Source organism: Acinonyx jubatus, chromosome C1 (genome assembly GCF_027475565.1).
Source record: "Acinonyx jubatus isolate Ajub_Pintada_27869175 chromosome C1, VMU_Ajub_asm_v1.0, whole genome shotgun sequence".
Classification (NCBI taxonomy): Eukaryota; Metazoa; Chordata; class Mammalia; order Carnivora; family Felidae; genus Acinonyx; species Acinonyx jubatus.
Window position 1 is genome coordinate 189117037 of NC_069381.1, and position 144179 is coordinate 189261215.

Sequence of the window (144179 nt, forward strand, 5' to 3'; positions counted from 1 at the left end):
AGGCTCTAGATTGTCAGCACAGAACCCCACTTGGGGCTCAAACTCGGAATGGTGAGATGATGACCTGGGCCGAAGTCTGATGCTCAACCAACTGAGCCACGCAGTCGCCCCATATTTCAATATTTTATATTACCATTACTGACAATCTAAACTCTAAGAAAAGAACAGTAAGTATAAGTATCTTTCAATTAGCCTATTTTCTATTTGATTAAATAATAAAACCTTATAGGTGGTTAGTTACACTTTGCACTGCAAAGCAAACTAAAAGTAAAATGAACAGTATTATAATAAAGGAATCCATAAAAATTTTTTTCCTGAAAAGTGACCAGACCCAAATGAGGTTCATTACAGAGAAGTTCAATGAGCAAATTTATTTGAGATCCAGACACAATGTGATTTTTTTTTATATCTAACTACTTCATCTCTCCAATTGTACTATATAACCAATGCTTGACAACCAGTTTGAATTTCAGATATGTTAACAATTGACTTGCTTTTTCCAGATCTAAAGGAAGCTTCAGGAAATGTTTTCACTGAAGGTTTAGGTCCTCCTTAAACTAAAAATCTTATCCAAAGGGTTATCAGAAGACAGCCACAACTGAGAATTAAACAAGTCCTAACAGGTGAAGTGAGTCCGAGGAAGGAACTGGCTTTTCCTTGTTAACCTTCAGCTCTTCTTTGTTAAGAGAATGAGCACATTAAAAACTGCCACTTTATCATTTCTTTAAAAACATTTTTTAAAAATATTTATTTATTTTAAGAGAGAGACAGAGCATAAGGCGGGGATGGGCAGAGAGAGGGAGACACAGAACTTGAAGCAGGCTCCAGGCTCTGGCTGTCAACACAAAGCCCGAACTCACAAATTGCAAGATCACGACCTGAGCCAAAGTTGGCCGCTTAACCGACTGAGCCACCCAGGCGCCCCTACATAGGCTTACAGTATTGCTTTCATGCCCCTCTCTCTAATACCTTTTATCACATTCTTAAAAGCCATCTCTTACAAATCATTATTATCTTATTATTATCTTATTATCTTATTATCTCTTACAAATCATTGAAGAAATACCCCTCTTGCTTACAGAAAAGCCTGCCCGTGGCTCCCCCATCACCTTGGTGCTCTACAACTGGGGCTGACAATTTTTTCTGTAAAGGATCAGATAGTAACTATCATATGCCGGTAGGTCATCTAGTGTCTGTTGCAATGAATCATCAACTCCACTTTTGTAGAATAAAAGTAACCATAGACACTATGTGAATGAATGAGCGTGGTGATGTTCTAATAAAACTTTGCCTGTGGACAATGAAATCTGAATCCATATCACTTCTAAGTGTCACGGCATATTCTTCTTCTTTTGACTCTTTCAACCATTTTTGAAAATGTAATAACTACTCTTAGCTCATAGCTCGGACAAAACAGGCAGTCGGCAGGGTTTGGCCTGTGGGCTGTAGTTTGCTGATCTGTGTTGTAGGGGATGCTTATTAAACTTGTAAGGAATAAGTTGGGAGAAAGTGAGAAGAAGAGCGAAAAACAGCAAAATAAAAAAATTGTGATAGGCTAAAGAGCAAATATTAGCATGAGGTTGAACAGGGATAACCCACTCTTAATCCTATGTAAATGGCCATCATTTTCTTCTGGGACAGTACTAGAAATTACAGATCATATAAATAAAAATCCATGACTCTCTGAATGCAACATGGGTTGCACATCCAGACAATATCCATAAGACTGGACTCGTAGCAATATTTATTGAGAGAAAATACAGGGTAGAGTAGAGGCCCAGAAGCTGGGTTCAAATCTCAACTTCATCAACTACTGGCCAAGCAACTTTTGACAAGTTATTGAACCTCTTTGTGCCATAGTTTCCTCATAAAATGAGATATCTATTTGCTAGTTTTGTTGTGAGGAGTAAATGAGTTGGTACTTACAAGGTGCTTAGAAACTAAGTACTCTAATAGTAAAAAAAAAAAATGTTAGCTATTACTTTGGACATTATTAAATGAAGCATCTATACTGGCGGATAGGTACATTAGCCAAACGCATTGGGTGCGGGATTTTAGTGAGAAATGTTCACGTTTTAAAAACAAAATGATTTTGAGATCATCATTGGTTCATATACAGTTATAAAAAATAATACAGAGACATCCTGTATACTCTTCATCCAGTTCCCCCAATGGTAACATCTTGCATAATTATAGTACAATAATGCAACCAGGAAATCAACATTGGTACAATCCACAAAGTTTATCCAGATTTCATCAGTTTTGCATATACTTGATTGTGTGTGTGTGTGTGTGTGTGTGTGTGTGTGTATTTAGTTCTTTGACAAGCCTGGTCTCCATCAGGAGCATCATCTCACATGAAAAAAATGCTCATTTCTTTCAATTATCAGGGAAATACAAATCAAAACTACAATGAGATACCACCTCACACGTGTCAGAAAAGCTAACATTAACAACTCAGGCAACAACAGATGCTGATGAAGATGCAGAGAAAGAGGATCTCATTTGCATTGCTGGTGGGAATGCAAACTGGTGCAGCCACTCTGGAAAACAGCATGGAGGTTCCTCAAGAAGTTAAAACTAGAACTACCCCATGACCCAGCAATTGCACTACTAGGCATTTATCCACGGGATACAGGTGTGCTGTTTTGAAGGGACACATGCACCCCCATGTTTATAGCAGCACTATCAACAATAGCCAAAGTATGGAAAGAGCCCACATGTCCATTGACAGGTGAATGGATAAAGAAGGTGTGGTGTGTGTGTGTTTATATATATATATACACACAATGGAGTAATAACTGGCAATCAAAAAGAATGAAATCTTGCCATTTGCAACAATGTGGATGGAACTAGAGGGTATTATGCTAAGCGATATTAGTCAGAGAAAGACAAATATCATATGACTTCACTCATATAGAATTTAAGATACGAAACAGATGAACATAAGGGAAGGGAGGAAAAATAATATAAAAACAGGGAGGGGGACAAGAGACTCTTAAATACAGAGAACAAACGGAGGGTTGGTGGAGGCATTGTGGGTGGGGGGATGAGCTCAATGGGTAATGGGCACTAAGGAAGACACTTGTTGGGATGAGCACTGGGTGTTATACATAGGGAATGAATCACTGGAATCTGCTCCTGAAATCATTCTTGCACTATATGATAACTAACTTGGATGTAAATTTAAAAATAAAAAATAAATTTAAAAAAGAAAGATATTGGGGCGCCTGGGTGGCGCAGTCGGTTAAGCGTCCAACTTCAGCCAGGTCACGATCTCGCGGTCCGTGAGTTCGAGCCCCATGTCAGGCTCTGGGCTGATGGCTCGGAGCCTGGAGCCTGTTTCCGATTCTGTGTCTCCCTCTCTCTCTGCCCCTCCCCCGTTCATGCTCTGTCTCTCTCTGTCCCAAAAATAAATAAAAACGTTGAAAAAAAATTAAAAAAAAGAAAGATATTAATACGGGCCAAAAAAAAAGAAAATACAGTCATCAATTCACTAAGTGCTACTTGAAGAAGACAGTTGCATTAATTCATGTAGATCACACACTGGAATATCACTAATAAGGTATTCGAATGAATAATGTCCCTCTATCGGAAACCCAATACACCTAGATTTGACTTGGCCTTTTTTTTCCTTTGCCCTCACTCCCGGGGCTTTAGTCTGAACTGCAGGACTGAGATACGTGAGTAGGGAGATGAAAAAAATAAAACTTATTTTCTTCACATTTCACACCAGATTATGGAGAGGTAAAAGGCTTAATTCTTTTAGTATAGATTCTGAAAATATGTTTCATCATCATCCAAGGGGTCCTTGGGCCTGGACTCCTTATCACTTCAAGTTGGACGAAGTGATTTGATCGACAAGGGCAGAGAAGGCCCTGCACAGCCGCTCAGCTCCACAATACAGGTCCATGTTTACCGAAGATTGCGGGCCTGAAATCAACAAACAGGAGAGTCCTTCAGAGAAAGCACTTACAGGTTCCTAAGCTGATCGTGCCAAAGTTCTAGCATGGAGAAGAAATAGAAACCATCGCTCCCCCATCCCTGTTGACAATGCCCTTTCTCTAGGCTACCTGGAAAATAAGATGGCTGTTATTTGCCATGATCGATTACTAATACAACTTGGTCGTGGGTTCTTAAAGGACATTCCCATGACTCTGAGCGATAGTCTGAGGAGCCAGAAATCCCACTGTAGAGCAGAGGTTTTTCAAACTCTGGTGTATATCAGAATCACCTGGACAGTGTTAAAACAGGTTTCTAGGTCCTCCCTTAAGAGTTCTGATTTGGTACATGTGATGGTTAATTTTATGCCTCAACTTGATTGGCTACTGGTGCTCAGATATTTGGTCAAACATTGTTCTGGGTGTGCTGTAGGAGTGTTTCTGGATGACATTAACATTTGAATCTGCAGACTAACCACAGCAGATTGCCTTGCCTAATGTGGATGGACCTCATTCAATCAATTGAAGGGCTGAATTAAGCAAAAAGGCTAAGTAAGAGAAGTCTTTCGGCCTGACTGCCTCGCAGCTGGAACATGAGTTTTCTTCTGCCTTCGGATTCCAGTTGAAAGATCACCGTTTCCAGCAGTCTCCAGCCTGCCAGCTTTTGCACTAGAACCACACCCGCTGGTTCTTCTAGGTCTCCAGTTTGCTGACAGTCGATCTTGGGACTTGCCAGCCTCCATAATCACATAAGCCAATTTCTTAAAAATAAGTCTCTTTCTATATTACACCCTGTTGGTTCTGTTTCTCTGGAGCTCCCTAATAGAGTATATCAGGGATGGGGCCCAAGAATTTGTATTGCTAACATGGTCATAGGTGAGTCTGATGCCGTTGGTCTAGGGACCATGCTGTGAGAACCTCTGCTGTTTGGCTACTGATGAATAGTTTGAGCGGTGCCCTATGAAAAAAAAAAAAAGCAAAAGCAAGAACAATATAACTTATGTTGAGAAAGGAAAGACATACAACCATACAGAGAAAAATTTCCTGTTCCTGCACTGTAAGGTAAATTCCTTTGCTGCAAGCTTGAGCAAATCGTTTGCTACTGATTTTCAACCCAGCATTTGGAATTTAAGGAGGCTTGGGGAACCTCTTCTACATGCTTTCTATTAAACTCTCATAGTCTCTTGAAATTCTGTTATCCTATCGTGATAATGAACGACTCTATTCAGCTAATGTGCACAACTGCCTAATTGACCATTAGGCTTACTGCGTTAGTCTTATCTTTTAAGTAATTTAAAGTTCATCTTAATTTCCAAACTGTGTTGACTCCTTAGCGCAGCTCCAATCTAAAAGAATAGTCAGCGACAGTGAGGCAGGGAAACGGAAGAGACCCTGTGAAAGAAAAAGCTGTGTTTTTCTTTTCCCCCTTCACTTCTTTTCCCGCTTCTATTCTTGCTAGGACCTGCACCCCCCACCCTACACATGCCTTAATGTGTGTCCTCCTTGTAAGGGACAAAGAGATAATGATGTCTTTGGGGTCTTCCAGCATAATAGATGGTATCTAAGGAATGACAGGGCAGAGCCATCATGTGCCTTTTCCAGACCACTGGTGCTAGATTATCTATCTTGATGCCAAGATTCCCTGGCTTCAGGGAATAAGTGCCTTACGATGGACACCTGCACTCTGTCCTTGTTCTGACCGGTTCCTGTGTGCCCGAGAGGACACGTGCACTGACTACAATTGCCAATAAAACCCCCAGACCTGAAGCAAAGATGAGACTCCCTCTCTTCCTTTCCAAATCTCTCAGACTCTCCATCTGTACCTCGCTCTTTATATCTTCAATAAATTCTGCTTTCACCTCCTGCTGGCTTGCATTTGATTTTCATCCTGCGTGAAGCCACGGACTCTCTTGGCAGGTCCTCAGGACCCGCTCTGGGTCCTCGGACCCAGCCTGCCTACATCACTAGGATGATCACAACACTGGGTAAATACGTTGACACTGAGTAAACCTTAGCCTGTTACAAACAATGGGACTTCCTAATTTTCCAGAGAATTCTCAAATTAAAAAAAAAACAAAACTGGGACAGTAAGATGATCAAAAACTTCCTGCTGTTACTTGATGCATCCGTGACAGAGAAAGAAAACAAAGGTAGCCAACACCCTAATTTAGTTTGTTGGCCTTTCCACACCTTCATCAGTGTGGTTATCACACTTCTGGCCCTGTTATGCCCTTTTGGTGTAATTTTGGCAAGCATGCAGAGATTATGCATAAATGACGGAGTGTACTTTTATAACCCATATCACCAATGGCTAAGAAGAATTTGCGAACAAGATCGTATTCAAAACCAGATTGAATAAAGATATAAACTTACTTAGAAATATTTCAGTGAGGAGTGACAAGGTTTAGGAAATGCAAATAGCCATGAAGATTAACATAGATCCTCTGCTTGAAAGCATTAAGGAAACAGGGCTGCTCGAAAAGAAATAAGACTCTAAATCTTGTCAATTAGCATTTGTGGGATCATCCTGAAGTATGCACTACCATAATAACAAAAAGGGAAAATGTGTGCTCTCTTGCTAACATCCTAAGCACTTTTGTATACCTCCGGTAGAAACATCCTAATGATTCTCCTTAAATTAATTTTTTGAGACATACTTTTTTTTTTTGGTATATTCCACAAGATTGGACAACGCTACCTGCATCTCTACACATTATTGCATCATCGAAATGTAGAAATAAGCTTTACCCTTTCGTGATTTTCCTTTTAATGATATAATCACGTGTGTATACGTATATATGTATGATTTTTATATATAGACTTTGATAAAGGAAATTAAAATACGCATGCATCTTTTAGTTTTAGGTATCAAACTGCACAAGTGTTGGGATAATGTCTTCCCAATGTGTGTACTAGACCTAGCTTATTAGTGATCCGGAACGTGCAACACAGCCTGCTACATTTGCAAGGGCTATGAGGAATCAACAGCCCTAATAAGTTCAGTTGGAGAAACAAAACAAAAAATAAAAATGAGATGAAGATATCAAAGACTGGAAGATTTTTCTAGAATAAAAGCCAAATTTTTACGTGAAATTTTCCTGAAACCTTCAAGTGGATGTTGACTTTGCTTTGAGTACTCGTCATGACCTCAGTGAAGTTAAAGTGGAAACACAGTGGGTGGAATCTTGTGCCGGCCTCAGAATCAAGCACAAGGAGTTCTCATCCTGTCTTTATCTCAGGCAGTCTGAGCATGCTTTCGGCATCTTGGTAATCGTGTGTTCTCTAATGCAAGGATTATAACTCCAACTCTTCTCACAGCGGAGATTTTCAGAATCACCAAATAATTACTTTATTGACTTGTTTCTACCAACTTCAGTATACGACCGACATTATGATGTACTGATTTTCCAGCTCACCGACTGTTACGGGTTGGATTGTGTCTCTTCCCAAATTCATATGTGGGTGTCCTAACCCCAGGACCTCAGAGTGTGAATATATTTGGAAACAGCTTCTTTAAAGAGTTAATTAAATTAAAATGAAGTTATACGGGCAGATCCTAATCCAATAGGAGTAGTATCTTTATAAAAAGAGCAAATTTGGATAGGGATGCCCACAGAGGGATACCTTGATCTCAGACTTCAGCCTTCAGGCCTGTGAGAAAATTAATTTGTGATGTTTGAGCTACCCACTCCGTGGTAGGTGCTTTGTTATGGCAGCTCTAAAACACTCACACGCCGATTCGGAAATATTTTGAGAAGCCCTCCTCACACATCTCTAGATGGTCACTCAAACACAAAAGATCTTAGGCTTTCAAAAAGGACATGGATATAGATATGGGGATAATATTAAGGCAACAAAACACTATAAATAAGATGGCACCAGGCCAAAACAGAAGAAATAACTATAGTAGAGAGCCTTTTAAATTTTAAAATTAAAATTTTAAGCTAAATTTTAACTGAATTTTCAAAAAGATTTTTATTTTTTATTATTTTTTTTTCAAGATTTTTTTAAAAAGAGCCTTCAGAATTTAGCAAGGAGTCATAGCTTATGAAGAAGATGATGATCATAATGATGGTACTACTTACGTTGTAGAAACTTAATCAATTGTCTTCTGGAAGAACATCATTATTACCCCCATTTATTTATTTATTTATTTATTTTTTCCCAATATATGTAGTTTATTGTCAAATTGGTTTCCATACAACACCCAGTGCTCATCCCAAAAGGTGCCCTCCTCAATACCCATTACCCACCCTCTCCTCCCTCCCACCCCCCATCAACCCTCAGTTCTCAGTTTTTAAGAGTCTCTTATGCTTTATTATTACCCCCATTTTTAAATGGTAATGTCAGGCTGCCCAATTATATTTGTGGCAGTACTATTGATAATAATAAGAGCAATAACAAAATTATCTATTTTTTGTTATTTACTTCTCTTCTATAATTTAATACTTTATAATGGAAATGCTTTCTAATTTAAATTTCACGTAAAAACTTGGCTTCTCTTCTAGGAGAGTCTTTTGGTCTTTGACATCTTCGTATCGTTTTTATTTTTTGCTTTTGTTTCTCCAGTTTAGCTATGAAAGCTGCTTATTTCTAAAGTGTTTGTGGCTATTTACTATTATGGAATGCTAGGATTGTGCCAGACGCTATAGTAAAATCTCTTACGGTCTATCACCTTTAGTGCTCACAAAAACCTTGTAAATTGGGCAACTCTAGACCTCAAATTCAGAGATGCTACTGATGTCCAAACGATTCACAACTCTGACTCTTACTCACTAGATGAATTGTAGCTGTTGGGATAATGTTATAAAATAAAAGGCAGCCTGAGGGCGCCTGGGTGGCTCAGTCGGTTAAGTGTCCTACTTCGGCTCAGGTCATGATCTCACGGTTCGTGGGCTCAAGCCCCACATCAGGTTCTGTGCTGACAGCTCAGAGCCTGGAGCCTGCTTTGGATTCTGTGTCTCCCTCTCTCTCTGCCCCTCCCCCACTCGCGCTCTGTCTCCCTCTGTCTCAAAAATAAACATTACAAAAAAATTTTTTTTTTTAAAAAGGCAGCCTGAATCCTTGGCCGTTAACTTTCTCCAATGATTGTGAAAATCTTACCTGGTGGCACTTCTAGAGTGAAGGCATCTGTAAGTTTTGACAACAGTTCTTGCCGTTCCTTTTCCTCTAGCTCATCCTTTCCCTCCTGGATGTTAGGCATCTCTTTTCTGTCTGCAGTTGCCAGAGCATGACTGCTCATTTCAGGAGCCATATGGGGGGTGTCCTGCAGCAATCCTTCCTGAGAACCGGGTAAGGAGCTAAAGATTTCCTTTGAGGTCTTTCGTGCTTGGCTTTGTGCCTTGCTGTTTTGTGTTGACTTCAGCGGCAAAAGGGCCTCTGGGGATTCTGAATTTGGTACAGCACGCTCTGCATTTGCTTGACTTTGGTGACTTTTGTCAATCATGGTTGGGTAAGCGAAAGGTTCCCATTCTGAACAGGCTTCAGTGGCATTTGTGACCTGGGAAGAATCTCCTCCCCTCCAAAACCTTCCATCCTTTCCGTGGTCACCCTTGGAAATCGTATTTTGACAGGAAGAAGATGAAGGGTGGAGTGGCTGCAACATTGCCTGGGTAAAGAAAACTTCATGAAGAAATCAACCTTTATCGTACCCTTTTCATAAATACATTACGTTTTAATCTCCTAATCGGAAATTTTAATGCAAGATTTTTTTTCTCTTTTCTAAATCATTTATTATTGATTTTATTTTATGCTGTTAATTCAATGTCCCTCTAAAACCAGCTACAAAAAGGACAGCAGTTCAGATTCTAAAATATCACAAGAACTTGGGAAAATTCTAGGTCCTAAATGTTCAGGTTCTAAAACTATCATAAGGAATTTCTGAGAACATCAGGATACCTTGAATTGTAGCTAAAATGTATTACAATAAAACACGTTCAGAATGATCCATCTAGCTAGGTATGTTGGGGGGCTTATAATAAGCCATGGGTATAGAATCTAGGGGGTGTGCACCCTATAAAGCACAATTCCCAAAGTGTGGTCCACAGATTCTTGGAAATCCCTAAGACCTTCTTAGAGGTCTGTGAGGTCAAAATTATTTGCCCAATGATACTTAGATATTATTTGCCTGTTCACTGTGTTGACATTTGCCCCGAGGGTACAGAGTCAAAAGTAAGGCTAAAGTAAGTAAGGCTAACACCGTTGGTGCCTTGGTACAAATCAAGGCAGCACCAAAGAGTGCTACTAGTCAGTAGTGTTCTTCACAATTATGCTCTTGCAGCTAAAATAAATAAAAATAAAATAAAAGTATTCTTGGTGGCATAACAAACATTTTCAGTTTTCTTAGTTATGACATGTATTTTGTAGGATGAAAAATGTACATGATGACATGTATTTTGTAGAATACATGTATGACATGTATTGTGTAGGATGAAATGGGAAGTGTGCAAAATACTTCTAATGTTACTGAAACACAAAAGTTGCCTTTTGGGTGAAAGGATGGACTTGCAGACTGTTATGCAGACTTGGAAGTCTGGCAAACGTTTTCCAAAAATAGGTGAAGTGAGATTGTCACAGTAAGGAAGCAATTCACAGTATGTATTGTCAATTTCAACAGGTGAGGCTTGTAGCAGAAACCAGATTTTAGAAAACTCGGATCTACCACCATGTGCATGATACCTTTCCAACTCGGAAAGACTTTCCTGATGAGCTTAATGGTGGTATTAATGAATGTGATTTGGAGGGGGGAGGGGGGGTGGAGGAGGAAGGGTGGGTATTGTATAATGGGAGGCAAGAAGTTTGGCTTAGCTCAGCGAACTTCCAAATTACCAGTGTATCGTGCTCCAATATCATGCATGGGTAGAAGCTTCATTCGAAGAGCACAACACAACATTGTATTTTAAAGAAACAAGAGTGAGAGAGCGATGGTTTCAGATTCAAGGTTGCAACTCTCCTTTAAGAAACAATCACTTGTGTTTCGGTGCACTTCCAACGAAAAAAAAGATCTCTAATGATTTGAAAAGACTTTATTCAAACATTTTTCTCTTTTCCAACTGCAAATCTCTATAAGACCAGATATCTTCATATACTTCAATAAAACATCTTGAATGAAGCAGTGAAGTCATGTCTTCTATTTATTTATTTACTTACTTATTTATTTAATTAAAAAATTTAATGTTTATTTACATTTTTTTAATGTTTACTTTTGACAGAGAGAGAGAGTGAGAGAGAGAGAGAGAGAACAAGAGAAACAGAGTGTGAGATGGTGAGGGGCAGAGAGAGAGACAGAGGGAGACACAGAATAGAATCTGAAGCAGGCTCCCGGCTCTGCACTATCAGCACAGAGCCCGACACAGGGCTCGAACCCGTGAACCATGAGATCATGCCCTGAGCTGATGTCAGACGCTTAACGAACTGACCCACCCAGGCGCCCCGTGGCATGTCTTTTATTAAGCCAGATATTAAAGAAATTTGTTTAAAAATGTGAAACAATGCCACTATTCTAAGGTTTTTTTTTTAAATATATAGTTACTATTTAAAATTGTTCCCTATGTAATGGGTTTACTACATTTTTAAATTCAGTAATAAACTTTTAAGCCACCTCTCGCTTTTATTTTTGATCATGGTAAAGAGCAATAGATATAACCTACAAAAGCTCCTTGGGATCCTCAAATTTTTTTTAAGAATGTAAAAAGGATGCAGAGACCAAAAGGCTAATCAGTGCTGTAAAGGACCACTTTGCTCTAGATCTATAGTTTCTAAATGGCACTGATAACCACACCAGCCACCAATTCTCCCAATGGCATTGTCTTCAGGAAGGGGAAGGACACAGTCTGGAAGATAAGAGTGGGAGGAGTGAGGGAAGGTAGAGAGGAGGCAGGAAAGAGAAGCGGTTGATCAGAGTGAGGTGAGAAGCTTCAGGCAGAAGTCCCTCCACTGACCAGAGGATTTGAGGTCAGATTTCTGGACGGTCCAGATGGCATCTCCCACACTGCCTACCTGTAGATGCTGCCCCATCTGCTGTAGCTGGGTCCACAGACTATCCTGGTTGGCCGTGAGTTGGTGAATCTTTGTTTCAAATCGGCAACTTTTTTCTTTCTGGGCGGCATATATGGCTTGCACCTTGTCTTTGTATCGGTTTAACTGTTTTTTAAGGACTCTGCAAAGAGGACAGGTTTGTGTGAGTAGGAAGGGCAAGAGGCCAGCACACTCACCAGAGCCCTAGCAAGATGTACCGTGAGTCCTCTCTGTGGGAAAAGATACTGGAGGAGCCTGTGCCTTGACTATTACTTAACCTTGATCAATGCTGTTTTATACTGTTTGACTATATGGTCACCATATACCACTGCCTTTTACGTCTCTTATATATACACACAATTCCATTAAGAATTTCATTGGCATTAGAGGTGTTTTAGAAAACTCATCATGCGTGTTATGGATTGCTTTTGACAGCATACCTTCACTAGCTAGTTGCATTTGAAATTTGACCTTATTCATTATCCTTTTGTCTGGAATCACTCCATTTAGAAGGACAGTATACATGTCATGGCTAAACACCTAGCAGGGCAGGGAGGGACCAGGACAGGGAGGGGACAACGAGGCAGGCAATTCATGAATTGTGGGTCTGTTTTGGTTTCTCTTCCTAAATGCAGTTGTTCATGGGTTTAAGAAAAAACCAGGCAGTCAGGGCAATTCTTTTATTTAAAAAAAAAAATATTTTTTTTTTAACATTTATTTATTTTTGAGACAGAGAGAGACAGAGCATGAATGGGGGAGGGCCAGAGAGAGAGGGAGACACAGAATCTGAAACAGGCTCCAGGCTCTGAGCAGTCAGCACAGAGCCCGACGCGGGGCTCGAACTCACACACCGCGAGATCGTGACCTGAGCTGAAGTCGGAGGCTTAACCGACTGAGCCACCCAGGCGCCCCAGGGCAATTCTTTTAAAACACAAACCAGATCATGTCACTCCTCTGCTCAAAATCCTCCAAGGGTCTCCTTCCTTGTTTAGAATAAGCCAAAGTCCTTCAGAGGCAGACAAGGCCCAGCAGTTGGCCAAGAGCCCCCTTTCCTCTTTGGCCTCCCTCTGCTTCCCCTCTGGCTCACTCACTGCCAGCCACACAGAGCTCTTGGCTACTCTCAACACACCAGTCTGCCCTTTTGGTCCTTCTGCCTGGAACCCTCCTTCCTCTCCTCACCCTCTCACAGTCATTGCTCAACATTGCATTTTTAGTGAGGCCATCCCTGACTGCCTTACTTGATGAAATGTTCTGAATCTCTCTGTTAAGTCCATCCGGTCCAGTGTGTCATTCAAAGCTATTGTTTCCTTGTTGATTTTCTGCTTAGATGATGTATCCATTAGTGTAAGAGGAGCGTTAAAGTCCCCTATCAATGAGTTTCTTTATGTTTGTGATTAATTGATTTAGATATTTGGGTTCATTAAGTTAGGGGCATAAATATTTACAATTGTTAGATCTTCTTGGTGGACCTCTAAATTATGATATAATGCCCTTCTTCATCTCTTGTTACAGGGTTTGTTTTAAAATCTAGTTTGTCTGATATAAGCATTGCTACTTTGGCTTTCTTTTGATGTCCATTAGCGTGATAGATGGTTCTCCATCCCCTTACTTTCAGTCTGCAGGTGTCTTTACTGAAATGAGTCTCTTGTAGGCAGCATATAGATGAATCTTATTTTTTAATCCATTCTGATATCCTATGTCTTTTGACTGGAGCCTTTAGTTCATTTACATTCACGGTGATTATTGAAACATGAATTTAGTGTCTTTGTGTTATCTGTAGTGTTGGTGTTTCTGGTGATGATCTCTGGTCCTTTCTAGTCTTTGTTGCTTTTGGTCTTTTTTTTTTTTTCTCCACTCAAAGAGTGCCCCTTAAAATTTCTTGTAAGACTGGTTTAGTGGTCACAAATGCCTTTCATTTTTATTTGTCTGGAGAACTCTCTATTTCTCTTTCTATTTTGAATGACAGCCTTGCTGGATAAAGAATTCTTGGCTGCACATTTTTTCTGATTCAGCATGTTTGATATATCTTGCCACTCTTTTCTGGTCTGCCGAGTTTCTGTGGACAGATCTGCTGTGAACTGACCTGATCTGTCTTCCCTTGTAGGTTAGGGACTTCCCCCCCCCCCCCCCCCGCTGCTTTCTTTCCTTGTCTGTGTATTTTGTGAATTTGACTATGATATATCTTGGTGATGGCTGGCTTTTTTTGAGTTTAATGGGAGTTCTCTGTGCTTCTTGGATTTTGATGTCTGTGGCTTTCCCCAGATTAGGGAAGTTTTCAGTTATAACTTGCTCACATAAATCTTCTGCCCCTTTTTTCTCGCTTCATCTTCTGGGACACTTGTGATTTGAATGTTAGTACATTTTAATAAATTGCTGAGTTCCTTAAGGCTACCTTCATGACCACTGACCTGTGTTTTCCCCTTCTTTTCAGCTTCATTATTTCCATAATTTTACTTCTACTTCTATACCACAAATTCACTCCTCTGCCTCATCCATCCTCATTTTTATGGCCTCTGTGTGGGTTTGCATCTCAGTTATAGAATTTTTAATTTTGGCCTGATTAGATTTTAGTTCTTTTATCTCTGCAGAAAGGGATTCTCTGGTGATTTCTATGCTTTTTTCAATCACAGGTAGTATCCTTATAACTGTTGTTTTAAACTCTAGTTTGGCATCTTACTTATGTCTGCATTGATTAAATCCTTGGCTGTCATTTCTTCCTTTTCTTTCTTTAGAGGTAAATTCCTCCATATTGTCATTTTGGGGGGGAAACATAATAATAATAATAATAGAATAAAATAAAATAAAAATTGAAAACCTGAAAACATAAAATAAGGGAAGCTAGCTCGTAGGTGTGTTTTGGTCTGCTTGTTAAGAGAAGCTTGATAGAAAAAAGAGAAAGGAAGAGAGAAAAAAAATTAAAAATTAAAAAATAAAACAATTTTGCTCTTTCTGTATCCAAGAAATAAAAGAAAAGAAAAACAATAGAAAAAAACAAAACAAAACAGAAGCAGCAGCAACAACAAAAAACAAACAAACAAAACACCCAAATGAAGCTAGATCCAGTTTCCCCTAGAGCTGAAACTTTGCAGGAGTCTATGGTCAGTAGACTGAACTCGTGGAAGGGATCTAGGCTGGTCTTCTAAGGGAGGGGCCTGCCTCTACGGTTCTCAGTTCTCAAACCCACTTGCTTAGCCGAGAGGTGTCTGGAGGTCACAGCTGGGCAGGGCTTGGTGTAATGGCTCCATTCTCCACTTGGTGGCGCTGTATAGCGCACTGGGGTCAATCACTGTTGGTGGGCTAATAGCGAAAACGCCTTCACCATTCTCTCTAGTCTCCAGAGCAGGAAGTTCACACTCTCACAGGCATGCGATCAGTCACCCCTCCTGTGTCCCCACTTCCGCCAGCTCCCCATCTGCCCCCTGTCTATGTCCAAGCTGTTTGCCTACCAGGCGGTGCCTCTCTCCAAAATTTTTATCTCAGGCCTGGCTGTGTTTCAAAATCCCACCATTTAGAGACTCCAGCTGGTCAGACCTGCAGTGATCTTCTGGGGGAGGGTCTCCTCGCATTGTGGCTGGTGCCGCTTGTCCCAAGAAATAGTCATGTTACTGCGCGGTGGCAACAGATCAGAATTTATGGTAAATCACAACACCCGGCCGGGGCTAGGGTTTGCTGCCCACAGCTGGCATCTTTGTTCCTATACTGGTGACCTTGGCTAGATCGGAGGGAAGATGGCGGCGTAGGAGGACGCTGGGCTCACCGCGTCCTGCTGATCACTTAGATTCCACCTACACCTGCCTAAATAACCCAGAAATCCACCAGAAGACTAGCAGAACGGAGTCTCCCGAGCCAAGCGCAGACGAGAGGCCCACGGAAGAGGGTAAGAAGGGCGGAGAGGCGGTACGCGCTCCACGGACTGGCAGGAGGGAGCCGGAGTGGAGGGGTGGCCCGCTGGCATAGCAGAGCCCACGAGTCTGGCTGGCAAAAGCGGAGGGGCCAGGCGGAGTGTGTTCTGACAGCAAGCGGGACTTAACATCTGGAAGGTTATAAGTTAACAGCTCTGCTCCGAGAGTGGGAAGGCTGGAGGACAATGGGAGGGAGAGTTGCTGAGCCCCGGATGACAGAGCGCAGCTTGGCAGGGAACAAAGGCGCTCGCCAGTGCCATCTCCCTCACCCATTCCCCAGCCAAAATCCCAAAGGGAACCAGTTCCTGCCAGGGAACTTGCTTGCACCATGCAAACACCCAGTGCTGTGCTTCTGCGGACCCACACCTCCGGAGGCAGGCCTGACTCCCTCCCGGTGCCACAGGGCCCCTCCCAAAGCGGATCTCCGAAGGATAAGCGAGCTGAGCCTGCCCCTCCCGCCCCCGTGCACCTTGCGCATCCACCCCAGCTAATATGCCAGATCCCCAGCACCACAGCCTGGCAGTGTGCAAGTAGCCCAGACGGGCCACACCACCCCACAGTGAATCCCGCCCCTAGGAGAGGGGAAGAGAAGGCACACACCAGTCTGGCTGTGGCCCCTGCGGTGGGCTGGGGGCAGACATCAGGTCTGACTGTGGCCCCGCCCACCAACGCCAGTTATTCAAGACAGCACAGGGGAAGTGCCCCTCAGTTCCGCACCACTCCAGGGACTATCCTAAATGACCAAATGGAAGAATTCCCCTCAAAAGAATCTCCAGGAAATAACAACAGCTAACAAACTGATCAAAAAGGATTTAGACAATATAACAGAAAGTGAATTTAGAATAATAGTCATAAAATTAATTGCTGGGCTTGAAAACAGTATAGAGGACAGCAGAGAATCTATTGCTACAGAGATCATGGGACTAAGGAACAGTCAGGAGGAGCTAAAAAATGCTATAAACGAGCTGCAAAATAAAATGGAAACGACCACGGCTTGGATTGAAGAGGCAGAGGAGAGAATAGGTGAACTAGAAGATAAAATTATGGAAAAAGAGGAAGCTGAGAAAAAGAGGAGGCTGAGAAAAAGAGAGATAAAACATCCAGGAGTATGAGGGGAAAATTAGAGAACTAAGTGATGCACTAAAAAGAAATAATCTACACATAATTGGTATTCCAGAGGAGGAAGAGAGACGGAAAGGTGCTGAAGGTGTACTTGAAGAAATAGCTGAGAACTTCCCTGATCTGGGGAAGGAAAAAGGCATTGAAATCCAAGAGGCACAGAGAACTCCCTTCAGACGTAACTTGAATCGATCTTCTGCATGACATATCATAGTGAAACTGGCAAAATACAAGGATAAAGAGAAAATTCTGAAAGCAGCTAGAGATAAACGTGCTCTAACATATAAAGGGAGACCTATAAGACTCGTGACTGATCTCTTTTCTGAAACTTGGCAGGCCAGAAAGGAATGGCACGAGATCTTCAATGTATTGAACAGAAAAGATATGCAGCCGAGAATCCTTTATCCAGCAAGTCTGTCATTTAGAATAGAAGGAGAGATAAAGGTCTTCCCAAACAAACAAAAACTGAAGGAATTCGTCACCACTAAACCAGCCCTACAAGAGATCCTAAGGGGGATCCTGTGGGACAAAGTACCAGAGACATCGCTAGAAGCATGAAACCTACAGACATCACAATGACTCTAAACCCATATCTTTCTATAATAACATTGAATGTAAATGGATTAAATGTGCCAACCAAAAGACATAGGGTATCAGAATGGATAAAAAAACAAGACCCATCTATTTGCTGTCTACAAGAGACTCATTTTAGGCCTGAGGACACCTTCAGATTGAGAGTGAGGGGATGGAGAACTATTTATCATGCTACTGGAAGTCAAAAGAAAGCTGGAGTGGCCATACTTGTATCAGACAAACTAGACTTTAAATTAAAGGTTGTAACAAGAGATGAAGAAGGGCATTATATAATAATTACAGGGTCTATCCATCAGGAAGAGCTAACAATTATAAATGTCTATGCGCCGAATACGGGAGCCCCAAATATATAAAACAATTACTCACAAACACAAGCAACCTTATTGATAAGAATGTGGTAATTGCAGGGGACTTTAACACTCCACTTACAGAAATGGATAGATCATCTAGACACACGGTCAATAAAGAAACAAGGGCCCTGAATGATACATTGGATCAGATGGACTTGACAGATACATTTAGAACTCTGCATCCCAAAGCAACAGAATATACTTTCTTCTCGAGTGCACATGGAACATACACCAAGATAGATCACATAATGGGTCATAAAACAGCCCTTCATAAGTTTACAAGAATTGAAATCATACCATGCATATTTTCAGACCACAATGCTATGAAGCTTGAAATCAACCACAGGAAAAAGTCTGGGAAACCTCCAAAAGCATGGAGGTCAAAGAACACCTTATTAAAGAATGAGTGGGTCAACCAGGCAATTAGAGAAGAAATTAAAAAATATATGGAAACAAACAAAAATGAAAATACAACAATCCAAATGCTTTGGGATGCAGCGAAGGAAGTCCTCAGAGGAAAATACATTGCAATCCAGGCCTATCCCAAGAAACAAGAAAAATCCCAAATACAAAATCTAAAAGCACACCTAAAGGAAATAGAAGCATAACAGCAAAGACAGCCTAAACCCAGCAGAAGAAGAGAAATAATAAAGATCGGAGCAGAAATAAACAATATAGAATCTAAAAAAACTGTAGAGCAGATCGACAAAACCAAGAGCTGGTTTTTTGAAAAAATAAACAAAATTGATAAACCGCTAGCCAGGCTTCTCAAAAAGAAAGGGGAGATGACCCAAATAGATAAAATCATGAATGAAAATGGAATTATTACAACCTATACTGGTGACCTTGGTGGCTCGATGGCACCCGCGGGATCTTTTGCCCACGGAGAGGCTGTAGCACCTCTACCAAATGCACGGGGAACCACTGCTACCTGTGCGACCCAGGGGATCCTCAGACCGCACTACAGCTGACCTCTGAAGTTTCAAACTCTGTACTCTGCCGTTTATAAAAAACTGGCTGTACTGAATCCGTCTCCTTCCTTCCCACTCCCGTCAGTGGTTTGGGCGAACAGGTTTCTTGCACAGTCCTCTGTGCCTGTTTTCACTCTTTCTCTCTAGCCGCTTTCCGGGGCTTGGGGGTGGAGTGCTTTCTTGTGCAAACCCGACACACTGCTCTCTTTCCCTCTTTCTCCCCTAGGTCGCCTCTCCACACCACTACCTGCCCGTGTTCTCTCCCTCAAATTATGCGGATTGTTCTGTTTATCATCCAATCTATTTCCTATGTGTTCAAAATGGTTTGATGTTGATCTAGCTGTGACTGAGGGATGAGACAAACCCAGGGTGCCTTTACTACTCTGCCACCTTAACTTCTAGTGGCTCCTGGACTGCCCTACTTGAAATTGCAAAACCCGACCTCCAGCACCTCACATCTCCTTTCCTACTTATTTGTCTTCTTAGCTTTCTGCTTGTCTCATTGCTACGGAGCTTGATAAAGCCTTAGATTTTGGACTTAGTCTCCAGCCTTCAAACCTCCAGACACTCACATTATATGACATACGATATATTTTACTTGTTATTTTATGTATACCTTACTTATTCTATTACTTAATAATGTCTTACTGTCTCTTTATTCTGGCAAATTTTTTTCTTCTGGTTTGCTTGTTGCCATATTCCCAGGCCCCGGGCCTAAAATAGTCCCGGTTACAGAGCATGTGTACAATTAAAACTGGCAGAATGAAGTACAATCTTCTTCTTTAATCAGCACGGTTGGCATATGGGTGGAATTTGTAGGAATCAAATTGTCGGTGGCAAACGCAACAAGATTTCTCAGTGTTAGAACCTCTGAAATTCCTAATTACCGTAGGTCTTGGAGAGGTCTTGGGGTCTGGTTTGGGCTCCCACCTAAAGTGGGCATCTCTGAAGGAGAGCCCTCACACTTATCGGCAATCACACTCAGATGAAAAGGGAGTCTGACTCTAATATCCTTGATTATAATTGGAGTTTCAAATGTATCTTTATGATGGGTTTTTCAGAAAGGAGTCAGTCCAGGGACTTGAAGCACACAACAAAGATATATCCTCAGAAGTCACTCTGGACAGTTTTCTAGACACTATTGTGCTTATTATAGCCATTAGTGGTGTCAGTTTCTCTTTTTTTTCCTATGCTGGTGGTCACTGTCCCCATCTCCCAGGCTTAATGGAACCAGCCTGATGATTTCTGTTCTGCTTAACTCAAATAGAACCAAAGTCTCCTTTTACCTTCATATTGGGCTTAGTATTTCTCTGTTTAAGGGATTTCTTCTTAATAATAATAAAAAAACATGGTGATATCTTTGCAGAAATGTTTCCACTCCCTGTGGAGTGCATTAACGGATTCGTGAGTTCTCCACAGTTCATTCCTGATGCTGACCACAGTCTAGAGGAGCAAGAAATACAGAATGTGAGTGTTTATCTTTTGGTTTGAATTTAACCCACATTCCTTACAATTCATCATAGGAACATGATAATGAGATGTGTACGTATTCTAATATATATAATGTATATCATACATATATGAAATACAGTGTATTTCAAGAAGTGAGTGGTGTTTGGGTTTAGGTTCATATACAAGGATGCAGATGTTCATATGTTCATAGGGCAACTTCACCATCTCATTTTTACATGATGCTTTTCTTTAAAAGGATTTCACCATGAACAAGATTTTTAGGTTTTAGAAATAAATTACAACAGTCCTTTGCCTGAGCGAGGCTGCTGCCCAGAAAACCTCCTTCCCCAAAGGCATCTATGAAAAGAAGTTGGGCCACTGACTTCCCCTTGGGAAGGAATCTTGGCTCAAGGAATCTTTCCCCTCGGTCTGTCACTTTCTACTTAAACTTTCCTATCTTTCCACCCCTTTCCACATGGATGTGTACTGAGAGTTGTCGCTTCTCTTTGGATTCACCGAGGCTCTTTGAATTAATAGTGATCAGCTCAGCTCTCATTTAGGATGTTCCCACCAAACTTTGCCTCTCATATCACATTCTGCTCCCTGAACGGCACCCAGGTATAAGTCCTGACTTGACCCAGACTGGCCCAGCCTCCTGGGGCACCGTGTACCAGCCCTTGGCTCCTGCACGTCTGGATGGGATATTGGATTTTATTACTCTACACTTATAAGCAGCTGTGGCAATACTCTGTGGCCTTATCTCCCCCCCTGCAAACCCGCTGAAGAGGAGCTGGCCACCTTGGGAACATTAGTCTACAGGAACAGCCTGAAAGAGGAAGAGGGAAGGGCAGGAAGAAGGAACCGAACTACAGACTTAGAGTCACGCTCTCTGGTTGGCGTGTACTCTGTGGCCCCTCCGAGTGACCTGGGCCTGTCTGTCTCTTCACTCAAATGTTCAAACAGCTTCCGCATGCCTCGCATAGCCTTGGAGTCTGCGAACGTTATATTATTAACATCAATGTTATCACGTGGTACATGTTGTTCTGCAGTTGAGAACCGTTTCGGGTTGGCACATATGGGCTTACCACGGTTCAGCCATAGAGAAGGTACTACGGTTTATTTCGTCATTCTCACTTGGAGGGCATCAAGCTGTTTCCAGTTTTTCGAAAGTGTAAGCAATGTTGCAGTGAACAAAACTGTAATGTCTCCTCGAGCGTATATGTGTGCAGGGTTCTCAGGTTTTACGTTTAATAGATAGTAGCCATTTGCCCACTTTGGGCACACACGTGCACACATACGCACACACACGTGAACACGCATGTATGCATATTTGGAAATGCATAGATATACCGCAAATAAATGCGAAGATCTAGCCCAAACAGATTACCTCTGGGGAACTGGGAACCTGACCTGGGATGGGAATTATGGTTGAAAAAGACCTTACCTTTCTCTGCAATATTTTAACTTTTTCTAAGGCAAACAGATTCATCTTATTTGTATAATTAAAAATGTTTTTTTTTAATCTAAGAAAGAAATGTACTACATGAGTAAGATAGGCTGTAGCAACTATAAAAATGAAAAAGAGGTGAGGTGGAATAAAAGAGTGAAATAAAGGATAGAAAACCCGAACAGCAAAACCTCTTTGAAATTTCCTCCTTTGGAACAAAGAAATGTCAAAGTGGAAGAAAGGCTCTGTTGTGGAAATGGCTTTTCTTCCTCTTTTACTCGAAGCAGGAGACGGAGAGGCTGCTTAATGTGTCCCCACACGGGTAACTGCAGCCTTCTGCATTGCTACGCCTGCAGGGCGGGGTCTACGGGGGCTGATGGTTACCATGCACACGGGCTGCCTGTCACTGGGCGGTCGCAGGCCCCAGCCTCCGCTCACACTTCTCCCCAGCACCGCGGCAGCATGGGAACTTTAATTTTTCCTGGGTGATTGAAAAACATTACAGATAATGTTCTGAAAACCTTCCTTAGGATCAGACTGTACTGATTACACTGATTGAGGGGAACACCTACCAGTGGAGTCACACTTGGGAGAGCAAATAAACAACTGATTGAAAACAGGAGAAAGTATTTGCAGACCTTGCGCGAGCGCACACACACACACACACACACACTCACACAACCAATGTGGCATTTCTAATTCCTTTGATGAAAAATTACGTTGGATTTTTTTTTTTACGTTTCTCTTTCATTTTATTTCTTTTACCTCTCTTTGCCTCTCATCTCTTCCCTTCCAAATTTCCTGGCATTTTCCTTATGCCTGGATGTACTGGTTTTCCTTCCCCTCCCCCCTACTTTTGCATAGCATCACATTGTGTGATACTGAGTTGCCATGTTGAGGCCCCTATGGGCAGAAGAAATCTTTATCTGTAAGTTATACCAGCAAGTTTGGGGGCAGAAACTTCATATCTGTGGACACTGGACATCAAAACTTAAAGACATCAAAGTCGAATGCAGCTTACTTTTAGGATGTAGACTTAGCAACAGTCCCTTCAAAGCTGAACTTTGTCCACTAAGTGGCCAGTCCAGTTCCCTGGCTGCATATGCTGTTGTGGTGAGCATTTCCCTCTTTTGGGGGAGCAAAAGGTAAGAGAAAATTCATGTTGCTCAGCTACATGTAAATGAGGATAGGTTTGTTGTCTTCTTAAGGATATTAACACCGAATCTTCTAAAACATGCCACAAAGAACAATGTAGACTATATTATAATTAATTGTGTGTACCACTGTAGCCATTAATTCATAGTTTTTAGCTGGGAAGAATGTTTCAAATAAACAGCACACTTGGAAACATCAGATTAACCTGATACATTTCTACGCTTCGGGGAAGACTATGCAATTGATCATATTAAGGAGGCCAAAGACTGACCAGTAGTTATCTAACTTGAGAATATATGTTTAAAATTTTGTTTTAAATGTCTATTTATTTTTGAGAGAGAGAGAGAGAGAGCATGAGAGGGGAAGGGACAGAGAGAGAGAGGGAGACACAGAATCAGAAGCAGGCTCCAGGCTCCGAGCCATCAGCACAGAGCCTGATGCGGGGCTCGAACTCACGGACCGCGAGATCATGACCTGGACTGAAGTCAGATGTTTAACCGGCTGAGCCACCCAGCGGCCCCATAAATGTTGCAATTCTAAATAAAAAATAGGCAAATCAAATTCGAGTTAAATCGAAGAACAATCCACTACAAACAGATATAGCTTTTAGTTTCAGTGATGCCAGGAATGTTTACTCTCAGAGACTAGTAATGCAGTTCTCCCAATAAAGGAAAACATGAGATACTGTCACATGAGGCTTAAAAAGAGATTTAAAATAAATACATTCAAAATCATTTCTGATTGCATCTCTCCCCCCCCCCCCACCAAAAACGTAAAAGGAATAAGAAAATTACTTCCTTCACATTAAAAGGAATTTCAGTCCAACAACGAACACCATCAGAGTTAATGGAGAAGCATGAGAGAAATGCCCCATTAAATCTCATTCCATTTTCAGTGAGATGAGCTGTCCCACCACCTCTTGCATTATTCAGTCCTGTTCTGGAAGATTTGGATTCTCTCAGGAAGACATGCAGAGAAATGACAGGTTTAAATATTGGAAAGAGAGACCAAAATACCCTTTTTTCCCCCAAACTGTATGATTGTTTACTTCAAAGCAAGAGATTCAAACTAAACCAGTAGTTGAAATTATTAAGAGAGTTCAGAAAGCTTTCTCTGTATAAGAGAACTCTTCAAAAATCCATAACTTTCCAATATGCCATCATCAATAATTAAGAAAAAAGGTACGATGGGAAAGGCCTTTATTCAAAACAAGTACAACAAACGTAAAAGACCCAGGGTGTTCTCAGTGGGAAACGGAGAATGGTAAGAAGTAAGCTACATAGAACCCTTACTGACAGATATGTGCACCTCAGAATAGAGGTTTAATGCAAATCGAACCAAAATACGGATGACTAATTTGGCATATTACAAATGGTTTTAAAGTTTTTCTAGAAGAATAATTGTTTAATAACAGCTAAAAAGTAGGAATAGGAGAATACTCTCACCTTCTAACATGCATCGAAATAAAACCCAGGTAGACTTAAATCTTACTTAACTGCCGAAAAAAGTCAAGCCATATTATGCCAAACAACAACAACAACAAAACAACCCAAAAAACAAAAAATCAAGCCCTGTTAAAGCAAATACAGCTGAAGGGTCATTTGATTTTTTAACGCAGTAAATTTTCCAAGCATAAGACCGTGTAGGAAGTCAGAAAAGGAACGATTAACAATGTTTCCATAGAACTTAAAACTGTCTATATAGCAAGTCACATTATAAATAAGACTAAAAGGAAAGAACTATGAAGAAGGGTTGCCCATGGCTAAAATCTTAAAAGTTCAAATACATTAATGAAACAAACTGATACATCAGGAAAACTGGTCAGAAGACACCGACAGAAGAGAAAATACAATTGCCTTCTACCTTAAGAAGAGATGGACATTAAAGCAAATAAAAAAATATTCTGCTCATAACATTACCAAAATTTAAAATTAAGTAACAGTACTAGCAAGGATCAAGCCAGATGGCGACCTGCATTCGCTAGGAGTATAGTTTGGTGCATAGCTTCTAAATAGTCATTTCATAGCGAGTGTGAAGAGTCTTGATGACATTCCCACCTCTCATTCTAGTGATTTCACTTTAAGAACATACCCCACTGAAACATTTAGGGAACCACGTACAAAGAATAAGGTACCAGGATTTCAATAGTAAAATATTAAAGTATGCAAAAATTGGAAATAACTCAAATATCCAATGACAGAAGAAGGGTTAAATAAATAATGCTACACCCACTTGAATGAACATTGCACGACAATGTGTCTGACGAGTTATAATGGCAATGGGAAATGCTCACAACATAACCTACACTGATATGGAGCTATATAATCAATATGCTTTGCAGTATGATGTAAACTGTATTACAAGTATTTGCAAGGAAAGCAGTACACCAAAATATTAACACATTACTATTAAAATATTAATATCAGGAAAGAGTACACTTATCACGAGGAGCACTGAGTCATGTATAGAATTGTTGAATCACTGTATTGTACACCTGAAACTAATATAACTCTGTATCTCACTATACTGGAATTAAAATAAAAAACTTAATAAAAAATATTAAAATATTACAATAGTGGCTCCATTGTGATTTGACTGCAGTTAGAATTTTGTTTGTTGCTGGCTTTTCCAGGTTTTCTACAGTAAATACGTAGCACTTTGTGATTGGGGATAAAAAGTGATTTCAAAAAATATTTTCTTTATCACATTCACATCTGAATAGAAATCCTGCTCTAAAGCAGAGATTTATAAGAGGTGTTAATAATATTTAATTATCAGCTACGACATTGAGGAGAGCCTTCTTAGAAAATGCATAATCAGATATTAAATTTAATATTCAAAAGAGCATTAAAGTAGCGTGACTTTTTTTTTTCTGGTGCTTTTCTTTCCCCTAGGCAACTACCTAGGTGATAGAGAGGAATTAGCCAATCATGGAAGTGGGGATTTTATTTCCCACCCTCCTTCTTGACAACTAGAAAGGAGAATGCAGGGAAATTTAGCGATGGCTGCATCAACCCCCCCCCCCCCAGGTCATCCTGTGCAGGTCAGATACTAGGGGTTCTAAGCGCCAGTGTGTGTTTACCATGTCATATCGGAAAGAACATAAAATAGAGCCGATTAGTTTAAGGTCAGGCATATTCCATTTTATACAGTTCCACTTAGTTTAATTCTTTTATTCAAAAACTATTTTTAAAGCGTCTCACCATCTCGAGTTATTGCAGATAAGACAATTAAAAATAAAAGCAGAGAACTCCCTGCTCACAGATACTTCACATTTAATGAACAGATGAATATACAATCATTATTGACATTAACGCGATTATTTCTACAGGATGTGATGAGAGCACAGGGAATGAAGTGATTATTCTGTGCTACACTTGATTATGTCTTTAAGCAATGGGACATTTGGGGAGAACCCGTAACTTCTTTGTCACATATGTTTGAGTGACACACTCTCTTCCTACCCTGTCTGAGATAATTTTGATACCTTTGGGTTGCTCCACACCATTTTTCAGTTCTCATACAAACATCAAATATATATTGGATTTATTTTGGGAAGAAAAATGACATCATTTTATACACATTATTCTGCCACTTGCCCTTTGGCTAATGTAGGATGATGGATGCCCTCTAGTATAATAGACACGTGCTTAAATTTGTTCATTTAAGAGGATTTATTATGTTCTGTTGGATGTCTGTTTCATGTGTGTTCCACCGGTTTTCTACTGGTGGACCCTTGGGTTGTTTCCAGTTTACTGCCCCACCCTCCAGTGCTGCAATGTGTGTCCTTATTTACTAGGTAGTGGTGCTTTTATTCCCATAAGATCATTCCCTTCAGTACTCAAACATGCGGTTATTTTTTCCATCATAACAAAACATTCTCTCCACTTCAGGCACGCTGACTCTTTGCTCCCTCTACTGTCACAGATCCTGGAAAGAATTTTCTTTGGTATCTTCAATTCCTCAGCCCCCATTCTCTCCTAAACTGCCGCTAGTCTGATTTTTGCTACTACCACTGTCCTACACTGCTCTTTTTGAGGTCAATGATTCTCTCATTGCAAAATCCAAAGGCCAATTCTTGCTTGCCCTAACAGCAGCATTGGACAGAGGAGACCACGCCTTCCTCCTTGAAACACTTTGCCTACCTTCCAGGATGCCTCATTTTCTTCGTTTTCCTCCTAGATCATTCATCTTTCTCGTCTCCCCTGCTGACTTTTCTTCTGCTCTCCAACTTTGTAATGTGGACTGCTGCAGGGCTCAATCCGCTATCCACCTTTTTTCTGTCTATATTCTCCTTGGCGATCTCATAGACTGTCATGGCTTGAAGAGCCATCTGTGTTGGCAACTCCTAAATTTGCACCTCCAGGAGGCTTGCCCCCAAATTCCAGACCATGAACGGGCAACTGCCTAGTCGACATCTCTGCATGGGTGCCTGAGATATCTCAATCTTAACCTATCCCAAACTGAACTCCTGACCATCCTCCCCCAAAACCTGCTCCAAAAACAGCCTCCCTATTTCAGATGATAGCTACTTTCTCCTGTTACTTACTATAGCATCACCATGACCATACAGTTTAGTATGACCCATAAGATCTGAGGATGAGAATATAAATTCTCTTAACTGATCCAAGCATATAAGGAAATCTAATATGTAGCAAAGTTGGCAATGTAATTAAGTGGGGGGAAAGATAGCAAAATTGGCACGCATCTGAAAGAAAGCAAAGTCAGACCCTTGCTAAAATAAATTCCAAATGGACTCAAATGTAAGCTCAAAATTGAAAAGAGGAACACCGGAAGAACATTTAGGAAATTATGATACGACCTTGCTTCTGCTTTTGCCCCGACCCTTGCATCCCGTTGGTCTATTTTCAGCATGTCCTCCTTTGCCGAGTTCTGCCAAACTGGCCTCTTTGCTGTTCTTTGGACCTGCCAAGCACACTTGCACTTCTGGCTGCTTGTCTGCTCAATTTGCAGGGCTTTTCTTAGACGCCTGTAGGATTCACTCCCTCACCTCCTTCAAGGCATTGTTCAAATGTGACTTTTCACAGACGTCCACTATAACCGCCCTATTTAAATGTGCTACCGATTCCTCCTCTAAGTCTTGGCATCTCTCACTTGCTTCTTCTTTTTTCTTTTCTTTTAGTATTTATAACTTCTCATATACTATACAATTCACCTATATGCCTATTTTTCATTGTCTAGTCTCCCCACTAGAATGAAAGCTCTCTGAAAGCAGAGACAGCTCTTTGTCCCTCTTGTTCACGGACGTATCCTAAGTGCCTAGAAGAGTGCTAGCTACAGGTTAATGGAATGAACAAACAAATGGAGATTTTTCAGCTTATTTTCTGAAAAGTCTGCAGCTACTTGTGTTCCTACTAAATTTCAGAGCACCTATTCTCTTCCATATTCGCCAGCACTGGGTGTGGTTATTCACTCAGGCTTTGCTGTTCTGTTAGATACGATGATGGTAGCTCATTGTTCCTTTAATTTGTAATTTGGCCACTAGTGACATTGAGAATATTTTGGGGTGTTTAATAGCCATTTGCAATACGTCTTATGTGGTTGCCTATTTATATATTTGGTGTATTTTTCTCCTCACTCTCCTCTTCTTCCTCATTTTCTTCTTCCTCATTTCCCCTTCCCCTTCTTTCTTCTTTTGGGTTTTTGTTATCAATTTGCAAGGGCTTTTCTGTCATATAGTTTGTCTTATTAGTGAAAATATTTTTCTAAGTTTATCTTTTGATTTTCTTTATATCATTCACCACAGGATAATATTTAAGTGTGCATGTTATCATGGATATCTGTGTATTATTATTTTTTAAGTTTATTTGTTTATTTTGAGGGAGAGAGAGAGTGAGCAGGGGTGGGGGGAGAGAGAGAATCCAAGCAGCCTCCACACTCAGCACAGAGCCCAATGTGGGGCTTGATCTCATGACTGTGAGATCATGACCTGAGCTGAAATCAAGAGTCAAATGCTTAACCAACTGAGCCACCCAGGTGCCCCTATATCTGCCTATTATTACTTCACAATGCTTTGTTTTTCTGTCTTTCTTAGGACGATCTCTTCCAACGCTAAGTTTAATATTTTTATTTTAAATTAAAATTGTTTTTACATTTATATATTTAAAAAATTTGAATATTAATTTATTTTTGAGAGGGAGAGAGAGACAGAGCGCGAGCAAGGGAGGGGCACAGAGAGAGGGCAACACAGAATCTGAAGCAGGCTCCGGACTCTGAGCTGTCAATACAGAGCCCAATGCAGGTTTCCGACCCATGAGATCATGACCTTAATCGACTGAGCCACCAGGTGCCCTTTTTTTATTACACATTTTTTAAATATTTATTTATTTTTGAGAGAGAGAGAGAGAGACAAAGCGTAAGAGGGGGAGGGGCAGAGAGAGAGGGAGACACAGAGAGTTGTTTTTACATTTAAATTTTAAACAATTTGGAATTTATATTAGTTTATAGGATGAAATAAGGGCCAGTTTGCTTTCTTTCAGATGGATAGCCAACTACGCATCCTTTTTGGGGGAATCAAAACATCATCTTTATCATATATTAGGTTCCCATTTATGCTTGAATCAATAATTAAATTGTATATCTTATCCTCATATCTACATGTTCATTCTTTTTTTATACATAGTGGTTCTATAGTAAGTTTTAATATTTGTTGAAAAACATCCCTTCCCACTATTCTTCAATTTTATAATTTAAAATATTCTGGTACAATTTATTATTTCAAAATGCCTTCAAAATCATTTTATCGTATTTAAAAAAACATTGTGATTCTACTTGGAAATGGATTTAATTTAAATACAGTCAGGTCTCATTAATGACGGCCATTCTGTTTTACACAGTCACTGTGAACCTGACTTAATGCAGACTGACCCATTGCCCCAAGGGGAAATACAGGGTTAGAGGTTCTTGCTGGTCTCTGGGCAGATCATCTCCGTCATTCACTCAATATATAACTTTGTTTTATGTGTGTCTCTGTTTTTTTTTTTAATTTTTTGTAATGTTTATTTATTTTAGAGACAGAGAGACAGGGCACCAACAGGGGAGGGGCACAGAGCCGGAGACAGAATCTGAAGCAAGCTCCAGGCTCTGAGCTGTCAGCACAGAGCCCAACGCGGGGCTCAAACTCACGGACCGTGAGATCGTGACCTGAGCCGAAGTTGGACACCCAACCGACTGAGCCACCTGGAGGCCCCTGTGTGCCTCTGTTTGTGGACACCTTATTCAATACATGTTGTTCATTTGTTTACATTGAACTTATGGTCAATAGCACTATAATGCATGCCCGCACAAAGGTTAAAGCACATTTTCTTGTTAAGGCACATATGTCATAGCCTTCTTGCCCTTAGGAACAGCAGACAACATTGCAGCACAGTGCGGGCAATTTGCAACAGGGAAACCACCAAAAAAACACACAAAAAATATGAAAAGGATGTGTTTAGGGTATAAAAACTGAAACAAAAAGGCAGAGTGACTCTCAGTTTGACCTCAGCCGTGCATTGGGCAACTCAAATTTTTTGCCACTCTGTGCATGTCTGCAAATGACCAGGAAAAGGTTGCAAGTATTGATTTTAGGGTTATAAATAAATTTTCGTAAGTGCATTCAAAATTTTCATAACTACAAATAATGAGGATCAACTATATTAATTTTCAGAGCATGTACAATTCTCATGCTAGAGTCTTCTCCTTCATGAATTTGGGATGTTGCCCCCCTTTTCAGGTCTTATTTTCTGCGCTCTGAAATATTATAGTTTTTTAACGTGGCTTTTGTATCTTTTTTGCTAAGCTTTTTTTCCCTAGTTTCTCTTTAAAATAATTTTTACAGGTACTGTAAATGGGATTTTAACAAAATTTCTAGCTGGCTATTGTTATCATAGTACAGAGCTATTAATTTGTGCATATATATTTTATTTCCCACCACTCAAAGCCTATTAATTCTAATAGTTTTTGCTAGAGTTACTTAGGATTTCTTGGAGATTTACAATCATATTATCTGCAAATGAAAGAAATTTTGTCTGTTTCACTGTTTTAATTTTTTTATTATATATGTAAGAACTTCCCAAAATATTTAATAACAGTGGTGATATTTGGCACCTGGCTTTCGGTTATGTTTTTTGGAAGTGAAAATAATCTCAATGTAAACCATTATATTTAAAGTGAGTGAATTCACATTAAAAGGGAGGAGGCTCATTACCGTGCAGAATATTTGCTGAACCAATGAATGAATTTTTAGTACTATCACTTGGCAAAATCATTAGTCTCTTAGATAATGATCAGTACTAATATGTCAACAGGTATCAGCGATGTGTTTCTGCCTATTGTCACTTTGTTAACTAATAATATTCCTTATCATTTCTCCTAGATCAGCCACTAGCGCTATGCAAAGCGCTATGCAAAGCTAAACTCATTAATATCTAAGCTAAACTGAAAATTATTACACAAGAATTTTACTTTGGGGAACACTTTACTGTACTCGGGTAGACAGAGTAGAACACATTGACATTTAAAAAACCTTTAGCTTTGCATAGCGCTTGCAATTTCCGTCCCTCCTCTTATCTCCACTGATACTACTCGGAGTAGGAAGGACAGGTTATTTTTATTATAGGACAGGTTATTTTTATTATCAAGTGAAGAAACTGAGTCATAGAAACATGAAGTGATTTCCCCAAAGCCACACAGTTGACTGAGGACAAAGCTCAATCACTTCACTACCTTCTCCCAACACTGTGTAATCACTCTTGTGAGACTTTCTCAAGCTCCATTCTTTTTTTTTTAATGTTTATTTATTTTTGAGAGAGAGAAAGACAGAACATGAGCAGGGAAGGAGCATAGGAAGGGGGAGACATAGAATCCAAAACAGCTCCAGGCTCTGAGCTGTCAGCACAGAGCCCGATACGGGACTTGAACCCACAAACCATGAGATTATGACCTGAGCCGATGTTGGACACTCAACTGACTGAGCCACCCAGGTGCTCCTCTCATGCTCCCTTCTAAAAGAGTTCATGACCTATCTTATTACCCTCATCAATTCCTTCATCAAACATCCATTGTTGTATTATTCAGTCCATCGGCCATTCAACAGACATTTATTGAGCATTTATCAAATGCAGACATTGTTCCAAATTCTGGAAATACAACTGGAAACAATAAAAGGTTCTCCACCCCCACCCCTGAGCTCCCATTATAGCAAACAAACAAAAAATAAAAGCAAAATATATAGGATGTCAGGTGCTGATGAAATGCTCTGAAATAAAATAAAACAAGAGGGCAGATTGGAGTGCCAGTGACAGGGACGACGGGGCTGAAATGGTAAGTGATCAAGAATGGCCTTATGGATGAGATGGCATATGAGCAAAGACTTCTATGGGTCTTTAGGAGTGAGGGGTACCAATTCCTTAAGGCAAAGGTTTAAGTCTTCAGAGGGTGGGTACCTGGCTTAGTCTTGTGGGGAACATGAAGATATGAGACAATGTAGGGCGGGGGGGAAGATGAAACTGGAGAGGTGCTCAGGGGGCCCAAAATATGCAGAAATTTTCTAAATCATTACAGTTTTTAAGGGTAATACTTTTTTTTAAATGTTCATTTATTTTTGAGACAGAGAGAGAGTGTGAGCAGGGTAGGGACAGAGAAAGGGAGACCCAGAAACCAAAGCAGGCTCCAGGCTCTGAGCTGCCAGCACAGAGCCTGATGCGGAGCTCGAACTTGAGAACTGCGAGATCACAACCTGAGCCGGAGTTGGATACTTAACCGACTGAGCCACCCAGGTGGTTATTACAACTTTTAGTTTTTAGCTTAAAATCAATGGGAGGACACTTGAGGGATGTCAGACGTGGGAGTTTAGGGGATACGGGCACATGAGGAATGCCGTCAAATTTGTGCTTTTAAAACATCAGTCTGGCTTTAGGAGCCAAAAGAAATAGAATTAAGAGTATGGATCTTTGTGTTCTATGAGAACATAGGAATTTAGACAAGATCTCAAGTGTATAATAAATCCAGATGACTAACCAACACATTGTATTGTTTCTTTGCCTGGGAAAAGTGAAATCTGGCTTGAAGAAGACTGATGAATTGGCACCTGATATCTTTGTGCTTATTTTAAAATTCTTTGTACTATATTAAAGATATACATCCAGATTCTCAAATTCTCTAACTTTAAAGATATATTGATGCAGCCTGTTAGGTAAGTGTGACACAGGCATAATAAATGGCATCTAATTACACTGTCAACATGTAGTTTTTCCTTGAAAGGAAAGAACTATAAAACATATTTAGATTGGAAAGTGACAAAATGACCCTAGAAATAGGGTCTGGCATTGAGATAGAAATATGCTGGTGGGTGTCTGAGAAAACATTTGAAGATTACAAAAAAAAGTTAGTAAATGAATACCAGTCTGATTTAAATTGATCTCCTCTATTCTCTGTAGGTAAAATTAATAATTCTGGGTTTTTTTTTCCTCCCAAAATTTTGATGATCATAAGCCCATGGAAACAGTACCTCTTTCTTTTGCTTTCTACAATTTTACATTTTGAGATGGTTACTTCCAAAATTAACATCACAACGACTTTTTAAAAAATTTTGTTTTTAACCATACATCCAACATGGGGCTCAAATTCACATCCTCCAAGATCAACAGTTACATGCTCCACCAACCAAGCCAGCCAAGTGCCCCCATCACAAAGACTTTTAAAAAAATTTTTTTAATGTTTATTTATTTTTGAGAGACAGAGAGAGACAGAGCATGAGTGGAGGAAGGGCAGAGAGAGAGGCAGACAGAATCCGAAGCAGGCTCCAGGCTCTGAGCTGTCAGCACAGAGCCCTGCATGGGGCTCGAACCCATGAACCGTGAGATCATGACCTGAGCCCGGGTTGAACGCTTAACCGACTGATCCACACACGTGCCCCCACAAAGACTTTTTAAAGTCATCTTTAGGCTGGTGATCTTTAGGTAAGTGATAGGTGACCTCATATATTAGTAGTGCTGGGCAAGCTTTGAGATAACTCTCTGGAGCACAATTCCGTACTCTGAATTTTAAGGGTTAACAAAATTCAGAACTTTTGATCCAATGATTTTATTTGAGCAAATTTATCGTAATAAAATATTTAAACTATAGGCAGATGCATGTATAAGGATGTTGACTACAGAATTTTGATGGGGCAAATTTTGAAAATAACCAAAATGTTTAATGATATCAGGTTGTTTATGAATTATGATACTTCCTTATAAGGATGAAAGTGAGGCCATTAAAAATAATATTTTGGAAACTAATGACAGGGGAAATACTCTCTATTTAATGTAGATGAAAAGAAGAATCAAAAATTATATCTACAGGGGCACCCGGATAGCTCAGTTGGTTCAGTGTCCAACTCTTGATTTCAGCTCAGGTCATGATTTCACAGTTCATGGGATCGAGCTGAGCATCGGGCTCTGCAATGACAGCATGGAGCCTGTTTGGGATTCTCTCTTTCCCTCTCTCTGCTTCTTCCCTACATGCTCTCTCTTAATTAATTAATTAATTAAACTTAAAAAAGTCGTATCCACAGCATAATTCCTGTTTTGGTAATACTAAAATGTGACTGGTACTCATCTGTGTGTGATGGGATTCTGAGTGTTTTTCTTTCCCTTTTTTAATAAAAATAAAGTATTAATTCTAAATTAGGCTTTTGAAAGCAAACCAACAAAACTAGGGTTAAAAAGCAAAGTTGTTAAAAGGCTCCTGGGTTTGATGCCTTTAAAATGTCAGGATGGGCCATTTAGAAGTACTTTTGCCTCTTGTTCTACTTCAAAATTAAAGATCATTTTTGGAGCGGAAACACATCTTAAGCACACTCTCACCCCCAGGTCGTGCCTTCTTTACGGCCAGCATTATGAAAGCAGCTGTGTGTGTGTGTGTGTGTGTGTGTGTGTGCGCGTGTGCTGTGCTATGCTGTGCCGGCTGCATAACTGAGTCCCCAGGCTCCTGAGGGGCTGCCCTACAGGACCGTCACTCATGGACACTCACCTGGCCTCTGCGTGGTCAGCCATGTTCTTTGGGGTCACCTGGTCCAGGGGCCACCGCCTTCTTAAAGCTTCTTTTCTCCCACAGCACCCTTGGAACAGGTTGTTTCTGAGGGTCCCAAAGAGGAATTTTGTATTCTCCTTTGCTGACATCTGCTGGAATAGCCAACATTAAAAAGGGGTCCTATCAGTCTAAATGTGGTCTTTTTTCCTTACTTGAGTGGACTGGCCACCATGAAAGTTTTTGGAATTATTTCATTCACTTTTATGTCCTTAGAAAAATCATGTTACTTCCTTACTACATGAATTTCTTTGCATTCTGTCTACTTGTCCACGCAGTGTAAGTTTCTAAATTAAAGATCACTCAACTTACACAAATAGCCTCTCTTCCTTAGAGCAATCCAGTAACCTGGAAGGCTGAATCTAGAAGGTGTATGAAACAGGGCTAGGTCCAGGGCTGCTAACATTTGGGGTGTGGATTCCTTTCTACACTGGATGGTCACTCGTGGATTTATCTACAGAAAAGTGGCTCGTACAATTAATTCTATACAAAATATCAGTGGATTCCACCTGAAGTCCACCCATCAACCCCACGTTAAGAACTTCTGCCAAAAAGAACAAAGGAATGAGGGATTTTATTCAAAGATTTTCAGCTCTTGAAATCTGAAGTGTAATAACAAAGTGACCACATGGTGTCAGTCTAACCCCAAGAAGCCCTATATCTCCCCAGGCCAACAAGTAACTCAGCATCTGGGTTATTTAAGTTTCATAAAACAATACCCACTGGAATTCTTTGGCAAGATCCAAACACTTGACTTTTGTGGACCATTCATGCTAAAGAGAGAACAAGAGAAAGCTGTCCTCCGTAAGGCTAGCTAATCAACATCTCTCACCATTGCCGTGTGACAAAATCTATATGGTGAAATGGATTTGTAGGAACTTAGCAATGAGAAGAAAGTGTTCTTTCTGGGAAAATGAAAATGCTCCTTGCTTAAAATTAACTATCCTCTTTCTCTTGTCTCTTCAAAAGACCTGAATTCTCTTGCTGAGTAGATTTTCTTAAAAAAAAAAAAAACATTTGAAAGGCAGCTGTGAAGTCTCAGTTTAATATTCTTTCAGTCAAAACCGAGATGGCAATTTTTCTCTTTCATTTTTCCTACAGCAAAAATACTGGAAGTTTAGGGCTCAGGATAAGACATGCTAAAAGAAAAGTTTTCCCCAGAGGCACTAGTAACTAAAAGCCTAGTTTTGTCATTTTTACCGAATCAAAGCCTTTTTTTTGAGTCCACTCCCAATGCTGCTCCCCTCTTATTCCTCAGATATTGTCTGCAATATAGTGTGTTATCAGTGGCTTCGTACTGAGTGTTGTTTGGCCCTTTCTTGTCCCTAATAGGTTTTAATAAAATCTATGATGTAAAAAAAAATTGTAGATTTATATTGAGAGATATATTGAGAGATATTTAAGGTTGAGTTTGCCATTTCCCTAGACTTTTGTTTTTTAAGTTTATTTATGTATTTTGAGAAAGACAGAAACAGCGCAAGTGGGGGAGGGGGCAGAGAGACAGAGAGAGAGGAGAGAGAATCCCAAGCAGGCTCTGCACCGTCAGCACAGCGCTGGATGAGGGGCTCGAACTCACCAAAAACCGAAAGATCATGATCTGAGCCGAAATTAAGAATCGGACACTTAACTGACTGACCCACCCAAGCATCCCACCCCTTCCTTACTCTTAAACATTATCGTGAACGAAAGGAGCAGAATCTGTGGTTTTACTAGAGGCAAAGTTTGTGAACTGCTGTCGCCGGTACCGATTCATGAATTGTTGGTATTTTGCACTAGATGTTACCTGGACGCAATGCTCAAACACAGGAGGGGCCTTCTGGTGGGACCTGCTGTGAAGACCAGATAAGAAACACGCCTGGCAGATGTCAAAGTCGAGACACTTCAGACAGCGGTATCTGTCAATTAAAACGGAAGAAAGGCTAACGTGGCAACTAGCTCATGAGCTCAGAAAATAACGTTCAGGTGGAGAATGGGTACCCCAGAACATACAGGAGATATCACGCTTATCAAGTAAGCGTAAAATTTCTCCCAAACTTTGTAGGGACGTTAAGTGACTCTGACATGTTATTTTTAATTGAAGAAATCTTCTTTTGATAGTATTTTTTTTATAATACAGCATGACACTAACATCGTTTTATCCAACAAACTATAGTAGAGAAGTCTGATTCATGCCCCCGCAGATATACCGAACACTTTCTACAGGCAGGCTACTGTGTACTACGACCCTGAAGACAAAGCCCTAAGTCTGAAGCCACATTTTGTATGGTGGCATTCAAATCTTTTGAATTTTGTCGCCAAGTTACAAAAAACAAAACAAAACAAAACAAAACCAAAAACCAAACACCGGGACATTTCAGTACATTCTGACTTTTGACTTCTCTTGAGGAATTTCAAGACAGGATAATACTGGACCTGTGTTCCTGCATGGTATTGGGGAAAATAAAGCCGTAGATAAAGAATTTAAAAGCAACTTTTGTGATTTTTCTAGAACTCTGTCTGTAGGAAAGAAACGCAGTGGACGAGGGTCGTTCCTTCAGCTGGAGTGTGGGGGAGCGACCACCACACCCAAGCTTCTTAATACATCAACACTGCAGTCCTTCTTTTATGAACAGTCACACCCTTAAATCTCCCATGGTCAGCAGGAGAGGAGGGTATCTTGAGACCCATGGGAAGGAGGGGTGTTTCATAATATGGTGATATCAGGGAGGGCTGGTAAGGCCTCATAGTTACGATTTAGTGACTTTTGACGATATTTGAGTGGAATCATAGTGTTTGTCAAAGATTGGGGATCTATACTTTTTTTTTTCTGATATTTTAATTCTCTTCTCCAAACACAGTGTAGGTGGCATAAAAGCTCTGTCTTCTTCATCAATGACAATAATAGGTGGGGGCAAAGTGACAGCTACTCCTTCTAGACTGGAGATAACAGTCTCCAGCTCACCACAGTCCCTGCCTGGCCAACTTCTCACATGTAGACTATGTGCCTAGCTCCTGTAAACATTTGAGTTTTCAACCCCTCCCTTGAAAGTTACAGAAAAAGAAATATGACCAGACCCCTGTGCTCTTCAAATTTCATGTCTTGCTGCAGAGAGATGATAGGGAAGCTTGTGGTCCTAACTGGAAAAGTTAAGCAATATGTGATTATGCACCAAATGTGAGGTATAGAAGGCAAGTGCTGTAGGAGGGAGAGAGGGGGAGACCCCTGTGGGCTGCGAGGTCAGAAAAGTTTTCATGGAGGAAGTGTGCCATTGGGCTCCAGATCAACGAGGATGAAGTTCCAGATAGAAAGGAGTGGGATAAGGAGGCTGGAGCCAAGAAGGAGGGTTTAGAGCACATCGACTCTATCAGACCCGCTGGTTATTCTGAAGAACAGAGGAATCAAAACTTGGAGTGCCCCTTAGGCCAGATGGCAGAAGGTCTTCTGACCACAGTCCTTGGAAGGCAGAGCAGAAGAATGTAAGCTCCGTGAGACCAACCCTCAGCTGCCCTTGTTCACTGCCTAACCCTGACACCTCGTTCCATGATACAGTATTCATAAACAGCATCGAATGGCTAGAATAGTAGTCAAGGTAGCCAAAATAGTTCCAAAGTTTTGGAACACTTACTAAGGGTAGGCACGTATACATGTGCATATGTATATGCAATACATCTACATGTATTGACAGTTAATCCCCATGAAAGTTCTTTGAGGTAAGGCATTCTTATTCTTCTCATTTTTTTCAGGTAAAGAAACTGAAGCAATCAGAATTTAAGCAATTTGCACACAGTTACACCACGTCTTGGTCAGAGGGGGAACTAGGCTTTGAGCCCAGGGATACCGCCTGAATGGACAGCCAGCTGTTTTCACCCCTGGAATAGACCGCTGGTACAGGAGGCTTGAATTTGCACGCACACCCCACCATTACCAGTGACCCTGAAGTGGGAACTTGAGGTCAGATGCTTTGGAGGATACCTGGTGCACTGAACGTTTTCAGTGAACATGAGACGAAAGAAGTTAAGTGAATGACTTAGTTTCTTCATGAGAAGAATGGGACTGGTAAGCCCTGCCTTCTTGGCCTGGCAAGGGTTTTACAAAGCTTTGAAAATGATTCAACATGCAGAACTGGGAAGATAACTGCTGTTTGCGTGAAACGTAGAACATGATATTTTATATAAAGATTATTTGATGAGCCACCTGTACTGGCCACTTTATCAGCATTACATATGGCTGCAGTCAACTCATCGAGGACAATACACTGACCCTAACCTTGCATTAGTCCCTTTATGCTCAGAAGCTACCTACGGGTACATGAGAAAAGGTGTAGTTTTCTACACCTTTGTAGAAGGCATAGATCCATCCATCCCTGATGAGATGGATCTGTTGGTGCCTTTACCAAGAGAGAACCAAGTCTGGGTTTTCCCCCAATCTCATCCCAACCTTACATGGCTATTCCAGAGCATAAATACGATACATCCTGCTAAAATATAACACTGGCTTATGAACAATCTCAGATCTTTTTACCTCCTCTTTATAAGGTTGAGCTCTTGCCTCTCCCTGTTACCTCCAGATCTGCCAACACTTCTGCTTTAAAATGACCTTCTTCATCTCACTAAAACGTAAAGCCGCGAGGCTATTGCTGGAGCTTATGAGAGCCAAAAACACAAGCTGAAGGCTGGGACTGTAATACATGCAATTCCTAATAGACTCAGAAGGTTGTAGATAAAGTAAGTCTAGCACTCTGTTGGCTCCAGCTCTCCTTTTACTTCTAAAGAAACCGAGGCCCAGAGGGGTTAATGGCCTTGGGCAAGTTGCTCAGCCATCTGCATATATGAGAACTGTACATTGCCTCGGATGTCTAGAAAGAAAGATGGGTTGCACGGAGGCATTTCTAAGAGGAAGCTTAATTTCATTCTCAGTAGAAAGTGACGTAGTCTCAACTTTAGCGTATGGCCCTTTTTGCTTTCCGCTTTCGTATGACCTGAGCCACTCAAACTCTCTGAGACTCCTTTGTAAAACAGGATTAATAATATCTGCATCGTGTTACACACAATAATTTAAAAACATTTCGGTGTAAAAGTTGTGTTTTATATAACTGCAAAGTGAATTCTGCCCCTGGGGGGAGGGCAGGACAGGTGGTAACCACTTAATTAATACTTATTTATTGGCTGCATATCACATGGTACATCATATTCATGTTCCTCCACTGTCCAATATAAAAGGAGTTTGTTTTTCACTGCAATATGGAGATTTCTTTGGTTTGGTTTCCAACAGTCCTTCCCATTTATAGGTTCTATTGTTTAAAGTACAGTTAATCATGAATGAAATTTCACCATGTACTCGGAATTCTCTGCAAACCCAATTCATTTCGTGGGCGAAACTAAAACGTGATTTCCAGGTTGGCCAGAGACCCAGCGGATGTAATTTATACCCACAGGGAGCATGCTTACTGTCTGGGCTAGTGAAGATCTGCAAGTATAGGATGAGAAGAGGAACAGAGTCCCCAAGTCCCCGCTCCTGCCCCTCTGGACACCCCTTTCTTTGACTTGTTTTTAGCAACTGGGTTTTCTCAGCAATTCAGTCCTACCCCCACCCCTTCAGCCCCTACCTGTGTTCATTCACCACGATAATGGCATCCCTGTGCTTGGCCTAGACCTGCTGCTTTCCTTCTTTCCTCCCCAAGTTTTCAACCACTTGAACTTCACTTCTTCATTGTTTTATTTACCGGAGACCAACAGCACCCTTTTTCCTAAGGTGGGGTCCCGACTTTCATCCTCAAAGCTTTGGAAAGATCTGAATGTCCAAACCTAGCTTCCAAATCTGCCCTTTCCTCCAGGCAGAGTGGAGACTTGGTGTGAGCTGCCCCCACAAAACCTGATTTTATTCCTTTGGATCCTGAGCCCTTGTTCCCAGCTTTCTGCACTGGGAGGCAGTATAGCATCATAGTCGCAAGGCAGAGACTCTGGATTCAGTCCGCCAGCATCTGCTACTTGCTAAGCATGTGCAAGTAAGTCATTTATCTTCTCTGCAAATTGGGGATAATAATGCCACCTTGGATAGAGGTTCTAACAAGTCCTTAAACGAAATGGTCCACGTGAACCACTCAGCCTAACACTCAACAGTTCATAAACTATTATTATTACTGTAATTCTTATAAATAGCTCCCAAATATTTAAATATTTAAGCTAAATATTTAAATTAAATTTAAATATCTCTTTTGTAACAAAAGAAAACACATTTTCCCCCTAAATAAATACAAATGTCTATTGATCAGACTGTGTTAGTGGAAGAATTTAATACTCCATTAATTACAGAAGATAAAATATAATTTATTGTCAACCAAGATCCGTCATGCAGAAAATTACTGACTGAGTAGTTTTCAAAATATCAACTGAGTTCCAGATCTGTGAGAAGGACCTCAAAAGGAATCTGGAGAGACACAGCTCTACTCCGAGACCCATTTGGAGAATGACCGTCTGCGAAACACTGATGAGTACCTCAGTCCAGTGATTGGGAAGTTCCTGCAGATTCTACACCGAACAGGGTGAGTGACCATTTCAGTGGCAGATAACCGATAGCAGGTTGGGAGCCACAGGAGGATGGGAGGCTCAGACTGTAACCAAGAGAGGAATTTTTCTTCTTTGATTGTTGGGCTTAACACCTGAAAAACAATGGCTCACTTAGATGTGTTTCCAGCATGACTTTGGTCTCTAGCTAGTATAGATGCAAATGTATTTTCATTTTCTTTTCTGGCTATTTCTGTCAGCTCTGCCAAAGACGTTTATCACATGAAAAGTCAGAGGCAAGTTTATACCTTTTTTTTAAAATGTTTATTTTATTTATGTTGAGAAAGAGAGAGAGGCAGAGAGAGAGGGGGAGAGAGAGAGAGAGAGAGAGAGAATCCCAAGCAGGTTCCTCACTGTCAGCACAGAGCCTGATGCGGGGCTTAATCTCCCAAACCGTGAGATCAGGACCTGAGCCGAGATCAAGAGTCCGCCGCTTAACGAACTGAGCCCCCCAGACGCTCCGAGGCAAGGTTATATCTTGAATTAGGTTGTCTCGGATGCTGTGTGGAGTAGCAGTTCTGTAATTTGAACTGGGCAGCAAACTTGTCTGCCCCCAACTCCCGGGGATCTGCCCCCAAGTCCCAGGGACAGTTGCATCATACTCACCCCTTGGAAACAGCTGCGGGTGGCACTTTCCACAGAGCACAGAGCACGACTCTCCCCTACAACAGTTGGGATCTACAAGAGGCAAGAAATCCCCATGTCACTTGTGAGAAAATAGAGAAGTAAGTAGGTGACCACTGAAATCAGCACTTCTGAGTAGAGGTGCTTACAGCCACGGGGTCACAAGTATTTAGTGCCTGAGACTGGTTGAACTGCCTCAGTCCAAGCAGATGAGAAATTTGTGGGTTTTGTGCAATGTCTGCATGAGGACAATGAATGAACAAGTGGGAAAAAGTGGGGCTGAGAGGAAGGAGGAGGGCGAGAAGACAGTCTAGTAATTGGGGCAATCCAGGCACGGCTGTCGCTGTTTCACTTCTTATGATCCCAATCCAATTATTTTCACCTTTCTTTGCCCTCATTTACTTGTGAATCACATATAACAATGATACTGTATTAATATTCAGAGCGGTTTTAAGGAAAACCTTTTAAAACACTTTCATGGCATTTCAACAAACACCAGTTTCTGGGGTAGAGCAGGAATCATTATCCTTGTTTAAAGCAAGGGGCGACTGAGATTTACTGTTTTGCTCAGGGTGAAAAAAAAAAGTGATTTAGCTGCAGAACTGAGATCTCGCTTCAAGACTCCTTACTCTGTTGAGGGGTGCTCACAAAGCTTTGTCCTTCTGACTTCTGTCAGTTCCTAGGTGTTCCAAGGGCTCTGTCTGCACTGCCTCACTCAGTGGTTTCCACCTTTCAATCATGATCACCAAGGGAGTTTAACTAAGGGACTAAGAACCCCTTGTGACTGCCAAGATGGCCAGGGACTTGGTTCTGACATTATCTATATGCACAAATACGTGTACCTGTCACCTCCATTTATGCCCATTTGGTCACAAGTCCTAATTTCGCGTCTGATGTCTTGTACAGCACTGGCTGTCAGGAGGCATCGCCTGCAAGCTCAAAAGTAATTTCAAAGACCCCCCTGCTGAGTCCATCAACTCGAATAAACATTCTTCTAATCAGGAAAGTGGCACTTAGAACCACTTTGCTGACAATTAGCCAGGCAGGAGTCAACAAACATTTTCGTAACAGCGACAAGATGGCTGTACTTTAAATTGATAATAACCCCGTCACCAGCTGAACATAAGTAACTGCTCCCTACGTCATTTGGCCTTTGTCTGAAAAACTGACTCATTGGCCATACTTTGGCCTGTGAGTGTTGAACTAACTGGAAAATTAGTTGGAGGGTGTTCTTGAGCCCTGAGAAAGGGGGTTGACCTCATGTAAATCAAGGGAAGGAGATCAGATGGAGCCGGCTTGCCAGCTCTGTGACTCTGCCATCGGCCAAAAGAAAACTCACTTCGGTAGGAGGCTTTCACCTCCACATTTTGGCTTTAAGTGTGTGCGTGAAAATTGTCTGGATTCATTGTCCATTTGACTAATTTCTTGCAGGTGTGCTATGGAAGATCCCATGTGGCTAGATGGAACACTAGCAGAGGCAGAATGCCACTTGAAATGATAATTAGGATCCTTAGGGGAGGGGTTTGAATCACACAACGGGGCCTGGAATTTTCTATGGGAATCCATCTCTGAGTTCTTAATGGAAGTCAATGGGATGATAATTTGCTATGCAAATTTCCATCTTCCAAAGACTTCTCTCAGGAGCCTACTAAGGCACCGGTGGCAGACAGAGCACTGCTCGAGCTGCCATTTCAGCAGCTCATTGACCTCAGTTGAGCCTGGAACAAGGACAGAGCTTTAGGGTTTGTTGCATGGGGTGCTAGCCTGGGGCCAGCTACAGTAGCTAGAAAGTGAACACAAGGATTTCTACGGGAGAAGGAAATTGTCCCTCAGTCCACCTACTTTCGTGACATCCAGCTAAGCCCTCCAGTCTTACAAGTCTGCCTGCAGAAATGGATGGACAGACTCTTCCAATCTCCCCGGCTCCCCGTTAGCTCGAGTCCTGAGATGTGAGGGGTGTTGGGCTAGGTGCCTCTGCTATGGCAGATATGCCTAAGGGTCAGTGGGATCCGTGTGCCACGATCACCAATAGCTATGCCTGAAGTTTAACCTTCTAAATTAAAAACAAAATCATTACTCCATTTAAAAAATATGAACCTATTGACTATTACTTGGAATTTCCAGAATAAACTAAATATTATCATGATCAATATGAACCTAAGATACTAAGACCAAATCAAATCACAGGTAATTTTGGATAGGTTGTTCTGAACCATACTCCCTGTCCTAGAGTTCTAATAATCTTCCTCTTTACCCACCCCCTTCATGACCTTCTCCAGTTCAGAATTCTTGGTCCTGAAGAGTACCAGAATATGCCACCCCAAAATGTGCCTATTTGGCATATGGATTATTTTGAGCTAAAGGCCATTGAAAACCAGCAGATGCAGGAAAAGCTCTAAAAGCAAGGCACAAGTTTTCCTTTTGTAAAGAAAATGTACATTTATTTATAAAGGAAATTTTCGTCTGCCAAGGGTGTCTCTCTTTCCCTACCAGAAAGAGGAGGGGTCTTAACAACTCTGATCAATGGACAAGGTACTGACTTAAATCCCCACAACAAACCTTACTAAACAATCAGAGTTTTCCTGGTCATCTTCTCATAACTTCCTTCACCAGGAAGCCCAAAACCCTTTCCTTTTGTTTAGCTTGAGATTATATGTAAGCCTGAATTCTAGTCATCCCTTTGAGTTACTCAGCACTGGGTACTCCCATGTGTGTGCACTGTATACATGTTAATAAATTTCTGTCTGTTCTCCTCTTGTTAATCTGTCTTTTGTCAGTCTAATCTACAGGGCCCCAGCCAGAGAACCTTACAATGGGTAGAAGAAAAGATTATTTTTTTTCCTCCCTTACAGGGAGGAAGGGGACCCAGGAGGGAGACCCAGGAAAAAAATGATAGAAAGCTATTTAATGGCATCATGGTGCAGAAAGCCTAGTGTGGGGATTTTACAGGGGCTGGAAAAAAAGTAGAGACATTCTCGAAATGGGTAAAAGTTACGCTGGGAGAGCAACCACTTCCACAGAAGACAATCTGGAGTCTGCTTAATCCATTTGTAGAAGTTCTTGCTCAGACACATCATTTATTATCAGTTTAACATTTAGGTAACATACTTACTTTAAGGAGGTTCAATTCCCTTACCTAGCAAGGCTAAAAACAGCAGTACATTTGTACATTCTTTAAGCACAGGAAATGATGCAAATGTTAACTATTTGAGTATTCAGGACTGAATTTCATTTATACTTTCATTAAACATTTGTCGAAGGCCTTACTACCAGGCACTTTTTAAGCCATCAGAGACGTGAACACGAATGCAATAGAATCCTTCCCCTGGAGAAGCAGCCTAGTGTGGAAGCCACATATCTGGCAATAAATGCAACAAAATTTGACAACAAAGTTATGCACAGGGAGTTAAAGAGCTTTTAGTGAGGAGGTGACTAATAATCTAAATGACTTGAGACATGAACGGTGTTCGCCAAGGGAAAAGAGATGCAGGCTTTTGGAGATAGAAGGAACCACACAAGTCAGGCATGGAGAACTTGGTACATGTTGGGCAGGGTAAAGATTTTGATACAAAGGAGTGAAATCAGTGTACAAAAGGTAAGAAAAAATTAAACACTATGGAACAAACAGAAGAAACCACTGGATATCTTTTCAATGGTGATTCTGGAACCTACAGAGACATGCATCATTACATATCATGTGACTAGGTTATTTTACAACTCTGTAGAAAATTGAAGTTAACTTGTAGTAGAAACCAGATTGAAATACAAATAATTCTCATCTATAGACATGCAAATAAATTCCATCCTGATTGATGACCAACCTCCCCCTCATCCCCCAAAAGTCAATCTTTCATCCACTTGCAAATTCATTTTAATATTCCTTATCTATCATTTTGTTTGTTCTTGGGCTATTTCTTTTAACTACTTGTAACATCTTGCTGATGCTTTCTTTCAATTAACAAGTTAAATACATTTTTGGACACATGTTCATTTTGTATTCCTATAAAAATCATGATTTTATCTCTTTTTGAAAAGAGAAGGAGTGGGTCAAATCATGAAAGCTTTTCTTTTGTTTTTCTATTTCATTTCATTTCATTTCATTTCGTTGTTTTATTTTATTTTAAGAGAAAGAGAGGGGAGAGGGGCAGACGGGGGTGGGGGGGAGAGAGAGGGAGAGAGAGAGAAAATCTCAAGCAGACTCAATACTCAGCAAGGAGCCTGACATCAAGAGTCGAAATCAAGAGTCAGACACTCAACCAACTGAGCCACCAAGTTGCCCCAGGAAAGCTGTTCATATGATGCTAAGGAATTTAGGCTTTGTTCAATAGACATGAATGGCCAAGGAGGAACTTTAGGCACGCGGGTGACATTTGCATTTTGGAAAGTCACTGACAGCAGGGTGGAGGCAGAGTTGGAGGGAGGAGAAGCTTGAGTTAGGGAAATCAGTTTGGAAGTGATTGTAAAAGATTAGGCCTATGCTCAGATAAGAGCAGTGGCTATAGAGGGGAGAGATTGCATGGAGAACGACATTAACATAGAATTGACACAGTAGAAAACCATATTCCTTAATAACAAAGGTGGCTAATATAACTGGAACACATTTAGAATTCTTAAGTATTGGAGATTTACCTGCTGTAGATCTGTTAGTAGGTTTCTCAAAACCCTTCGAGTCATGCGTGCCCCAGAATCATAACCTCCCCTGTTATTTTCTGCATAGAGCTGAAAAAGAGCTAGACATACAAGGAGAAAAAGAAATCTTTAAATTGAATACTTGCGATACATCTTCGAAGAATATGTGCCTTGAATTCTAAACAGTTCATTTGTAGGTGTGAAGGGAAACGGAAAGGAAAGGTATATTTCTTGATTATTTGCTTGCTGTTTTGAAGGATTCCCAAACTAGGTAATACGATGACTAATGAAAAGCAATTCACATTTCAACCTCTTGATAATTCAGCACATCGGCAATGAAGACCAGGGGGCTGGAAAATGGCGATGCGAGGAGAATCCCAGTCTTTAAAGGAATAATAACCAGTTGTGTCTGGACAGTTCCCACACGAATAAGGAGCAAGAATAACAAAGTTATGAATAATGAGGACATATAGATGGACATCTTGAAAAGTTCCACCGCGCTGAGGACATGTCAAACAAGAGCCACGTGGCAGGGAATAGGAATGAGTGAAGGAGACAGTGTGTTGGAGATTCGGAGGTCACTGCACTCGATACACGCAAAGTCTTATGTATGTTACCTCTGTATTTCGTAAGAGGGCTGTCCCCGCAGAGAGCAATCAGGGCAGCAGCCACAGGTGCCAGCTTGAGCAAGCCCGTTCCCGTGCTGCAGGGCAACAAAACACAGAGACCAGGATGGGAAAGGCAGGGTGATTCTGGCTGACGTGGGTTATAAAAACAATCACTATGAACGGACGCTTCTGACCTTGTGTTCCAAGTTCACATTTTTCATGGTCTGTCTTCCGCTATCTAGATTTTTGACAGAGTAAAACTTGACTTAAAATATTTCATTATTCGTTCATTCATCCATTCATTCATTCATGTGCCCAACAATTATTTATTGGGTGCCTCCTCTGTGCTAAGCACTGTACTAGGCACCAGGGAAACAGGGATACCCCCTGTCTTCACGGAGCGGGCCGGGTCACGTCCTTAGGATACACATGCCTGGAAACCAAAGATACAAGCACAAAAGGAAGACAAAAGGAGCAAGCATTTATATACAAAATCCACCAGTTCACGGGCCCTCACGTAGAGCCTAATTGTTCTTGGCTCACTGGCTCTGCAGTTTCAAACCCGCAGAACAATGTCTCACAGGTAGGAGGATTTCTAGAGGCAGGCGTTGATATTAGAAACGATAGTCGAAAGCATGATGTTTAAGGTATCTGAAATAATGAAAAAAATAGCTTGAAAACATGTTGATATGTTATTTATGCAATAAAAAAAATAAATAACAAACTGGAAAAGGAAACACCGTTTCCTTTTGTTTAACCATTTTCCAGATGGTTAAACTGTGGTTGCCTCAGAAGGCGGGATTCAGGGTGACTTTTCTTCTTCTGTACTCTTTTCTGTACTTTCCAAATGTTTTGTATTTACTATGATTTTTAGAAGTCCATTCTACAGGATGAGGTCAAGACCAAATAAGGTAAACAAAATGAAGTGGGACAGAAGAACGGTGGACCCCAGAGCCAGGGAAGCACACACATAGCTAGACACACACACAGACATACACACAGACACACACCATTTACTTGATGGCATGCATAATAAAGCCTTCGACATGGTCTAAATTAGCTTACAGATGCAAGGGACTGAGTGTTTGGGTCCTCCCAAAACCTGTATTTCAAAATTCTCACTTCCAATGTGATGAAATTTGGAGGTGGGACTTTGGGGGGTGGTTAGTTCATGAGAGTAGAGCTCTCATGAACTGGATTCGTGCTCTTACAAAAGAGAATTCAGAGAACTCCCTCACTCCTTTCACCACATAAGGACACAGTGAGCAGGTAGTCCTCTGTGAATTAGGAAGCTAGTCCTCACTAAACACTGAACTGGCCGGCGCCTTGGCTTTGGACTTCCCAGCCTCCAGAACCATGAGAAACGTTTGTTGTTTAAGCCACCGGTCTACAGTACGTTTGTGTAGCATCCCAAACAGACTAAGACAATAGGTTAGCCACCCACACACAGGTTATTCAACCTTACTGCACCTGAGAAACAAAACAAAACAAAAACTGATCATTGCTTACAAGGAAATGAGCAAACAAATAAGCTACCAGGAACTCAAGAGAAAAGTGTGATTTTTTTTCCATGTATAGGCATACAATCACCCTGGCAAAAGCTGTGTGTGTGTGTCTAGAGTGGAAACGAGTTTGTGTGAAGCAAAAGTAATGTGGATTTGTTTTTTTTCCCTTTTTGCTACCCATAGGTCTTTCGTATTAGTGAAACTGATAAACGTGTGCTTCTTCGTTCCTCTGCTGAATGAATAATACATTTGCCGAAAACAAAGAAGCCTTCTCATGTATCAAACCTTAAGCAAACCTTAGACAACACCAAATGGTCACTGGCCAGTGGTGACTAAACACTGCCCTTGAGGTCACAGTGTGACCTTCACATGCTCACCTGTCATACATCGCTGTGAGAAGGCTCAGAGTGAGTTCTGAAGCTCTGGGATGCACCTGTCCTGGATTTTCCACCCTGACTCTCTGAAACAGCTCCTGAAGAGCCTTAAAGAGGTGTTGCACAGAGAGGGGGCTCTCTCTTGCTTCCCAGAAACTGTGACGTAGGAGGACGTGCTGAATCAGAGTGCTGTCCATCAAGTCCACTGTAGGAAGCAAACGAAAAGTTGTCTTATTTTCCAATGGGAACAAAACCTTCATATAAAGCCTTCAAATAAGCAAATGTCATCTAGCATTTAATTAAGACTTTTTTAATTGCAGCTCTTTTCTTTTTTTTTTTTTTTTTAACGTTTATTTATTTTTGAGACAGAGAGAGACAGAGCATGAACGGGGGAAGGTCAGAGAGAGGGAGACACAGAATCTGAAACAAGCTCCAGGCTCTGAGCTGTCAGCACAGAGCCCGACACGGGGCTCGAATTCACAGACCCCGAGATCATGACCTGAGCCGAAGTCGGCCGCTTAACCGACGGAGCCACCCAGGTGCCCTGGCAGCTCTTTTCTTTAAAAGGAATTAGATACGACCACTATTTGGATGCATATCTCTTGTGTAGAATTCAGGCCCTATTCTTCTGATAGTAGATTTGATTTTGGAAAAGCGTATCTGTTAGTACAGCATTGTTACCAGATTGTTGCCAGCATAACCTCTAGGATGTTGCTTTATAGAATGAAGTTGAAAGGGGAAAACGTGAGAAATTTGAAAAACAGCCTTCCAAGGAAGTTAGGGCACTGTGCTGAAAAGTGGCGAAAACATTTTTATACTCTTTATTAAATGAATTGAGTAAATTTACCTTTTGTGTTCAAATATAGTTTTCCGTGTCTGCACCTTTGCTGCAGAAGGAATATTGTGTTAAAATGCAATTGCCCAAGGTAAAAAAAAAAAACCCGTGATCTTTATAATAAAGAGTAGTTGCTGAATTATGAAACTCTTCAAGTCCCTTCCTTGCCTCGGTAATATTTCTTTTTGTTGATCTCCCTTCCATCGGTATTATTATCTAGGGAAGGCACTTAATAAAGTTGCTTACAAAAAATAATGGTTTATTTCTTGTGTTTTTTTTTTACCACCTCCTAAAAATTTTACAAGGCAATGAATACAAGGAAGAATGAAACAGAGCTAACCCTATGGTTTCTTGCCGACAGAGGATAACAGACAAAATTAATAAACACCCACTTGCTCCATCTGACAGATGATGTCAGTGGCGCCCAGAGCTGCTGGCATTGAAAATGCTCCAGTGTGTGAAATGATAAGACCCTGCGCTTTTCTCTACCTCGTAAATCAGCCTCGCAGATAAGGAATCTAGCAAGTATAATAAAAGTTTTTATTTGTTCTCTGATACTGCTTTCAAAGAGAGTCTGCAGAAGTGAGGAGTAGGTTTCAGGATGTGGCTTTAATAAAACCCTGGCTGCAGGTGGTGGAGGACGCAAACCGTTTTATCGTTGCGCAATCGCAAGACGCATTCCCTTGGCCTGGCATGCGGTACACAAGGCGTTCTTGTCCCCTGCCACGAGTTCGGTATCACAGCAAAACAGATAACGGTGGTGCGCGTTCGTTCGTCTCCGCACAAGATTTATGCGCGATGCTCTGGGATCCCGCCGTCTGCAGCTCACCGCGTGCTTTATCTCTGGTTTGGGGACTTTTTTGTTTTCAGATTATTGTTTGGATATCGCTTCTAGGCAGAACTTTGAAATACTGGTTTTGTGTATTGTTAATATTCCCAGGAGTATTATTTATACTCGGTTTCTAATGCCAGGGGTAATAAAAAGTTCAAAAAGGTACATCCTCAAATTGTGCTGTTTTGTACGTACTCAGGCGTTGATGATGGGGGCTTACACAGACATTCGCTGCTAACTTTCTTTAATGGAGAAGTTCCCCAGGAAAATAGCATAATTGAGTGTAAACTTTCAGTGAGCATATTTTGCCTTTTGTTGATTCCTGGAAGAGTAAATAATACTTACAAGTGAGTTTGTCTGCCTTGCTAAGTAAAAAAAAAAAAAAAAAAAAAAAAAAAAATCTTTTTAAAAAGCCGAGAATCTTTCTTCAAAGGACCCTTGTACAGAATGTAGTAGAGAAAATAGAGACAACGAGTTGTACTGGTTGAAGAGATGATCTTTTACGTTTCCCTCACTTGCCTGTACTTCCCTTTCCCACGTCCTTTCCTGCTGTGTTCAATAGCATCCATGTGCACTTTGTGAAAGCATAATTTGAAAACCACTGGTCTCTAGAACTTGTAAGGCAGAAGGTAAACTATGAAAATTTTTCTTTTTTTACTTATTAAATTAAAAAAACCACATTTATTTATTTTTGAGAGACAGAGAGAGACAGAGTGTGATCAGGGGAAGGGCAGAGAGAGAGGGAGACACAGAACCCGAAGCAGGCTCCAGGCTCCGAGCTGTCAGCACAGAGCCCAGTGCGCGGCTCGAACTCACGGACCGTGAGATCATGATCCGAGCTGAAGTCAGTTGCTTAACCCACTGAGCCACCCAGGCAACCCCTAAAAAAATTTCAGCCTTCAGGAGAAATGTCATACGTGTAACGCAACTTCATTTAGGTCTAAAATGATACATGTCTTAAATTATTTCCTATGAAGAGATTTTATAATGCAAAATACAGAACTTATTAGAGATGTTGAATCCCTGTTATTTTTCATAGCTAGAGCCCAGTCTAATTCATTTTGGAGAATTTTTAATAAATAAACATGTTTACCACATTTTACCTTAGTTTGCCTATGATGACAGTATAAGAAAAGAAAATCATAGCAATTAAGCAGATACAAATTTAATGCAGAAAAAAAAAGCAGTTCTCAGAGAACTCTTGAGATAGTTTTAAAATTTGTGGCCCAAGGATTATTCATCTGAATATACTTTTGCACGTTCAGGGAGAGAGGTACAATTTCAAATGCAAATCTTATGTGGCAGAAGGAATTTAAAATTGTCATGCTTAAATCTACAAGCGGAGATTCCAAACTGACTTATTTTGTAATTTCACTTTGTGTCACTATTGTTATCCTGAAAAGGAAACAAGCAAAAACATGTCCAGAAACCAAGTTAAAAAAAATTAAAATAAAATCCTCATCCACGAATTATCGTCTCCTGTTGGTGAGGCTACGCGCATGTGGAACACGCAAGGTGTGCCCCCCCCACTCCACCTTCTCTGTTACTAATGCAGTGAATGCACAGATCACACCTTCCGGATCCAGCAGTCGCTCACATGGGGGAGTACTTGTTTTCTCTCGGAATTTCACATCACACATCAGGATAAGATGATTTCGAGTTTTTAACGAGAGCCTGTACTTACATTGGCACAGAGTTTGCACTGATCGTAATTTGAAGGCTGTTCTGTAAATGGAATTCTCAATACTGTTAAGAGCATCTGTAAAGAAAAGATGAAATATCATGAATAAAAAGACCATCTCGTTAGATAAACCCCACATCCAAGAGGGGGATCTGAGAGATCACATAGCTCTGTTATTTTGCAGGTGAGGAAACAGTCTTAGAGCTCTTTTTCCTACCTGCGAACAACAACAACAACAAAAATGTCCTAGGCTGCAAGTGACCTTAGAGGGTACCCTCTGAGTCCACTAAACATTTTAAATAAAAAGGAAACAGCTTGTGAAACAAATAGGATAAAAAACTCTGTGTAGAATATAAACTCAACTTTGTTAATATATTGTAGTCAGATGTACACACATATATTTATAAATGAAAACAACATAGAACTCTCCATCCATTCATTTGTTCAGCAAATATTTATTGCGCTCCTACTGTATGGCCCCAGCACGATTCCAGGCCTCTGAACTATGGCAATGAACAAAACAGATACAAATCCTTGTCCCATGGAGCTTAATTTCTAGGAGCGATTGCCAAATTGTACACAGAGGATATCTCTGGTTTCTTGAATTCTTAGTACTTACGGTTCTCTTTTTCCCGAAGGGGGCGAGAGGCTCATTCCTGTACAAGAAATTCTGAATACTTCGGATGGGATGTTCAGCATAAGAAGCTTAGAAGTTTTTGTCTGTCTTTAAGGCATGGCTCCTTCCCAAACTTAACTGGATCTGAACTGCCTACCAAGCTACAATGTCCTGGTTTAGGTTGAGAAGATAATGTTTCGTGCCCTGGAGGGTTGTGGGGGGAAAGTTCTAGCTGTTGCACATATGGATACGGAGTGCCAGGCAGTATGCTCAACCACTGAGGGGCTTACGGTGCTGAACGAGGTCAGATCCACCCTTCGGGGGTTAGAGCCACCAAAAGCCTCTCCTGGAACGTACACGAATTCAGTGATCGATATACGATCATGAGCGGAAGCCATTTACCTCAGGTAAATGTGCCTTAAAACGTCATTACACAAGCAACCCTATGAACTCGCCACATCTCCCTCCGCCCGCCCCTTTTTTGAACAGATGCAACGATATCAAAGAAGCTACAATTTGTGCTAAATCTTTTGTTATTTAATATTTTCCTATGTTTGGAGAATGTTTTCCAGTTTTCAGATGAGTCCACTGTTGGAGTGTGGAGAAGTCAGAAACCCCTCTGCCCTATAATCTGGAGAGGAAAACAAATTGAGAGCAGCCATCACGGTGTGGAAATAGTTTTACAAAAATGTAATGCCCAACATTGTCTTTCCTTCTGGAAACTGGCCAGTTTTTGTGCCCTGGCTCCACTCCGATGCAACAAGGGAATGTCGAAAATCAGCAAACTAGGGGCTCTGCGGGTTCCCAGATGCTGTCATGGGTGCAAGAGCGATTCCATAGCTGCCTTACCATCTGGCCCAGTGCACTCCTGTCAGATTGCGTTTTGCAGTGTCCTCTGATGAAGTTATGCAGCATAGCGCGGCAAGCTGTGACAGAATACAGCGTGGCAAATGAATGAGGATCCCAGGTGATTCACTACCAGCTCTGCTTCCTAAAGGCTTTTTTTTTTTTTTTTGCTTTCCTGCTGGTGGGAGAAAACTCAAGAAAGGAAGTAATCGCTTGACGTCTCAGGCTCAAAGCTATGAAGAGAGTAGTTTTAGATGCTTAAAGAAATAATAATACAAGCTGCATATGGTCTTGTTCATGGAAGCAATTTGGGAAACACGTGTTGCTTTAAACGATTCTTGTTTTTGCTTAGCCAGATCAATACGTGTCAGCACATCAATATGTCTGCTGAGACAGAATGCAATAACCTATCTTTCAGCTGTGCATGATCTCTAGTGCGATGATCCAGAAAGAGAGATTTTTGGCCGGTGGTCCTCAGGGCTTCCAGCAAGCAGCTTCCGCCTGGGAGCCTGTTAGACACGCGTGTTCTCAGACCCCAGCCCAGACCTACTGAGTCACAAACTCTGGGGGGTGGAGCGTGGCACTTTAACAAAGGCTCCAGGTGATTCTGGTGACACTAAACTCGGGAGGCATCCCTTTAGGGAGAGAACGTCGGGCTTTGAACGGGTTATCTACCTCTTCGTATGAAGCTTATTACAATGAGGGCTTCAATTTGGGAACCCCAAAGATGATTTGACTCATCCATATGTCGTTTTAGATAAATCACTTGAGATATGACCGAAGTTTACGTAAAGCAAGTGAAGTTAACACTCTAGATTTCAGGTAGCAGAATAGGGCTGAAACTCGATTCAGCAATAAAAATGTCACGAGCCAGTCCTGGGCCTACCTTGGCATTCAGAAATATTGGTAGAAAGGGTCACTGGTGTCCCCATACCCATTTATCAAATATTTATATAGTGACAGCTGTGAGACCTTTCCCCCAACTTTGGGCCCCCATAATACTGTGAACTTACCCCTGACATTAAAATAGGTACAAGGATGTCATTTTAACAGTAAACAAGAAAATATACAAAAATAAGACAAGCTATATGTGAATAGCAATTTAAAGTGTAATTATATGGAGAACAAATCTTTTGTTAAATTACTTTTGGTGCTTTGGGGACAAGAGACTAAACTCTCTTCCATACGTTATGAATTTCTGTTTGAAAAAAAAAAGAAAGAATATCTTTTCAATCACCCACTAGTTTCTTTTTCAGCCAGATGCCAAACGTCTATTGTTCTGTAACTCAGAGGTCTGAAAATACAGCATCTGTGCCTAATTTTTTTTTGTTTACAGACTGTGCTCAGAACCTCGACAATAGTACTCACCTTGTTTATCTGGATCCATTTCAGGAATTTCTTAGAATGGCAGGTGGTAAGAGGACCCCTGGAACTGGAAATAAATCCGTATTTTAAGCAGAAAGGTTTTGCAGTGGAAGGGGAAAGGGGGGGAAACAAAAAGACCGCTAAGCAAAGCCATTTCCCCTGTGAAGCAATGAGTAAAAGGTGTTCAGAGAGCCTATGTACTCTCCTTGGAGAATAAAAATAAGGACTATCGGGGTAGAGGCTTCTTATACTGGCCACGCCTGTAGGGATTCGGAGCTGTACCTCAGAAATTGAGAACAGCTTCTGAGACTAATATGTGAATACTTAGAACTTTTGAGGCATTATAATTTTAGCAGGAGACTAGATTCTCATTTCAAGAAAATGCAAATTTACTTGAATTTTTAAGGACAAAATTTGAAGCTCTCAATGCTTAAGCTTCTAGCAGTTCTATACTAAATAATCGATGTATTACATTTCTGACAAATACTATCCATTTGAACACCTTATCACAAATATGCATATATGAGTATTGAACACAGAATTCAATTGATCTTTTATTTTAAAGAGAGTAGTCAATTAGCTACCTGCTGTTTCATGTTGCAACTATTGTTCAGACTACATATAAAAAAAAAATATATATATATATATATATATATCTTTGAACTTACAACAAAAAGAATAGGTTAATGGATTATGCTATAAGAAACCTTACACAGTTCTAAGAAAAAAAACCCATTTTAAAAAAAAATTTTTTTTTAACGTTTATTTATTTTTGAGACAGAGAGAGACAGAGCATGAACGGGGGAGGATCAGAGAGAGGGAGACACAGAATCTGAAACAGGCTCCAGGCTCTGAGCTGTCAGCACAGAGCCCGACGCGGGGCTCGAACTTACGGACTGCGAGATCATGACCTGAGCCGAAGTCAGCCGCCTAACCGACTGAGCCACCCAGGTGCCCCAAAAACCCATTTTTTAACATAAGCAGTTGAGAACTGTTTTTTAAAGTTACATGACAATTGGGGTGCCTGGGTGGCTCAGTTGGTTGAGCGTCCCACTTTGGCTCAGGTCATGATCTCCCGGTTCGTAGGTTTGAGCCCCGTGTTGGATCTGTGCTGATGGCTCAGAGCCTGGAGCCTGGAGCCTGCTTTGGATTCTGTGTCTCCCTCTCTCTCTCTGACCCTCCCCCACTTACATACGCTCTGTCTCTGTCTCAAAAATAAATAAACATAAAAAAGAATTTAAAGTTGCGTGACAATTAAATTTAAATAGCACTTTCCTCCTCTTCTAATGAATGAGTTATTTAATGGCACAGTTTTGCAAACAAAAATTGATTGCATAAGTTATTTAAAATGACAGCGATAGTGATCATCCTGACTTGCCCCACACTAGGAAAGTTCCAAATATATTCAAGTAAGATTTGTTTTGAAAAGTTCTAGCAAGGCCAATCAGATTAGAACTCCTTGGAGGCATACAACTGCTCCCTTGAGCTCTTCCTAAAGCCCCCAGGTAGGTGAGAAGGGTTCAGCCTCCTGTACCATCAACAGTACAGCTGGAGATGAAATTGATCCACCTTCCCGTCAGCTCCTTACCTTTCGGACTTTATGGAAGAAGCAGTTTAGCAAACAGTCCGTATAGGTTACTCGGCAATTTTGAAAGAGGGAAAAGCTGAGTCATAACAGATTTCCAGACGTGGCATTCCTATGGAGAGCTGATGTCTTGTTCTGACTGCGCAGCAATTGCCTGTAAAACAATGACATTGAGGTTGCACCCTTTTTAAGGCCTCACAAAAGTGCATTCATTAGTAATAAAGATCTTGAATAATTTAAGGCTACTCCTACATCTCTGTTTCAATGGATATGTCTGCATTACTTTCATGTGTAGGAGAGGCAAGTAAAGCGTCTTCTGGGTGCTATGGAGAGCAGGGGTTGCCGTAGAGATTATGAACCGGTAAAAAAGCCTCCACATCCCAGCTAATGGCCACCTTACTGGCCATCCCAAATAAGAGTGACCTGGGAATGCAATCTAATTCATTTGATTAACTCTTTTATAAATTCAGAGGTATTGCTACACAGTTTAAAAGTCACCAAATATAACGCAGGTCTTCAAAATGGGAATGATTTGTCACAAGTAAACATTTCCTCTGAAGTTTTGAGGAGCACCTGAAAATGTCTTTACTTTTTAAGAAATTCAGATGAAAAATAAACCTGTTGGAATCCTAATACGGTTTTATAAATTTTTAAAAAATGACGTCTCAGGAACCAAATGTATTAGAACTTTACTAATGTTTTCAGACTGCCGGGGAAGTAAAGAGCTGATTTTAACATGCCTTTCAAAAGGGTTAGAACCCAAAGCGTGGGTATATTACTTTATGAGTATATTACTTCTCTGCCCTGAAGAGCCAGAATGTCTGGGAGTCCATGGTCCCAACCGAGGCACTTAAAACAATTATGACAAGTGGTCATGAATCCACTCCAGAATATCTCATTGCAAATATCAGTTTTCAAAAGTGTGATATCCAAGGATAGTCAATGTATTCCTGTCTTTTTGAAAAGTATTAGTGTCACACTATTGGTTTCTTAAACTCAAACTTGGGACGTTTTAAAGAATGAAAAATGGGGGCGCCTGGGTGGCTCAGTTGGTTAAGCCTCCAACTTTGGCTCAGGTCATGATCTCATGATTTGGTTCAGGAGTATGAGCCCCGCCTCGGGCTCTGCACTGTCAGAGATTCTCTGTCTCCCTCTCTCTCTACCCCTCCCTCACTCATGCTCTCTCCCTCCTTCTCTCTCTCTCTCCCTCAAAAATAAGTGAACATTAAAAAAAGGAATAAAATTGACTCTGTGTTTAAAAAAATAAAGAATGAAAAACTGATTAACAATGGGGCTCACGTGGATCAAGAGGAGGGAAAAAATCAACCTGCCATTTGCCTTTTCATAGATAAATTACATTGATTTTTCTGGGAACAGATAAGACAATGTGGGAAGAGAGTAAGTTTCTCTCACATGAAATCTCTGTCTTTTGCGTGTTGTAGACTCAAAGCTGAAATCGTACTTACGAGGTTCATGTTCCACTATATCTGGATCGAGGAATATAGTATCAGAGGTATTGGTGATAGAGGGATGTTTTACTAAACGCTGCACTGTTGAGATCTGAGCAGCCCTCTGGTGTTGATTAATTATGTGGCTCAAGAATCGTAGCGCCACCAACAAAAACAAATGTCCAAAGTTCCAGTCAAAATGACATCATTGAACAGACAAGTATTTAAGTACATACAAATGAACCACGGTTTGTCGGAAAGTAACGTAAGCACGTGAGCATGAGCAACTGATAGTCTGAGCTGCAAGGCTGGCTGGTTTGGGACAGGCTGAGGGCTCCCAGGACTGTTTTGGTTTCACTTACTTCTGGAAAGGTTTAGTTAACTGTTGCACCTCCCGGTTCAGGCTCAGGTAGACTTGGTCACAGTAAGATTTTTTTCTTTTTCATAGGATGTTTTGGGTTATAAATCAAAGCCAGTTACTGCGATTGTACTACACCATAGATCCTCAGTGAGGGGGCATTTTTCGCTGGCATATGACAGTAGGTCCCGTAAATCGTAATGTATAATTGATATTCTTTGCCTCCTGAAACAGAGCAGCGCCACCCTGAGGAAGCAGGGAGGCAGAGGGTTCAAACTTCCCGCACAATCCCAGCACAACCTGGTTTGGACATAGCAGGCTGTACACCAACCAGAGACTGGGTGACCATTGCTTATTGCGCACGGGGACTGATTTTTGAGGCAGTCGGTGTTCTGTTCACCCTCTATCTGACAGCTTTTTGCACATACATGCGAAGACTCTAACTCCCAAGAGAGAAAGAGGGGGCTTGACACCTTGCACCCTAACATGTGTACATAGTCCCTTACTTAAATCACAGGATGGCTTTGTACACATACTTACATACGCATGAACAACTTCAAGGAAAAATTGTTACGAAAATCGACTCAGATTAGAATGGAGAAAAGGGAACACTTTGTGTGCTGTTGGTAGGGATGTAAATTGGTACTGCCATTATGGAAAACAATACGGAGATCTCTCAAAAACATTAACAATAGATCTGCCATATGATCCGGCAATCCTACTTCTGGGTATATACCCAGAGGAAATAAAATCAGTATCTCAAAGAGATATCTGCACTCATATGTTCATTGCAGCATTACTCACAGTCACCAAGATATAGAAACAACCTAAGTGTTGATTAGTGGATGAATGAGTAAAGACTTTGTGGTATGTATATACAATAGAGTTTTATTCAGCCTTCAAAAAGAAGGAAATCCTGCCCTTTGCAACGAGAAGGATGAACTTGGAGGATATTTTGCTAAGTGAGGTAAGCCAGGCACAAAGACAAATACCACCCAATCTCACTTACATGTGGGCTTTTTTGAAAAACAAGAAGAAAAGTTGACCTCATAGTTACAGAGAGTAGAATGGTGTTTTCCAGAGATGGCTGGGGGTGGGTAGAAGGGGAGACACTGATCACAGGCTGCAAACTCATCCTTTAGGCTTCGCTGAGGTCTTTCACGACCCCCCCCCCCCCCCATCTCAACTGGCTTCACTACATCTCTCTACTTGATTCATAGCTTATAAGCAAGCACAAACTGTGGTCATCTTGGTTTTTTATATTAACTGGTTAACTGGCTTATTATTTTTCTTCTCTAATAGAAAGCAAGCTCCTCAAAGGCGGGAACAAGAGCCCTTTTCTCTTGTCTGTCCCTGTGTGACATTATGATTTATAATAAGTAATATATATGTGGTCTTTGTCTTTCTGGCATATAGAGCTGTTAAAACCCTTGAGATTTCCTAAGGGATGAGAGGTTAACATACCTTTTGTTATGCAAACAAAGCGATTATTGGCCCCTTGTAAAAGAGGGGACTGGTTGCCAGGGGAACCAAATTTTAAGCCTTTACCCCTGGTTTGGTGGGGGAGGGGGGAGAGGAGCTAGAGATGGAATTAATCACCAATGGCCAGTGATTTAATCACTCATTCCTATGCAACGAAGCCTCCAGAAAATCCCAACATGGTGGGGTTCGGAGAGCTCATGGATTGGTGAACACGTGGAGATCTGGGGTGAGTGGTGCCCTGGACAGAGTGCAGAAGCTTGGTGCCCTTTCCCCATACCCTGCCCTATGCACCCCTTCCATCTGGCTCCTGAGTTACATATTCTTTTGTAATAAACTGGTAATCTGGTAGGTAAAAGGTTTCTCTGAATTCTGTGAGCCCCTCTAGCAAATTAATTGAACCCAGAGAGAGGGCTGTTGTGACCTCTGATCTGTAAGCTGGTTCGTCAGAAGCACAGGTGACAACTTGATTGGTACCTAAGTGGGGTGGTGGCGGGGGGCAGTCTTGTAAGACAGCTCTTCACCTGTGAGATCTGATCTTATCTCCAGGTAGATAGTGTCAGAATTGAGCTAAATTGTAGAACACCCAGCTGGAGTAGGAGTCTTGCTTTGTGCTGAGGAAACCCCGTAGCTCAGAACTGGGAGCAGAATTATGCTTTGTGTCCTCAGTGCTTGCTTCCCGCACTGCATCACCTATCATAAGCACTCAAGAAAAAATAAATCAAGAGAGACTGGCACCAAGCAGAAAGAGGGCACCCTGCCCATCTCAACCAGCCTGTATTGTATATGGCTTTCTTATGGAGATGAAAGTTAGAGTTTCAGGCCATCTGATTTCCAAAACATCTGAATACTTTTCCTTGTTCTGACTAAGCCTTCGGATTGTTACCTTGCCTCCATCTAGCTTGCACAGGAAGCGAACTCACTGTCAGAGCTACGGACATCTGGTATCCTTGGTAGTTCTATTTTGACTCTAAGATTTATAAAGTGGCATTCTTGTTCCATCATCAGTCTTGTTCTCGCTTATGTGAAGGTCACTACTGGTGCCTGCAAACTATACCTCTAACCCTGCAAAGATGAAGCATAGGCTTTGGTGGTGGATTCTACCGAGGTAATGTCACCCTCGTAGTAAGTAACCTTCCCACCTCCTTGGACACTCACTGGTTTCCTTTTCTTTCATACTTCAAAAAATTAATAACGAATATTGTCAGAATTTAGAAGACAGGGATCAAAAACATCCTGGGGGGCGGGGAGGGAAGGGAAAAAAACCATCCAAAAGGTATCCTCCAACAACACAGCATCAGCAGGTAAGACTACAGGGGTTTCTCCATAGATCATGCATTCAATATGACAATATCCACTTCACAGTGTAAACAGGTGCTAAATTGTATTTTAGCATATGGTGTAAAATTGTATTCAATTTATAATTCCAGTAGGAAAGGCACAATGTGGCAAAAAAATTTTTGGGGGGGGGGATCGTAAGAAAGTGCAATAACGAAGACAAACTTTTGATAACAGTCTTGATCTACTTTTCCACATAGGAGACTTCTCCACTCAGAAATTAAGGTCTTTCTTCTCTCTTGTTCATCCACTAGAGCAATGTGTCCTCATTTGCTGCATATTACATATACGCAAAGGGGGGAGTTTAAAACAAAGACCCGTAAAGATATCTTAAATGTCCAGTCACTCCCACCGCTGGTGGTGGTTGAAGACAAGGCATCAGAACACTTGAGCGGTCATAAAATAGGAAAATAGAAATGATGGCTACAAAAATAAAAATAAACGAGGCAGACCAATGAAAGCTTTCACACCCATGACTTACCTGTTCCAACTTTGTAGCCTTCATGAAATACTCAAAACAATCTTCATAATTACTTGGCTTAAGTCGTACCAAGGACATTTTCATACAAATTAGTCTGTGGACCTATAAGAAACATGCCTTCCCATGAGTTTCTTCAAGAATGAAAACCCAGTTTTTCAACAGGGTAGGCACACGTGAACCAAATTAAGTCAGCTGAGGGTCCTCTCCTGGTGGCTCAGGAAGGAGGCATCTGGAAAGCATAGGAAGTATGTTTGGGGCTCCAACTGAACTGTATTTCGATAAAGCAGCAACACACACTGACTCCCTAAGGATTAAAATCAGGCCAGGGGCATTTGGGTGGCTCAGTCGGTGAAGCATCCGACTCTTGGTTTCAGCTCAGGTCATGGTCTCATGGTTTGTGAGTTCAAGCCCCACATCAGGCTCCACGCTGACAGTGCAGGGCCTGCTTGGGATTCTCTCTCTCTCTCTCTCTCTCTCTCTGCCCACTCACGCTGTCTCTCTCTGTCTCTCTCAAAAATAAATAAACTTAGAAAAATTTTAAATCATCCTATTTAAGGTTCCAAGGTTGAAGGAATTTTGAAATTCTACCACCTTAGTTAAAAAAAAAAAAAAGATGGGTGCAGTGTTGGGGGTTATACAAAAAAAGACTCTAAAGATGACGGATCTTGTCCATGGATGCGCATATAGTCAGTCACCAGGGAAGTATATAGTACCCCCCATCCCCAGCCCCCAATTAGGCTAACAGTTGTCTTTTCTGTTGTGGGTCAGTAAGTTCCAACTTGAAATAAGAGAACAGTCTTTGGAAACAGTTACTCTAGGTTGTACAAAGGTTTTTATGCATACAGTTTGTTAAAAGTAACAAAGCTACTTTGCAAGACCTGCTTCTTTCCAAAAAAAAAAAAAAAAAAAATCTAGTCTGTTTTTGTTGTGGTTTGTATTTTTTCATTTTGGGGTGTTATTTTTTTGTATGTTTTTCAATATTTTTCCAATTTTTTTAATTTTTTCAATTTTTTTCAATTTTATTATGTGGTTTTTTTTTTTTGTTTTTTTTTTTTTTGCCAAGCAACATAACATTTGATTGTAAGCCTTGCCTGAGGCTGTGATCGCAACTGTAAAGACATCATTTGCACATCAGTAAGAAAACACACAGGAAGGGATGGGATCTTTTAAAAAGGAAAAATAAAAAGGAAAAGGAAGTACAGTTCTAGCCGGGTCATTCTCCCGGCCCTTCTGCTTCAACAAGGGTTCTCCTAGAGCATAGAGGCCTGCAATCCTGTTTTCTTCCGAAAGTGAGGGAACTGGGGTTTGGGATGGCTGTCCACAGCGCCCGGGCTTTCCACTTGGACGCTGATAGCCGACTGGGAGCCACCCATCGTGGAGACAGCGGTGTTGTCCCCAAGGCAGCAAGCCCCACTGTGGGCCGGGATGCCACCACTCCGGATCACAGAGATTTCATTGGTCGTCACGGCCAGACCTCCCCCGAACACGGTGCTGTACTGGCTCCAGACGACAGGGCCCACGGTCCATGCAGGGGCCAGGGTTTCCTTGGGAAACCTCTCGGGGACTCTCTTCTCATCAGTTCCTAACAGAGGCCGGGTGTCCTGGATGGCCAGCCTCCTTCCCCCCCGGGCGTGCCGAGCTGCTGTTGGCCCCATGCGTCCTATGTGCACCTTCAGGTTGCCTTTGATGGTACAAGATCGCCTGCGAATGTTCCACACGAAAGGCTTCTCCCCGGTGTGCGTCCGCTCGTGAACCTGAAGAGCGCTCGCCAAGAAGGTCTTCCCGCGCTGCGCTGTGCGCGGCCTGTCACCAGGGCCTGCCCGGCTAACGAAGGTGTGATGCGTGGGGACGCGGTCGCGGGTCCAACACGGGCACCAGGAACTTCAACTGTGACCGAGTTGGCTGGGCTCGGGTAAACGTGGAGGCAGACTGCCCCGACACTTGTGCCTGCAGAAGACGGGCAGGTCTTTGGGTTGGACCTCCGCCGGGGACACGTTCGGTGGCTTCCCCTTCCCTTTCTTGGACGGGGCCCACGCCACAGTGGAGAAAGGGCTCTGGAAGAGCGCAGGGCCCGGGGCCCCGCCCCAACATATTTGGGACTTGATAGTTTCTTTGCCGATTAGCCGTTTGACTGGAAATATTAAGCAGCATAGATGAACCTGAGGTTTGGAAGCAATGACACCCTGCGGATACAGTCTTGGGAGTTACTTACATATAGATGGCTTGTTAAGTCATGGGACTGGTTAGGATCACTAATAGATGAGTGTAGGTAGAGAAGACAACCGAGGGCAGGTCCTCAGAGTCTCTCCAACCTTGTGAAGGGATAAGAGGAAGAGTCAGCAAAGGATACTGAGGAAAAAGTGAGGCGCTTCATGGAGATTACATAGGAAGAAAGCCAAGAGAGAGTCATGCCCTGAAGGCCAGTGAAAGGTACCAGAGAGAGGTAAATTATCAACCATGTCAGATACCGCTGATAGGTCAAGTCAGCATGGGGACTGAGAGCTCACAATGGGTAGTTGTTGGGCACCGAGGATGAAAACTTGCCTGGTAGCATTACTTGAGTGTGACCGTTGCATGTTGTTCTTGAGCAAGACACATTCCAGTTTGTGGCCACTGTCCCGGGGATAGGTAGCACACCTGTGAGAAGGGAGGAGACTGCGTGCATTCTGCAAAAACCTTGCTTATGGACCCTTTGTATAGAAATCACTCTTCTTTGTACCAGTGAAGGGAGAAAGTGGTGGTCAGATGTGTCTGTGGGCTCATAGTTTCTGCCCGGAGGAAATTAATGTGAAGGATGCAGCAAGCACTTACTCCTGGGAGGGTTACTGGTTTAGCTTCCAGTAGCTCAGCCATAAGCCTGAATAACGTTTCTGTGTCCTCTGCAGAATGAGAGAACGTTCGGCTCTGGGCCAAGGCAATTTTAGAGTTAAACATGTTTGTGTTAAGGCCAGCAAAGGAGCAAATGACAGTTATGTAGGATGTTATCCCCCGCTTGTACCTGGTAGGGAGTACAGAGGGAGGAAAAAGGCTCTTTAACCTCTTTCTAGGTGTTGAAGTCCCACAATTTTTTTTTCTCTCTGAGATAAAAAGAAAGAAAGAAGGATTTGGTTAAGAGAGGGAAGGCCACCCACTGTGTGAGACCCAAAGAGGCTTCAATGAGGTCAGGTCTGGGGACACTCCAGGCAGGGCAAATGGTATCAGTAAAAGCAGGCAGGCCACAAACCTAAGGCTCACAGGATCGTGGCGGACCAGTTTGGAGAGCATCAAGGAGACCGAAAACAATTTACTGGTGAGTATGGAGAGGAATCCTGTGGTCAGAAAATGAAATTCAGACTCAACTGTCTGGGGTGTAGGTGTGAGTGGAGGGAACTGGGGATATGGCTGACTTAGGATGTGACTGCCTGTAGGCTAGGCAGTGTCCGTCCAAGTGTGCTTCCCCAGATCAGCAGCATCACCTGAGAATTTGCTAAAAATGCAAATTCTTAGGCTCTACCTGAGACCTACTGAATCAGAGACGCTGGAGGTAAAGCCCAGCAATCTGTTTAAAAAGATGATTATGATACATGCTAATGTTGGAAAACACAGGTCTAGGACCAAACGAGGCATTTACTAACTGGAATTAGGAAGAATATTACAAATATTCAATAAAGGTTTTGAGCTTGGCTGAGTGGAAGAAGTCAGTTGTTTAAATTATATAAATCCATTTCTTATTCGTTCCTCTGAGACAAATACTAAATTGAAAGATATTTCTCTATCAGGTTACATAGCTGTTGGCCGTAAGTGTATATGGTCATATATATACGTATATATTCATTGGCTAACAACTAACAGGGGCCTAAGCCATAAAGTTGTTCATTGTTCATTTGACAGAAATTCTGAAGTTGGCCCAGAGTTGGTTCAGAGGCTCTTTTAATTCATCAAGGTCTCAGTCCCAGGTGCCAGGCTTTTTCTCTTTCCACACAACCACCTTCCTGGTGGCACCATACTGGTGATGTGTCTCCTCATGGCCACAAAATGGCTGCCCAAGCTGCAAGCATTCTATCCTGGTAGAAGAGCAAATTTTTAAGCAGGAAGGAAGTAGGTGGAAGCCCAAGTGCTTTCTTTCCATATGCCGTTTATTCATCTCCAACCCTGTCTGCCTCCCACACACCTCCAGAAGACTTCTTTTTTTTTTTTTTAGTTCTTTTTTTTTTGTTTGTTTGTTTTTATTTAGGTATTTTATTGTCATGCTTTAAAATATTACCATATAATATACAGCAAATCTCAGAGCAAGATGATAAAGATTAAAATAAAAAAACTACTAGAGAAAACATAAAACTAAATAGCTCAGAATAAAGCTGCTGTGTTTGCCAAAGAGTAAATTCTATTTACACATTCTATAATGTGAACCAAATACATAGATTTCAGAGTAAGAGATAAATTACCTATATCTGGATTCTACTTTTTTTTTTTAATATATGAAATTTATTGTCAAATTGGTTTCCATACAACACCCAGTGCTCATCCCAAAAGGTGCCCTCCTCAATACCCATCACTCACCCTCTCCTCCATCCCACCCCCCATCAACCCTCAGTTTGTTCTCAGTTTTAACAGTCTCTTATGCTTTGGCTCTCTCCCACTCTAACCTCTTTTTTTTTTTTCTTTTTTCCTCCCCCTCCCCCATGGGTTCCTGTTAAGTTTCTCAGGATCCACATAAGAGTGAAACAATATGGTATCTGTCTTTCTCTGTATGGCTTACTTCACTTAGCATCACACTCTCCAGTTCCATCCACGTTGCTACAAAAGGCCATATTTCATTTTTTCTCATTGCCACGTAGTATTCCATTGTGTATATAAACCACAATTTCTTTATCCATTCATCAGTTGATGGACATTTAGGCTCTTTCCATAATTTGGCTATTGTTGAGAGTGCTGCTATGAACATTGGGGTACAAGTGCCCCTATGCATCAGTACTCCTGTATCCCTTGGATAAATTCCTAGCAGTGCTATTGCTGGGTCATAGGGTAGGTCTATTTTGAATTTGCTGAGGAACCTCCACACTGCTTTCCAGAGCGGCTACACCAATTTGCATTCCCACCAACAGTGCAAGAGGGTTCCCGTTTCTCCACATCCTCGCCAGCATCTATAGTCTCCTGATTTGTTCATTTTGGCCACTCTGACTGGCGTGAGGTGATACCTGAGTGTGGTTTTGATTTGTATTTCCCTGATAAGGAGCGACGCTGAACATCTTTTCATGTGCCTGTTGGCCATCCGGATGTCTTCTTTAGAGAAGTGTCTATTCATGTTTTCTGCCCATTTCTTCACTGGGTTATTTGTTTTTCGGGTGTGGAGTTTGGTGAGCTCTTTATAGATTTTGGATACTAGCCCTTTGTCCGATATGTCATTTGCAAATATCTTTTCCCATTCCGTTGGTTGCCTTTTAGTTTTGTTGGTTGTTTCCTTTGCTGTGCAGAAGCTTTTTATCTTCATAAGGTCCCAGTAATTCACTTTTGCTTTTAATTCCCTTGCCTTTGGGGATGTGTCGAGTAAGAGATTGCTACGGCTGAGGTCAGAGAGGTCTTTTCCTGCTTTCTCCTCTAAGGTTTTGATGGTTTCCTGTCTCACACTCAGGTCCTTTATCCATTTTGTTTTTGTGAATGGTGTGAGAAAGTGGTCTAGTTTCAACCTTCTGCATGTTGCTGTCCAGTTCTCCCAGCACCATTTGTTAAAGAGACTGTCTTTTTTCCATTGGATGTTCTTTCCTGCTTTGTCAAAGATGAGTTGGCCATACGTTTGTGGGTCTAGTTCTGGGGTTTCTATTCTATTCCATTGGTCTATGTGTCTGTTTTTGTGCCACCTCCAGAAGACTTCTTATGTGTCAATGCACAAAACTGGATCCCATGCCTGCCCCCGGACCAATCACCAGGACATGAGAGTAGATGACATCTAGCAAGATGCATCCCTAGGGTTGGGCCTTTGTACATCCCAATTAAATTGGAGTTCTGTTAGTCAAGGTAATGGGGACAGGGCTGTAGGGGGAGCAAGTAACAGTGCTTGGACATATATAGTGTATAAGAACATATACACTTAACCTATATTTCTGGGACCAATAATTACTTTATTCACATAATGCCTCTGTTCGAGTAATATTCTAAATTTTCTACTGAATATTTCTCCCGCATGACTTTATCATGACAGTTGTGATAACACAGAGAAATCATTTTTATAACCTCCTATTAAAGTTACTTCTAATGGGAAGACCAGACTTGAGATTTCCCAAGTTGGTCGACCATACCTATCAGGCTACTGTGACAGCTAGTGCCTTAGCTGAAACAAAACAAAACTCTCTGAGAGATGTTTTCGGAATGGTCCCGGCATTATTGTCAAACAAATAGCAAATGCTAATATTTTCCTTCTGGTGTAATTCCATATCTTCTATCAATCTGGGACAAATGTGTGATACTATGTGTAATGATTAATATCACTTTGGTCTGTGCTCCGATGGGAGCCTATCCTAGAATATCCTGGTCATCCTATAGTGTTTCAAACATATAATAGCTTATGTTCATGCTAGAAAGAATAGCCTGCTGGGGATGGGACTGGATGTGTCCTACAGCATCTCTAAAAAGGAGAAACTCTGCCCTGTCTCTCTATAGCCCCTTGTAGATGTCCACCTATTAGAGCAGCAGCTGAATATCTGAATGGTCAGGGCTTCACCCACTGGAAAGCCTATCACTAAGGGGCAGGACCATTGCCTTGAAAGGTGATGGATCTTCATGGTTATATTCTCTATTCCGGGTTTTCTGGCTGGTTCCTGTTGATAAGTGACTAGCATACCTGATTCAAGGAGAATAGAATAGGAAGCCTTACTTAGGTTTCTTGGTCTGAGCCACATTTTCCAATCTAGTGTGGTTTTCCCATAAAGAAGCCCTGTATATTGAGGAATAGCCGCCACATACCGGCCTCGTGATGCATAGAGCACCACGTGACTTCCCATCCAGTTATTGTTCTTTGTGGTCACACTGCTTCGGTTGAGAATAGCACAAGGAGAGGCAGGGGAAATGGTAGGATCAGGGAACGACACCTCATCCAATGTCAACGTTGACAGACATTAAGTTTTCTTTACAATAACATCAAATGAGGTGCTGACTTTGGAAACAAGCTGAAGTTGGTCACAGCCTTGAATCATAAGGGTGTAGAAGCAATGAAGAAGTATCCAAAATTTCCCTGAATTTTCAGAAAGTAATTTGTACTGTAAGATCTATTGAAACTACACGGAAAGCACAGATATCAGCAGTTTCTAACATGACTCCTGGGCTTTCAAAAGCTCCTAATTGGCATTTGTAAAGGGTTCTATTAGCTTGAAAATATATGAGCATATTGGTTTGACTACTACTGCTTTAATAAAGACTGTAATTTTTACTTAAACCATGCAATTATATGGTAAAAATATTAGGCTTTCCTTTCAACATTCTATTTATTTTCAGTGTCAAGAAACAGAGACCCATTCAATCTAAGCTAAAGTAAAAGTGCGATTTATTGTAAATATAATTATCCCAAGCAAACCAAGGAGAAAGGATACACAGCCAGACCTAATGAAGGTGGTGAACCTGACTAGCTCTGAAGACCTCACAGCAGAACTGTGTGGCCTTCTCTAGTTTATTGTCATTACCACCATCCAGACAGCAAGTTACTTATCCATTTTTCTCAGTGCAAATTTTTGGACACAGAGAGAAAAAATCTAGCTGGTTCTCTCTGAGTAAAGTATGTTTATTCTGGTACAATCAGATGAAGCCAAAGGTGGTGAGACCAGCTGAGCAAACATGGCTGCTTATGTCCATGCCTTAGGTGTGGCCTGTGGGAGGAAGCAGATTCTCCTAGAAGGATATATGGGCAAGGATGCAATGACTGACAACTGTATTTTAATGTGGTTTACAAAATAGCAACTGACACTGAACTGTATGAGAAAATGGGACAGTAAGGAAACCTATGGGTGGATTCGGGTAACACAAAATGACTGGACTCACTTTTTCGTGGGTGTGTGCTGTCACTATCGTTGTCTAGCATAACATCATCTAAGATGAAAGCCAATCTTTTCAAATTATTCTTCCCTAAATACAGACATTCATGGGTCTTTCCATATTTATTACATTACTAAAGAACTTTATAGTTGGTCTAATATGCTCTATTGCTCTTCCATAGTTTTGCCTTCAGAATCTGTAAAAGGAAGAGGATAAAAGGTATAACTATTTAAAAATCTATTAATAACCTATATTTGTATTAGCTTTTGTTGCTCTCCTCTTTCTTCTGTTCCCTGGATTCCTGTATTCCATGTGATTCAATTGAGGGAGCATGTGTGTGTGTGAGAGGGATTCTATCTAGGAGGGACACTGAACCACGAGACCATTGCTAGGTATTTTTATACAGCAAAACTAAATTCTGGCCTCCCTCCTCACCTCAATCTATTTCTATGTGCAGTGTCCCTTGGCTCCTTTGCTTCCCATTCTCGATTTTGTTTGCAGCTATGTTGTCAGTTCCATTTATTCTCTTGGCCCTGCTTCTCATCTATGCACCAATTCCAATTCCCTGTGGTGAGCCCCACTTCAAAGCCCATCATACTGTACATTTTCATAATGGAAGGTACAATTGATTTGTTCATTTTATTGGACATTTAAATAAAAGTGTGGAGGCGTGGGTGAATATCCTGACTGGTCAACCACAAAGAAGTCTGCATCAGCCTTGTTTTCGTACAATACCGTGACAACTAGGTTATAGACTTTGAAAATCTGGACTCACAGATCTATCTGTGTCCATTTCCTTACATATTCATTCTAAGGGAATGATTCAGTTGTCATTGACACAGCCCTGGTTATAAATGTAGGAAGGTAGGTTCCAGAAGCATCAGTGAGCAAAGTTGAGGACCTGGGGATGTGGGATGGGGAAAGGGTTTGAAAAGAACTGTATCTGGGGGAAACTTGATCTCTTCTACCCAGTTCTACTTATAGAATAAGAAACAGACTAGTTAATGTTTTGTTTCCCACCGACCATTTATGGGTGCTTGACTGTATGGCTTTTCAGAGATGGTTAGAGGAGTCGCATCTGAAAAACCCACCATAGTAAATAGAGAATGAAAAGAACAGAGATTTTAGTATCTAAAACACATTGATTTTTGCAGATCTTCTCATTTTCTCCTATGTTGTTTCTTCCATTCCAAGTTTCTCTGAAAGCCTTGCTCTTTAGGAGCTGCCAGATGCCAGATCACTTTCATATGGCATCTCAAGAGCTGGACTATGTTCTTCTGACTGCAACATTATTGTCTAAGACTGGACAATGTGAGTCATGACCATTAGCACTATAGAGATTGTTTCTTACTCGACTGACTTACTGTCTGGCATAACTAGATCTTTTTCCTCATCTTGGATTAGATCAGAATACATTCTATCTTTGTATTCTGAAACCAAAATTAAATAAAACATATTGGCTGTAGACTATAACAACCTCTGAAATGTTCTAGGTCAGTGTTTTTCCATCTTTGTTGACCAGGACTTACAGTTAAAAATGTATTTTACATTATAGTCCAGTACGTGCACTTGTGTGCATATAATAAAACAAAAAAGTTACAGGAAACAGTACTTACCCTTTTCTAATCTTTACTACTCATCTTTGTCTTTCTATTCTATTCAAGTGCACCGGGAAGAAAATTCTGGTCTTCTCACTGTTCTTTTCTTATCAATTTTATTCCAGTTTAGGGAAAAAATGCCAGTTGTCATACTGATTTTGTCACCCATAAAATTTTTTGACAACTCACCGAACTCACACTGGAAAGCTCTATCGAGTGATATTTGATTCTTGATGCTCATTCAACAGCTAGCCCCGAAACAACCTGAGATCAATCCCATTTTCTTTATGTTATCACCACTAACATTCTTCAGTCTACATAAGATTATGACTTAGTAGAGGGTCTAAGAATCTACCATTAAGAAATTTTTTTAGTTTGTTTATTTTTTGAGAGAGAGAGAGAGAGAGAGAGAGCGAGCAAGCGCAGGGGAGGGGCAGCAAGAGAAGGAGAGAAAGAATCCCAAGCAGGCTCCTCACTGCCAGTGCAGACCCCAATTCAGGGCTCAAACTCATGAACTTGAGATCATGACCCGAGCTGAAATCAAGAGTGGGATGCTTGATTAACTGACTGAACCCCCCAGGTGCCCCCTAAGAATCTACCATTTTAATTAACCACTTAGATTGTTCTGACGTCGAAACTCAGGAGTAGATCCTCTACAATTTGGCTTTTCTCCATCTGTTCTGGAAAGCTGCCAGTCACCTTCATCATGACAGGTCTTCCAGTTTTTCTCATTTCCCTCACAAGGGCCTTGGAGCCCTCACTCCTTTCCTGAGTACTGCTTAGCACCAGCAGGCTCACTGGAACAATAGTGCTGACACTCTGATCCCTGCAGATACTGTCTCCCTGGGCCTCTTAAAGTACCTATTCTGTCTGGGACTGAGCTCAGCACAATCCTGCGGACACTGACTTGGGCTGCGTGATCATCCTCTAGGGGCCGATGATAAAGCCACATTAGTTTTCTAAGCCTGACCCACCCATTCCGTGATTTGTCTGGCCATCCACCGGCTGTTTTGCTGAGCTCTCAGCCAACCATTCAGCCAAACTGGAGATGTCCTCCATCCACCTTTTCCAGTTCCATTCATCCTCTTGGGACCCTCTGCTCTAGCCCAGCTACTCTATTTAATGTCTTCTGAATACAATTCCACACTGCCTCAGGTTCACACTTCTGGTCATGCCTCAGTCACCTGACATGTCTCCTTGGCTCATGTGTCTCCTTCTGGTGGTGCACCTCCCACAGCCTCTTCTACTCTTCCTCTTAGCATGCTTCTCTTTCACTACATGACATGAGTAATTCCTACTCATCCTTCTAGACTCCACTCCCATTTTGTTTCTTCTTGAAAGCCTTTGCTAACACTCCTGTCTATGTCAGGAGACCCCCAATGTGGTTCCATTATGCCTGGGCCTCTCTCTGCATACCACTGCCTTCTCAGTTGGGTAGGTTTTTTTTAATTTTTAAAAAAAATTTATTTATTTTTGAGAGAGAGCGAGCGAGCAGGAGAGGGGCAGAGAGAGAGGGAGACACAGAATCCCAAGCAGGCTCCAGGCTCTGAGCTGTCAGCACAGAGCCCGACGTGGGGCTCGAACTCACGAGCTATATAGATCATGACCTGAGCAGAAGGTGGACGCTTAACCAACTGAGCCACCCAGGTGCCCCTCAACTGGGTAGTTTTAAGTCAGCTTTGCTGTTTCCCACGCTAGATGGTGAGCACTTTGAGAGCAAGAACAACATTTGATTTATGTTCATGTCTCTAGAACCTAGTATTTCTTTCTTTCTTCTTTTTTTATTATGCTAAAAACATGTAACGTGAAATCTACCTTTTTAACATGTTTTTCAGCGTACACGAGCATATCAACCAGGTACACATTGTTGTACAATAATCTCTAGAATATTTTCACCATGTGTGACAGAACTAGCACAGTTTCTAACTAAATATATGACCATTTGGTTATTTTTAGCTACTGTAAGTCCCAACTAAATTTGAAGATATGACTAAACTTCTTCCATATATTACAAGGACCTCTCGTTTCCTTGTGAGTTTCCAGATTAGTTATTATGTACTCTCTTTACTTTTGACCCGTCTTGCTTTGCTTTATTGAGCTTTTTAATTCATTGTGCATCTTTGCATTTACTTTTTAATATTCTTATGGCTCCTTTCCCAAGACATGTTTGTGTGGCCATAACTCTGTTATTGTGTCCCCCAGTGTCTCTCACAGTGGCCAGCATACAGAAGGTGCTCAATGAATCGCTGGTAATTTCCTTCACAGGTTTTAATAGATTTTAAATATGATCTGATTTTTGAATATAGGATAAGGGTGATGAAAGGCTTACCTCCCCTTCATGGTTAATTGATGATCAAATTCCTTTCTTCAAAATTTAGTGTTAAACCTTGGATAAAAAGGACATTTTTTTTTTCAATTGATATACCTACCATCTGAGACTCTTTGATTTTCCTGGTTGGTGTATGTGGTGGGTAAGGTGGTCTTTTCATCTCTTTCGTCTAAGTCAGTTTCTAAAAGTCAAGAAATTATGTATTAAATTAATGGAAAAGATTAAACAAACCTCATACACGAATCATCTCATTGATATGTTAATAAGCAGAGATCTCCAAACAGCAAAATTCTGATTATTTTTAATGCTCTGATCTTGGAATCTCTGGAACAGTGTTTTGGTCAAGGTCACCTTCAGGTGACAGAGTCAAGATAATCAAATCTATCTATCTATCTATCTATATATCTATATCTATATATATATATAGATATATATACACATACACACACACACACACACACACACACACATATATGCTTTGACCTTTGTTAATGAAAATAGCATAAAATCAGGTTGTTCTTTTTTCACAAAACCCTCTATAATGCAAGTATTATGGAAAATTTAGGACTAACTACCAGTCAAAGGAGTCAAATTTAGAATGACTGCTTTATACCCCATTCTCAGAAAAGGAATTTGTAGCTCTACCCTGCAAAAGCAGGAAACCTCACAGAGGGCCTCAAAAATCTGGGAATAAAAGAGTTCCAGTGAAAATCGACTGCTCTTTGGACTTCTGAGTCCATACCCTTGGATTCCATGCTGTCTTTGGGCTTCATTTACTTTGGCCCATTTCTGGTGACTTGACTACCAGGCAGAACCAGGTCTGAATTCCCAAAGCCCACCTTTCTGCCCAGAATCTCTTTTCCTTGAGGTCGAGTCTCTCTGCCCTTCCCCTATGGCAATGCTTTGACCTCACTAAAACTTCTCTAGTCTGGACCAAGGAAGTCCTCTGTCCACTGCCCAGTTCTTTTTACCTGTTAATTCATTCTAAGAGGCAGATTGGGTGAAATCTGTGCCACACTGATTGTTAAATATTTTCAATATTTAGAGATTAAAGAAAGATGATAACATTTCCTTGTCAGTTTAGGATTCGAGAAACTGCCCATGAGAAAAATAAGCTTATTAAAATTTATTTTTTTAAGTGATCTAAAAGTGAGTGGGATGTTGTGGGTTGGATTGTGTTCCCAAAAAGACATGCTGAAGTCCCAATCTCTGATACTTGTGAATGTGACCTTATTTAGAAATAAGGTTTAGCAGATCTAATCAAGTTCACAGGGGGTCATACTGGTGTCTGTGTTTCATCTCAAATGGACACCATTTGAGAAGAAACACAGACACACGCACAGAGAAGACTGACATGTGAAGACAGAGCCAGAGATTGGAGTGATGCGGCTATAGCCCAGACCGCCAAACACTGCCACCAGAAGCTCGAAGAGGCAGGAAAGGGTGCTTCCCTAGAGCCTTCAAAGGAGTCATGACCCTGTCAACACTTTGCTGTAGGTCTTCTAGTCTCATTTATTCACTAAGGAATAAGTTTCCCTTGTATAAGCCCCCAGTTTGTGGTAATTTGTTATGGCAGCCCTGGGAAATGAATACTTATGACATACGCATTTATAAGGTCATAGTGCTTTTTTTTAAAGCTTTTTAAAAATGTTTATTTTTGAGAGAGAGCCTGAGTGGAGGCAGGGAAGAGAGAGAGGGAGACAGAGAATCTGAAGCAGGCTCTGCGCTGTCAGCACAAAGTCCCAATGTGGGGCTCAAACCCATGAACTGTGAAATCATGACCTGAGCTGATGTCAGATGCTCAACCAACTGAGCCACCCAGGTGCCCCAAGGTCATAGTGTTTTTAAGAGGTAATTTCTTTAGCATTCTTATGAGATATTTTATTTCAAAGGACACACTGAACTTGGTAGTTTATTTTGTCAATAATTTCATTTAAATGTGATAAAATGTAGATTATAGTTACCAATATCAAATAGTGATTCAGTTTCAACAAATATTTTATTTTTTTCATGGATGATTATGGTGATCTTATTTTTTTTAATTTAAATTTTAGTTAGTTAACATACAGTGCAATATTGGTTTCAGAAGTAGAATTCAGTGATTCACCACTTACATACAACACCCAGTGCTCATCACAAGTGCCCTTCTTAATACTCATCACCCATCTAGCCCGTGTCCCACCCACCTCCCTCCATCAACCCATAGTTTGTTGTCTGTCATTAAGAGTCTCTTGCGGAGCACCTGAGTGGCTCAGTCAGTGAGCATCTGACTCTTGGTTTTGGCTCAGGTCATGATCTCATGGTTCGTGGGTTCAAGACCCATGTCAGGCTCTGTGCTGACAGCAAGAAACCTGCTTGGGATTCTTTCTCTTTCTCTCTCTAAGCCCCTCCCCTGCTCGCATGTGCATGCTTTCTCTCTCTTAAGTAAATACACTTAAAATAAACAAAAAGATTCTCTGTGGTTTGTTTCTCTCTCTTCTCTTTTCTTTTTTTCCCCATCTTCCCATATGTTCATCTGTTTTGTTTCTTAAATTCCACATGAGTGAAATCATGTGGTATTTGTATTTCTCCGGTTGACTTGTTTAGCATAATACATTCTAGCTCTATCCACATCATTGCAAATGGTAAGATTCTATTCTTTTTGATGGCTGAGTAATATTTCATTTCTACAACTATTTTAGTAGTCTTTTAATAACAGCTCAATAAAATGTCACATCTAAAAGATTACCTGATTGATAGGGCTGGAAGCTGATCAAATCTCCAAGTGCAACAAGTTTCTCCTGTTGAAAAATTTTATAATCAGAGAAGTAAATGACCACAATTGCTAACTTAATCATTCTTCAATAGAAAAGCACCTTGAGTCTTGATTTTTAAGTAACCAACAAACATTAAAAAAAAAATTTTTTTTAACGTTTATTTTTGAGACAGAGAGAGACAGAGCATGAACAGGGGAGGGTCAGAAAGAGAGGGAGACACAGAATCTGAAACAGGCTCCAGGCTCTGAGCTGTCAGCACAGAGCCCGATGCGGGGCTTGAACTCATGGACCGCGAGATCATGACCTGAGCTGAAGTCGGATGCTTAACTGACTGAGCCACCCAGGCGCCCCGGTAACCAACAAATATTTTTAACATGCCAGAAATTATATAACCTAATGAGTAGTGCTCTTCTGTTGATTTCTTCAAACTCTTTTTGCCTTCTTATTGTTTTTAGGGATAAGATGCAACTGAATCCACAGAAGATCAGCATTTGCCTTGGCCCAGAGAAAATCAGTTTATAGTCAGTATCAGAGTCAGCCCTCCTGTATTTATTTGGACATTACCTGAATTAGATCACTTGTCATTCTGGTCATCATTTGATTACTGATTTCAATATCTTTGAGATCCGTAAGAACCACCCAAGTTCCATTCTCAAATTTTACAGGCATAGAAAAGACGATCCCTTCAGGAATACCAAACTGGCCTGCAGTGAGCAAACACAAAGCAAAGCAAAACAAAGTGCTCAGAACAATAAACCCTTCACATTAAGCACCGTAGAAAAGGACAGACATCGTATATGGTTTGTAATGATAATGGCGGAACTATATTTCTGGCAATTCCTCTCCTGGGAAGATCGAAACATTTACTCCAGAAGTATTGCCTGAGCACCTCTCCAAGTTCTGACAACTCTCTCCTCTGTGTTTCTCTCCGAAAGAAGAACTACTGTTCCTCTTGTTGCGCCTTCTGTTGCCTCTGGCTTGGTTCAAACCCCCTGCCTCTGCTTCGGGGGCCAATGCAGTCTTTCTCCTCCATTTTTTCTGGATTCCTTTTGTCTGCTCCTTGTGGCCTTTCCTTGACACCTCAGTAGCCCAAGACTCCAAGGCATCTGTCCACCTGGCCTTGCTCTGCTAGCCTGAATGTGGCTGGTCCGTAGCTCTGGTGTGAGGGCCAGGGTGGCTGGGGAGGGGATGGACGGGAAAGTGGATGACTTCCCCGCAGTTCCCAGGGCTCAGTTTGGATGTGTTCCAAATAAAAAAATCAACAATACTTACCACTAACTGAACAACATACAGATAAAACTTCCCCCTCTTTTTGTGAGTCAATCAAATGAGAAAGTTATTCTTGCCATCTGGTCATCGAAAATGTTGTCAGTAGAACCAAAATGGGAGGATAGTGAAGAAACTGGGATCTAAAAGGCCTTTCCTTAGAGAGCATCCCAGGTTCTCTGTTCAGTCTCTTTTTTATCTGTAAAAAGCCAGCCTTACGGGTGGACAACATATGAGAGTTTACCTATATATTTCAGGGAGATAATGATTACGTCCTCCTCACCTCCAATATTGATCCCGTTGCTTGCTGGTGAATTCCTACACAGCTTAATCAAACTGTTTACAAATAAAGACAAGGTTTTAAATGCCTGTTACACTAAAAAGGTCACACGCTGGGGGCACCTGGGTGGCTCAGTCGGTTGGGCGTCCGACTTCAGCTCAGATCATGATCTCACGGTTTGTGAGTTTGAGCCCCACGTCGGGCTCTGCGCTGATGGCTCGGAGCCTTGGAGCCTGCTTCAGATTCTGTGTCTCCCCCTCTCTCTGCCCCTCCCCTGCTCATGCTCTGTCTCTCTCTGTCTCTCAAAAATAAATAAACATTGAAAAAAAAAAGAACTATAAAAAAAGGTCACATGCTGATTTGAATTCACCTCATTCAGTAAAAGGGTGCTTCTCACCTTAATTGCAACTGAAACAAGATCCACACTGTGTGTCTAACCATCAAGCAGCAAGGAGGAGACCCAGCCACAGCCCTGCCCTCAGGGTATATGCCCCCTAATGGTGGGGACGTATGTAATCAACCATGCCACCAGTGAGGGCAGGCTGGAATATGCTGACAGAGGAACAACATGCTATGTGTGTACAGAGGACAGACAGATTGATTCTGACTTGGGGGGCTTGGGGGGATTACCTTGAGCTGCACTACAGCCACTGGAATAGCAGGGAAGATGGTGGTTCTCCTGATAACATAAGGAATATGTTAGATCACATGGGAGAGGAAGACAGTTCAGTTTGGTGTAGTTTGGTTTGAAGCGACATCTAGGTGGCAATGTTTGCATAGGCTGCAGCGCAGCAGAGAGTGAGGCCTGAAGCTTTAGGCGTGAATGAGTTTGCACAGGGAGAAAATAAAACACAAAGGAAAGAGGTACTTTCGATAGAAGAACCCACAGAACACAGAACGCCAACTGTTCGCTCTTTCCTACTTTGCAAAAATGGTAGCAGTCCTCTGAAATGGTTTTAGCAGATGAAAGCAGTGAGGCTGTAAAAATGCATGTCTGGTATTTGTGGCTGGAGAGCAGGCTTTCCACATTTCCACCGGCACCTGAGATCTGTGTCCTGCTGTGCTCTCTGGATCCTGCCCCTGTGCCTTTGCTCCTGTGGCATCTGCAAGATGTTCTTCCCACACTTGTCTGCCACAGCAACACTACTCAAGCTTGAAGGCTTCCTGGAGTGTCACCTCCTTATTGAAATCTGTCCTGATTCTTCCTGCCATCTGCCTAAAATCAACCTTTCTTTCCCTTCCTCAGCGGGGATGCAGTGAGAAAAACTTAATGGAATGGTTTAGTTGTTGTTAGCTGGCTCTTCTTACTCTGCTCGAGACCTCCTGAAGGCAGAGCCCAGGTCTGATCCCTGTGTGCTCCCTGTGCATTCACACAAACACTCCTGGATCTCTGAATGGATAACTGAATGAATGCATGGTGAATAAATGGCAATAGAACTCTGGACGTCCGGACAGTTTATAGTTCACGTCAGGCAGGAGGTGGGGAAACGGAAGTAGGAGCACAGAGCATACCTGGAAGTTTGAAAATAATACAAGGTTTAAAAACAAAACAAAACAGATTTACCTTCACTTAGTACTCCTAAAGATACGATCTCCCCAGGAGGTGAGCCCTGGTACCAGTATTTCAACGTAGTGGCTATACTGTGTGCAGCTAAGATGCTTCCAAATTGTTTTCCTGTCTCAGTCAGCTTTTTGAGAGTTGCCACAAACTGTCCGTTTACCCACTCCCTATAAGGAGACAAAGAAACAATTTTACAAGGGAGGGAGGAATGCAAGTGAAAAAGAATGTTCCTTGGGTCAAGGATCTAAGTATTCAAGCTTCTTCAATCTCCTAAAAAGTCAATGGAAAAGTAACGAACTGTAGCAGAAAGGAATCCCAAAGTGTCAAATGAAAAACATGATAACAAATATGAAACACACAAACATGGTCAGAGAACTGCAAGAACGATGACTTCCATTACAAAGAATTTATTCTATACGTAGATGTGATCTTTGGAACCAGTGGTATCTTTCATCCTAAATAAAATGATATCATAAGACTTTGAGCTATTCACATTGAGACTGGGGGAATAACTAAGTTGTCAGAATCTATAAAGTTTAAATTCAGGGAGCAGTTCACCTAGACTAGAACAAAGCCTTGAATGGCTGTCCCTGCTAAGCCAGCTGGAGATAGCTCCATGAGACACTGCTCCTACCCAGAGGAAGCATGCTCCAGGAGAGTGGGCTCAGGGCACATCATTTCTGGGCATGGATGAAGTGCTCTGATCTGAGGAAGGGGCAATGGGAAGGAAATGCTGCAACTGGAAAAGGGCTGCAAAGCTTAGAAAAAAACACTTCAGAGTCACTTCCCCGCCCCATCGTATTGGGGGTGCTGACTGTGGCAGGCTTGGGTCTAAGTGCTTTGCCTGTGCTAATCCCTTTCATCTTCCCAACAGCCCATAAGGCTCATACTGTGTGACCATTTCCACTTTGTAGACGAAAAAACTGAGGCCTAGAGTGGTTAAGGAACTTCTCTGAAGTCACACAGCTGATAGGTGGCTGCTTGAGAATTCCAATCCAAGTGGCTTGGTCCTTGAGACCATGCTCTTCACCACTTCTGGGTTCTGCCTCTCCTGGGACAGAGCACCCAGCACGGGCCTGGGCCCGCTCACCACCTTAATTCCTTATTCTTGAAAATGTTCCCACCGATTTCAGTTAGGATACATGTCTCTGTCTCTGTGTTAAATGAAGACTCACTTTCCGTATGCTTGCTTTAGAGACAAATTTAAAGGAGTATGTGGGCTACTTGAAGGATAGTCTAACACAAAAATTCATACTTGCAAAATCAAATAAGTTGGGCATGGGGATTGACTGATTGATATTCTGTGGAATTTTCTATGTTTCTTCAATAGAGCACATAAACAAAGGTGGGTGTGAATAATGTCAAGTTATTTTTGTACAATGATTTCTAAGATGATTTAAAGGATTATAACAACGATTATACATTTGCCCAACACTGTTAGTATACTTGACTTAAAAATATACCATACCTATCAAAAATCAAGCTCAAAACAGGACGTGAATAGTTAGGAGGTCCCCAAATAGCACTCTCATATCTGTAAACTCTGGCTTTTCTCAGATCAATGTAGTTATTCCCACTAATATTGCCCCAAACGATCACATTTTTGATGCCTGTGAAGAAAAAAGAAATGTTTAACATAATAATGAGCATTAATATAAAAAAGTTGCCTGCAGTCTATTTTTTGACTGTGCGTTTATCTTAGGAGTGATCGATCTTTTTGCTATAAGATGATCTTAGTTTATGGTCCCCCAAAATGTGGAAATGGCGTGGATAAGTTCTTTAATCATCGGGGTTTGGCAATTCCTAATCGTGCTCTGTGTAGGGCACGGGCATATCATTGAATTCAAGAAATACTGAAATGCTCCCTCAAAGAATTACTACTGAAAATTGTACCACCGGTGTGATCCTTTTACCACTCTGCTTGCCATTAAGAGAACTTTTTCTCTGCTTTGGTTCTGACAGAGTCCTTGATTCTACACTGGAATAGAAAATTTTGGCAAATCACTTAACCCCTGAGTTGGTTTCATTTCCAGCAGAATGAGGGTGTTATAATCAGAGGACCCCAGGAACGTCCTAATCAACAAATAATTGAATTGGCTTCTGTGTGTGAGGTGTTTTTAGGTGGTACGTTTGGAAGAAAACAAATGAGCCCAAATCCTTGCAACATTCTGGGGGTGGAGGGGAGCGGGTGACAAAACTACTATACAAAGTGATGTGTACTATGAAGGAAAATAAGAGGATAGGGGTCAGAGATAGTGATTAAGATTTAATATGATTCTAAAACTGTGGCTCTTTTAAGGATATTGTATCCAAAGTGAAAAGTAAGTAATCTGATTGGTTGATTGATTCACTTATTTATCTGCTTAAAGACTTCATTCTAAGTTCACACTACTTCCTACTGTGGAGATTACATTCTTTACTGTTCTGCATGAGGGAAGATTGCTGTTTGGTTTCACGTAGCAGAATATCCTTGTGACTTGGCTTAACTAGAAGGGATTCGCTTTTCTTCTATAATAACAGGTTGAGGTAGGCAGTGACACGGGGGTTTGCTCCGCGGCTCAGAAGATGCTACTCTCTTGGCCTGCCCCACGTGGTCCTAAAACAGCTGCATCAGCTCCAAGTATCACACTCTCACACAGTTGTGTGCAAAGGCGGGCAGTAGGAAGAAGAATTCTGCTTATCAGATTCAAGGCTCTTTATAGCTCTGTTAGAGAAAATCATAGTGGACATCTGCTGTTTTTTCTCCTAACATTTCTTCCTAATGTTTTTCTTTAACAGCATCCTGGTTTTCCTATAAATAACTACCCTTTCTCAATTTCAGTCCATATGGTTTGGGTGGGGCTGTCCTCACCCCTCAGGTCTATCAATAGGCACGAGACCCAGATTCCAGATTTCTGGCCACAACAATGGTTTTGGAGATGGGCAAATGGTCCAAGCCTGGCCAATGAGATATTATCCTGCTACTTATGCACATTTGAGAAAGCAAACCCTCTTTATACTGGGGTGGCTAAGCTACGAATGTATGAGTCTGGAGACACCCATGGCCACTTTGCCACTTTTTACAAAGAGCCTGCCTGAGAATCAAACCAACTCTGAGGAAAGCAGGGCTGAGGGATAGGTCAAGAGAGAGGACCAGCTAGACCTGACATCACCATTTAAGCCCCAGCATCCATCTATGCCTGAAAAAAAAAAAAACCCACAAAAAATGATCTGACTTCAGGTGCTTTGAGTGGACTTTCTATCACCTGCAACAGAAAGAGTTCCAACTAAGCCAATGCACATGGTCTGAGAAACAGGGTTATGTGTGAACTGAACTCAAGGGATATCCTGAAAAGGTCTGCTACCCCCTTGGCATCTGGAATCTTCCCCCAAACGATTCTCCTTGATGCTTTTCAGATTTCAGGTCCCTCTGCTTCAATGTCTTTGTTGGTGCTGAGTTTCTTGTTGCTACTCCGCTGACAATTCCAATTGACTGCCGTCCCTCTCATGTCTCTCTTTCCTTTACCCAATAGCTGAAATTTGTCAAATATAATAAACATTTTTAAATACAGCACCCTGCTTTTAAATACACCAATCCGGGGCACCTAGGTGGCTCAGTCAGTTAAGCAGCTGACTTCAGCTCAGGTCATGATCTCATAGTTTGTGAGTTTGAGACCCACGTCGGGCTCTGTGCTGACAGCTCTGATTGGATTCTGTCTCCCTCTCTCTCTGCCCCTCCCCCCACTCGCGTTCTGTCTCTCTCTGCCTTTCAAAAATGAATAATTGTTAAAAAAATAAAAAAAATACACCAATCCATTTTCTGAACTGGTCTCATCCTCACAGGATTCTGATGCCCGCCATTCCAAAGACCAACAGAAGCACAAACAGCTCAGATATAATCCCGTGGACAAGTGCAATACCCTCGCAAATGTCTACCACATGCTGGCCACTCTTCCAAGCACTTTGGAAACATTATTTTTTGAATCCTCACATCAGTTCCAGGAGGTAAGTGCTATTAACATCCTCATGTTACAGATGAGGAAACTGACGCAAGGTTAAGTGATTGCCCAAGGTCACACAGGTGGGAAGTGAGGTAGAGCCACTTAAATACACCCCTGATTATTTTTTTAAAAAAACACTGATTACCTTAGTTGACTATTATAATGGAAAATTGGAACATTAGGTTTCAAATTATAGCTTGAAAAATATGTCTTATATGAAACGTTTGTTTACTAATTTTTATTTAAAAAAACTTAGTCTTTATTTATTTTTGAGAGATAAAGAGACAGAGCATGAGCAGGTGAGCAGGGGAGGGTAAGAGAGAGAATGAGACACAGAATCTGAAGCAGGCTCCAGGCTCTGAGCTGTCAGCACAGAGCCAGACGTGGGGCTCAAACTCACGAACTGTGAGATCATGACCTGAGCCGAAGTTGGACGCTTAACCGACTAAGCCACCCGAGTGCCCCTGTTTACTAATTTTTACAGTGATGGACAAAGTCAGCCAGTCATTAAAAACAGTAAAAAACCAAAAACCAAAAACCAGTTTGCACAATAGTCAGATCACACAATAAGTTTACCCAGAAAAATCCTAACGGGTATGGTGTTCTTCCTAGCTGCTTTGAGATCGCCCTGTTTAAAACCAGAAACAGAAACGGAAGCTCACTCACTGGAGGGGGCTGTTTTCAGTTTTCTGGCCAGCATGGCTTTGGCTTGGCCTTCCACCCCCAGCGCCACAGCGATGATATTATGTGCCACGTTTGGGGCGTATCTCATAAGCAAAACTGTTTTCAGATTCACGAAGGTTTTTCCTCCCACAATAACTCTGACGGAATCGTGAGCATTTTTCTCAATCAGGTGTCCAAACAGCCTACACAGAGGAAGCCTGCTTCGGATGCAGCCTTCTAGAGTATACACCTCCCGGTCGGCGCTGTCGTCCAGGATGATGATCACGTGGGCCTGGCGGAAGGCCTCCTCCACTCTGGTGCAGACGGAGACGCTCCGGAGCAAGGGTGCCACCAGGTTCCGAGTCTCAGTCATGAGAAGGTGGAGATCTTCTTCCGCCTGCTCTTTGTCAAATAGATTTATGCTCATCTCCGTATGCATTCCGAACACCTCGCCACTTACCAAAATGGGAATTAGGCTGTAGCAGGCAGGGACAGATGCACTAATAAAAATGCAAAGCCAGATTATGAATAGTTAAATCTTTTGCCCCTGTTAAGCCTTTATTCTTAATAGATATTTCAGCATGTGCAGTAATCAGGTGATCTAATAGCTTAAATCAGTGTCCATAGCTGCATAGACTTTTTAAGACTAGAAAGCAAAAGTTGAACAAAAAAATGCTCACTACTAATCCCTTATTCTGGCCCTCTGAAAACAATCCCCAAATAAGAAATGTACCTGTTTCAAAAGTTTCAAATAAAATAGATTATGCAGAAAGCAGAATTTAAAAGAATGGTGTCACATCACTCTGATTACATGTTTACATTTTGTCTTATAAAGGTAAAGAAATAACAAGTTTTATTTAGCCATAGCTATTTTCTACTTTATATTCTTATCTACAAAGTAATGACATTTTGGAGGAAAGGGCTATCTTTTCTAAATCCTTGCAAAGAAGGCTAGGATCAGCATAGGCTAGGCATCATGGGTCGGTGTCCACAATTCAGCAAGTATCTGGGTAGCTGACCATCTGGGCCACTAGTTTTTTCTCTTTCCAAGCTTTAAATTTCCACTCTTAGGTTTTAAATTCGGCAGTCCAGAGTGAGTCCACAAAACCCTAGGCCCCCCACTCTCAGCCTCAAGAAAAGCAGAGCCCCAGGCCCACGCATGCTTACATGTTCTCTCTCTCTCTTTCTGTAACAGTGACATCACCATGTGGCTCAAGGTGTGCCATGTAAGTTCCAGGAGGTGTAAGTAACAAACCCCTTTTTCCAAAGTTTCCTGACGGTTATTGCTGAGGGTGTCTTGCAATCACGGTAAGAACCACAGGCTGGTCCAGCCACAACACTGGTTAGTGACGCAGGCACACAACAGGAGGTGACAGAGGAAGAGCCAAGGAAGAGTCAACGTCAGCTCTAGCAAGTGGGGAAGAGGGGAAGGCAGCGGGCAATGAAATGAGAGTGGGGGAGGAGACAGAAAGTGAGGGAAAGGGCAGGAAGGACAGCAAGGCAAAGAGCAAGAATGAGAGCAGCAGAGGGCCTGAGAGACACAGACTGAGGGGACAAGAGCTGGAGATGGGGTTATCAAAGTACTTATCTTTGCTATACCCTTGCTCTTCGATTGCATGTGTGTGTGTGCATATACACGCTATATTGTAAAGCTTAAATATGGAGGCACGTGGGTGGCTCTGTTGGTTGAGCATCCAACTCTTGATCTCAACTCAGGTCACAATCTTGCTGTTGGTGGGATCGAGCCCCATATCAGGCTCCACACTGTCAGTGCAGAGCCTCCTTGGGATTCTCTCTCTCCCTCTCTCTGCCCCTCCCTGGCCCATGCACATGTACCCTCTCTCCCTCTCAAAATAAATAAATCAAAAATCTTAAAAAAATAAAACAAATATGAAGCTATATTGAGGGATATATATGCATCTATCTATCTATCTATCTATCTATCTATCTATCTATCTATCTATACAAATCTCGAACTTGACATTCAGATGTTCTTCCATCATGGACTTAATCCCATGCTATTGTTCTTTCTAAATATAAACACCCAATCTCACGAATCCTGGAGTTTGACTGTGCTACCTGGTGATCCAGACCTGCAAGGGATTGACAAGCTCTTTCCTGACTTCTTCCTGCAGTTCTTTTTCTATATGTGCTTCCAGGTTCTCTTGAGCAATTATCTTCATCAGCTCAGTAGTCATGCTAGAGGTGACACCGTAGTAAAGCTAAATATTAGGAAAGAAAAAGTCAACACCGAGAATACATAATTAGCTGACAGTAATTATAATGGGAAGTTCTTATTTAAAGCCAGAAGAGCGTAAAAGGAGAGCTGAGGGAATACTTTGGAAAGCAAGACATTTGAAGAACAGCGTGAGAGAAGGATAATGTTTTGAGCAAATAAACCAACTTAATTCGCATACCTGGGCGTACTCCAGGAACTCGTTATAGCCTCCTAAAAGCAACCCCTCTCCTCCACGATCCAACAGCTCTCTCCAGATGATGGGGGAGTTTCTGTGACTCCACTTATTCTTCTCACACAAATCTTCTAGCCACTCCTATTGAATGATATTCCAAGACACGTTATCCATTGAATCGGTGTCAGAATTTAGTTCAATACTTCAGAATTCAAACACAAACTAGCTTGTTTTTTTACTACCACTGAGTATACATAATAAAATTTAGACATCTTTACACTGTAAAAGGTATATGCAGAAAATAGTAGTGAGTTAAGTAACAAATTGATCAAATCAGAAAGATGATTCTTCAAATTTGCTGACCTAATGAAAGTTGCTCTCTTTGCTGAGGAGACCGTGAATGAAAGTGGAGAACTTAAAAGAAAAGCCAAGTGTCCCAACTCCTCTGATATCCAAAAAATTCAACTGGTTCTTCCCTTGCTTTTCTCTATGAGATATTTCCAGTCTTAGGGCCACGTAAACTTGACCCTGATTTCCAAATATGTGGGTATAGTTTATGTCATTCAGACTGCATTAATGAGCTAAAAATCATCTATGGATGTTAATAATATTCATTAGGAAAAGTTTAAATCATAATTATCTGGTTTGTGTAGACTAGGCTTTCCAATGACAAGAGCTGAGTAGAGCTAGAGAGCAATTTTCTTGTGAGTAAAGTACATGATAGCATTCTTGCCATTGGAGGCATGTGTAATGAGACTACCTTACACATAAAATCTTAGAAACTAATTTATCCTGATTATGCTGAGGGTCTCTGTGCCTTTATCACCCCTTAAAGCAAATAATGCTGCTGGGAGGATTCTACCATGGTTCCCCTAGTCATTATACAGCCTGAACAGCGAATGTATAGGTCTGGACCCTGAGGGTGCAGAATCAAGAATGGAACATACAGTCGGATAGGGGAGAATTTATCAATATGAATCACTCTTCTACAACTCAGTGGTATATATCCTGGCAAGAACCTCAGAAGACAGTGGTAACACGTTTCTAGAATGGCTCTCTGAAGCTTGGAGAAAGTGATGGTTCACAAGAAATGAAATGGAAATGCCAGAACGTCCATGGAAGACAATAGGAGAAGGAATCAAAAAGCTCAGAAAAGTGGGCATGCTGGTATGGATATGCTACTATGGAAGCATGGAACCTACTAGTCAGTTACGTTCTCCGGAAGGGCCTGGGGACACTACTTTCATCAAAATGATAAGAACTGTGCTGGTGATATGTTTTCAGCATCACTGGGAAGCCTGGTATGGATGTCCATTACTGGCCAGGGCTATTAAAGGACATGCTGTTCTAGAGCTGGACCCCCTGGGGATTGGGATGATAGAATCCTGAAATAAAAGAGGCTGGGGACAGTGCCCACCAGAGAACATCTGTATTGTGATAAAAGCATGAGACAACCAGCAGATAAGGTGACTTAGCTGAAGGCACAGTGGGCTCACAAAAGAGACAGAGGTTACGCCACGGCCCTAGAGAATGAGCCACCACTCACTAAAGCTGATCTAGCCATTGTTGCTGCTGAATGTCCACTGTGATGGTAATACAGACCAACACTGACCCGGTGATAATGACACTATCCCTCAAAGACATTAACCAGCTTCTTGGTGGCAAGGTGATTACATTTCACCCCTTTCAGCCTAGAAAGGGCAGTGATTCATCCTGACTGGAATCAACAATCTGGTTTGTGTAGACCAGGCTTTACAACGACAATCACAATCAATATTCTGGGTAAAGAACTGCTTTTCCTGCTTGTGGGGCTTTGGCCAGCACCCTGCCCAAGAGCTTACAAAATATTCAACCTAGCAACACGGGATCCTGTGTAACATCACTCTGAACCACTTTGGATTAAAGCATGTGTAGAACTGGGCATGTAACCATGAGATGCACTGGCCCTATCATAAATCACATCACATGGTAGCCTGATAGAGGGATAGGACAGCCCACTGGAGGTGCTTAGAGGTTGCTACCTTGTAGGGATAAAGCACTGTCTTTCAGGATGCAATATATACCATGAATCAATATAGTGCTTTTTCCCCAATAGGTGACATATATGGATCCAGGAACCAAGAGATGGAATTAAGAGTGATCCTGCTTACCATCACTCCCAGTGACCCACCTGGAGAATTCGTGCTTCGCCTAACCTACTCACTCTAGATTCTACGGGTCTGGAGGTTCTCAGTTCCAGAGGTGCAAGGGTGGTTCTATCAGGAAGAGTTCCATTAAACTTTAAGTTATGGCTTCTGCTTGGTCACTTGGAGCTCCTGTGCCAAGGGACAGCAGTCAAGGGAAGGAGTTACCATCCTGGAAGGAGTAAATGCCACTGCTGATCTGGGGCATGTGGGCAGAAAAGAATATTTGGCATCTAGGTGATCCATTGGGGAATCCTTGGTACTGCTTTGCTCAGTTTTGACAGCAAATGTGCATGTGCTAGAAACTAGGACTCAGACCCCTAAGGATACAGGTCTAGTTCATTATGCCTCATAAGTCACCTAGACCAGCAGAGTGGGAGGGGGATCGACATTGGGCCGTAGACAGAAAGGTGACGAGCGTCAGTTACAGCCCTAAAATGATATGCAGTGGAGACTATGGTTCTTTTGACTAACCATCTTCTTGTAAAGTTTCCTCAGGGAAAGATGCCAACCAGAACCTCAGAAAAGCTGTTCCCAGATGGTGTGAAATTATTATTTGGAGAATGTGGATCCAAAAGGCACAGCTGGTGAACTGTAGCAGATCCTGTCATATGTCTTTCAGATTTCCTCTTCATGACCAAGACACGCACTGCCTGGGCCACCAGGTGCACTGGCTGCTGATGGCTCAGTGCTGAGTCTCTCTACAGGAACCGACCTCAGAGAGGTTCCCTTGCTTAGAATTAAGTCCCCTCCCGAAGGGCAGCCTGCATCCAAGGACTGTTAGTTGTGCCAGTACAAAAGCCCAGGCCCCTCGCCTGTATTTAGAGTATCTCTGAAGGGCCACCCAGCTTCAGAGTTCAGGGCTGGCTGAGCCTTCTGACGCAGCAGTATGGTAGTGTCTCGTGTCATTAGAAATCAGATGAAGGACAATGAAAAGTTAAAAAGGATAATATAAGTTACCTGGACTCTAGGAGAAAAAATAGCGAAATTTATTCCACTGATTGGTTAGGGCCTCATTTGTTCTACTAGCTACTGGGGAAAAAAATACATAATGTTTTGAGACTGGTAAGTAGAAATTTATTTTAGTAGTGTTAAAATATCAGTAGTATATGAACGTTTATTATTGGAAGCCTATCTGATACACTGGCTAATATTTCATTAAATTAGAACACATTTTGTGAGTGTGTGAGTTTAACACACTAGAAAGGCTTCTTACCTCCCAAACATGAGGATGTTGTGTAATTTTATGTATCCGAAAATTAGGAAGATTCTTTTGTAAATAATCTGCCAGAAGTTCTGCTTTAGCATAATATGGGCAATCTGCTCTACCTAAAAGAGTTCAAAATAGCAACATTTTCTTACATCACACAGAAATTGTCATGTAGTTATAAGTATTTGCCATATAATTACAGAAATAATGATATAGTTATGATATATTCTATTACATAGAATTATTGTATAACTGCCACCATGTAAACTTTTGATTTTTATAACAGCAGTAAACATAAAATTATTTCATAGAAGGTCAGGATCTTAAGTAATAAAATGTGGAAAGAAAATAAAGACTGTTGGATATTTACTCTCTTCCAGCATTAGCTAGATCTCACTCTCTCTAAAGGACTGCTGTGCTACTAAGCATGAATTACGAGTAATGAACTACCCATTAGTATCCACTAAAAGGCCAAGTATGAAGTGAGGAGTGGTGGTAAAATCACATGGTGCTAAAGGGAGGAGAAGCCGAAGGGAGAGAGACGAGTCTGGGATAGCTTCTATTTTCTGGCTTGGGCAGATGATCCTGCACTTACTAGAGAGAAACCACAGGTAAGAAGTTTAATTATAGACAAGTGCATTGGAGGTATGTGCAGTATATCTAATCGAATATGACCAGCAGGTAGCTGCACATGTTAAGTCTCAAGTACAGGACCCACGTGAGGGATTAAGATACAGACTTTGTAGCCATCAACACACAGGAAGTTAAAGCCACCAGAGTAGATGGGATTAGGTGTCTGAGGGAGTAGGAGGAGAGGGGCAGGAGCCAAGGGCAGAACCCCCTCTGCAACAATCTTCCCCAGTTACTCCCAATCATGAGTTCTTCAACTTCAGGGTGACTTCTTAATCATCAAACTTCCCACCCACTCCCTGTCTGTTAGCCTCCCTGTTTAGTTCAAATCCATGGTTCATGAATTCAACCACTCTCTGGCTCATGTTGTAAATTATCTTGCCCTACTATGCTTCTGGCAAATCAGCCCGGTAAAAGTGTAACTGCCTTTCCTGTTTCTGGGTTCCATTTGCTAGGCACCCCTGGAGAAACATGGTAGAACCAAACAGAGAGGCGCCATTATAAATTCATGGTCACTAGCCTCAACTGGCCTTCAACTCTGCCTGGAACTCCTTCTGTTTTATCATCACTCTTTTCTGTTCTTCACAATTACCCTTCTAAACTTGGCCCGCTTCTTGCAAACCTCTTGTCTCCATTTTCCCACTACTATTGGAAGGTGACAGAAAACCTTGCTTTCTACTTTACAAAAACAAACCCAAATCACACAAAAAGGCATCAGCTGGTAAATCCTCCAACCTCCTACCATCATTCCTATAAGCCTGTCTGCATTTGGACTCATCCTTTCCTTCTTCCTCCTATTCAATGGAAGGTGGCTCCTACCTCCTTTCCAGGTCTAATCTCACCACTTATGCTCTGAATACCACCCTCTTCTGCTTTCAGAATTGCCTCTCTTTCAGCATTTTATCTCTGTTCTTAATGTTCCTTTTCCATCGTATTTAAATATAGTACAGTTATATTTAAGTTTTTCCTGTCCTAAAAAAACCAAAAAGCCTATGTCCCTCTTTAGCTAACGCATTCTACCTGCCCTTTTCTATGAAAATTTCTTGAAAGAGTCCTCTACATTTGCCATCTCCAGTTTTTCACTTCCATTTATTTCTTATCCCATTTCAATCTGGCTTTAGCCATGACTCTCTGGAGGGACATCAGGGAAGAACCTCCATGTCATTACATCCAATGGATACTTTTTGATCCTTCTCTCATTGACATTTTCTTGTTGGCATTTGCCCTCTTCTATCCTTCTGAAACACCCACTACGGTCAGGTCACTCTTCGGGTTTTCATCCTACTTCTCTGGCCATTCTCTCCATACTTTGTAGGCTCTTATTCCTTTATCAATCCCCTAAAAGGAGCATTCTTCACTGCCTCTTATCTTCATACTCCATGCATTCTTTCTGGCTAATCTTCTCCACTCTCTTGGTTTCAGGTAGAAATCTGTACATCCAGTTCAGAACTATCCAAGATGTTTACAGCTTCCTGTAGTTTTCCATCTCCTTCTGAATGTCTCATAGGCGCTCAGCATGTCTAGGGCAGATTTTTCCCAAACTCCCCCACTGAATCTGCTCCTTCTCTTACGTTCTTTATGTTGACTATGTAGTTATTTAAGACAATTAAGAGTATCCAGGGTATTAAGCCTACTTTTCCAATTTTTGTTTTCAGTGACTCCTTATCTACCCATTTTTCCAAACCATTGGTTGGAAATAATTTTAACTATTTCTTCTCCCTTACTTCTCTTCCTCGACCTAATTAGACATCTAGTGCTGTGAATTATGTCTCTGTAATATCCCTCCAGTCCATTCACTTCCTTCCATTTCCATTGCCCACCATCCCAGACCAGGCCAGCCACTATCTCCTTCTTGGACTATTGCACCTAACTGGGGTCTTGGCATCTAATCTTTCTCTTCCAATGGAGAATAACATTCAGGTAAAATGAAAACTTGATTATGTTCTCTCCTTCCAAAGCCTTCCATGTACTTTGGATAATGTTTAAAATACTAAACATGGCTCACAAGAATCTATATTAACTAATTCTGGCCTCAGCCTACGATACTCTCTCCTTTGTCCCCTTTACTCCAATCCTACTAAATCTATTTCCATCTTCTGCTTATTGTACACTCTCAATCATCACCAAACTAGCTTTCCTCATTCCAACCCCACTCCTATGCTTAATCCCTCTCTTCTTCCCTACCTCCTTTCTGCTAGGTAACTCCCCATCTTTCAGATCTCTGCTTAAAAAACCACTCCCTCTGGGAGGTCTTTGACTCCACTAAATGAGGTCTGCCACACTGCTCCTACAGAACCTGCTCCGTCACTGACACACAAGCACCGTTCTCTGTAAGTTTCTGTATCACTGCTTTCTCAGCAAATAGTCAGTCAGTGATCAAAAATGTTCTTCTGAATGAATAAAGAAGCAAGCAAAATCGGTTTCCAGGCAGATGGGAGATGCCAGTTGTGTTAATGCATCAGAAACTTCAAATAAGGACTGGACAGCTTCTGTAAAAGTCATTGGTGACTTTGGTGAGGGCCATATCTGAAAGGAGGTAGAAGCAGAAGCCAGATTGAATGGAAGGACCTGAAGACAAGAAAGCAGTCTGCTCTTTCAAGAAACTTGCCGAGAAAAGGGAAGGAGGCAGGTACAATAGCCTGCTGCTTTTCCTGAGACCCTTTAGTGGTTTTTCTGGACGCCAGTGGACGTTTTCAATCCTTCCCCTCCATTGCTACACAGGTGGGCTTCCTAAAATGCAAACACATACTCTCCTGCTTAAAAAAAAAATATTAAGACTCCTCATTGCTTTCAAGATACAGTTCAAACACCTTTGTTTGGTGTACTTTATGTGCAAGGATCTGACTGCTGCTCCCATTCTAGCCCCAGGTCCAGACTGTTCCTCCATTAGGCCATGAGACTTCTAGCCTCTTCTAGCTTTTATCTAGAATGGCCTCCCTATCGCAAATATTCACAAATCAGCTCCTGGAACGCCTCCCAGAGTCCTGTGCACATCTCCCTTATTTCATTAATTCCAGTGGATCTAAATTTCTTGTTTACATGCTGCTGTACTCCGTGAGACCGAAAGCTCTTGGAAGGCCCGGGTGTTATGTTTTCCCCCACTGTATCCCAGTGGGCGGGAGTGCTTTGCACAGGGCGCTGCCCAATAAACATCTTTGAATGAATGCATAAGAAGCTTGAGGTGGTCCATATAGACCACATAGCTGAAGTCGCTAGAACAAAAGTTAAGAATATCACTGCTAATTGACCAAAGGAGGTGAGAGTTTGGGTGTTTTGAGAGACCTACGGGGGGGCACTTGGGGATCACTCACCCGCAAGCACGAATTTGGCCATGTTAAAGCCGCGACCTAGGACCAGGAACCGCGGCTCAGCGGTTCCCTAGCAACCACGGCGTGGCGCAGGCGCACTTTGAAGCTGAGCGCGGGGTCTGAGGCCTTGTCGCAGACATGAGGTGTTGGGGTACACGATCACACATTGTATTTAAAAGCCTTATGTTCTCCCCTGTCCCTATCCCTAAGCCCAAGAAAACTAGTCATTCTCTTTGGTCGGCTTTCTTCTCAGGAAGTTAACCTCACCAACTACCGCGAACGGAAGCTTTTTGACCTATGAGGGATCCGTAAAACCTCGCGATACGCGCAGCTCGCGGGGAAGCTGTCATGGCTGCGCCTGTATAGAACCACGGGGTTCTGACCTCAGGTGAGTGGACGACGAGCATAGGCGGGAACAGTTGGCAGCCCTGTACCATAGACTTCTTGCTTTTTGGAGAAAAGTCTCAGGAGTTGCTCGGGCATTAAGTTTAGGGAGGTGGGTTAATATTGGGTGGCTCAGCACTGGCTCCTAACATTTTCTGAGATCTGGTGACACTGGCTCATGTATCTATCTCCTAAGCGCAGGCCGCATGCAAGCGTCACTTTGGTTTATTGCTTCCTCTCCTCAGCGGTTCTACTTGTCCCAGTCCCTATTCTTACAAGTCCGGGTTTGGCAGTTGCTAAATCTTCATGTTGAAAAGTATCCGTCATGGGGGGTAGGAGGGAGGGGAAAGTGGGTGATGGGCATTGAGGAGGGCACCTGTTGGGATGAGCACTGAGTGTTGCATGGAAACCAATTTGACAATAAATTTCATTAAAAAAAAAAAGTATCCGCCAACGTTAAAACTTTCTCAGTGAAGATCTCTCCAGGCAATGGTAACATAAAATTCCTTTATTAAAAGGACACTGTGTGGGAACACTTTCCACCAGAAACCCCACTTTACTTATTTATTTTTAAAACTCATTTATACGGTGACTACTTCCAAAGTAACCTGGCTTCTCTGAGACAGTGTACACATTGGTGGATGCGGAGGAGGCCCATGTTGGTAAAGCACTTTTACCGTTTTAATCTGTAATGTCTCCATAGGTTCTCCCTTTAGTCTCTGTTAAATTCATTTCGTTTCTTTAAGTAAAAGTTTTGCTTTGATTTGTATTCCTTTTATAACCCTTTCCCCCACAGGAAAACAACGGCATGTCTTCTCTTTCACTCATAGAAGTGGCATTTGTGTTACATAGACTACTTTAAAGCAAGTTGAAAGTGTTTGAGTGGATAGCAAAATGATGAAAAGAGCAAGTTCCTTTTTATGGAACCTCAGACAATTCAGTACTTTCGTTCCAACAAGCAGAACTATGAGGCTGTATCCTTTGGGATTTTCCAGACCCAGAATTGTTTTTTCATACAATTCAAACCTAAGAAACCTTCTCTTAAGTGACTTTGGCAATAGAGTGCAGTCATCTATTAGGTACCTTTTTCAGGATGCCTTAATTTTTAAATCAAGAGACGACTTTCAAACAAAGGGCGTAAGCCCTGAAACAGTCCTTACAGTTAGCAGAGTGCTTTGTCCTAGAAGACTCTCCTTTGATTCAAAACACTCTCTTTTCTCTGACGAGGGATTGAAGATAAACTTTCATCATGAGGCCTCCAACGAAGATGTTCTCACCAAGGAAACAAAACCAACCCCTGTCAACTATAGAAAACTGTCTCGGGAGTGTAGTTCTCTGAGTGATGTGTTAGATAAATTTTCAGAAGCATCTACTTTTCCCAGTAGTAACTATATTTCAGCAATGTGGACCATTGCCAAAAGGATGTCTGATGACCAGAAACGCATTGAGAAACAACTGATGTTTAACCACCCTGCATTTAGCCAACTGTGTGAACAAGTGATGAGAGATGCCAAGATCATGCACTGTGACCACCTGCTGTTCAGTCTTCATGCTGTAGTGAAGCTGGGAATTCCTCAGAACAGTCTGCTGGTACAGACTTTGCTGAGAGTGGTCCAGGTAAAATCAAAAGGCGACTTAAATATCGTTTTTCTCGACATGGCATACTTTGAAAGACTGAGGGGAAATAGAGAAGTATCCTCCTTGGAAGAGATTATCAGTGGAATGGTAGTTTATATTTGTTTTTGCATATATGTGATTTAGAGACCTTAAGTTGACTGGGCCTTTCCTTGCTTTTGCTATGGACATTTATGAAAGCTTGTGCCGTTTTTTCTTCTCCAGAGTTAACCAATAGTGAGGACTAAAATGAGGAGAGATACAAAACATACAAGGAAATGTTGGTTAGTTGAAGGCAGGAGAGAAGGAAAGAGGGGAGAACTAATATTTGTTGAGTACCTGCACTTTTTCCTAGTTTAATTAATCCTCTCAATAGCCCTGCAAGGTCGATGTTTACCTCAGTTTTGCAGATGAAAAAACAGAGTTGATGTTGTTAAACAACTTGGCTAAAGTCAGACAGCTAGTGGATTCATTTATTCATATAATTAACATTCATTTTGTATCAATAGTGTATCAGTTACTGCACTTGCTACTAGAGAGAAAGATTTAGGAGACCTCATGCCTGTTTTCCCTATGGAAAGGGAAAGGGAAGGGAAGACAAATATTTCGTAGGCAATTATAAAAATAACCAACATTCGTTTAATAACTCGTACATTTACTAAATTATAGGCACTGTGCTGAGTGCAAGGGGATATAATTATGAACAAAATAACGGCCGCATGGAGCTTTAAGTGCAATGAAGGAAAACTATAGTCTTGTAAGAGTGTGTAACAGACTTAACAGCTTAGTCAGGAGATGGCTTTCATGATGGGAAGAAGAGACAGGGGAGGAGGATACAGGGTTAGTGTTTGAGGCAGAGACACACGTACAAAGTTTGAAAACAGAATTGTCTCATATAATCCTCAGTGTAGCCTTTAAAATATGTACTACTGGGGCGCCTGGGTGAGTCAGTGGGTTAAGCGCCAGACTTCGGCTCGGGTCACGATCTCATGATTCGTGGGTTCAAGCCCCACGTCAGGCTCTGTGCTGACGGCTCAGAGCCTGGTGCCTACTTTGGATTCTGTGTCTCCCTCTCTCTCTGCTCCTCCCCCACTCACGCTTTGTCTCTCAAAAATAAATAATCATTAAAAAAATTTTTTTAAATAGATACTATCATCTTACTAATGATTAGTAAATTGAGGCTTAGAGAGGTTAAATAACCTGGCCAAAGTTACCTTTCTGTGAATGTCACTCTTTGTAGGTCTTGATTTGCTGAGTAAATTAGCAAATGCCTAGTTCATAGTAGAACAAGGATTCAAGCCCAGTAGGAGATGATATCTAAGTTGAATGAGCAGCAGCTTGTGAGAGATTGGTAGTGAAAGGGATGGTATTTGAAGCAGAGAAGATTGCCTATTCAGAAGAAAAGTTTGGCAGGTTTGGGGGAGCTGAAAGTAGTTCAGTGGTGCTGAAGTATAGAATATTGGGGTTGTGTGTTTGAGGTAGTACGGAGGAAATTGTGTAATTGTGGTCAAGGAGGAGGGGTTATGCGTATAGAGGCAAGACTGAGACTGGAAAGGGGGGCGGAGCTCAATCATGAAGAGCCTTTTATGTCTGGGTAAGGAGTTTGGAGTTGTCCTATAGGCAGTGGGGATCCATTAAGTATTTTAAGCAAAGTGTCAACATGTTCAAATTTATATTTTAGATCACTGTATGAGTGGAAACACCACCAGATGTGATGATGAAATGATAGCCCATTCAACTAATTGTGTACCTTTTAAGGGTGGACATCTCATCTTTTAAACTCAATGATCAGAATTAAATAATTTTTAAATTTCTTTTTTATTTAATTTTTTTCATGTTTATTTATTTTTGAGAGAGAGAGAGACAGAGACCGAGACAGAGCATGAGCAGGGGAGGGGCAGAGAGAGAGAGAGGGAGACACAGAATCCGAAGCAGGCTCCAGGCCCTGAGCTGTCAGCACAGAACCTGATGTGGAGCTCAAACCCACAGACTGTGAGATCATGACCTGAGCTGAAGTCAGACACTTAACCAACTGAGCCACTCAGGTGTCCCAATAATTTTTACATTTCTTGAGGATGATCTCACGTGTAGTCCTTCCTATTATAGAATTGAAGAATTAAGCTCATAGGCATATAACTGTATTTAACTTTAACTTTTTATGTTACTCTGATTTCCATCCATCCTTCATTAAGAATGAATTTTTATTTGTGTGTGTGTGTGCTTAAACCACAGAATATATCTTTATTCTGTTTATTTGGTAGACTGTGTTCTCTGCACAATTATTTAAAAGTGATTCCAGTTAGTCACTACCTGGTTAGCAATGCTCTTACTGGATTTTGGACAAGTATCCCCATCAGCAGTACCTCATGCTGAGGTATGAGCAGTGGACATTTGGAGTCAGTATATCTTTAGGTACAATTGTGTCTTGCTGACCTGTTGGAATGTTGTAAAGACAGTTTGGCTAGAGATGAAAGCTCAGTATGTCATTGCTGAATTTGTCCTTCAGTTACTTGGTCTTACCTTTCACAGTGGATAAGGATGGAATGTTGCAAATTGATATGGAAACCCTCCCATGGGAATGAGACCTATGTTTTTCTTTCGGCCTTCTCCGTTTCTTCTCATTACCTGGTTCTAACCTAAGACTTTGTGCCTTGTTAGTCATGCCGTTTTAGCAGAAGAGCATACCTCTTGCAGCCTAAGTTTTCTCACATGTGTTCACAACTACTTTTGTGAGGTGTATGAACTGGCTGTGATTAAGTTGTAGAGTACTAGATACACTGTGTTGTCACTATTAACTTTCCGAATTATGTCCACTGCCATTTCTAGAATCTAGATTAGTACCCTAATCCAGGAGATCTGAGAGATGGAGCTGGGGGCCTGGAGCCCCCCTTGGGACCCAGTGGTAAAATGTGATAGCAGATGTGGATCAGAAGATTCACAACTGAAGCTACAATATGATAACCGGGAAAGGACAGAGAGAAATTCTAAGAGAACAGCTATCTGAGTTTCTTTGGGGATGACAGATTACCGTGTATACCTCAGTAGCTCTTACGTTACTGCATTTGTTGTCTTCATGCTGAACTTGAGTCCTAAGAAGAAGTCAAAATAATGTTTGATAAAAGTCACTTCGGAAGCTTCTGAATATGATCAGTACCAAATGGATTTTCAGTGGTAATGATGAATGTAAAAAGTGTTGGTGCACAAAAGCGTGTGTTGGTTATTTGGGAAATTCACTTCATAATACATTTCATTTCCCAAAGATGTTGTTTCTTGTGGGCTGGCTATGAATTATTGGTTTGATACTTAGTCATATAATTGAAAGCATCAGTTCAGCAGTTTTGCTTTGGTGAGATCGTCTGCTCTGGGCTTATCATCTGCAGTGTTTTTGTAATTATATTTCAATAGGAACGTATCAATGAGTGTGATGAGAAATGTCTTTCAGTTTTGTCAACTGTTTTAGAGGCAATGGAGCCATGCAAGAATGTGGATGTTCTTCGAGCAGGAGTGCGGTGAGTCCTGTCTTAGGCTTTCTTCATGTGGCATTCTCTATCCCTTTTATATCTCCAATCAAAAACCAAGAGGAAAGCTGACCTGCCTTTTTTGGGTGGGGGGGAGACTTTGTTGTAGTATAGTCTTCAGTACCTTAGTAAACTTCAAATCCTGACTCTGGATCAGGAAAAGCTAGAAATAATACTTCTTTTAGGGTCTACCATAAAAAAAAAAAAAGTGTGGGCAATAGTGAATTCTAAATTGATCTTAAAACACAGTACTGATGTGGGCTGGGGGAGAATTGACATGTGTTCCGCTCATCACGGTTATTTGGGCACCATGGGGAGGTTACGTGTTGCTGACTTGGCCTGAAAAGGGGCTTGAGTTTTATAATTTATAAAATTGCTGCAACTGATCTGTTGTCATAGGTCTGTGAGGATAGTACTTAATTTCCTTTTTCATTGACTGTGCATTGGGATATCTTATTATAATCTCCTGATGTGATTTGTTTATTCATAATGATAGCAGAATAATGTGAGAGGACAGTGCTGGGCTGGCCCTGCATCTTTAACTACTTACACTCCCCCGTGGGTAGGCACATTATTTTTATGGGCTTCATCTTCCCTGCCTAGAATTAGGAGCAGGACAAAATGACTTCTAAGATAACTTTGGTTTTCAGATACTAGAATTGTGGTGTTTATTGTGTATAATTACAGGATACTAGCCGATCAACAAGTCTGGAAAATTGAACGTGTCTTCACATTACAAGCTATGATGAAATGTGTTGGAAAAGACGCACCAATTGCTCTGAAAAGGAAACTGGAGGTAAACACATTTTGGATTTTCTCTAGTGGCAGGATTTGAAAAAAAAAAAAAAAAATTTCTTATGACCTGCTATCAGTTCCTGAAGTCAGTTTTTTAGGAGGACATTGTTGTGCTTTTGGGTTATAACTTTGCTGAAGTGAAATAATAGATGCAGATTTATATTTTTTGTATATACAAATATATGTATATAACCTGTGTATCTATTTGAGTCATTCTGCTCAAACTTTATCCTTTTTACTTAAAGATAAATTTACTTTACTTTGCCACAAGTTATAAATTAAAGTTTGTTTTCTTTAGATGAAAGCCTTGAGAGAATTAGACAGGTTTTCCGATTTGAATAGCCAGCACATGTTTGAGGCTTTAGCTGCCATGAATCACCGCTCTATTACACTTCTGAATGAATGCAGTAAGATGGTCATAGGTAAGAGGAATTTTTCTTTCATGATTCTTAGCATCTGACCTACTGTTGAGGACTGTATTTGTTTTGTTTGTCTTAAGATCTTTGCTGTTATACAGACACTATCTGATGATATGATTAGATCTGAATTTTATTTTTGCCTTTGTATTTTACAAAGTACAGTGCTATTTTTTTTTTTCTAAAGAAACAAAAGTATCGAGTGTAGAGTATCTTGGATGTTACGTTCAAAGCCATGTGGTAATTTTTGTTTGTTTATTTAACTCATTCTTAAAGGTAATATCCATGGGTGTCCTTTTAAAGTATTGATCAACATACTGCAGTCTTGCAGAGACCTCCGATACCGTAATTTAGATCTTTTTAAGGGAATAGCAGATTATGTGGCTACAACTATTGACATCTGGAAGTTAAAACAAGTAAGTTTGTTAGCAGTTTAGAATAAGCCTCAGAAACCTGGGAGAAGCGTATCAATTCATTTCCCATTCTGAGTATTTCTCTATCAGCTTTATAGCAGTTAAAAGAGCAAAATATTCCAATGTTGGATTTACTTTTGAAAAATCAGCTCCTTATCATTTATGTCTAGGAGTTACCTGTTAATATACTATTCAATCTTTTGACTATCTTTCTGAAATAAAAATTATATTGTCCAAAGTTTGCTCTTCTATTTGTTTTTCAAAAAAAACCAGTTGTGTGGTACTCTGGATAATTAGGATTATTTCCGTTTCTGCTTTTACTTTTTTAGATTTAGAATAATAAAAATGGGTAATGTGACAGGCTTATGCATTTGGAAGAATAAAATGCCATTACTTAATGATCATGCCTATTTTCTATTTATGGAAAGTTGTCTTGTTTCCTCCAGAGTAAGAACCTTTAAATTTGGGGGCTGTGTTAGCAATATAAATATCTAGGAGCAGCTGGTAAAAATTTCTTTTTGTGACGAAGCAGTGGTAATTGCGTTAGATCACTAGATTCACTTTACCTTGGAGGGTAAAGTATATATTGAGATTGCCATGGAAATTGTCTTTGGAAAGAGAAGCACTAATTGTGAGAAGTTCCAAGAGGGAAATGAGAAGTGGACTGGAAATTTTAATTTAATGATAGTATTTCATCTCTGTTCTCATTTGTACAGCTCAATGTGGAATAGAGAAATTTTTGAGTTCTCTCTTACATGTTCTCTCTTCCTTTTGGATGTAGGAAGTGTCTGGGTTTGGAAGAGGGAATAGTTCAAGATGATTCGGTCATTTTGAAAAACCTCAGAAAAGGTGTATTTAAAGTAGTTTTCATATCTGTTGTATGAAAAACCTATAGGAAATGATTTAGAAATATGGAAACCATTGTATGCTCTGGTTCTCAGCTTATAAAAAGATAGTATTAATATCTGATTCAAGAATTACTGGAACAGATTTCGTGAGGAAGAGAGAACTGTTTCTTCGTGGAGAATATTCTCTTCAGGCAGGTCTATTGCTGTTTAAATTTTTTGAGACCTAAAACAATTACTGGTAGCATACTATAATTATTAAAAGTTTTTCCTCAATTCACTCTTTTAAAGGTTCTCTTTCTCCTCATTTTACTTGAAGACCTTGGCTTCCGACATACTGATTTGATGGACTTGTTCATGAAAAAAGTGATAGATGATCCTGCTTCTCTAAACATGAAAAGCATTATCTCTATTCTTCACGTGTATTCTTCTCTCAATCACTTCTACAAATGCCAGACCCAAGAGTATGTACTTGTTCTTTTTTTTTTTTTAGTTTGTTTATTGCTGCATAACATACTTCAAGAGAAGATTACATATTATCATAAGCTTAATCATCCATGGTCATTATCTATATCAACAAATAAAACATTAGTATACTTTATTTGAGAAGTTAAACAGAACTTCATTTTATTTTATTTTTGCTGTTCTTTTTTCTTTTTTGCCTTGCTTGTTTCTTTGTTCATTATGACATATTTGTTAATTCAGCATAGGAGTCTTCATTTCAAACTTTCCCAGCTTATTCCCTCAGCTCCTGAGTTCATTGTTCAATTTTCACCCTGACTATTCAATTGGTCCCAGACTACTGCTTTCTATAATTTTCATTTTTAACCACAACCATGCACTTCTGTTAAATACAGCAGCTCCTCAGACGTGCTGGGCTCTTTTATACCTCTGCTTTCCACCCAGAACATCTTTTCTCCCTTTCTAGATCAGATTGGATTCATGAAACCCAAAATGCATATAAAATGTCACTTGCTAGAAGAGTGATTAAAAGCCCGGACTCTGGAGTCTGCTTAGGTTTGAATCCCAGCTCTGCCATTTGTTAGCTACTTAACTGTCAGCAAGTTACTTGTCTGTGCCTCGGTTTCATCATCTATTAAAATGGGGATCAGAAGTAAGAATTATTTCTAATCACATTGGGTTGTTATGAGGATTAAACGAGTTAACCTGTGTTAGGTTCTTAAAGCAGTGCCTGGCACATAGTAATTGTTAGATTACAAAAACACTTACAGCGTAGGTCACAGGCTGGCAGGAATAAACTAGGGCAGTTCTGAGGGTCTCAGTGGCAAGAGTCACAGGCCATCACTTTGCCATCAGGTAAGTTACTTGACTGCAGCTGCTTTCTGTCCCTGTGGTTTTCCCTCAGGATTCAGATTTCTAAAACAGCAAGTCTGGTTGACTGGGTTTGGGTCACATGCCCGTCACTTTGGAGCACGTAACCCAAGAATCCTTGGCCCACTGAAAAGCAGCTGCCCACTGTACCCTCCATCGTACTGAAAAACTCAGTCTGTGCTGCATTTCCCATGCCTTCCCTACTTGTCCCCATCAGAGCCCTTGTGCTTGTCGTATCTATGAATCTCTGGTGGAGCCCTGACGCAGAGTTGTAATCACTTATCAATAAGCCTGTCTCTGCTTCTCAGTTGAAAAGCTCTCTAGAGTGAGACCCAGGTTCTTGTTACTCTGAACTGAGCACAAGACCTGGCACTGAATAGGCATCTTATAAAGGTTTAAAAGTACCCCCAAATTTGGTCTTTCTCTACTCCCATGCTTGTCTTTGACGCTGGCTCCCATGTACCTCCGTCAAGCAGTGATAATTAAAACTCCAGAAACAGCTGCACAGATTCCATGGCATTAGGAGAAAAAGCACTGGGTGGTTAGGGAGTTTTTCAGCCTATTGTAAGCATTGCAAGAGACAACTTGGTCGAAATTGTTACATTGTGTTCCCTGTTCTTCTACTCCGCTTAAGGAGACAGGGCGTGGATATCCAGAGGAAGGAAGTAAATGGTAGGTACCAAATGAACACTCTCCGGAAGAGAGAGAAAGGATGCTGGGGTCTTAGGCTGTAGCAGCAGAGATTTTAAAAGCAGGCCAGTTCAGAGCATTTGGGAAATAAGTCGACTGGAAGAGAGCGGTAGAAGATTTGGCTGAGCGTATTGTATATCCACATGTTGTACGTTAATCATTTTGTTTTTGTGATGGCCTCTGGGAGACAGGGTGTGTTAAATCCAGAATATGTTCCTGGGTTTGAAACCCAAGGAAGAAAACATTGTAATGGTTAAGCTGTCCTTTCAGTCCTTTGGTTTCTTCTTGATCTGTACTTACCACCCTGTAAATAATCCCAGATTTGCATCTCTGGTCCTTAGTGTGCCTCTGGACTCCAGGACTTCTGTGGTTTGCATGTGGTCACCATGTATCTTCTTCCTCTTCTTTTTCTTTCTTTTCTTCCTCCTCTTCTCCCCCCCCTCCTCTTCCTCCTCCAGCAGTTATTTACTGTTTACTAAATACTATGTAAAGTGATGTTTTAAACCACTTTATTGAGGTCTGATTAACATGTAAAAACCTACATGTTTAATGCACCCAACTTGGTGAGTTTTTAACTCATTATTCTTGATTCTTTTCTACTAACCTTCTCTTCCTCATCTAAATTTGTTTATTTAGTCAGAAAACGTATACTAAGCACGTGGCTACTTAGGACAAAGATGAATAAGACACATCCTTTTTTTTTTTTTTTTTTAAGATTTTATTTTTAAGTACTCTCTATATGCAACGTGGGACTTGAACTCATAACCATAAGATCAAGAGTCCCATGCCCTTCCCACCGAGCCAGCCAGGCGCCCCAAGACACAATCCTTTTTTGCCAGGATTCTATGTAATGGGTAAGGTAGATTTTGGCAATTGAATACAGCATACAAATTGGAGTGAGAGAATTTTATGCAGGATAAATGGCAATAGAGGAAGACTGTGCCCGGACACTAGCCAGCCTGGTGACCTGGAGGTTCAGGATGAATGCCAAGCAGTGCTGCCTGGAGAGGTGGTTCCTAAGCAGATCTTAAAAGATGGAGCAGTAGGAGGTAACCATAGGAAGATAAACAGGAAGGAAGATTCTGAGCAGAAAGGACTCCATATTCAGTCTGGGAGGAAAGAAACAGCAGAGCATGTGCAGGGAAGGACGCGCAGTTGGGTGCTGCTAAAACACGAGGAACGGCAGGAATGGGATGAGAAGATTCGAGAGGTGATCAGCACCCAGGCTCCAGAAGCGGTCATCTGCAGCCCGCCCTTTCTCGCCTCACTGCCTTCTCTGAGATCTTTCCCCTTCTTCCCATCCCATTGTAACTCCCACAGTCCTGCTCAGCCTGCCCTGGCCTCCACTGTCTCCCTCACCCCCTCCTGCTGCCCCTGGGACCTACCAGCTGATCTGAGACTTTTTCCTCTACAGGCTCACTGTGCAAAGGGCTCGCTCACGGGCGCGCTTGCCTTCGCTCCGCAGCGTGGCCCCACCAGCTCCTTACAATAGCACAGATAGCACACACTCTCAGGGGTCCATTTCTTTGCTCAGTTTCAAATGATCTTCCCTTCTCCTGTCTTTTCCACTTGTTGAAATTCTCCTTAGCCCCAAAGCTCTGTCTACTTACTTTGCTGTGTGCTATCTCAGTACTTTGCATGTCCCATAATGATAGATAGCTTCTGTCTAAGATTCTGACTGACCTGGGTTCAGAACCTGCCTGTGCTATTTATCACCAGTGTCACCCTGGGCAAGTGACCTCTCCTACTGTGCTCTTTCCTCTCTTCATGCATGTTTAACTGCTTTGTTACACTGTATAACACTGGTTCTGGGTGGTAGGATTAGGCTTGGAGTTCTTTTACTTTTAACTCAGAATATTGGTAGCTGGAAAATCTACACTGGTGTTTCAGGCCTTACAGACATACTCATCGTACAAATCCAGTATCATGCTTAAAAGGCTCTGGAGCCTGACAACTTGGGTTCCAACACTGTCTCTGCTACTTCCTGGCTGTTTTTTCTTGGACAAGTTCTTCAACCTCATTGAACCTGTTTACTTGTCTTTTTTTAAGAGGATAATAAGAATACCTACTCCATAAAGCTTTAGTAGTGATTAAATGGGTTAAAGCCTATGAAGTATTTGCTCTGTATAAGACATATGACAGTAGTTCACTAGCATTTATTGAGAATCTGTATTTATTATGAGGTAGCCACCTGACCTGAGGGACATGTGAATACTTCCTGCCAGTCTGATTTTCTTACTTCCTTTCTTTGGACTCCTTAAAGCCATCAGTTCTCTGGCACCTAACTCGCCTCACCATGACCTTGTGTTCTGTTCACGTTTGAAAGCTGACTTTTCTTTGTTCCCCTGAAGGTTCCAGGAAGCTATGGCTCGTTCTCTGACTGGTTACCTTCACCACATCTCTTCTGAAAACCTCTTGAAAGCTGTGTCTTCATTTTGCTTGATGAACCATTTTCCCCTGGCCCTTATTAATCAGCTTCTCCAAAAGGACATCATCAATGAGCTGCTGACATCAGGTATGGCGTCGGTGTACAATGGTGACTAAAATAAGGCAATACCCTGGCTGCCTTGTGATTCCGAACGGGGTCATAGGGGGAGCAGATGCTACTGAGGACAGAACCACAAATGATGAAGTTGAAGGCCAATGCTTTAAACCAGCAAACCAGCCTCCTGTAATGACAGATCCCAGATACAGAAGGCAAGGATAAGAAACACGTCATCGTTCCTTTTTTTTTAAATTTTTTTTCTTAATGTTTTTTTTTAATTTTTTAATTTCTTTATTTATTTTTGAGACAGAGAGAGACAGGGCATGAGCAGGGAAGGGGCAGAGAGATAGGGAGACACAGAATCGGAAGCAGGCTCCAGGCTCTGAGCCATCAGCACAGAGCCCGATGCGGGGCTCGAACTCATAGACCGTGAGATCATGACCTGAGCCGAAGTTGGACGTTCAACCGACTGAGCCACCCAGGCGCCCCTGTTGTTCCTTTTATTTACGCTGTCTGCACCTGTACAAAGGCCGAGTGTTCAAGGTGTTCTCTATGCCTTGATCGGAAATGTTTGTAATTCCTAATCCTTACGTGTCACCTTTGAAGCCAAGTTCAGTCAGCTTCTGCAGCTCTAAACACTTTGTCACTCGTGGCCTACAACGAGGATACACCCCCTCGGTCAAGCAATCAAATAGTTCCCAAAGTAGTGAATTTATTTACTCTTGAAACGAAATTAATTGTTGACTTTTGGTCTTTTATATTAAGCAAAGAAAAGCAATACCTGGCTGGATGTACAAAATTTGATCATGTGTCTGAGAACAGAGAAGTTTAAATTCTTTGAAAAAACAATGTTAGGAAATTCTGAAGTTGAATTGTGAAGGAGGAACACCACGTGCCGATTTTTTTAAGCGGTTACTGTGGGGGAAGCAGCCTTGAACCCAGGAAACCTGGATTCTAGTCCCGACTTTGCCTTTCGGTAATCATGAGGCACTTGAACATTCGTGGGCATTCCCTCATCACTCAGTGAAGAGTTTAGACTAAATCACCTTGAGAGAGATTTTAAACTGTAAGAGGTCATCAAATATGGGGCACTGATCTAGACTCTGGGAACTAGGGAGACACAAAGATTCCTCTCGATAGGAAACAAATAATCAGAAACATACGTACGTGAATAGAATGTCTTAACTGTGGCACTAGTGTTTTTTGGTAACTAAATATTTTTTCTTAACTCTAGATTTTCTTTCTCTTTTTTTTAGGTGACATAGAGAGGAACGTTCACAAGCTTCGTATTTTGGCCGCTTGCCTAAAACTTGATACTTCTTGTCCCAAGGCCGTAGACTTAGCGCTGCCGCCGCTGCCTTCCATACCGCTATCTCCAAACGCGAAGGTGGCAGACGCACTAAGTAGCCTCCTGGGAGAAGGATACTTCTTAAGAAATGTACAGTTGCCACATAATTACCATATCGGTATGGGGCTTTATGAGATTTTCCTCTATGGTATTTTATTTATTTTCCTTTATTTTGGACAAAGATGGGTTTTCCGCAGCAGGTTAGTGCGGCGTTGGCCCCAGACTGGGCTGCCTGATTTGGGCTCTTGCTCTGTGCGTACTCGTGCTGCGTTTTCGGGCCCTCCCCAGCCCCCGGCCCCTTGTCCGTAAAGCGGCAGTAAACGTGGTGCCCACCTCCTAGGGTTCCTGTGGTGAATAAATGAGATTATATGCGTGAAATCCAGACTAGAGTCTGGCACGTGGTAAGCTCAACATAGTTTTTGTCTGATGCCGTTATCGTTATTAGTAGTGGTAGTATACATTTTGAAACAGAAAATCACTTTGAGCAATGTTTGAAAAATAAATTCTTTTCTTTCAGATTTTGAAGTCAGAATGGATATTAACAGGAGTCGAGTGCTTCCATTTTCCCATATGGATGCGGTAACTTCTGCTGCACATATTCAAAGGTTGCTTGCATATGTTCATTTAAATCTTAATTCTCAAAGACTTCATAATAAGTAGCAGTAACAATACTAAGACCTTATATTTGTGTAGAACTTATAATGTACCAAGAGACTTCTCATCCATTAATCTACTCCTTAGGTGTAAATGTGGACATTGATTAAAGACAGTGGACTGGAGTTGAGCTGTTAAATAGGCAGTGTGTGTGTTTTTTTTTTTTAATAGAAGTTTTTAAAAATCAGGTTTTAAAGCTGAATACTACAATAAAACAATGTCAACATAATTGAAACTATCAGTGCAATATAAACTTTTGACAAGATAGTATAATAGTCATCATAAAAAATGAAGGCATCTACGAAAATTAAATACCCAGTAAATATTTTGTGCTACCACCAGGATCTTTCCAAAGATAGAGAAACTTTAGCTTTTTAATGAAGTTGTATTGTGTATGGGTCAGACTGTATTGAAGTTAATCATAAGCCGTTTCCTTGACTCGCATACTACAAACCGTGTATCTCTGGAGAATTGTGATACTGTGCCCAGAGGATGTCCTGCTGAGCCAGTGAAGCAGGTGCTTCCAGTCATGTTGCGACACCCCGTGTTCGGTCAGCCTTCGTACAAAGGCTCTGCTAGGCCCTGCAGGGTGCACGAAGTAGAGGCAGACGTGGATCCCGACCCCAAGGAACCTGTCTCTCGATTGCTTTATAGGACATGCACGTAAATACAGTAGGGAGAGGTATAGAAACAGATCTGTAGGCGTTCAGACTCTTAACCTGCTCATCCCTCTCCATTCTCATACGACTCTTTAACTTTACCCTTTTCTGAATCCATCTAGCTTGTTCCTTGTCCATCTGTTTCACTGTGATCTTCCCTGTACTGTCACCCATCTCCCCTGAAGGAATAGCTTTCTTTGTGACCTCTGTGAAAGCTAATTGTTCTTTTTCAGGTACTCCATCGTTCTGGCCTAATAATATACAAGCTTTCAGCCTAAAGTCCTGAGGAGAAGTAAGGAATGTGAGCATTCCTTTAAAAGATAAAATTTCTCTTATGTTATCTCAGATAACAGCCAAAGTATAACAGAAGAGAGAAAGGATACAAATGTCTTATTTTCCCCCCAGCCAACTTAATCTTTCCAAAAGGCCAAGAACAATGAAAAAACAAATTACGCCTTCCATATTTTGTTACACATACAGATTTTATCTTTTTAACAGTTTGGCCTTTCTCTTAGCGTTTCCTGTTTTGTATTTGGTCTCTCTGGTTTTCAGATGCTGCTCTCTCTGGACCATGTGTATGCAAGGAGAGCATTTGCCATTTCGTTTTTCTACATCAGTACTTCTAGTAGCATAAATAACTATATTCAGGTCAGAGATTGAACACTGCACAGGAAAGCCTTGAAATGCTTTCCTATCTGGATATTTTCCTCATCAAGAATGTAGCCATCCTTGAAGGTGGTTGAGGGATAGCTGCGTAAAGCATTATTGCAAGCTTTTGGTTTCTAAAGCAGCCTTCATGTGCTGGAGTGTTTGTAAAGGCCGAGTAACAAGGAGGTGGAGGACGGGAGGGGCAGTGGGGAACGGTGAGGCCTATGGTTGGCAGAGAGCTCAGCCATGAAATCTGCAAAGAATAGGAGCACAGCAGATTGTACGTGCAATCTCATTAATAACGGGTCTCCTTTTGTGCATTTTTGTCTTCAGAGTAGCTGTGCTGTGTGTTCCTAGATCTACTTACTGTTTGGATTTAACCCACCCCAGAGGATTCCTTGCTATGAAAATGCGGCATTTGAAAGTAATGGGTTTTCATGTAATTTTGGTAAGAAGAAAATGCACACGAGATACTCTTCAGTGACTGATGTCTGTTCTGCTGGGGATGTTGTGGTTGAGGGTGGTCACAAGGACTCTAGGGGAATCGTCAGCAGTATTGCAGTAATTCTTTGGAAAAGAACATTTCTGTACGTGATTTGGTTTTTACTCAGCTGATAGCTGTCATTTAGTAGGAGTTTTATAAATGCTACATTTGGTCAACTTTAATCCTTTTTGGTAAGAGGAAAAATTTCTTATTTAAGACCCATGACGTCATATTCATTTCGCAGAGTTCCTTAAAGGAAAGAAAGATGAGAATTTAAGCTTTGTTTTCATGGGCTGGTGTGAGGCTACTGTAGGAAGTATGTCTCCAGGAAAAGCTAGCTGCTTGTAAGAGGGGAGCTCAGATCTCATCTTGATTCCAACTCCACAGCTTTGCGTGACCAGCCTTTCCAGATGTCTCTGTATGGAGCAAGAACCTTGTGAATGAGTTTATATATATGTTAGCATTGGGATCTATCTAATTGCCACTCATTTGGTCCTGCATATTATGTGAAATGTAAACATTCACATTTACGTTATGATACTTTCCTATCCAAAAATGGATTACATGTATATTACTGAGGTTAAGATGCCACATTTCTCTTAATGGGCTACTGTTTAAGCTTTTTCCCCATAAGGGATATTGTATGTATTCTAAGGAAGATTATCCCAAGAAAGGGATTTTTTCACCCTTTAGAGGACCTTAGTTTTTTAAATGTTTATTTATTTTTGAGAGGGGGGTGCAGAGAGAGAGGGAGACAGACAATCCCAAGCAGGGTCCCCGACATGGGGCTCTATCCCACAAACCGTGAGATCATGACTTGAGCCTAAATCCAGAGTTGGGTGCTTAACCATTTGGGCCACCCATGTGCCCCAGAGACTTTTAAACTTTTTAGAATTTTCACTGATAGAGCTTTCTTCAACCCTACCTAGCACATTCTCTTACTAACCCTTTAAAATATGAGTAATCATAAGATAGCACTTGCTTTAAAATTTTTTCTTGTTAATGTTTTTATTTATTTTTGAGAGAGACAGAGACAGAATGCGAGTGGGTTAGGGGCAGAGAGAGAGGGAGACACAGAATCCGAAGCAGGCTCCAGGCTCTGAGCTGTCAGCACAGTGCCCGACGCGGGGCTTGAACTCACGAGCTGTGAGATCATGACCTGAGCCGAAGTTGGACCCTCAATGGACTGAGCCACCCAGGCGCCCCAGCAACTTGCTTTTGAAGAGCAGTTGGCTTGATATCACATTGATATGCTTGGATCTCGAAACTAGCTTTTATTTTACGTGTTGTCTTCTTGCAAACTGATTATTTTCTCCTTTCTTTGGTAAGGTCCATAACTGGGAGATAGAAAGACTGCAGATGAAGGATGTAGTCACGTTTTTGAAGACTGAACTCTATTCAGCTGAAGCCTTTCCTACTGCTGATGTAAATCTGCAAAGCACGTGTTAAAATGGAAGCTGCCTTTTCATATTGGGAGACGTAAATTTGTAAAATAACTTTAATAAAGACTGCAATTCAGTTGTCAGTGGAATCTACCTGACTAGTCACTATAACAAAAAGAATCACTTCAGTTCACTGTTAAAATTAATTTGAAGAGTGGGAGAGTGTTGTTAAAGGCATTTTAGAAGGTGCTAAGAAAACTCCAGTGGGATCACTTTTCCAACCCAACCTGTTTCCTCCAGTGCACAGATATGTGACAGATTCATGAGGTTTTATTTTGGCTCGTGAGCTTTGATGCATTGAACACTGGCTTCTTAGTTGTGAAGGGCAGCAGCTAAGGTGGCCCGGGCAGTCCTTGCGTTCGAGACCTGCATATTTGCACTCTTACTGCATACGCTGTTCTAGAATTCAGGCACGGACTGCCTTTTTCATGGCCATTGGACCCGGTGCTCAAATCACAGAATTTAAGAAATGATGTGACAAATGCCTGCAGGCCAGGCGTCTGCTTTTGTAACAGGCATTCTAGGTGGAAGTGGCTCGTGAGCCACACTAAGAACTGCACAGCAAAGACAGTACAGACATGGCAACGAGTCTAAATTTATTAAAACTGCTAGGCTGTGGGTTGCTGACATGTAACTGTTGTTGCCATTATTGAGGTCGTTCCTTTTCCCTTTCTTCCCCTCTCCCCACCCATTTCAGGAAGTCTTTTAAATTAAATATATAGCTGAGCTATGTTGTGAGTCAGAGCTGAGGACTATTTTTCAGTTATGTTTGTTCCTTTTTTTTTTTTTTTTCCCCTCAGAGAGAGAGTGTGAGCCAGAGAGGGACAGAGAGGAAGAGAGAGAATCCCAAGCAGGCTGCACACCCAGCATGAAGCCCAACGGGCTCAGTCTCACAACTGTGAGAACATGACCTGAGCCGAAATCAAGAGTTGGATGCTTACCCGGCTGAGCCACCTGGAGGTGCACTCCCCCCCGTCTTTTTCTTGTTTATTCCTTCATTGAAACATTTGTTCAAGGGGTTCCTGGGTGGCTCAGTCAGTTAAGTGTCCAATTTTGGCTTGGGTCATGATCTCACAGTTCTAGAATTCAAGCCCCTCATCGGGCTCTGTGCTGACAGCTTAAAGGCCTGCTTCAGATTCTGTGTGTGTCTCTCTCTCTCCGCCCCACCCCTGCTTGTGCTCTCTCTTTCTCAAAAATGAATAAATGTTAAAAAAAAAAAACAACCAAACAACATTTGTTCAAATTTGTAGTATAGCTGTCTACCTAGTGTTTGACTCACTGTGGATATAGTGAATTTCATTTATGAAACCCAAGTGCCATGTAATTTGATAAGTATTTTATCCCAATGCAAAAGACTGGATGTTTCTGTCATCCCTCCTAATTCTTATGTTGAAACCTAACCCGAGCATGATGGTGTTTGAGGTAGAGCATTGGGAGGTGATTAATCCATGATGGTGGAGCCCTCATGAGTGGTGTTGGTCCTCCTAAAGAGACCCCAGAGAGCTCCCTTGGTGCTTCTGCCATTTGAGGACACAGAAGATGACCATCTGTGAGCCAGGAAGAGGGCCTCCACCAGACACAGTCTGCCAGAGCCTTGATCTCAGACTTCTCAGCCTCCAGATCTGTTGAGAATTTTTGTTGTTTATAAACCACGCAACTAATGGCATTCTGTTAATATCAGCCCGGATGGACTAAGATACCCCAAATACACAGACATGCAATTATTGGACACCTTATTCTCTGCCAGACCCGGCCAAGTATTCAGATGTATTCTTTCCCAGTATCGTAACTCTCTTCATGATCCTCCTGGGGCCCCTGTTTCCTTATCTCTAAAACGAAGATAGATTATTTGCCACGGCGATGCAGATCGTAGGGCAGGGCTGGAGTGTGAGCCTGAGGTGACATGGGCGTAAGAGAGAGTCGAGGAACCCTGGAGTGGCAATAAAGCTCCAGCACAGGACTGCAACTCTTGAGGTTTTACCCGCTTATCCAGCATTTAGAAAAGGTTCGGGGTGAAAGGAAGTTTAGCAATCATTTAACTCACCTCATTTTATGGATGAGGAGGTTAAAGCTCCAGGAACTTGATTTTCCTGGAGTCGAGGCCCCATCATTGATTGCTGCTTCATTTCATCCTCTATTGCCCTTTAGCTTGGGTCTCAGCAGATCTGGATTCTGGCTTCAGATTGGACGGCACTTAGCTTTGTGGCCTCGGCCAAATGATTTTAACCCTTATAAGCTTCAGAATGAAGTTTGAAAATCTTTGACTAAAGAAACTAAAATTCATTCTTTAAATGTTTTGTGTGTATCTGTTGCTTCTAGTGGCTAATTATGACTCATAGTCAAAGGATTGGACAATTTTTCTTTTTTTTTTTTTTGAGAGAGAGGGGGACAGAGGATCCGAAGTGGGCTCTGTGCTGACAGCCGAGAGCCCAATGCAGAGCTCGAGCTCCCAAACCATGAGATCATGACCTGAGCCAAAGCTGGACGCTCAACTGACTTGAGTCACTCAGGTGCCCAGGATGGGACAGTTTTATGAATACTTGTAATTACCTTTTGGGGAAGTCGTTTTCTTGCATTTGTACCGGTTGTCGTGGTACATAAAAAGGCATTTCTCTTTAAATAGGTATTACCAGTGTCGGCACTCTTCATTGGTTTTTGGTCTAAAAACAATCTTGTGAGACTCCAGGTATAAGTCATACGTTTAAGTATACGTTTAAGTAATAATATATAAGTCTTCTCAGGATAGAAACATTTACTTCCCATTCCAGGAAGATATTTACATATTCTCCTTTTCTGGTATTCAGTTGATCAAAACAAAAGAAAACAAAACAAGCGAAAAAACCCAAACCACACAACCCCGGTTTGATTTCATGGACTCATTTCTCATACACTGAGAGGTTTCAATACATTCAAATTCTGACTGCTCTTGATCAAGTCACAAAACATTTTGTATCTTAGTACCACTAACTCCACTCTAGAAAGGATGAACCAACCTATTTTATTGTAACAACCAACCAAAGCATGAATGTGAAAGTTAGAAGTTGACGTGTTTATATAGACGGCTTGCTTCTGATGTAGTCTCTGGTAATCGGTCTTTCACCTCGTGAAAGAAATTAGGTGATTAGAAAAGACTTCCATGTTCTTTATACCTGATTCTGTGTTCAGACTCTGAGCTTTGTGTGTATTTGGAGCAGTGTCAAGATGATTATTATGATTATTTTATTCTTGGGCTTCTTTAAAATGTCTACTTATATTACATTCCATCAAGTATACACAAAGGTGAACATCAAGCTGAGGGGAAAATATAGATGACATATTTTTGACAGCTAGCTAAAGAAAGAGCTCCTGTAAGTTGGTAAGAAACACTAACATAACAAGAAAAATGAGCAAAGAGCTGATCAACATGAAAAAATTTCAGTCGACTACTAATCAAGAACATGCACATTCAAACAAATGAGGTATGTTTGCCTTTCAAATTAGCAGTGGTTTTTTTTTTTTTCCTTTTAAGAATTACAATGCTGCCATAGGTGTAATGAGGCACGCACTTGCGTATACTGCTGGAGGAATGTAAATACCTTTGTGGAATGCATTTTGTGGCTTCCCTCCTGGATTTAAAAAAAGAAATAGCTTTATTGAAGCATAATTGACGATGAACTGCATATGTTTACAGTGTACAATTTGATCAGTTTCATCAGATTTTACATATAAAATATCACCACAATCAAGATCGTGAACATATCCACCACCCCTAAAAATTTCTTCCTTCTTTGCCTTTCCCTTTGTTCCCTGCAAACCACTGATCTGCTTTCTGTCTCTGTGGAATGTCCTTTGGGTGCATGCATCCAGAGTCTTAGAAATATTGATATGGATTGAAATTGACCAGCATTAGATTTTTAATGATCTTTGTGCCTATATCATACAGAGTATATACGTGATAAATATTTGTATTACTCCTGCATTGTGTGTAAGGATTCTTATCGCTCCATTGATGTGATATTTCACCACATATGAGCCAGACATTGAAAATTATGTGTGTTCATCATTACTGGAATATACATACTCTCTAAGCTCTTGCTACTCAGTTTGGTCCATGGACCCATGGTGTTGGCGTCATGTGGAAGGTTGATAGAAATGCAGAATCTTGGGACCCATCTCAAGACCTACTAACCAGAACCCATATTTTGACAATATCCCAGGTTAATGTATGCTCATTAAAATTTGAGAAGCACTGTTCTAAGACATCATTTTAATAGTTGTAAAATATCTGGATGTGCTACAATTTACTTGACGGGGAAAGTTTACAATGATATTAAATGGAAAAGCAAACACCAACTCCATATTGGGATCCAAATATTATTTTTAAAACATGCAGCTTAGGGGTGCCTGGGTGGCTCAGTCAGTTCAGGGTCCAACTCTTGATTTCAGCCCAGATCATAATCTCACAGTTCATGAGTTTGAGCCCTTCATCGGGCTCTTCATTGACAGTCCAGAGCCTGCTTGGGATTCTCTCTTCTTCTCACTCTGCCTCTCTCTCTCTCTAAATAAATAAATAAACAAAAAAAAATTTTCTTAGCAGCTTATATAATGCATAGTAGTACAGAAAAAAGATAGGAAGGAAAGAGATAAAGTTGGAGAGAATGATAGTTCTGAATAGAATTGTGATTATGGGGGGCGCCTAGGTGGCTCAGTAGGTTGAGTGTCCTACTTCAGCTGGAGTCATGATCTCACAGTTTGTGGGTTGAAGCCCCACATCAGGCTCTCTGCTGTCAGTGCAGAGCCCATTTCCGATCCTGTCTCCCTCTCCAACGTGACACCCACGTTGTATCTCCTTCTCTAGAAAATAAACATTTGGGGCACCTGGGTGGCTCAGTCAGTTGAGTGTCTGACTCTTGGCTTTGCCTCGGGTCATGATCTCATAGTTTTGTGGGTTCAAGCCCTGCATCAGGCTCTGCATTGACAGCACGGAGCCTGCTTGGGATTCTCTCTCTCCCTCCTTCTCTCTCTGCTCTTCCCCTACTTGTGCTGCCTCTCTCTCCAAATAAATAATTAAACTTTAAAAATAAACATTTAAAAAATTTAAAAACAGAATTGTGATTTTTATTTTCTTCATACCTTATTTTTCATATTTGCAAGAATGAATATGTATTACACTTAAAATCAGAAAACAAATCATGAGTTCATCTCCATCTGTTCTTAATGTTTGATTCTCCAAACAGCATTTTAGCAATTAGTGATAACCACCAAGAGCTTACTTAGTGTATACCTAGAATAATGGGGGGATATAAAGAAGTTAAGACGGGGATCCTCGGGGCACCTGGGTGGCTCAGTGGGTTGAGCGTCCGACTTTGGCTCAGGTCACGATCTCGCAGTCCATGAGTTCGAGCCCTGTGTTGGGCTCTGTGCTGACAGCTCAGATCCCCGAACTTGCTTCGGATTCTGTGTGTGTCTCTCTCTGCCCCTCCCCTACTCACACTCTGTCTCTCTCTCTCTCTCAAAAATAAACATTAAAATATATTTAAAAAAGAATGAGATTTGGTAAACAAGAAACTTAAAAAAAAAAGAAATTGATAGTGTTTTCATAGCACAAAGCTAAAGATTATTTTGAGATTTTTATTTGGAGTTTAGTAGAACAAAATATTGTATTTTCTCCATACGCTATAAGAACTAAAATCAGTAAAATCCAAAGTATTTGAGAGGAATATTGATTTTGTGCAAAATTCCCAAATACATTTTTTAAAACGCCTTAATGAGAAACTTGATCTTGCTTTCCAGACTGTTAAATATCAAGTTGTATGCTTGAAATGGCTATATCCAATTCTTGATCAAGATATTTTCATGACGAGCTCTTCGAATTCTTGGCAATCACCATTGACGAGAAACTTGGTTTATGTAAGTAGCTGCTGAAACAATTTGAAACCATTTTTTAAAATCCATTCAAAAATTGAAAATTCTATTTAAAGCCTAATAGCTCTTCTCGTTCTGCCATTGACAAATGAGAAGTGGGTTTTTTTTTGTGTGTGTGCTAATACAAATGGGTTTGAATTGCAATTGAATTTTTTTTCACACCAGGTATTTCCAAGTAATGATGAAGTTCTGAGCGCGTGTGTGTGATACACTTTTAACCCACTTGCGGCACATGGATGCGCTACGGCTCGCAGAGGGGCCCAGGGAACTGAAGTCTGTACATTTCCCAAGCACCCCCTTACGGCTTGAATTCCAGATGTGACCTGGTTTCCTCCAAGCAGATGTTCCTGTTTGAGATTAGGAAGCCCAGATGAGATGGAAACCATTATGTCTGCTCTCTCTGGCCACGACTGTGGAGCATTTGATTTTTCTGGACAGCAAATAGGGCATGCTCCAGCGGGATGTGGGGCAGCGTTCTGCCGGTAGGTTCTGTGGCCTTAGAACTAACAAGCAGGCAGCGGCACCGTGATTTTCCGATGTCCGTGCTGTGGGCAGGGCTAGGAGCTCTTCTGGACAGCCAGTTCCGGGCTGGTGGTCCGAGAGTCACACCCGGAAGTCAGACTAAAGGCTGCTCTGTTAGCTCTCCCAATCATCTTGTAAGAAAGAGGAAGCAAGCTCTGTGGATGGCCAGAAGTTAACATCCAATCACATGGTGTTTAAGCTTAGATGGAGCTAGATGGAGTGCTTTCTGTTATCAGCTATGGAGTGTTGATGGATAAAGGTACTATAACATATCTATCTATCTATCTATCTATCTATCTATCTATCTATCTATCTATCTATCTATATCTACCTACCTATCTATCTATCCCAGAGCCAAAAATGGGATACCTTTTAAAAACACTTTCTGAATTTTGCTCTCAAGAATCTCACTCAAGGCTAGAGACATCCATTACGTTCCTAAGAGCCACCAAGGCCATCCATGGATGCTGCCAGCTGGTTTTACACGTCCCTCACCCTCAGGGGGTTCTTTTAGACAGCAATAAATTTTCCCTGGCAGTTGAAAGGTGAAACCAGCCCTCCTGCCTTTATGTTCTACTCGTGCACCCAGCTGTCACCATACTTCTCCGGTTTTCAACTCCGGAAGCCCACCAGTTCCATCTCAGGTGACCTCTGTACGCCAGGACCCACGTCACCCTGAAGAGGGAAAGAATGGCATCTAACTTTTGCCCACTTGTTTCAGGAAATCCATTCGTCTTTTTTGTGAAAAGTGCCACAAATGGGGAAAGACGTGGAATTTGATAAATATGTACTTTCATCTTAAAAGTCATGACTTTTAAGTTAAATTAGACAAAAAGCCAACGCCATCATAGTTTGGGGACCTTTGAAGAACTTCGATGTCACGTAGACTCATCAGAAAAGACCCCATCTATCTTATTAAATGCTGGTCTCAAGGAAAAGCACAGTTAAATGAAACGAGGCAATGCCCTCTTCACCAGCTTGCGGTGCAAATCAAGTTGCATCCGCTCTGCCGCTGCGGGCTGCAGTCGAGAGGGGCTCACACAGTCCAGTCCTGGATGGGCTGTGCCTTTGATGCGCCTCCTCTTCACCCAGCTGCCCCTGGGCAGGACTCTGCGCACGCTGCAGTGTTGTAAGAGAGCACACTCCCTCAATGTTCTCTGGGAGAACCATGCTCCTCAGCCATTTTTCTCGAAGCCCCGACTCAAGCCAGGGCAGTGAACTCAGAACAGGTTTTCCAGGCTCAGCCTCCCACCTTGCCCAGTAATATTTCTTGGGTGATCGTGGGTAACCATGTAGCTTTAAAGAAAAACAGAGGCGAGCAAGGCGGTGCTGGTCACAGTTTGGAGAATGTGGACGTAAAAGTACTTGTGAATTTACTTGCTCATTTAAAAAAAAATAAATGTGCTCTATGCATTTCTAAGCCAGAGTGTCTCACGTGGCACTCTTGAAAGAAACACAAACCCAGCAAGACAATCTAGAAGCCACATTTAATTTTGATTTTGACACCCATGTGGCTTTTTTAAAATTTAAAAATATTCTTAATTGTGGTAGAATACACATATTTTGGAACCAATTTTTTTTAAGTTTATTTATTTTGAGAGAGAGAGAGAGAGAGAGGGAGAGTTAGCCAGAGACAGGGAGAGAGAGAGAGAATCCCAAACAGGCTCTGCACCATCAGCACAGAGCCTGATGCAGGGCTCAAACTCATGAACCGTGAGATCATGACCTGAGCTGAAGTTGGATGCTTAATGAACTGAGCCACCCAGGCGCCCCTGAAACTGTTTTTTTTTTTAATTTATTTTTTTATAATTTAAAAAAATTTTTTTAAATTTACATCCAAATTAGTTAGCATATAGTGCAACAATGATTTCAGGAGTAGATTCCTTAATGCCCCTTACCCATTTAGCCCATCCTCCCTCCCACAACCCCTCCAGTAACCTTCGGTTTGTTCTCCATATTTAAGAGTCTCTTATGTTTTGTCCCCCTCCCTGTTTTTATATTATTTTTGCTTCCCTTCCCTTATGTTCATCTGTTTTGTCTCTTAAAGTCCTCATATGAGTGAAGTATATGATAATTTGTCATTCTCTGACTAATTTCGCTTAGTGTAATACCCTCTACTTCCATCCACATAGTTGCAAATGGCAAGATTTCATTCTTTTTGATTGCTGAGTAATACTCCATTGTATATATACCACATCTTCTTTATCCATTCATCCATCGATGGACATTTGGGCTCTTTCCATACTTTGGCTATTGTTAATAGTGCTGCTATAAATATGGGGGTGCATGTGTCCCTTCGAAACAGCACACCTGTATCCCGTGGATAAATGCCTAGTAGTGCAATTGCTGGGTCGTAGGGTAGTTCTATTTTTAGTGTTTTTGAGGAACCTCCATACTGTTTTCCAGAGTGGCTGCACCAGCTTGCATTCCCACCAACAATGCAAGAGATCCTCTTTCTCCACATCCTTGCCAATATCTGTTGTTGCCTGAGTTGTTAACGTTAGCCATTCTGACAGGTGTGAGGTGGTATCTCATTGTGGTTTTGATTTGTATTTCCCTGATGATGTGTGATGCTGAGCATTTTTTCATGTGTCGGTTGGCCATCTGGATGTCTTCTTTGGGAAGTGTCTATTCATGTCTTTTGCCCATTTCTTCACTGGATTATTTGTTTTTTGGGTGTTGAGTGTGATATGTTCTTTCTAGATTTTGGATACTAACCCTTTATCTGATAGGTCATTTGTAAATATCTTCTCCCATTCTGTCGGTTGCCTTTTAGTTTTTCTGATTGTTTCCTTCGCTGTGCAGAAGCTTTTTATTTTGATGAGGTCCCAACAGTTCATTTTTGCTTTTGTTTCCCTTGCCTCCAGAGACGTGTTGAGTAAGAAGTTGCTGCGGGCAAGGCTGAAGAGGTTTCCACCTGCTTTCTCCTTGAGGATTTTGATGGCTTCCTGTCTTACATTGAGGTCTTTCATCCATTTTGAGTTTATTTTTGTGTCTGGTGTAAGAAAGTGGTCCAGGTTCATTTTGCATGTCGCTGTCCAGTTTTCCAGCACCACTTGCTGAAGAGACCGTCTTGATTCCATTGGATATTCTTTTCCTGCTTTGCCAAATTAGTTGGCCCTATGTTTGTGGGTCCATTTCTGGGTTCTCTATTCTGTTCCATCGATCTGAGTGTCTGTTTTTGTGCCAACCCCTGGAACCATTTTTTAAATGCACCCACATGAGTGGAATCATACAGTATTTGTCCTTTTGGGTGATGGCTTATTTCATTCAGCATAGCATCCTTCACATTTATCTAGGCTGTAGCATAAGTCAGAATTTCCTTCCTGCTTAAGTCTGAATGGTATCCTATTGTATGTATGTACCACATTTTACTTACTCATTCATCCATCCGTGGACACTTGGGTTGCTTCCATCTCTTGTATAATGTGTGTGGGTTTTTTCTTTTTTTTCCCAGAAGCGTGTTATTCTCTTGAATGTCAAACTGTTTGAAATGTCGGTTTCTCATTTCCTAAGCATTTGCATACCCTAAAGATTACATATTTCTGTCCCTGTCGATCTATTATCTTTCATCTTCTCTCCTATGAGTCTTTAGTTGTTAATTTTAGAACTAGGCACATGTTGCTGTAGTATATTTTATGCATCCTGATATCCTTTCACCGTGGATTTAATATTTGGAAATATTTGTCACATAGAACAAATTTGATGACCGAGAGGATGCTTACGTTACAATAGCAATGACCATTTACGAAGTGCCTCCTATAAGCCATATGAGCACTTCACATCCATAATCTCATTCATTCCATACCACAACTCTGTTTGGTGGCTATTAATAAATATTAATATCATCTTATAGATGAGGAACTTGATACTTCAGGACTTTAGTGACTTTCTTAAGGGTACACAACTAGAAAAAAGACTGACCTAGATCCACAACCCAAGTCCGTGTCACCCCAAAGCTCGTGCAGGTATCATTGCACTTGTATTTCTAAGACTTTCCTGAAGATGACATTTACTTCAATTCCTCATGAAAATACCAACTCCTGGACTATTTCCCACATGTACTGAATCAAAATCGTCAGAGGATGGGCCTGAAAAATGTACACTACTTGACCTCAGGGAATCTCTGCCAGGTTTTCATTAAACATGTGACATCATATAACAGGAGATTGTGTGGTGCAACTCACAGCTCTGCAGGCAGTTTCCATAACAGACACTCAGAAGTGTTATGAGTGTTAGTCATTAGAATGACAGTACAGGCTTCAAGGTGACTCCTTTGAAAGACAATAGTTATTTGAATGTTCTGCCTTATAATCATTAAAATGAGCAGCCTCACTGCCATGGAGGCGCAACTCACATTAAGATAAAGGGATAGCATTTTGTAGTGGAAAGAGAAAGACAACCCTGGTCTCGGATCCTGGGGAAGTTTCTCAAAACTTCTCCAAGCCTTGATTTCTTCCTATGTAAAATGGGGATGCTAATGGCCAATTTGAAGGACTACCGTGTATATTAGAAATAAATATATATATACCTTGTCATGTGGTAGGTGCTTACTAATTGGTAGTTTATGTAATAATAAAGCCAATTTTCCTCCGTGATTATAAATGTGAACCACAACCCGTGGTAGTGATCATCGTGTAATAAATTAGTCCACGAGGGTTTCCACCTGACGTAAGTCTGGAGCTGAATCTAGAAAACTGTGTTCAGAGAAGCTCCTGTGCGTTTCTCATGTAGATAAGGAGGACTGTAACATTTTAAAAGGAATTTTATAGTGCAAATAGCAAGAAATGAATGGAAATGTCCCCTAGGTGGTGCTGCATCATCGTGAAAAGGAAAGCGGGGAAACTTGGTATTTTTAGAGGTGACTTCCTTCTGGTTTGAATTTCAAATAAGAGCAGGACAGCTCCCTAGGAGGTCTGGGGAAAAATGACCAGGAAGAAAGAGTCTTTTTAGTAGGACCGAGTGTACAATACTCTTGCCCATCAGGTCTTGGGTTCTGTAGTTAGAAACAGGAAGCGCGGTCAGGCCAACTTTTATTCATTCCCTGTTGGAGCTGTGACTGATTTTGACAGATCGAAAACCATTTATAACACTGCTGTGGGAGATAGTTTAGCCTAGGATGTTAGCGCTGGCCCCTGCAGGGACTGAGTATGGGATTCGAGGGATGTGAAGACCCCTGGAATATTCAAATATATACGCTAATGAATTTTCAATGAGAGTAGCCCTTTATCGTTCTGTGCATATATATCACTGTGCATTTCTCAGCCGCACTTGTCCTTTCCAACCTCGATTTCTGGGCAACCTATTTTTTATTCGGCATCAGAAGCGATAGCATCTGGGAAGTGAATCTGATGAATTCTGTCTGGCAACCAACATCCTTCAGACTGCCAGATCCTGGGGGAGAAAACTGAGAGGCTGAGGAGTTGGTTCAGGGCCAGATATACCTGTCCTTGAGGTCCCGGTGATGGGGGAAGGAGGCTGGCCAAATGCGGAACTTCTGAAACTCCACTTCCTGAGTTCATTTCCATTTTGGCAAAATGTAACTTCGGTTTCCGAGAGAAAGGGTTCACATGTATTAACATGTCTCAGTTGCTGAAGTTGCTTTGTGTCCTCCACTAAAGCCTTCTGCCATCAATCCCTATCCCCCAACACATTTTCAAATGTGGTGTCTTTGGAAGGTAACCATAGCAACGGAGCTTATTCAGAAATGACTGAATCTAGGCAATAAAGGGAGAGGCAACCCCATGGTATTTTCACCGGAGATTCACAGGACACTGTTGATTCTAATAGTTGCATAGGCTGAGTACTGTTGTCTATGTTCTAGGCACTGTGCTGCTTTAAGACATGTGACTCCCACAGCCGCTCTCCGACGTAGTCATCATTATCCTTTCAAAACAGCTGAGAGAACAGTAGCACAGAGATTTGGATGACTGGTCCATGGCTGTACAGCTAGTTAGATCTACTGGGGCCTGAAATCCAAGGGCCTCCCATAGGCCCCACGTGCTCTGCCTCGTAAGGAAAGCTGGAGAGAAGTCTTTCCGTGTCTATTTTGCAGGTAGTCAAAGTGAGTCACAGAAACATGGAAATTGTTCAAGGCAACAGCTGTAGAACTTCTGCATCCATCTCACTAATACCTTTCTGTCACATGAAGCTTTCCAGCTCCCAAGGTTATCTTATCTGGCGCTCATAGTAAGTCTTTGTGATGATTACAGCATTTGTATCTGTTTACAGACAAGGACATTGAGATGTGAAGAGGTTAAATGGCATTTCCCAAGGTCACAACTATTATTGAAGAATAAGAAACCAAATTCATCTCTAATTCCATGTCGATCTCCTAGATTTGGTGCTTTAGAAATATTTCATCGATCCATCTATCCATCCATCCACCTATTCATCCATTTCATAGGAATTTACGAAAGAATTAAGCATCTTATGTATGTTTGGCAAGGTTTTCTGGGTTCACTTTAATTGATCAGGGATGATTTTTACTATCAATATGAGACCATTCTTGACCTGAGTCTTGTGGAAATACTATTTATGAGTATGAACTTTTATATGTCAGAGTTGTATACTCTAATTAATCTAAAAATCCATACTTCATGTGTTAGAGCTTTGAAATCATATTTATCTCTATACATTGCCTCAAATGATAATAGAGAAGGATATTATGCTTAAAACGTTTGGTTAAGTCAAAAGCTGATATGTCCTCCGGAGAAACATGATCTGTAATCCTAGCTAGAGCCACCTGCCACACAGGGAGCTGAGTGTACGGAGAGGAAGGGGGAGGGGATGGCTCTCGTCCTGGAGGGCATGTCTGGTGCCTGGACTCATTGTTCACTCGGTGAGGGACAGCCATGACTCATGGAGTGACACTCCCAAAATCTTGACTCAGGATTCTTTGGAGCGCTTGATGTGAGTCTTTTGAACATTGAGGAGGCCAGAGATAGGATCCTGACTCTGGCAGCACAGCCAGGGGGCCAGTGGGACTGGGAGAGAGAACAAGATGGACAACAGCAGAAGCAGAGACTTGCTCATTACTAAGCTCAGAAGAGGAAGCTTAAGTGCGTGAGAGATTAGAATGTTTAGAGAATAGGTCAGTAGATAACTTTTAATACTTGAACATGAGGCTGTTCTAATATCCAAGGGGCCCCAAATGCTCCAGTGTATGTCTGAGGTATCCTTGCTGGGCGAGGAGGGAGAGGTGGCCGGGCAGGAACAATGGGCAGGGGAGGGAAGAAAATCGAGCTGCTTCCAGCCTAACTACGATCCACCCATACGATAGGCTGGTTTCACCTTGGGAAAGCCTTTCAAGTGCATGATATATTTTCAAAGGAAATGCTGGATTTCCTTTCCTTGCTCCCTCGCCCCCAGCAGCTAAGCTCACTCTAGAATCCATATCCTACGTGTTTTTCCTTTTAACTTCTGGTTAAAGAAAAATTTTCTGCCCTCTTCAGCTTGGTTTCACATTTTCACATTAGGATTATTATCAGAGAGAAAGGATATTTCCATAAATTGCAGGCAAGAGCTGCAAACTCCTTCTCAGTAACTTTGTAGGGCCTTCAGGAGGAGGCCGGAATCTGAAGGGAATAAACATTACAATTAGAAAAAATTATTCCTTGCAACAAAACATCCTCTGATATTGCTTGTAATAGCATATGACGTTCCATGGTGCGGGGCCCAAAAGAGAGGTATTCATCTGCAATTATTTATGCTCACCAGGGAAAGGATTTTTTCTATGTTTATTGTTTTATTCATGATTAACCAGCAGTGTAATGATAGGGTTATAATGATAACAACATGAAGAATGAAAATGTTTGAGGTGCAATTTGCAGGCAAGATGCTAACCCTAGAACCTATCTCGAGACGGGGAGTCTATTTGTAATCGTGTGTATGTGCGCATGTGTGCGTGCACGCATGCACACATGCATATATGTACACGTATGTAGTACGCATGTGCATGTACATGTGCATGCATGCATGTGCACGCATGTATAGGTGCACACGTGTATATGTGTGGGCACACGCATGCATGTACGTGTGTGTGTGTGTGTGTTTGTCTGTCTCAGTGGAGAGGGGAGGGGATAAGTTTACCCTGAATAAGGATGGGGTAGGAGCGGCTTGGGTGTTCTTTTGTGTCTTCCACAGGCTGCTTTGCATTCAAGGTCACGAGTGGCCCTCACAAGCCTTCTCCTTCCCTCTATCCCTCATACAGAATTGGAATTAATCATTCCCAGAGCTACAATGATCTTTCCTGCTTGTGAAGATCCACATGTAATTGTTTCTGAGAGGCAATATTTCTATCTCAAAAGTTCCAGCTTCCCAAGGGCTGACCTTGAATCATCAACACCCCCATTTCCCACCTTCTCAACTCTGGAACAGGGTTTGGTTCCACGGCTTGTGACTTTCCCGGGGTTTCTGGACCTGGCCCAGCAAATACAAAATGCATCCCCTCCCCTTCAGGAAGCAGATTCTTTTGAGAATCTTCAGTCGTGGCGAATCTTCATCTTTTGTATTTGGCTGTGGTTTTCACAAATGGTTAAAACTCCTTCACAGCTAACATTGGTGAATGAAGTTGATAAAACTGAGTAGAACTCTTTTTGGCCAAAATGTAGGCTTAAAGGGATAATTCTCTCTTAAGATGTAAAAACTAGCTCTGGCAGCAGTCCCAAGGGAAAAACGTACCAAATATTTTGAACAATGACAGCATCATGGGAATGAATATATGGTGAGTTCCCAGGGAAACTATTTTAGACTCAAACCCACATATATGATATACAAAATAGAATAATAGCCACTGTCTTTTAAGCATTTTTCTCAAAAAGTAATTAAATAAAACAATCCAACATTGATGTATATGTTATTATGCCCATTTTACAGGTGAAAAAACCCAGACCTAGATTCATGAGCCATGTGACTTTGAGCAAGTTATTGAACATTTCAGATTTGATTCAGGAGCCATATGTCATGTATTACATAACTTTATACAATCAGAGGACAGGTCATTTTCAAACAAATCTCATCAATTTTCTCTCAGTTTTATATTAAGATACAAAACTGCCGGTACATTATACATAGGTAATTTTTTTTTTCATTTTTTAATAAATTTCATCACGAATAAGACCCCCTCCTTTTTTCTTTTTTCTTTTCTTTTCAATTCTTTTCTTTCTTTTCCTCTTCTCTTTTCTCTCTCTCCCTCTCTCTCTCTCTCTCTCTCCCTCCCGTGTGTGTGTGTGTGTGTGTGTGTGTGTGTATGTGTTGAACTGTAAGAAGGCAGGGGAATGAGAGGAAAGGCCATTGGGCTGATAATCAAGAAGCCTGAGTTTCAGCCTCTACCTCTGTCATTTAATTCTTTGGGTCTTGGTTTCCTTACCTGTATAACAAGGAGGTCATACAGATCTTCTCTAAGACACGAAGCTCTCCATTCTTTACCAATGATGAGCATAAGCCTAGATTTCCAATTCCAGCTTTGGCCAAAGGTCTTTCCCATTGCCCCAAACCACGATTTAAGCTCTTAGGCAAGCAAACTGTCATCCCAGAACTAAGAATACACAGTGCTTTGTAAATCAAATTCAACACTAAATTGCACTGCACATAAAAAGTTTTACACAGTTAAAATGTTGGCGTGTGGGATTTAATGAGCTCCAGATGCCTGACCTCTGGAAAGAAATGATTTTGGGAACCGTCGCTGTGGAGGAGTCGAAGGGCATCAGCATTTGGTGTGAGTTACTTGAAGTGAAGGGAATCGACCGCATTTTTGTATTATTGCCAAACTTGGGAAGGCAGAGATACTGTGTAGTTTGTGTGCTCACCTTCTGAGATAATGCTGACAGTCTTCCAAACTTTTTCTCACTCTTCGGGAAGTTGGGGAGTTGAGTGACTCCTGACTTCCTTCCTGCAGTTTTCCCAGGCTTTTCGTGTCCCCGGGGCCATTGGGTTTTAAGTCTGCTCTGAGGAACGCAGACTCTCCTGTTGGACATGGCAGTGACTTTGACCACTTGTACTTACCTTGGTTGACTCTGCTACTCCTAAAGAGCCCTGCTGAGAACCCAGGTCTGACAGTGTGTTCCTCTTTCTTATTTAAAATCTTCAGAAAATAAAATAAAATAAAATAAAATAAAATAAAATAAATAAAATCTTCAGGACTTCTCCTTGCTTATGCACACACTGCATGCTGTATGCATGCTGAACCTGCTATTCGAGATTCTTTGGTCATTATTCTCCAACCTTCGCATCCTGTGCTCTAGCCACGGGGGTCTTTGACTTTCCAATCTTATCTTTCCAAGCATTTCCATATGCCTCCTACTCTTCAAAATCCCTGCTATCTCTTCTCCACCTGGCAAACTCCTATATCAATGCCGCTCAAACACACATTCTCTGTGATGTCTCTCCTCATTTGTTCCTGCCCCATGTGCAGAAGGCTTTGTCATTTCTGGGTCCTGATAGCCCTTAGATGCAGTTAGGGCTAGGAAAAAGAAGTGTATAATCTCCCCCCACCAATAAGTTGGAGAGCTCTTCATGAGAGCAAACATGTTTGGTTTTTCCCTTTATTTTCTACAATAGAGTAGAATTGGCTCTCAGGAAGTGTCTGTTTAATGAACAAATGAAGGAATGAACACAAAGTCCTCAGAAACCAACAGGGTCTCAGTCTTTTAAAACCTCTCCACCATATTTCTCCGTCTTGTATATAATAATTCATATCTGACAGGGGTTATGCCGTACTTACATCTTTTTTGAAGGCTACTGTTCGAGAATAGGAAAACAACTAACATTCCTCTGACCTCGAGAAGTTGCTGCCAAACAGCACAGAGAGGAACAAATCAGTAGACTCACTTGTCTTCACAAAATGCTGTTGCTCCCTGAGCTCAGTGAGCATATGGACGCACACTTGTCTTAGAGATGTGCCTTGAATGCAGCCATTTTCTGTGTATAGTCTTGCAAACAAATAGGTCTTGCAACTTGGAAACTCATCAGAGGCAATAATTTAGGTCTTCCTGTATAAAATAGGATTTCATTCTGATATTTTTGTTTTTACCTTTATTTCCATCTATTTTCTAAGCCCTGAGGACCCCCCCCCCCCACCAAGACATGAATCAGCATTTATCTTCTTGAGATCAGGTTCTGAAAATAAAGAATATTCATATTTTAGAGATTCTTAGTCCTGGTTATGTGAAATAAAAATTCACAAGAATTGCTACCAGTATTTTAATAGGGCACGGTAGCTTTCAAATACATGATCTCATGTGATCCTTATAACAGACCTGTGAAATGGACAGGGCAAAAATTAAAATCCTTGTTTTAAAGATGAGGAAGCTGAAGCTCGTAGAGCATAAATGCCTTGTCCGAAGCCAGATACCGAGGAAATGGCAGTGCTAACACCAGAACCAATTATGATTCTGTGTGTACCCGCCCCCCACCTCATTACCAGTATTTGTAAATGAGAAAGCACTCACATTGTCACACAATGTTTTTGGCTACCTTCCATGTCTCTAACCTCCCAGCGCAAACAATCCATGTTGGGGAACTGGCTACTCAAGGAACTTCTCTGGGTCATTTTCATAGTCTATTGAGAACACAGAAGATGGGATTGAGAGGGGACAACAGTGGACATTGACCATTCACTTGATTAAAGGTTCCAGATACAATGTAACTGAAATTACTTGGAGGGAAAAGCGGATTGTGGGATTGTGCATTTTTGTTTTGTTTTTTTTAAACTGGGACTATCCCTTTTTCCATTCTCAGAGAGATGCAGACAATGATGGAGAATATAGTGATTCCTTTTATTTGACTAATAGGATCCTCTTCAGGAAAGGTGAGGGTAGTAAATGTGTTCAGAACTCAGTTAAAAACAATGGACGATTTAATATTCAGCAAATTGGGTGTTCCGTGTTTAGCTTTCTCTTGTTAGAATAATGGAATTTGAGCATTTAGAACATGGCTTGTTTTGAAATGATGCATGAGTTCCCAAAAACCTTGTTTAACATATTGTTGGAATAATGCATATGAGATGGTTAAAAATGGAAGTCGGAAAAAAAATTCCCCAACACCCTTAGAGGAATTTGCAATTCATAAAGTTACTGACAATTTTGCATTATAGTTGCCATGGTAACCATGCTAGGCTTCTGCTCAAATGTTTCTCAGAAGGGGAAGGAATAGTATATAATAAGCTCTTCAAGTGTAATTTTTTTTTATTGTGGTTGAATTAGTGTGTAATTCTTATGTGAGTATTTTAGTAATCCATGAACACGCACTATAGTTACGGTTCTGATTTTTTATCTCCGCATGCTTAAGCAATGTGTGAAAGTTGCTGGCTACTAGCAATGCTTGGTAATTAATTATAAAAATAATAACAAGAAGCATTACCCACAGTAATTAATTATAAAAGTGAAAAGCATTTCAAACTTGACTATAGTAACTTTCCCAGACCAGAGCATTGGCTTGCTTATTGATTCAAAGTGCTTTCAGCCAAGCTTTCAGGCTACGTTCACAAGTCTCCCCTTGCCCTTTCTATCCTTTTTTTTCAGAAGAGTCCTATACAGTGAATAAATGAGGACCAATTAGACCAAAATACTACTTTCATGTGGCCATTTGGATAGGGAGCTATTTTTAAATGGTAATTGACTGTGTGTGTGTGTGTGTGTGTGTGTGTGTGTGTGTGTATGAGTGCGCGCACATGCTTTGTTCAGCTTCGAGGGAGCCAGTGTAACAGCTGGGGTGGAGTGGTGCCTATCTGGACGTGGTGCTAAGGTCGTTTCGGGTGTGTTTTCCTGTGGGTTAGTGTTGAATAGAGAAGAGATATGGGCCTTGGAGTCAAACAGACCCGCATGGCGTTCTAGCTCAGCATCTTGCTAGCCAACACCTAAGGCAACTCACTTAACATTGGGAGCTTCAGTTTCCTCATTTGCGTGAATGCGATGATCATGTCTTTATTGCAGTGTTGTAAGAATTGGAGATCGTTGGACAGGAAACGCTTGGCCCCAAGTCTAGCAGAGTATATTAGTTGCCTATTGTTGTTGTGACACATTTGGGCAAACCCGGTGTCTTAAAACAACACACATTTAGTACCTTATATTGCTGGAGCTCCAAGTCCAAAATGGGACTTAGGAGGATCAATTCAAGGCGTTGGCAGGACCGCCTTCCTTTCTTCTCGCTCTGGAAGCGAATCTGTTTTTCGCTGTCCTTGCTGCGCTTCCAGCTTTAGGGGCCTGTCTGCATTCTTTGGCTCGCAGCCCCTTCCTCTGTCTTCGAAGTCTACAACGGCCGGTCTTTCTGACGTCTCTTCGCTCTGACACTGACTGTGACCCCTTCTCCTTGTATGTTTGTGATGACATTATGCCCACCAGGTAATCCAGGATAATCTGCCTATTTAAAGGTCAGTTGATTAACAACCTTAATTCTCCCTTGCCGTGTCACATAACACATTCAATATTCATGGTTTCTGAGGACACCTTTGAGGGTGGAGGCAGGGGCCATTATGCTGCTTACCATACACAGCAAGCACAAATAAGTGTCAACTACATACTTTTGTGTCATTGTTATTATTTGTAGTGTTAATGATAGTAGAACACTTTCCACATGAAAGAGGGCCCAAACAAGAGTTGGTAGAACAGAGACAGCTGTCAAAATCCAGAGCTGCCGGGATCAGACGTTGGCCTGTGTGGAGCTCTTTGTGGCCTCTCTGTTTTCTGATAATCACCCTTTAATGGATTTGGGTGGGTCCTTGCATTTGGAACCCATCTCCGGAGAGCCGCCAGAGGGACAGAGTCTCATTTCCCAAGTGCCTTGCCTTTACGTGTTTCTCATCATGAGCAGCTTTATTTCCTTAACACCGATTTTTTAAAAAATTGTCTTCTCCAACTGCACTAATTCTTAAAACCTGGGCATTGCCTCTCAGGAGGAAAGGCTTCAAGGACCTGGATGACCGTGTCTGGAGGAGACAATGAGAGCTCTCGGTAATAGTCTTCCAGGAGACAGGGTCTCCACACTAGAAAGTAACGTCAGCGCCTGTTGGCCCCACAAGAAAACAAGTGATGAGGGGCTCACTTGCTTGCTCTCTCTGTCCTGCAAACAGAATGGAAGCATAATTCCATGCGCAGGGGTGTCAATATTAGTAAGAAGGAAATCATTTTGACCCATGTGCCACCCAGAGCACTGTGACTAAGGGAGATCATGGAGCTACAGGGCTGGCAGTCTCATGAGCTTGGGACGGTTTAGGTGGGGCTCTAGGTAGGGTCAGGCAGCTGGCAGAGCGACTGCCCAGCTCCTTTCTTCCCTTATGAGTCAGTGAGTTTCCTTCCTCTTGCTTTCCCTCTCTGTGCGTCTTCTAGGTGGGGTTTGCATGACTGCCTCACAGATCTCTCCAGAGCCATTAAGCCACTGGAACATCTGTTCTCACTGTCAAAATGGGTTTATCTCCCATGAGTTAGAGGTGTTCTGGCTTCACTATGTAGATTGTAGTTTGGGGGAGTGGTCTCTTAGCCACCGCCACGCTTTCTAATTCTTCTGTAAGAAGGCCTTATTTCTATACTTCCTCTCCTCTCACATCTCTAGGTGTTTATCCTAGTTGCTTATTTAATTCCTTGACTCTTATTTCGTCTCTGTTCTTGTAAGTTGGGCTGACTTCTACCCCTGTCAATTTTCTGGACTTATTATTTCCTCCTCCTTTGATTTGGTCTATATATTTTCTCAAGAGAATTCAGGGGGGGGGTTCTTTTATAAGGGCAAACAACCACTCCTCCAAGTTAACTTTTTTTCCAGTTTGACTTGCTTACAGGACACGTGTTATGAACGAATTCCTAGCGTTATGCATTAGCAAAGAACAGTCAATGTAATCTAAGGAACCTGGGTGATTGTCTCTTTGTGCAGGAAAGAATAAATACAAGAATGTATTTATTTGTATCATGAATAAATACAAGAAATGCACTTATTTGCATTTCCTCTACCGTTTTCCTCCTTAGTTCTTTTACATTTCTGTGCTGCTACTGTACATAATCCTTACTACTGGGGGAAGGGGTGGGACTTTGAAAGAATGCATTTTGATTTTGTTGATTTACATTTTACCCAAATTGACCCTCTTTGAAAATACAAACTCTCTGTCCTGCTGAAAAAAAAAAAACAACAAAAAACGGAGATAAATGTTGCTATTTACCGGTAGCAAAATAAATGGGAAAGAGGAAGGATATTCCAACTGCAAACTTGTCTTCTCTTTTACTTGAGAACTAGGACAAAATCGTGGTCTCTTCAATGTGCATATTCAATAAATGCAATAGGAATCCAATACATTAATTGATATTTAAGCATATAAAAGAATGTTTTAATTTCTATCCAAAGGATTAATTAATTTCTACCCAGGGGCTTTGCTTTGGAAAGCATCTATTCCCTTCTTGTTTTCCAACTCCAGGGGCTATTCAGTTTTCCCGTCTTTTGGAAATATAACTAGAACTTACTGAAGTTCTACGTTCTAGTCTTATTACACTTGAGGATCTCTACACTCTTGGTTTCCGTACTTAGGTTGACAGATGCCAGAAGAATGGCTTAGTGTCAGTCGTCGTTATGGTTGAACTTGTAGGACAATGAGGCAAAACTGATGCCTCTGGTATAAGACTAACCCACTTGATAGTCCTAGATCAGCCATTCACTAGCTGTGCAGGCAGTTGTTGTTTTTGTTTTTGTGGGTTTTTTTTTTTTTTTCAACCAGGATGGTCATAGCAATCATCCAAACCAGGTCACTTGTTAAGAGTGAAAGAGAATGTCATCAAAAATTGTGCCAGGACAACATGTGCACAGGAAATGTAATATGTACAGGAAAATGTGAACATTTGAAAAATACCCCTGTTATAGGATATTGTAAGGATTAAATGAGACGATGAATAAAGAGTGCTTAGCACAGAGACTGTCCTATACTAAGGGTCAACAAATGTTAGTTATTGAGCTAACTATACATACCCAAGTTTTCATGTTCCTCAGAGCAATCCAAAGCATTAAATACTATCAACAATTAATATTTGTCACTTGTGTATTATACAGAACTCCCCAAAAGATTTAAGTTTTTTTCTTGGAACGGGCATGTTGTTCTTCCTGTGACATAGAAGTCTCATCATCCTAACCCTTGGACTTGGTAAATTAATTTTCTATTAAATCCATTTTACTAGAATGCTATATGCGGTTTGAGGGTTTAGATAAAGGAGGAGGCTATAGGAGCTCTCTGTTTCAGTGGAGAATTTTTCTATTGCAATCTAATCACCAGTGGAGATTTCTCTCCCCTACTAAACGTTCCTGAGTAGAGATCTACTTAAAAACTCCATGAATTTTTGCATGGCTTTGTCAGAGGTTAGCTGTGGTTCAGGAGGCTTTTAGTGTTGCTGCCCTTGCAATGAAAAACTTGTAATTGAGACCAAAGATACTTTTCCGATGCTTTCATTTTGTGTAGTAAGAAAGCGAGAATTGGAGATATCAGAATGTCTTTAAAGTGATTGTGATAAACACTCAGTTGCACAGGAAGATTTGTGATAACTAAAGAAGGGTAGATACCTTGGACAAGTACTTCATGCTCATCATATTCTGAAGAACACATCCCTGGAGCTTCTTGATGGACCCAGTATGTGTGTGCTTGTTTCTACTTTTGTAAGATATTATATTGGATCTTGTGGAAATCTCAGGACAAATATTTTCTTGCTGGCATAATCTAGTTAATAGTAGAATTATGGATGACTAGTCTGTGTTCAGAGCCCCATAGACTAGCTTCATTAATTTATCCATTCACCTATCCATCCGTTGATTTGCACATCTATTTTACAAATATTTCTGGAGTCTACTATTACATGCTAGGGGCAAAAGATTTCAGCAAGCAACATTCAGTCTTTATTCTGTGATAGGTTTGCAAAACTGGCTCCATTTCTCCACCCCTTCCTGTTGGCTACACAACTTTATAGTGATCTTCCATTTTGGCTCTGGTCTCAGACGTGAAACTCGCTTTGGCCAATGAGTTGTTGGCAAGCACGACGTAAGCAGAGGCTTGAAAGCACTTGGTGCAGTCAGGCTTAATCTCATTCTTGCCTTCTTCCTTACCATAAGAACATCTGTGCTAACCTGTTAGATGATTAGAAATACTTGGAAATGAGATGAGTTAGCCTCATCATTCCAGCCAAGAGTATTCTATCTCAGCTTCAAGCCAGCTGATCCCCCCACACGTTGGTAAGTCTCCTTGTACTTGTGAAATAGTTTAACTGAGACCAGAAGAACCACCCAGCCAAGCCCAGCCAAGATTAGCAGAGCTGCCTAATCAGACATCCCAGAGACATGAGCAAGAATTTCTCATTGTTGTGTGGGCACCAAAGTACTGTGGTTGGTGAGTAGCTGGAATTACTGGGAATATTTAATGATACAGTGCCAAAGACTTTTGTCCTTATGTCTTTTCTCCTTGACAGCCACACTTCCATTTTTCCTGAGACACATTGCATGTTTGCCCACGGAATGTTCTCACACATTCTACAATAATTTCTTTGGAAGAACAACATAGCTGTTTTGAGGTATTTACTTCTGTGGGGCTATGCTTCAGAAAGATTTGGACTGAAGCTGCAAAAATCCTAGGAGTGTCTGTGAAATGGAAGAGATTCACTCACTTTATCTCCCATTTATTGGACGCTTGAGTGCTGGCTCTGTCACACACAGTGCTGGGCATTAGGGAATGTGGGGAAGCACATGTAAATAAGCCTATTTGTGCAGACCTTGGTTCTGCTAGAGGATACGCCAAACAAGTAAGTGGACAACAAAGAGCTCAACATGGAAAGTACTAATATAGAGGAATGAGCGCAGCTTAGTTTATTTTTAAATCTAGAGAGACACACATTTAAACAGAAACACTTAAAGAAATACTCACCCTACTAAGCCTACTAAACCAGGTTTCCAGTTATAGAATGAATAATTCACAGGGATGAAAGGTACAGCCTAGAGCATCTGTCGATGATATTATGGTAGAGTCTATGGTGATAGACAGTAGCTACAGTTGGTGAGTGTAGCATAATGTATAGAATTGTTGAATCACTATGTTGTACACCTGAAACAAAGGTAACATGATATCAACTATACTTCAATTAACAAAAAAGGAGGGGGGCGGTGTGCGCCTGGGTGGCTCAGTCCGTTAAGCATCTGATTTCAAGGTCATGATTTCAGGGTTTGTGAGTTCAAGCCGCATGTTGGGCTCTGTGCTGACAGCTCAGAGCCTGGAACCTGCTTCGGATTCTGTGTCTCCCTTCCTCTCCACCCCTCCCACCATTTGTGCTCTGTCTCTGTCTCTCTCAAAAATAAATAAATATTAAAAAAAATTTAAAAATAAATGAAAATAAAAACTAAAAATAAATGTTAAAATATGATTATATTATTCATTCACTCCATTCATTCATTCATTCATTCATTCAATAAAAACACGTTGAACATCTAGTATAGACAAAAGAGTAACCAACGGCTTAAAGGCCATAAAAAACATGTCCTTAAAGGGTGTATAATACAGAATGGGGGACCAGCATAAATAATTAATATAAATCAGAAGGAATTAAGTGCTAATATGGAGGTTCAAAGTATAAGTTAAGTGGAAAGCAAAGAACAACGAATTCTCATTAGGAGAATCATGGAGCGCCTTAAGGATGCCAGGGAATTTAGAATGATCTTTGAAAATCTCTGACTTGTATCTACTCAGTAAAAATAGTTCCATCAAGTAAAAGTTATCAGGGTGTGGCAGAGGGCTTAGACCACTGGCTGCAAAATTTGGGAAAGCTGAACGGTGCCACAGAAGAAGAGAGCCTAGAAATAATGAAGGCCTGGGGACCTGAGTTCTCTCCTCAGCGGTACAACTCATTGGTTGTGTGACTCACCGAATCAGTTAGCCAGTTTGGTTTTTTCATCTCAAAAATGAATAAAGTGATTCTGGACGATCTATACAGACCCTTCTAGCTTTAAGACCCTGAGTAATCTTAATCACTCATCATATACTTAAACACAGTAGAGTGTCCAATATCTTCCATTAGGGATAAGCAAGCATGGGCTCAGGTATTAGGTGTCATGTTTGAACTCACACAATTGGAATATTTCACACATTTCAGTGATTCATCTGTGAATACACTTCAATCTCAATGTAGCAAACTCAACATGATGGAAATTCTATTTTTGGAGTGTCAGAATCATTAGTCCAAGTGAAGTGAGGGAGGCTTGTGGAGAAGTTGCACTACAGGATAGAGAGAGCATCAGACAGACCTGGGTTCAATGGCTGGTGTTATCATCAGCAATGTGATTTTTGCATAAGTCACTTAACTACTTTCTGCCTCAGTGTTCTTATCTACAAGTGGGAATAACAATCCTGCTTCATAAAGCGAGGAGCACATAAAGTAATATGTTCAATGTTACTCATTAGTAGTTCATTGTGGATGATATGAGTGAATAAGTAAGGTATCTGCATGAGGGTATCCTTCCTTGTATGTTAAAGAGGTGTTCCTAAAAGATTATATGTGATCTGAAATTTTTAAGAACTTCTTTCATATTTGAAGTGTACTGTTTACAAAATTTTTTTTTAATGTTCGTTTATTTTCGAGACAGAGCACAAGCGGGGGAGGGGCAGAGAGAGCCAGAGACAGAATCTGAAGCAGGCTTCAGACTCTGAGCTGTCAGCATAGAGCCCAACATGGGGCTTGAACCCACGAACCATGAGATCGTGACTGGAGCCGAAGTCGGACACTTAACCGACTCAGCCATCCCTGAAATGTACTGTTTGAAAAGTCCCTGCTGTGACTCTTCTTTCTGAGCAACTCATGATTTCTTAGATTATGTGAAATTTGAATTTGAAAGGCAGGGCAATTATTTTCTTGAAGAATGGATTCTACACCTACTCTCAATGTGGAATAAACTGCTAGTTGTTTACTCAGTATTCACCTCCCCCTTCTTTGTAAATAAGATGTTATTTGAGTCACCAGTGTGCTCAAACTGAAAGACTTCATTCCACAGTGCTTCTTGTGTACGAGGGCGGCCAATGTGACATAAGCCAAAGACCATAGGCAGGGCATCAGGAAGACCCCCCCGCCCTTACTTTGGCCCTTTTCTCGTTTGGAATGAAGCTTGGATGTCTAGGGACCCAGAGACATTTTGAGAATGGAAGTCGTACGCTAAAGGTGGTGAAGCAGATAGACGAGGAACTGTAGTCCCTGATGACTTTGTGGTGTGGCAGACGAGCTCAGGACTGTCCATCTTTGAGCTTTCCTTTCTGTGAGAGAGCAATCACTTTCTATTTTGTTGAAGCCTCTGTTATTTTTGTCCTTTGATATGAGCAGTTTATTGCAGCTTCTAATGGATGCACCTATTGGTGACATTATCAAGGTCAGCGGGCTGGGGGGTGTGCATGTCAGAACCAGAAATCAGAGTAATAACCATGTCTGAACACACACCCTGCCCCCTGCCCTAGCTCATCATCTGTACAAGATCCTACAAGACTGACTAACCAGTTAACGTTGACAGGGCTGTTCTTGGTCAATAAAGTTTATCAAACATTCACTTAGATGCTGGGGAAGCCTATAGGAAGGGTAGGTAGTGTAGTCTTGAAGGACCAGGGAAGTCTTCGTTGGGAAGATGATGTGTATGCTGGAAGGGAAAGGAAAACAGCAATTAGCGACTAACGTCAAGGTGAAAGGGAGCGGGGAGGGCAGTGGGAAAGGCATTTTCGGCAAAAGGAATAATGTTTGCAAAGACACAGAGGTAGAAGTGAACTTTGTCTATTTTGAGTGAACTGCCAATAATTCGTCTACAAATAGGACATAATGTCAGAGTTAAGGGGTAAGGAGGTAGCAAATAAGGCAGGAAGCTAGACAGGAGAGCAGATCAGACAGACATTTAAAACCATGTTTAGGCATTTTGCTCTCTTCTAAAAAGAATGAGCTTCTGCTTTTGACAGACCATTGTGATGGCATGGAGGAGGGAGGACGGGACAGGCATGGGTTGCTTGTTTCAGTGACCCGGGTGTGAAATGACAGGACTACACTACGGTTGGGCATCGGGAACACAAAAAGTAGACAGATTCAGGAGGTCATATGGGTTGGGACCAGTAGGCCTTGATGAATGAGTGGCTTAGTGCCAAAGAAAAGGTCCAGGTTTCTGGCTTGGGATGTGTGTTAGTGCAAATTGGAGATGCTCATAGATGTCATATTTGCTGCCTCACATAAGAATCTTAAATGTTGGCTTCCTATTTAAAAATGAGCTTGGTCACAATTGGCTTAGTGAAAATTAAATTTTATTGATAAGAAGGGTAAGCCATCTGGCTATTCTCCGACTGGTTGATATCTATTTCCCTGGGTATAATAAAGATGTAACCTCTGCCACAGGAAGCTATTACCTGATATTATTTATTTCCTGATAAAAAGGAGCAAATCATGCCTGGACATCTGTGGAAAATGAGTTTCTAATAAAGCTAAGGTAGTTAATGTCTAAATGGGACTTTCTCCTGAGATGACAAATGTCTACTCTGTTGAAATAGTTTCCATAAAACTCTGTAGGTAAGAGGGTAAAGATATTGTGTAATTGTCAATGAGGCAATAAAGGGATGTTTGTTTACTGGGTTTATAATCAACAACGAACTCTCACTCTTATGAAAAATGAAAAGGCTTTGGTATACCAGTTTAGCAATAGAAGCTTCTGTTTCAGAAAAAAAAATATTTTAATATGTATTTAGTACAACATTCAGTGGATAATAGAAAAAAATATGGAGGGTGCCACTGGGAAAAATAGTAAACTGTGACCATGTGTGGAAGCACAATGCTAATAGCTCTTAGAACAAATAAAAACATATTGCTGACCACTCAGTGAACACCAAGGGCTGTTTATTCTAATTGTGCTGTATAATTTTTGCTTATAAAATCCTTCACTGCTAGATTGCCGTCTGTATTGGTGGACCGCTGGAATGAGGTGAAGTAAGCTTTTGCCTTGACTACCTGGTTGTTTTTCTCCCTTAAACACCTTGATGAACATAATTAACTGCTTCTTTGGCATTGAATGTAACAGAAACTCACAAGGCCATATGCTTAAGATGAGTATGTCACACTCAATTTCTGTCCTCATCTTGGGTGCTTTCTCTAGACTCAGGTTGGGTGTTGGTGATCCTCTAGAGGTCTTAGGGATCCCTGAGCTCCAATGGGATACGTGGTTATCTTCCATGGACTATGAGAAGACCCCAACAAGTGTTCCTTTTTTGGGGGAAAGTTATCTAGAACCAGTCTGTATTTGTCAGGGTCAGACTAAGCTACTGTAACAAAGAGACCTGAACATACTAAGGCTCAAATAAGCTAAAAGTTTCTTTTTTACGTAACAGTCCAGAGGTGAGAATGTGGAGTAGTGTGAGATGGGTGGGTGGTCTTGCCCCACCAGCAAGCTGGGGTCTCAAGTTTGCTGCGACCTGTGGCTCTGTCATCCCTTGGACTATTGTCCACAGTTGCATGGTTAAAGCCATGCCATAAGCATCACATCCTCTTTCCAGCCCAAGGGAAGAGGTAAAGAGGGGATGAAGGGCAACCAGCTTCCATTTGAAAGATATAACACAGAAGTTGCTTGTCCTATTGGCCAAAATATCATCACATGACCACACCTACCTTCAAGAAAATCTGGAAAATAAAGTCTCTTAGTTGAGGGGCCAAGTATCCAGTGAAAATTAAGAGTTTTCTAGTATTAAAAGGAAGATGGGGAAAAAAGTGATATTGGGGGGCATATGGTAATCTCTGCCACACAGTCCTTTTGATCTTTTTTAGTGACTGCTGTCCTTCTCTGAAATGAGATTCATTTTATGAAGTGTTTAGGGACAGGTCCCTGTATCTTATTGATGATGCCCAGATGGTGACTGTTCATTGCTGAGAGAGAAGCCATTGGAAACTACATATTTCAAGTGTCATGTTTAAACTGATACAATTTGAATATTTCATACATTTCAGTTATTCATACATGAATACACTTCAATCTTAATGTAGCAAACTCAATATGGTGGTAATTACATTGTCTAACATATTTACCATCCTCCCTCAAACTATATCCAAGGGAAACCTAAAATATATGTTGAGAATTTTCCTGTATTGTTCCACAACCTTGTCTCTGGAACATGGCAATTAAAATTTGCTACTAAGAAATAAACGATAACACTTGAAATTGTATGGGGTGCTTTGTTTACTTAACACTTAAAGATAATACATTAAGAGTACATTTGTATTGCGAAACAGAAAGTTTTCTTTCTATTGAGTCAAATGCACCCCAGAGAATTGGGGTTTTTGTTTTCTTCTGCAATGTTAAAATGGCATTTTTCTGTAGGGTTTCCATAATATTCCTTGATGGGTTGGGACTGGTGAACTGAGAGGGCCTGGTCTTTGCAAGTGGGAGACACCAGGATTTTCTGAGAGCCCAAAAGAACCATTTGAGATCATTCAGGACTCTCTTCACATTTTTTAAAAAATTTAAATTAATTTTTTTTATTTTAGAGAAAGAGAGAGTACAAGCACGGGAGAGGGACAAAGGGGGAGAGAAAGAATCCCAAGCAAGCTTCACTCTCTGTATGGAGCCCGACTCAGCGCTTGAGATGGGACTTCATGTGGGGCTCGATCCCACAACACTGGGATTGTGACCTGAGCTGAAATCAAGAGTTGGACACTAAACCAGCTGAGCCATCCAGGTGCCCCTCTCTTCACACTGTTATTACAGCATTAACAATATTGTCTATTTATAGTATGGTTACCTATCTTTCTCTCCAATAGACTCTGGCCTCCTTGGGGGAAGGACTATATGTTTTCCAACTTTGTGTCTCCTGGGCCTAGTGCACACTTGCCACAAAGTTGGGGCTATTTGAAAAGTTGAATGAATGGATGGGGGAGGGGGGAAAGTGGGGCAATAGCCCCAAACAGGAGTTGGAACACCTCTCAGCTTATCAGGATGAAAGGAGGAAAAGATGGGCATGGATACAGGAAGTCCAGAGAGCTCCTGTCTGATGGCTCCATTTTCTCTTGAGGTATGAGGAGCTACTTCGGTTGATAGTGAGTGAGGGCGAGAAGATCAAGAATTTGGAGAAAGTAGAAAACTTTGCAATGTTTACTTGGAAAACACGAAACAGTTGATGGAGAAATACCTGACAGCATTTAAGATCTCTTTCACTTCTGGTCCCATCCTCTATTTATTGCCCTCTTTTCCCCTATTGTCTCCTTCCCATCACTGTTTAAAGATGCTCACATGCTTGCATCTTAAACACACAAAACCTTCCCACGACCCCTAATCCCTCTCCAACCATTGCCTTCTTTCATCTCCCCTTTCAAGACAAAATCCTAAGAAGAGTTTTGACCTCACTTCTCTACTCTCTCCTCTTCCTTTGCCTCTCTCCCACAGACTCCTCTCTACTTCCTTTGTTGGAGTCATTCCCACTGAGTCTGAGTGATGTCCTTGTTGCTAAATGCACCCCAAACTTGAAGCCCTTATCTCATTTGATTTCAGAGCGGCATTTGACTGCTCCTTCCTTCTTGAAATTTTTCCTTTTCTTGGCTTTTAAAATATTTCTGTGTCTCTTATTTCTCTAGCTGGTCCTTTCCAATATTCTTTGCAGGCTCCTCTTGTTCTGCCTGCCCTTAAGAATTGGTTTCTCTCCTCGGGGTTTTGTCTTGGGCTTTCTGTTCTCCTCATGCTACATTGCCCTGCTATGCAATCTTACTTGCTCCTACATCTTCTGTTGTATCTTTATGCTGATGACTGCCTAACCTACATTTTCAGCTTATATACTTCCTTCCCTTTGGCTCCGGATCCATATATCCAGTTGCTTCCTGGACCTCTACATTAGCATGTCTTATAGAAACCTCAACTCATTGTGTCCATAACTCAATTCATCACCATTCTCTTGACACCTGCTCCTTCTCCCATATTCCCTAGATTAGTCAATGTCATCTACACCCATTTGGCAGACAAGCCAGAAATCAGATATCATCCCTGACCGCTAGCTCTCCATCACTGTATTTTACCTCTTCAAAGTCTCTCATAAAATACAGCAACATGTTACTGCTACCCTAGGCTAGCCGCTTATTTCTAGCCCATTGCCTCTCCAACTCAAACCGCCATATTGCAACCAGAGGGTCATCTCTGAATGCAAATTTTATCATTTTCTCCTCTGCTTAAAATGTAAAGATGTACCCTTTTCCTCCTCCATGAAGTTTGCACTTTTACAGGCTTGTACTCGGATTTGACCACTCCTACTTCATACTTAACCATCCCCTCACTGACTCTCGAGACCACATGCAGACTGACTTCTTTTTGGTTCTTTAACGTACCATGTTTTCTCTCATCCCAATGTGATGCTTTTTCTGTCTAGACCCCCCTTTATTCTCTCCTCCTTTGCCTGGATAACATTCATTCATTTATTCACTTAACAAATATTTGGTTAATGTATTATAGCATTAGTGCCACACTGCACTAAGCATTAAGGATAAGGCTAATGAGTAAGAAAGAAAAGTCCCTGTTCACTAACATGAGGACTGGTGCTGTTCTAATCAAGTTTTCGTGTCTTCTGTCATGACAGGAATCCAACTAAAGCTCATTTGTGGATTCTTTAGAGATGTCCAAGGGAGACTTTTTGCTGCACCCTTCCTTAGGGAAGGATACTGGGTAGCTCACAAGTCAAAAAAAAAAAAAAAAAAGGTAA

At 41.4% G+C, this 144179-nt stretch overlaps 3 protein-coding genes across 6 annotated transcripts; 1 reads left to right on the plus strand and 2 right to left on the minus strand.

Moving 5' to 3' along the window:
- Positions 1-3829: 3829 nt before the first annotated feature.
- On the minus strand, positions 3830-55499 carry DYTN (dystrotelin). The gene is made up of 12 exons (XM_015085410.2): positions 55481-55499; positions 52654-52728; positions 49306-49507; positions 47433-47518; positions 46816-46916; positions 42169-42240; positions 41494-41657; positions 36803-36914; positions 34963-35111; positions 11940-12099; positions 9045-9549; positions 3830-3933 (listed from the first exon to the last, which is right to left on the minus strand). Exons 1-12 carry the CDS (start codon positions 55497-55499, stop codon positions 3830-3832), a joined length of 1749 nt encoding a protein of 582 aa, XP_014940896.2.
- Positions 55500-69895: 14396 nt separating this feature from the next.
- On the minus strand, positions 69896-94517 carry MDH1B (malate dehydrogenase 1B). 3 transcript variants are annotated; one of them, XR_008295534.1, is made up of 12 exons: positions 94346-94517; positions 90411-90523; positions 87018-87152; positions 86680-86822; positions 84604-85100; positions 81426-81567; positions 79961-80124; positions 77415-77554; positions 76823-76874; positions 74195-74275; positions 70174-70363; positions 69896-70001 (listed from the first exon to the last, which is right to left on the minus strand). XR_008295534.1 is itself a non-coding variant. In XM_015085416.3 (11 exons), exons 1-11 carry the CDS (start codon positions 94365-94367, stop codon positions 70332-70334), a joined length of 1521 nt encoding a protein of 506 aa, XP_014940902.1. In that variant the 5' UTR covers positions 94368-94517; the 3' UTR covers positions 69896-70331. The 3 variants fall into 3 exon arrangements, 2 of the variants coding, with proteins under 2 accessions (XP_014940902.1, XP_026908428.1); XM_015085416.3 differs by having other exon boundaries at positions 69896-70363; XM_027052627.2 differs by lacking the exon at positions 90411-90523 and having other exon boundaries at positions 69896-70363; positions 94346-94413.
- Positions 94518-94580: 63 nt separating this feature from the next.
- FASTKD2 (FAST kinase domains 2) lies at positions 94581-112158 on the plus strand. 2 transcript variants are annotated; one of them, XR_008295533.1, is made up of 12 exons: positions 94581-94730; positions 95523-96343; positions 99746-99849; positions 100546-100654; positions 100952-101075; positions 101346-101485; positions 102619-102791; positions 106701-106864; positions 108091-108300; positions 108700-108787; positions 109618-109728; positions 110477-110575. XR_008295533.1 is itself a non-coding variant. In XM_015085414.3 (12 exons), the coding sequence occupies exons 2-12, from the start codon at positions 95621-95623 to the stop codon at positions 112074-112076; spliced, it is 2070 nt and encodes a 689-aa protein (XP_014940900.2). In that variant the 5' UTR covers positions 94590-94730; positions 95523-95620; the 3' UTR covers positions 112077-112158. The 2 variants fall into 2 exon arrangements, 1 of the variants encoding a protein (XP_014940900.2); XM_015085414.3 differs by lacking the exon at positions 109618-109728 and adding an exon at positions 111957-112158 and having other exon boundaries at positions 94590-94730; positions 110477-110591.
- The last annotated feature ends 32021 nt before the right edge of the window (positions 112159-144179 follow it).

Coding starts and splice junctions, on each gene's coding strand:
- DYTN (XM_015085410.2), bottom strand. Junction 36,915..41,493: donor TTCCCAATCACTGGACTGAG/GTACTCATCAGT, acceptor TTTAATTGACAG/ATACCGCTGTCTGAAGTGTC. Junction 3,934..9,044: donor CACTCTAGAAGTGCCACCAG/GTAAGATTTTCA, acceptor TGTTGATTTCAG/GCCCGCAATCTTCGGTAAAC.
- FASTKD2 (XM_015085414.3), top strand. CDS start 95,621: ATGATGAAAAGAGCAAGTTCCTTTTTATGGAACCTCAGACAATTCAGT. Junction 99,850..100,545: donor GTTCTTCGAGCAGGAGTGCG/GTGAGTCCTGTC, acceptor GTATAATTACAG/GATACTAGCCGATCAACAAG. Junction 101,486..102,618: donor ACATCTGGAAGTTAAAACAA/GTAAGTTTGTTA, acceptor ACTCTTTTAAAG/GTTCTCTTTCTCCTCATTTT.
- MDH1B (XM_015085416.3), bottom strand. CDS start 94,367: ATGGCCAAATTCGTGCTTGCGG. Junction 90,524..94,345: donor GGCCAAATTCGTGCTTGCGG/GTGAGTGATCCC, acceptor GAACTCTTTTAG/GTAGAGCAGATTGCCCATAT. Junction 80,125..81,425: donor TTGAGCTTGATTTTTGATAG/GTATGGTATATT, acceptor GTCTCCTTATAG/GGAGTGGGTAAACGGACAGT.